We start from the raw sequence: 144,179 nt of genomic DNA, 5'->3' as shown, positions 1-144,179 counted from the left end.
GTTGAGATGAAGCAGGAGGGGGAGGAGGAGTAGTGGGCTGCGATCCTCGAGAAGCTACTTGAGCTTCCCATACTTTCCACATCTAAGGTAAAAGAGGATAATTGTGCGTATAATAACTATATACACCGCAACAAGAAAAAGGTTTGTTCATATGAAGACCCTTTTTTTTCTTGGGTTGACTGCCCTGTTGCTGGGTTGTAGGATTAGGTTGAGGACCCTGAGGGGAATTGGGTAGAGGACCCTGGTTAGCTTGATTACCTTGAGGCTTCTAGTTATGATTACCCTTCCCCTTGTTCCTTTTCTTGGGGTTAGGGGGATTGGGTCCACTTTGTTGAGCATAATCTTGTCCTTGTGGAGGAGGTGCTTGCTGTGGCAGAGGGGGAGCAGGCATGGGGGGATAGGGCACTGGTGCCAGAGGGGATGGAGCGCTAGGTAGTGCATATTAATAATAAGGATATGGGCAACATTGAGATAAATAGGTGGTGCAACAAATGGCCCTGACATATGTTGATGTAGATGGGGATATGCATATGGCATGCTGGGACCTGGATAAGGGTTTCCTGGTGGAGGATTGGGGGAGGGATAATTGTAAGTGGAACTGGTCCCTCCCTGAGGTGGACCATAACTCATCTGAGGTGGAGAATATGGTTGGGGGTGTGAAATGGTTCCAACTATGCCATCCACGACATGAGATTCCCCTAGGGCATTAACAAAACTAGGTCGAGGCAGATCGAGGATGACAATGTAAACATAACCAGACTAGGTGTAAATTAGATCAAATTTTAAGGCTATTTGGAGTGCCTCTTCCTCAGAATGGGGGAAGTGTGACATGACATCTTTAGAAATGAGAACCAACAAAAATATAAGGAACCAATCCATTTAGAATCGATCTTCAAAGTCAAGAGCTCTATAGATACTCCTCCTTCTATGCCATCCTTGAACATAGTCGGAAAGGCGAGAGGTAGAAGTTTGACAGAAAGAAGTCAAAAGTTCAATATCGATATCATAATAGAGAGGTAACTGGAAATATGAAAAAAAGGCTATGGAAAGAGTCACAAAAGTGGAATGAGTGAATCTGGGTTGATCGACATACCACTTAGTAGTAAATCCAATGAGCGTGTGTTGGAACAAACTAAGATAGATGGAGTCTTCAGTAATGGAATTTGATGAACACATGTGGAAGAAGCAAACATGACTAGTTGGATCTTCTCCACGATTACCTTCAAACTTTGGGATGTCTGAAGGGATTTTAGTAGGTATAACTGACCAAGTGGGAGACTTAAACTAACCATAAAAGGAAGCAAGGGAGTAGGAGTGACCACACCGGTGGGGGTTCCACTAGTGGGGGCACCCTAGTTGGTACTTGGGTTACCACCCTTGATTCTCACACCCACGTTGGTTCCTGACATGGTGGCCTTATGGGGATGAGAAGACATGGAATCAAAGGATGAACCAGGCGAATCAACAGAATCAGAATCAGAATGATGACTCAATGGAGGACTGGGAGGATGAACTCAACTCGATGGGGAGGAGTAATATGTCCTAACAGGAATTGAGGAAGAAGACCTCGAATTAGATGTGACAAATGCCTAGGGGGTGAAATGATGTCCAAAAAATAAAAATCTAGGAACTAAAGGGTGATGATAGGAATAAAAGAGCAACAAACAACAAACAAACAACTAGTGTAGTGGTGCCAAGTGTAAATTAACTATTTTAACGATGTTACTCTAATACAAGAAAACACGTCCTATGAAATAAAAATACCTCTAGACTGTAGGTGATCTAAATCCTCAAACAATCCTATATCTACTGTTTCAGATGGCCTTCCAAAGAACTTCTTACTTGACAAAATTTGATCCCCGCAAGCAGAGCTGTCCAAAGAAAGGTAGGGTAGAGAACTAACTTCTTCCCACAACCAGTTCTATAGGGTATTTTCCTAAGATTGGTCACTACGATTACCTTTGTCCCATGGGGGTGGTGGAGTCTTGAGGTTCTTGGTAGTTAGCCACCACACGAGTGATAAGCCTCATCATTGAGTAATTATATGGGCCTTAATTGGCCTTAATTCACCTCCTAGCTTAGTCAAGCCAACTATTCTCACAACTTATTGCATACTTTTGATTGTATTTTGTTTATGAAATGAGTTAGAGTTGGATATTTAGCTTTGTGGTCTAATGTGCATGTAATGCAAGAATAAAGGACAAAAGCAAGGAAAAATGTAGGTATAAAGGATAAAAGCAAGGAACTATGGCAAAGACCTTGGTAAAACTAGAATGGGACAAGAGACAATAATTATAGGAGGTAAAAGTGATGAGCCTAGGTATTGAAACAATAATGTCGCAGCTCCCAGGGCTACCAGCTTTACTTATCAACCTCGGGTTCATACAAACTTGGAGGTGACAATGCTATATGCACAAGTAAAAGTGAAGGTACAGCCTGTTGTCACTGCTCATTTGGCAAGAGACCCTAGGGGTTCCAAGCCAGACTTCTATAGGGTTAGAAGAAGCTTAACTCTTTGATGGAAGAAGAGAAAATCTATCCTAAGGGAGAGCTACTTATACTGCAGTATTGAAGAAAACAACATGTAATGATAAACCACACCATACAGTATTGAAGAAAACAACATGTAATGATAAACCACACCATAACCTAACTAACCAATTAAACAACCATGCTAAGCAGAATTGCTAAAACAATCACTAATCCTAAGGCTACTATCTAAGTTGCAGAAGTAAAGAGCATCAAACTATCCTAAGGTGCAAGCAAAGAAACTAAGCTAAATCGGTTTTCAAGTGGAAAAAGTAGTCAGAGATCGAAATTGGTGAAAGGAGGACGTAGGGATGTAGTAGCGCCTAAGGACCGTTGGATCGATCAACGAACATAAGATGGACGATGGAGATCTTATCATGAGGATTTAAGCGAATAAATGGATGAACGAGGTGAATGAAGAGGATGAACGATGGAGATCGTATTGCGAAGGCTTAAGTGAATGGATGGAAAAACAAGGCAATAAAGCAGATGAATGGCTGAGATCTAATTGTGGAGATTAAGTGAATGGATGGACGAACAAAGTTAACAAAGTAGATGAACAACAAACATTGTATCACGGGGGATTAAGTGAAGAGATGGACGAACGAGGTAATGAAGCGATGAACAACTGAGATCTTATCGTGTGGATTAATTGACTAGATGGGTGAATAGGATGAACGCACTCAATGAATGACTAAGATCCTATTGCGTGGATGAAGTCAATAGATGGAAGGCGTAGATCGTATCGCGAGAAAAAGAAACTTGCGGAAATGATGGAGCAGGTTTCTAAGGTGGTAAGTAGTTTCTTGCGCGCCCTTTAGGTGGTAAGCTGTATTTTGAAATTTCATGCGATTAGCTTAACTGCATGACACGTAGCACGAGAAAACCACTTTTCTCGTGTGCTCTCACACAGATAATGACCGTGCACTAATCTGCACGAGATTGCGCGATAGCCATTGGATCAGGCGGGGCTGATCAACAGTGGAGATTGACCAAGCTAGTTGGCGATCAGGTGAAGTGACAACCGTCGGATCAGGCGGGGTTGATCAATGGTGGAGATCAGCCAACCTAGTTGGTGATCGGGTGAAGCGAAAACTGTCGAATTAGGCAGGGTTGATCAACGGTGGAGATCGGCCAAGCTAGTTGGCGATCGGGTGAAGCGACAATCGTCAGATCAGGCGAGGCAAATCGACGGTGGGGACTTAAAGCGCATAAAGTAAGTGGCAGTTGGGAAAACTAATGGATCAGATGGTGATTGTGAAGGTTTGTTGTGGATCGGACAGCGAGGAAGCGATGCATGAAGAACGTGCTAAAGGAGGTTTTTAAAGGAAAACGACAGAAAAACCAGTGCGGGTGAACAAATAACTGCATCAAACAGAGGACTCCATAGCTCATGTGAGAACCAGAAACTTGTGTTTTTGGGGTTGCTGAAGGGTCTCTTCCTCAAGTCATGGTCCTAGAGGGAGGAGATGAGGCCGAGACACCTGCACACAACCTGATAGTGATCTTTTTCACTTAGATAACCTGTAACTGAAAAAAAGGCATAAATGGAAGTAAACTACAACACAACCGATCTACTCTATGCTACTGTAATGAAAATGCAGCTACCTAAGCAAACAACTAGAAAACCATGAATCCTACTTAAGAAAATGAACAGTGAAAACCATAAGGCTACTTAAGCAAATGAACAGTGAAAACCATAAGGCTACTTAAGCAAATGAACAGTGAAAACCATAAGGCTACTTAAGCAAATGAACAGAAAACCATGAAACTACTTAAGAAAATAAACATAACAGAACTCTATGCTAGCATACATGTACAATAAAGAGGAGCTTTGGCTGCTTGGGTCAGGCCCTAACCCAAGATCTTCAACCCTTGGAGTTAACTCAGAGCTGGCTTAAACAAAACTCATTCTTATTATAAAAACCATGGATTACAGAAAAAACTGTCACAAGTCTCTTGCAACTCAGAAATAAAACAGAGTTTTAAAATAGAAGTTTGAATCCCACTGAGGTCCTAAGCCTCTCTATTTATACATTTCAAGTCTCTAACGACTTCCTTCCCATTAGGGAGGCTTGGTCTCTAACTCAAGAAAAATTTGTTTCCGTCCTTTTCACTTGCTTGACTATCTTCTAGTCTTCAAAGTGATGACTGTTTGCACTCTGAGCTGGTGGAGGAATATTCAAATGGAGGGGTAGTAAATGAGGAGGATTTACCTCCTATAATTACTCTCCCTTGTTCCATTCTAGTTTTAGCAAGGTCTTTTCCATAGTTCCTTGCTTTTATCCTTTATATCTGTATTTTCCCTTGATTTTATCCTTTATTCCTGCATTACATGCACATTAGAACACAAAGCTAAATATCCAACTCTAACTCATTTCATAAACAAACTATAATCAAAAGTATGTAATAAGTTGTGAGAATAGTTGGTTTGACTAAGCTAGGAGGTGAATTAAGACTAATTAAGGCCCATATAATTACTCAATGATGAGGCTCATCATCACCCCCCTACTGAAAGTGTTGCTCATCCTCTGAGAAACTTAATAAATGCCCATGTCCTTCATGGCTTTGGTAGCCTTTGTGACATCCCATGCTTCTGCTGTGGTCTCTTCTTCTTGTTCATAAAAGCCTGATTTCCTTTATACTTCTTCCCACTGCGTCTTTTCCTCTTCTTCTTTTCTCCCTTACAACATTCCTAGGAGTAGTGGTGGACTAAGTTTTAGGCCTATCCAATTGACCTTCAACCTTTGTATTGATTGCTTATACATAGGTGTCCTGTTGAGTGCCTCTCTCAACCTTTGAGGGGAGTGATGTTCTTTGATCTTCAAGCTGTGTGGCAATGTGTTCCATCTCCTTTAGCAGGCCTGCATATTATCATCTCTTAGCAGTCTAAACATATCCTCAAAATTTGAAATTTCTTGCTCTTGGGTAGCAAGATATCTAGGTGCCAGCTGAGGATCATTTGCAATTAGAATATGGGTGCTGATAAGGGCCATTGAGATTTGATTGTTCAACTTTGATGAAAAAAAGGTTCATTTGCTCTTTGGCCAATATTCTTTTCATCTCTGCAGCCCTTGACTTCTCATGGTTCATTGATGATGCCAAAGCCATTAATTGTAGATCTCCTACCTCTGCATTAGGATCCCAAATATTCATGTCTGTGAGGGCCATGTTATGAAAGCAAAACTCGGCCATTTTGGCCCTATCCTCTAGTGCACTTTGATCACAAAGATCAATAAACTGTTTGTAGTCCTGAAGTGGCATGGTGCCCCTTTGTGCTAATGTTTTAACCTGAAATTGCGGTCTTTATTCCTTGAGGTAAAGAGTATAGGATTTAGCTAGCATCCTACACTGGATGGACTCCAAGGAGAGGCTGGCCATACATGCTAGCTGGTTTTCCTTTCCCCACAACTGTCCTCTCTGTTTTTCTTATCTTCTTTCTTTTGCTGTTCTTTCTCATCTCCAATAGTTTCTTCCTCTGTTTCAACATCATTCTCCTTGTGTTCTGTTTCAACATCCTCCTCCTTGTGTTTCAGCATTTTCCTCTGTATTAGTTTCTTCTTCATTCATCTCATCCCATCTAGCTCTATATCTTCTTCTTGTTTTTCCTCCTCCTCACTGACAAAAGGACTAACATCATAGATGCGGGTTTTGATGTCATCCTATGCTGGTAAGTCTCTAAAGGCTGACCATTTTATAGGGATCCTGAGGTTTTGGAGGGAATCCTCAATGAGGATCCTGATCAAACCATGGTGAGCCAACTATTTGGAATTACCTTCCTTTACTTTGTTGTTGGAGTCTATGAGTGATTGCATCAAGAAATAGGGTATGCTGAGTCTTTGGTGAAATGGTGTTTCTACCCCAAATCTTAATTCTTCAAGCATTCTCAAATGGATTCCATAACAATATTGTATATATGGACTCTTGCATTCTCTTTTGATTTATTAAAGAATTTCCTTTTTACCATCTTTTCACTTATAAACCAACTACCTCTTAACCTTTACAACTTTTGATCAAATGATGCATATGAGTGAGTGAGTGGGATACTTACCTGTGGTCTTGATGCCATGTTGCAGTTGTCAAATATCAGAGGTGCCGTTGATGGTCATTCTTCTTCCTCCTCTACTATCTACTAATGGTTTATTAGCTTTTGCAGTGTCTGTGATTGAAGATCTGATGCTGTTGTTGCTGTTGTGGAGCTCTTGGATCTAGTGTTGCTGTTGCTGTGGAGCTCCTATATTTGATGCTGCTACTACTGTGGAGCTCCTAGATTTGATGCTACTGCTACTGTAGAGCTCCTGGATCACCACTTGGCAATGTTTGGTGTCTCCCTTAGAATTTCTTGATCATGTTGTTGGACGGTGCTGTGAGGATGCTGTAATGAATGGACAGAGGGAGTAGGAGTGTATGTGGATGCAGGGATGATGGTAATGATTGAAGTGATTCTGTTAGAAAACACAATCTTCACATGAATTGAAGAAATGAAGTGAAAAATAATAGAATTGATGGAGGGATGCATGGTAAGGAGTGGAGGAGATGAAATATATGTGAGTCAGGGTTTCCTTTGGATCTTCTCTTTGCTCCTTAGTTGTATTTCTCACCACCTGCACATAACAATTATGTCTTTTTTTTAAAGAAAAAAACACCTAGGCTGCCTTAGATAGGTTTTCACCCTATATATCTACACTGGGCACCTCAAGGAAGGTTTTCACCCAGGGATCTTCTTACTCTTTTTCATTTTTTTCTCATCCTTGGGCCACCTCACAAGGTTTTCAACCCAAATATGGGACTCAAGCACCTCATGGAGGTTTTCACCTAATTCTTTATTTTTTCTTTTTCAGTGTCCTGATGACGGAGGAGCTAGAACTTGCTCCACCACCATCACTATATTATTGATATTGTCTATGAACTCTTGTTTTGATAAAGACCTCTTGTACATTTTCAATTGGTGTCCATTAACTAGCAATGGAATGGCTTCTTCATCAATAGTTCTGATTTGCACTGAACCATTGTCATGGCATCTTTCCACCACATAAGGTCCGAGCCATCTTGTCCTTATCTTGCCCTTGAAGTCTTTATACCTTGAATCATATAACAATGCCTAATCTCCCTCTTGAAATTTCTTCTCCTTGATATGTTTATCATGCCAGATCTTCCTCTGAAGTTGAACTATCTCTGTATGTAGGAGGGCATGCATTCTGAATTCATCCAAGCCATTTAAATGTAACAACCTTTCTTTCTGTGCATGACTGAGATCCAAATCTAGTTGGGCTGCCATCCTCAATGTGTTATATACAAAATCAATGGACAACAAAGCCTTTTTCCCATAGACCAGCTCATAGGGTGTAAATCCAATGGTCGTCTTCCATGTTGTATTATAGGCCCAGGTGGCCTCAACTAGTCTCTCTTCCCAATCCTTCCTACTGCTGCTCACTACGTTTGTTAAGATGTTCTCTAGTCCCTTGTTGTTCACCTCCACTTGCCCATTAGCTTATGGATGATAAGGAGTGGAGGTCCTATGCTTGATTTTGTGATGACTGAGTAGTTATTCAATCATGCTGGAGGTAAACTAGCTGCTTTGGTCTGTGACTAACTCTCTAGGGTACCCAAATTTGTAGAATAAATTCTCCCTTAGGAACTCAACCACCTTCTCTTCTGTTGCTGCCTTAATTTCCTTGGTTTCAGCCCACTTAATCAAATAATTAGTGCACACAATGATGTGTTGTTTCCCAATGAATTCCATGCCCCACTTGTCAAATGGCTTGAAATTGCCCCCAATCTAGGTGAAGGGGGCGCTCTTTCTGACTGTCTTGCTCTTTTCTTTGGAGGGAAAGTTTGGTGGGAACTGTGATGATACCAGATAGTTTGCTATATCAGCAAACCATGGGGAGAGAAATGAAATAACAAACAAATTCTCATCTAGTAATTGGTCATCCACCATTCCTTCTTCATCTGCAGGTAGATTCATCCTAGATAGAAAGTCAGCAACAACATTTTCCTTACTAGGTTTATCAACAATAGTTAGATCAAAATGCTGTAATAAAAGCAGCCATCTTATGATTCTAGCATTCACATTTGGTTTATTCATTAAATATTTTATTGCAGCATGATCAGTATGCACAAATTTTTGATAGCCTGTAATGTAATGCCTAAATTTTTTCAATGAATGCACAATAGCCAGGAGTTCCTTTTCGATCACAGTATAGTTTAGCTCAACCTTTGATAGGTTCTTACTGATAAAATAGATGGCATAGGGAAATTTCTCCTCTTCCTAACCTAAGGCTGCTCCTATGGCTTTGTGTGAGGCATCAGCATGAATATGAAAAGGGAGGGCCCAGTTTGGGCCTCTAAGGATTGGTGCAGTGGTTAACTTACCCTTTAGAATGTCTAAGGCCTCTTGAAAACTCTTTGACCATATAAACTCAGAATCTTTGGCCAACAACCCAAACAAAGGAGAGACCAACTTGCTGAAGTCCTTTATGAACCTTCGGTAATATCTAGCTAACCCTAAGAAACTCCTGACATCTCTCTACTTTTGTGGAGGTGGGACCCTTTGGATGATTTTTATTTTGTTTGGGTCCACCTGCAGTCCTTGCTGAGATATTGAATGACCTAGCACAATCCCTTCATTCATTGAGAATTCACATTTTTTTGGACCGAGAGAAAGATTCATTTCAATGCATTTGTGTAATACTTTGCCTAGGTTAGTTAGGGCTTCTTGAAAATCACAGCCATAAGGTTTAGAGTCATCCATATAGATTTCCACTGCATCATGTACTAATTCAACAAAAATACTTAAGACTACGCTCTGGAAAGTGGCAGGAGCATTGCATAGGCAAAAAGGAAGGACCCTATAGGCAAAAGTACCCCAAGGATAGGTGAATGTGGTCTTATCTTGGTCTTCTGGGCAGATTTGGATTTGGTTGTACGTGCTGAATCCATCTAGGAAAGAAAAGAACTTCTTCCCTGCCAGGCCATCTAGCACTTGGTCAACGAAGGGTAGGGGAAAATGATCCTTCTTTGTGGCTTTTTTCAACTCCCTATAATCAACACAAATCCTCCACTTACCATTTTTCTTGGGAACTAACACTAAAGGAGAGACCCACTCACTGTCTGAGATAGGGTAAATGAATCTTGCATCTAGTAGTTTTTGCAGTTCTTCTTTGACTATGTATTTAAGAGCTAGATTCATCCTCCTTTGTGGTTTCCTGACTAGCTTGCAACCTTCTTTGATGTACATGTGGTGAGTACACACTGAGGGGCGTACTCCCTTCATTTCCTTATAACTCCAAGCTAAGGCTTCTAGGTGTTCTCTCAACATGTTGCATAGATTTTCCTCTTCTAAAGCAGAAAGAGATGGGTTAATTTTCAAAGTTCTCTCTAGGCAAAATTCTATGGTTTTGACATGGAGTGGGTTGGAATTATCCAAGAATAAGTCAATTGGATGATTGCTCTAGGTTTCCCTTACTTCCTCTTCTAATGGTAATGAACTACGAGTTGGACTTTGGAGCAGGTGTTCAATTAAGTCATCCTCATCTTGCTGTCCTCCTGCTATGGTTGCTTCCAAAGCATAAATTTGGGCAGAATAAACCTCATCTTCTTCCTCCTCCTCTAACCAGAAAGGTAAATCATGCTCTAGGGTAGGTTGAGCAGGAGGGTATAAGACTAACTGTTTGGACATATGCCCATTCTTGATGGTCATATTCCCAACTCTGTAGCTAATGTAAGCACCAATTATGGCCAACCTTGGCCTCCCAAGGATGAGAAGGTAACCAATAAGCTTAGCGTTAGGTTGGAGAACTAGGATATCTGCAGGGTACTCCCAGGAGTCAATGGAGACCATCACATCCTCCATAATTCCCTCAGGGGTGACAGTGGAATGGTCTGCAAGTTGCAGAACTGTTGTGGTCTTTCTCAATGACCCCTAGAAGTTGAGCTTGAGCATGGTGTCCTTGTTCATCACATTAATGACAACCCCAATATCGATTAGGGTGTGTGGGACAATAGTGCCATTGATGTGCACATCTACTACAGGGCTTCCAGGGTCCAAATATTTTGGACATATTAACTGCCCCAAAATTAAGTCCAACAACTGCCCAATGACATTAATGGTAGGGGCATCCCTTTTTATTCTTCCTGGATGCTTGAAGCACTTCTCTTTAATCAACTTATTGTTAATGGGAACATCTTTGATTGCTTGGCGAAGGGGGATCTTTACACATAGATTTTTCAATTCTCCTAGAAGTTCAATTTCTTCTGGGGTAGGCTGGAGTGGTTGGGTTAATCTCTCAGAAAAGGGTGGATTTAATTTAAGGTTGCTTTCCTCTCTCTCTTCCTCAACCTCCCTATGTGGAGAGGGAGGTTGGCTATTAGGGACAATTCTACCAGATCTTAGGTTGATCTCCTGGATTTACATAAGCTGGGTATGATGTCTCTCCATTGTATGCTTGTTGAGCCTGCCTATTGTTTGGGTTCAGATTTGGCTGGGCAGGCATCTGGGGTTGCTTGGGTGGAGCAGATTGCAGGAGTTGTGGTTGAGTAGGTGGTGGAGGCAATAGGGCTGGAACATTGTTGAATTGGGGCCTCCACCCCTGGTGTGGGGTATTCCATTGATGTTGTGGTTGAAAATAAGGTTGAAATGATTGGATGGCTTGCTAGGATTCATACTGAGATGCATAGGACCAAGGAGGGGGTGTAGACCAGAAAGGATGAGCTGGGGGTCCCCAAGAAGGTATAGTTGTGGTTTGGTTGGGGTTGTAATATGCATGGGATGACCCTTGCATACCCTTCTGGTATGGTATAGGCCTAGGAGGTCTCCTTTGGTTGATGTAGCAATGCTGCTCAGTGACACCTTCAGCTCCTTGATATACAACTTTGATTCCAGGTAAAGAAGGGTACTTTTCTTTGGAGTGGTTTTCTCCACAGACTGAGCAAATCTTAATACAGTTCAATGGACATTCATTCCTAGGATGCCTCCTGGTGCATCTAGGACAATAGATGGACAAGGATCTCTCTGCTTCCTCTTGCTTCCTTTTGATGTTCATGGTGTCTAAGTTCAAGGCAAGGGTTTGCAGCATATCACTTTTGAAATCTTCAAGCGTATTTCCAATTTCACCCTTGATGGATAAGTTGGTGGATGATGTACTGGCCATAGGTTGACTACCCATACCCTTTTTCCTGGCTGCCCTAGAATGGTTTCTAAAGACAGTCTTAATATCCTCATAGGGTAATTGGTAGACATCTCCTCCTGCTATCATATGTAAGGTATCCATAAGATCCTCCCTTACTCCTCTAAGCCGGACCAACTTTAGTGACTTAGGGTCAAGTGTGCACCTGGCCCTTTTGTAACTGAGATGGAATCTTTCTTCATAGTTTTCTAAGGATTCATGCTGGCCTATGGTCATCCTAAAAATCTCTTCTTTAGTATCCTTTGACCTACAATAGTTCCTATATTTGTTGTTAAAAGTTTGTTGCATCTGAGCCCAAGTTGTGATGCTATCTCTAGGTAAACCCATGAACCAGCACAATGTTGCATCCTTGAGGGTAGATGGAAATAATTTTATCTTTTTCTCATCATTTGTATAGTCATAGGTTCAACATATAACAACAAACTCAAATAGGAAAGTGTCAGGGTCCTCTGTGGTCAGGCCATGGAAATGAGGTAGTGCAGAGGGGCTTATATTCTTTATCTTAGTGTCCCCATTGGTTTCCCTGAAGGGGAAGGCACTCTCAATTCTCACTCTATCTCCCCTGTCATTTTGGTTTCCAGCCATTAGTTCAGTAGAAATGGGTTCTTCCTCTTCTTCTTCCCTTGTAGGTTCTTCAAATATGTAAGGTTTTTCACCGAAAGGTTCTTTCACTTCACAGTCACCGAAGAAGAGAGAAGGTTGATTGTTGGATGCAGTGGGGGTATTTGTCAAGAATTTACCTGAATTGTCCCTATTCCTATGAGGCATGAAAGGAAATGTTTTTGGGTTGGTTTTTGTAATATTTTTTCAAAGATAGAAAGTATTTGCAGAATGGAAAGGAAAGCAGATAATGACAACTTAAAGAAAGAAAGAAACTAGATTAATTTTGCAGAAATAAACTAATGGAAGAATACGAAGGATAAGAAATAGAAGAAAAGAAAGTTGAAGACTAGAAATAGAAGAAAGAAATAATAAATTCTACTTAGACACCTCCCTGACAACGATGCCAAAAAGTGATGAGCCTAGCTTATTGCAACAAGAATGCTGCAACTCCCAGGGCTACCAGCTTTATTTATCAACCCGGGGTTCGTACAAACTTGGAGGTGACAGTGCTATATGCACAAGTAAAAGTGAAGGTACTACCTGTTGTCACTGCTCATCTGGAAAGAGACCCCAGGGTTCCAAGCCAGACTTCTATAGGGTTAGAAGAAGTTTAACTCTTTTATGGAAGAAGAGAAAATCCATCCTGAGGGAGAGCTACTTCTATTGCAGTATTGAAGAAAACAACATGTAATGATAAACCACACCATAACCTAACTAACCAATTAAATAACCATCCTAAGTAGAATTTCTAAAACAATCACTAATCCCAAGGCTGCTTTCTAAGTTGCAAAAGTAAAGAGCGTCAAACTATTCTAAGGTGCAAGCAAAGAAACTAAGCTAAATCGGTTTTCAAGCGGAAAAAGCAGTCGGAGATCGAAATTGGTGAAAGGAGGATGTAGGGATGTAGTAGCGCCTAGGGACTGTTGGATTGATCAATGAACAAAAGATGGATGGTGGAGATCTTATCGCGGGGCTTTAAGTGAATAAATGGATGAATGGGGTGAATGAACAGGATGAACAGTGGAGATCGTATCGCGAAGGTTTAAGTGAACGGATGGATGAACAAGGTAATAAAGCAGATGAATGGCGAAGATCTAATTGTGGAGATTAAGTGAATGGATGGAAGAATGAGGTTAACAAAGAAGATGAATGACAGAGATCATATCGCGAGGGATTAAGTGAAGAGATGGATGAACAAGGTAATGAAGCGATGAACGACTGAGATCTTATTGCGCAGATTAAGTAACTAGATGGGTGAACAAGATGAATGCACGCGATGAATGACCGAGATCTTATCACACAAATGAAGTTAAGAGATGGACGTTAGAGATCATATTGCGGGAAAAAGAAACATGCAAAAATGATGGAGCGGGTTTCTAAGGTGGTAAGTAGTTTCTCGCGCACCCTTCAGACTGTAAGTTGTATTTTGAAATTTCATGTTATTAGCCTAACTGTACGACACGTAGCACAAGAAAACTACTTTTCTCGTGTGCTCTCGGGTAGATAACGACCGTGCACTAATCTGCGCGAGATTGCGTGATCACTATTGGATCAGGCGGGGCTGATCAATTGTGGAGATCGACTAAGCTAGTTGGCGATCGGGTGAAGTGACAGCCATCAGATCAGGCGGGGCTGATCAATGATGGAGATCGACCAAGCTAGTTGGCGAACGAGTTAAACGAGAGCCATCAGATCAGGCGAGGCAAATCGATGGTGGGGACTTAAAGCCCATAAAGTAAGTGGAAGTTGGGAAAACTAATGGATCGGACAGTGATTGTGAAGGTTTTTTACGGATCGGACGACGAGGAAGTGATGCATGAAGAACGTGTTGAAGGAGGTTTTTAAAGGAAAACGACAGAAAAACCAGTGTGGGTGAACAAATAACTGCATCAAACAACGAACTCCATAGCTCATGCAAGAACTAGAAACCTGTGTTTTTGGGGTTGCTGAAGGGTCTCTTCCTCAAGTCATGGTCCCAGAGGGAGGAGATGAGGCTGAGACACCTGCGCACAACCTGATAGTGATATTTTTCGCCTAGCTAACCTGTAACTGAAAAAAAGGCACAAATGGAAGTAAACTACAACACAACCAATCTAATCTATGTTGCTGTAATGAAAATGCAGCTACCTAAGCAAATAACTAGAAAAACCATGAATCCTACTTAAGAAAATGAACAGTGAAAACCATAAGGCTACTTAAGCAAATGAACAGTGAAAACCATAAGGCTACTTAAGCAAATGAACAGAAAACCATGAAACTACTTAAGCAAATAAACAGAACATAACTCTATGATAGCATACATGTACAGTAAAGAGGAACTTTGGTTGCTTGGGTTGGCCCTAACCCAAGAGCTTTAGACCTCGGAGTTAACTCAGAGATGGCTTAAACATAACTCATTCTTATTATAAAAACCATGGATTACATAACAAACTGTCACAAGTCTCTTGCAGCTCAGAAATAAAACAGAGTTTTACAATAGAATTCTGAATCCCACTGAGGTCTTAAGCCTCTCTATTTATAAATTTGAAGTCTCTAATGAATTCTTTCCCATTAGGGAGGCTTGGCCTCTAACTCAAGAAAATCTGGTTTCTGTCCTTTTCACTTGCTCGACTGTCTTCTAGTCTTCAAACTAATGACTGTTTCACTCTGAGCTGGTGGAGGAATATTCGAATGGAGGGGTAGTAAATGAGGAGGATTTACCTCCTATAATTACTCTCCCTTGTCCCATTCTAGTTTTAGCAAGGTCTTTGCCACAGTTCCTTGATTTTGTCCTTTATGCCTACTCTTTTCCTTGCTTTTATCCTTTATTCCTGCATTACATGCACATTAGACCACAAAGCCAAATATCCAGCTCTAACTCATTTCATAAACAAAATATAATCAAAAGTATGCAATAAGTTGTGAGCATAGTTGGTTTGACTAAGCTAGGAGGTGATTTAAGGCCAATTAAGGCCCATATAATTACTCAATGGTGAGTTTCATCAATGAGATTCCATGCCACGGGTTGGGTAGCCCCAAGGAGAACCACTCGCACTATGACCTAGCCTAACCCCCTCTAAATCGGGTTTCTGATGCACTATGGCTTTGGAACATGGAATGGTGAAGAATTTTAAGCTCCCTAATATGTGAACTTCTATGTCTCAATGAAAGCAATCAATGGGTGTTATTGGAAGCGTATCCTACCGATCCTACACCTACACTACAAAGATTGTTTGGCCCTGGTGCTCAAGTGGGTTTAATCTATGCGTGTTGATTTATTAAGTTGTAGTGTTTCAAGTCTTGGCTTGGTGGTGTTAACCAAGCTCATGGTCTCTTAGGGTGTGAGTGTGTGAAATTAATGTGTAAAGTGGATGAGTTAATTAAACATGTTTCATGATGCCATGTGCTACTGAAAGTAAAATGTTGAAACATTGTAAATAAATCTGGAAATGATAGAAAATAAAAAGCCAATCAAGCACACAAAACCCCACCCACAAGGGCTACTAAGCAACTAAGAAAGAGAGGGAAAAAAAGCTACTCAAAGACACATAAAGAGGCCTAAATGATATAATGTCAAGGAAATGAGATATAGAGGTGCTAATCTGCTATCAATGGTGTAGACAAACAACAAAAATCAAAGGTGAAAAATGTTGCAAAGGATAGGTGTGAAGCTCTAAAACCTATGATGCTCAAGGGGATCAGAAGGGGGAAAAGGAAAACCCATCTAAAGGGATAAAAGGTAAAAGAAACCTAACCAAAAGAGCTGAAAAGTAATGGATCAGACTCTAAAAATCAGTGGCTGAAAATGCTGAAAACCCTAGACTCCTCACTCAACAAATCTCTTCCTAACAATGTACATGTGTACTCGAAATTATAGGGGATTTTTCCTTACTCAAAGAGACAAATAAAGTGGATCCAAGCCTAAGGGAGACTAAAAACAAAAGTGAAGTACCCAAACCAGTCTGCAGACAACACTCTTGGCAATTCTGAAAAGTATTGAAAAAAATATGGAAAAATTCCAAAGCTCAAGTACTGACCTAGAACAGTGGAAAACACAGTTTTTGGGCTAAATAGTGCACTCTGGAACGTAGATCAGGGGCTGAAAAGTGAAATTTATTTATTTATTTATTTTTTTCGGGACTCGCGATCAGCAGATCTCGCATAGATTTGTCGTCTCCTACTCAGTTAGTACCTGTGACCTACGGAAAGAACCAGTAAACCACCATAATTTGAAAATTTGACAAAAAAGGGTTTAATACTATAAATAGAAATAGAGATTCTAAAAATAGCAGTAGAAAACCTTGAAATTTTCTGAAACTTCAGTCACCTAAGAATGTTGTTATTACACCAGTGGAGTGGCCATTTGTTAGTGTGAAATTTCTTGGAAGGTGTACCAAAAACACTTCATTTAAGTCACTAGGTGACAAGTGACCCTAACAACAAGTTGATGTCTGCTTGTGATTTAGATCTACAATAAAAATTGAAAACCTGCAACAAAAGTATAAACGATTCAGAATATAAAGCAACAATGAAGATATACAATGCAATAAACCAAATGGAAAGACAAATATTTTATTAAAAACACTTGGTGAAGGAGATTTACACATGGGTCTGTAAGTCCCCCTACGCGGGATGGGTCCTTTGATCTCCTTGATGTTTCAAAAAATGACCTTCTCTCTCAATATGTGAAAAACCCATACAAAATGTGGAGAACTCAAATGGGAGCTCAAAGGAAAAAGACGATAATGGTGACGATGATTATGATCATGGTGAAGAATGAATGAAAAACCCTCCTATTTATAAGAAAGTATTGAGTTAATCTAAAAAATGGAGAATAATAAAATAATATTAACCAAATCAAGATCTAACTACTTGGAATACTTTATTATATTTATTGGAGAGTGAAAATACATTTAAAATGGTTAAATATATTTATTTAGAAATAATTAACAAATAAAATGATTTATTAATTATTTCGCGAGAATTAAGAATAGTGTGAAATTGAAATAATTATTAAATAGTGATTTAACAATTATTCCAATAACAAAAATAAGGAAAATTAAATAAATAGTGATTTATTTAATTATTTTTAAGGGATTTAGTGAAATGTGACAAGGAACAATTATTTAAATAATGATTTAGTAATTATTCCTAGAGAAAATTAAATAAATAATGATTTATCTAATTATTCTCATGGGTTTTTTTGATTTAAATCATAAAATAATTTAATAAAAGCTGTTTACTAAATTATTTTCCACAACAAAAGTGATTTTACTATGGTAAAATTAATCCTACATGGTGTATTTTGATCCACCTAATTAGAAATGGCTAGGTGATAATTTTTTGGTGATAACATAGGTACTTTCATACAATAAAGAAAATGCAGACGTTTAAGGACCTTGGAAATTCTAGAATTACTAATAGCTGCAATGATAATATTGTTCTTGGATCCTACCTTTAATGTCACATAACCTCTTCCAATTTCATATGAAAAATGCATATAACATGCAATATATATATATATATATTAGGATTTGCAATTTATGAGAATAACCACATTACCCATTATGGTTTGTACATTGCTAACATCATTTCAGCTAATATAGAACATACATGAAATTCATTATACAAGTCAAGCAAGAGAGATACTTTTCTCATTTTGTATTGGGCAACCAAGTTTGGAACTACAACTCTCCACCCAACCTTATATTGGGTTGTTGGTGGTCTTTCTCGCAACCTAGGCATCCTCGAGCCAGATTCCAAAGCGTGAGTGGGGAAACTTGCTCACAATATTTAAACCAAGTCCGCCAACTGAAATAGGGGCTCCAAAGGTCCAACTACCCCCATCCACCAGCTGAGACACAAAAACCAACTTATGCACTAAGACATTCAGAGGTCTTATACCTCCACCAACAGTTAGAGGTCTGATTTCCTTGGAACCTCAAGAAATATTACTCTACACTCTCTCTTGTATTCATGGGGGTTGCCACATTGCTACATCAAAGGTGGTTATTTCTGTTGTTATTTAGCAATTTTCTTCCTAACGGTGCACAAAATGGCTTTGTAGGCCATCAATTAACGTAGTAAAAGTAACCTCATTAGGAACACAACTTCTCTCCTTCATTTCACCAAACAACTCCTTCCCCCTCTGCAACTTGTCCTGTAATGAGATGTTGTGTAATACACCCCCTCCTAATCCCCTCCAAAAATACAGGTTAAAAGGAGGTGATTACAATCCTTGAGCTAATAACCAAGGTTCCATTATGGAAATGGGGGGTCCAAAAATGTTGGGTGTGGAGCCTGATTATCTTCATGATTGTTTAGAGGTTTTGTTTCAGCGATGTTGGATCCTTGTTCCTAACGGGGTGGCTATGCCGCGCCATTTAATTGCCATTAGGGGGGCCTAGGGGGTGGGGAGGAGGCAACGACAAATTTTATAAGCCCCCCCCCCCCCCCCCCCCCCCCCAAACCTGTGGAGGGGGCTTTGGTGTAGCACCGCCGAAGCTAAAAATGGATGAAAAATTGCCTTGTAAAATATTGTAATTTCGTACTCAATCTGGGCCATTCATTGGGCAAATGATCTAATAGTAGAGTTATGTTAATTTAGGGTTTTTTTCCCTAGAAGGAAACCCTCAATTTATATGAGAGAATTGTATTGTTGTTGTGTATTATTATTCTAAGCGAGGAAGAGAGAGGAGACTGTGTGTGAGTGAAGAGGAAATAACAACGGACTTGTAGGTTGTATCTCTTCATTTTTGATGGATAATATAAAGGAAGGATTGACTATTTCTCTGTGGACGTAGCCTAAATTGGGTGAATCACATATATCTGTGTCTCTCTTGTTTTATTTGTTTCTATATTTGTGTTTTGCAATACTTTTTGTATTTCATTGCTTCGTTAATTAATTTCTAACAACTGGTATCAGAGACCAAGGTTTATTTGGCTGGTAAACTCACAGGAGAGAAGGGTTCCTGATTCGAGTGGGAGAAATGGTGGAAGATGATAGGTTTAGGGCCGAGAAAATTAATGGCCAAAACTACTAGTTGTGGAAGATGCCGATGGAAGATTATCTATATTAGAAATATTTGTACCTACCATTGAGAGAAAAATCAAAGAAGCCGATGAGTATGACAGACACATAATGGGATATTCTGGATAGAAAGGAACTAGGAACAATAATACTGTGTCTGACAGCGTCGGTGGCATTCAATGTTTCAAAGGAAACGACAACAAAAGGTTTAATGATGGAATTTGAAAAACTTTTTGAGAAACCCTCAGCCTCAAATAAGGAATTTCTTATGAAGCATCTATTTAATATAAATATGTCAAAAGGTGGATGTGTTGCTAATCATTTAAATGCATTTAACACTGTTACTAGTTAGTTAAGTTCTGTAGGGGTAAATTTTAATGATGAAATTAAGGATCTATTATTTCAATGCTCATTGCCAGAAAGTTGGAATGTCCTAGTTATGGCTATAGTAACTCTAACTTTGGATCTAGTAATTTAAAGTTTGATGTTTTTGTTGGTTCCAACTTAGCAAGGAAATGCAACAGAAAAGCTACGGTAAGGCAATAGGTAATTCTTTGACTATAGAGACTAGTGGAAGAAAAATGGAAAGAGGAGGAGCCCAGGAAATCACAGAAAATAAAGAAAAGGTATATCCAAATCCAGATAAGGGACATTGTGCTAAAAATGTGGAAAGAAAGGACACCCAAAGAAAGACTGCAAATCTCAAAATCGAAAAGAAGGAGATGGACAACAAGAGAACAATCATGAAGCGAATGTGATAGGTGATGCATTGCAATATGATCTGATTATTTAATTAGAGAATATTATTGATGTATGGATGGTAGATTCAAGGGTCTCAATCCATGCCACACTTGATAGGAAACATTTTCATGTCTATTTTTAAGGATATTTTGGACAGGTTCGTTTGGGTGACGATCTAACCATGTAAAATCGTTGGAATGGGTATGATTTTTATAAAACAATAGAACGGAAACCAATGGTTATTGAAGGAGGTAAGGAATATTCCAGATCCGAAGAGAAATCTAATTTCAACAGGGAAATTGGGAGGTGAATGCTGTGTAACTACTTTTACAGACAAAACCTGGAAGGTCACTAAAGGATTCTTGGTAATAGAAAAAAGAGAAAAGGTTAGTTCATGATATTTATGCAAAAATATTTCTAATTATATTAATGATTTAACCTCCACATGAAATAGATACAACACTCCGAAATTATAGGCTTGGGAACATGAGTGAGAAGGGGATGCAAATTCTTCACTCAAGGAATCTGTTGCTAGGTTTGAAGCATGTTGATTTGGATTTATGTGAAAATTCTGTTTATGAAAAACAAAAGAGAGTCAGATTTATCAGAGTTGGGAAGGAAAAGAAGAGCAAAAAATTAGAATTTGTGCATACAAATGTATGGGGACCTACTCAGGTATCATATCTTGGAGGCTCTCGTTATTATGTTACTTTTATTGATGATGCAACTAGGAAAACTTGGATTTATTATATTCTAAATAAATCTGATGTATTTGATACTTTCAAGAAATGGAAATATTTGGTTGAGAATGAGATAGGAAAGAAGTTGAAGTGTCCTAGATCATACAATGGAGGTTAATACTGCAACAAAGAGTTTGATAATTATTGTTTACAACATGGAATTCACAGAGAGATAGTTCCAGGAACACCACAGGAAAATGGTGTGTCAGATAGGATGAATAGGACAATCATGGAGTGTGTAAGGTGCATGAGATTGCATGGATGATTTCCCTTACAATTGTGGGCAGATGTTGTAGATACTGTTGTTTATCTAATAAATAAAGGGTCTTCAAGTTCCTTGGATGGTGGTATTCCATAGGAGGCATGGACAGGTAAAAAGGTAAACTACTCATTTTTAAATACTTTCGGTTGTGAAGCCTTTGTCCACATCAATAAAGAAAATAGAAAAAAGCTGGAGGCAAATTTAAAGAAATGTACCTTTTTGGATATTGTGTAAATGATTTTGGTTATCCCTTATATGATTATAAAAATGAAAAAATCATTAGGAGTAGAGATGTCATTTTCAATGAAAAGGTCTTGTATAAGGATTAAATTCAGGAAAATAAACAGGAAAAAGAAAACAACAAATATGCAGTGCTTGATGAGATCACAAAAAATGTAAAGGTGTCTGAAAAACATAATGATCAACAACCACAACAACAACAACAATCACAACAACAACATGCACCTTAAACACCTGAAATTAGTGTTAGAATATCTACCAGGATAAGCAGACCCCCTGGATGATACTCTCCTTCATTATATTCTATATTTTTGATTGATTCCAGTGAACCAAAAATATATGAAGAAGCAATGCAGGTAGAAACAAGGAAGAAGTGGGAGCAAGCCATGGAAGAAGACATGGAATCATTGATGCAGAACTAGACTTGGGACTTAGTCATTTTTCCTGTTGGTAAAACAACATTGCAGAATAAATGGGTTTACAAGTTAAAGGAAGAAGATGGAGGTAAATAGAGGTATAAAGCTAGACTTGTGGTGAAGGGATTTGCACAGAAGAAAGGTATAAACTTTGATGAAATTTTTTCTCCTATTGTTAAAATGACTTCAATCAGAACTATTTTAATTATAGTGGCAACAAAATATTTGCAACTTGAGCAGTTAGATGTAAAGACAACCTTTCTCCATGGGGGTTTGGAGGAAGAAATATATATGGAGCAACCATAAGGGTATGAGGTCAAGGGGAAGGAGAAATTAGTGTGAAAATTGAAGAAGAGATTGCATTGCTTAAAATAGGCTCCAAAGCAATGATATCTAAAATTTGACAAGTTTATGTTTGAACAAGGTTATACTAGATGTCACTCTGACCATTATTTTTATCTTAAAAAGAAAAATTATGGAAGCTATATTATATTTTAATTATATGTAGATTACATGCTTGTTGCAGGGTCTAACATGTAAGAAATAAATGTGCTCAAAGGAAAATTGGAAAATTCATTTGGAATGAAGGATTTTGGTGCTGCAAAACAAATCCTTGGTATGAGAATAAATAGAGATAAGAAAAATCCAAATTAACATTGTCTCAGAGTGAGTACATAAAAAATGTGTTGCAAAGATTTAATATGCAGAATGAAAAACAGGTTAGTACACCTTTGGCTAGCCATTTCAAACCAAGTAAGGAGATTTTTCCCAAGACTCAGGAAGAGATGGATTATATGTGTAAAGTTCCATATGCATAAGTAGTTGGAAGCTTAATGTATACAATGGTATGCAAAAGGCCTGATATCGCACATGCAGTGGGAGTTGTAAGCATGTATATGAACAATCCAGGAAAATAGCATTGGATGGAAGTGAAGTGGATTCTCAAGTATTTGAGAGGTACCACAAATAAATCATTATGATTTGGTGGTTCAAACATTGCTCTACAGGTGTATGTTGATGTTGATACGGAAGGTTATAGAGATAACAGGAGGAGCACCACGGGGTATGTGTTTACTGTAGGTTGGAACAACTGCACTAATGGACAGATAGTTAGGGTGATGCATACTCCATCATGTCTCAGTTTTACGTCACCTCGATCCATTCAAATTTCACCTCATATTTAAACTCTCGGGGACCAACCTTCAGGATTATGTGGCCCAATGGGTCTAGTGCTTTGTGCTGCAAGTATCCCCCAATTGGTTCGTAACTTCGCTGAGTCATCTCAACTATTATTTCAAAGTTGAGAAAAGATACTTCCTGGTAGACAGACTTCGAGACGTGAAAGTTCTCGTCAGTGGATTCTCAAATTCCTATCTATGTGGGTCCCTCTCACCACTACGTACGACACGATAAGCCCTCTTCGAATTGGAACTCGTACATCCATCGACCAATGTATGACCTCCAATTAATCATGTACGTGATCAACCCTGCCACACTAACCTGGTCCTCATCAACCTAACTCTTCCCTTTGTGCAACTTATCCTGGCTTATGAGGTTATAACCTCTAGGCTTACATCATCTTGGGCTTCTTTCCATTTGTTGATCATGTGAGCCCCCATTCTTGGTCCTGCATTTTCGTCATATGGCTAGCATATTAACTTTTAAATTGACCCTCGCATGACCCGATACATTCATCCAAGTTCATGGTTAGGTTTATCAGGTTGATGATATGGGTTAAGGCCTATCTCCCGCTTTGCACTATGTGCCATTTGTGAAAGGTTTTGTCCATGGCTCAAACATGGTGGTTCTGTAAATGTATGGACTTGTGCTAGAGTCTAACCATAGCCATAAGAGGCTTATGAAGCACACTTCAGTGTTATCCCTCTTGAGATTTCCGTAGAATAACATCTTAGGGTTATTGATGATAGAAATCCAAGGCATGGTGCAGGGACTTGCCCATACATGCCAGGGTCCTATCCATCCAGTCTCTCAAATATTTTTGGTTCCTTGGGTCCTCAATATCTTACTGGGAATAGAGATATCTTGGCTAAGGTATATACATATCTCTTTCAAGAAATAAACAAGCATAACAAGCTCATAAAAAAAACTAGAGAACCTACAATGCTGAGAAGACTATATGGAGACCATCATTCCACGAGTAAACATGAATCTCCTCTTTATGGTTCAATTTAAGGCATAAGCCATAAATACAAGCTCATAATAAATAATAGCACAAGCCTACAAGCATTTCAATCACATGGATGGGAAATTCAAGGCATGCGTTGTATAGATGGTCATAAAATACCCTTTGCTACCAACTTGAAGCCACCTAAAAAGGCTCCAATGCTCATGCCACACGCAACAATGTTACCCAATGCTTACTACACACACACACACACACACATATATATGAGAGTTTCCTGCATAAGAGAAATGATGGAACATCATAGAAACAACACATACATGCATCAAAATTTTTCCATTCTAATTTTAGAAAACCAAAAGGCATTCACATAATAAATACAATAATCATTTACAACCAATCACAAGCTCAGTACAAGGAGATGTAACTACAAAAAATTATCTATAATTAATACTAGAGTTGGCAACTAAGATCAAGACAAAAACTCTCCACCCAACCATAGACACCTGCAGCCAAGCCTTACTTGCAATTGTCATCCCTAATCTAGATTCCAAAGCTTGAGGTGGGTTGATTCTTGGTGCTTTCAGCCAACCAACCCTGCTGAAACAGGATGTCACAAGGCCATTTATGTCTTCATCCACCAACTAAGCTCATTATGGCTCACATATTTCAGGCATACACAAAGTTGTGTAAACATTTCACAATACATAGAAATCCAACTCACTTTTAGGAGAAGAGAGTCCACTATCAGGAAGGTTCATCAGTGGTTAAGAAGTTAATGAGTAAATAAATCACTTCTCCAGGTCGTTCCTTAGTGAGTCAAGCACTAGAGCTTCAACCCAAGGCAATTTCTGGTGGTTCTTCATCCCTTAAAAACACTTGAGTGATTCTTCCCAAGTCTAACAGGTTCATCAATCCACAAGCTTCTAGTGGTTCTTTAGCCTTTTAGGCAAGCCACACTCTCATTAACAATTCACACAAAAATATTCACTCAGAAGGTTCCTCAATTAGTGCTCCTTTCCTAGAATCAATTCAAAGCTAGAGATCGGTTGATCTCTCTCTCTCTCTTAGCTTTGCGTTCTCTCACAAACTGTAGCTTTGAATGTTGCATTTGCTGCTAGTACCTCCCGCTTTTCTATGTGCATGAGATCAAGAGGGAGAATATATCATTCCATGAATGCATGCCCCCCCTCCTCTCTAACAGATTATCTTCCTTCATTTTTTCCCCAGTCACACAATAATCATCCACTGACAACACAATCCATGTTGCTCATAAATTTGATCCTTTTATTCGCTTGTTGTTTGGGCTGAAGGAAAATTGAACTAGTTCTTCCCTCTTCAGTTGAATTCAATGCACATTCAACACATTTAATAATTTTCCACCAACCAGGATTGTTATTTAAAGAACAACCATTCCCTCAAGAAGCCCTCTTCCTCAAGAAATGGAATCTGTGTCCCTTTCTCAATCATTTTAAAGTAATTACAATTATTTACAAAAGGGGAAAATGTTAAGCAAGGGATATCATAGTCCCTCCCCCTTGAGGGGGAACACTGTTCTCAATGTTCAATAGATTTAAACAAAACAAACACAATCAATATGGAGCTTTATACACAACTTTGTACAACACTTACAATGCATTTACAATTTGCTTCACTAAACAAATAGGAAAGAATATGTTTCCCTCATCTAGTCACCAATCTCCCATGGGCTTCCTTGAGCCCAAAGTGCCTCCATTTCACTTTGATTTTTGCTATTACTCGGTTTCAGAGCATGATATATCTCTTATCCACGATTCATAGTGTTTACATCTGGAACTCTCCCTCTGGTTCCACCTACAACAAAATCCAATCAATAACATGATTAGTGTCATGTATATATCTTTTAAGCAATGAAACATGTAATACATCATGGAATTTTACTAATGGAGGTAAGGCCAATCTATAGGACACTGGTCCAATCCTTTCAAGGATATCAAATGGCCTAGAAAACTATGGTTCCAACTTGGAACATGACCCAATATTTAAGGAGATTTTCTTGGTTTAACTCTCAAGTAAACATGTTCCCCAACTTGGAATTCCTTATACATCCTATGCCGATTTGCATAGCTTTTCTGTCTTTCCCGTGCCACCTTCAAATTCTTCCCAATGATATGCATTTTCTACTCCATCTCCTTCAACATATCTATCGAAATAAGAACCCTTCTCACTAGATCACTCTAGATGATAGGAGTATTGCAATTCCTTCCATAAAGGGCCTGAAATGGAATCATCTTCAAAGATTATTGGTATCCATTGTTGTAGGCAAATCCTACAAGTGGAAGGTACTCTTCCCACTACCTTGGCTGGTGCATTACATACATCCTCTCTATTTTCCCATCCGTCCATGGATGATAAGCTGTACTGAATGCCAATTTAGTCCCCAAGCCTGCAAATAACTCCTTCCAAATCTTTGAATTGAACTTGGTATCTCTATCTAAGATAATTTTGTTGGGAAATTTATGCAATATTATGATTTCTTCATGAATACTTGTGCCACTTCACTAGCTGAATTGGTGGATTTTATTGCTACAAAATGATCCACCTTGTTCAACTTGTCAATCACCACCACGATGGCATCATTCAGTTTGGAGTTTCTTGGGAAAATAATAATGAAATCCATGGAGATCACTTCCCACTTCTATTCCAGAATGGGGATGGGCTGTAATAAGCATGTTGGATGTTTATATTCAACCCTAACTTGTTGGCATTCTATGCATCTGGTTTTGAAATCAACAAATTCCTTCTTTAGATTAGGAAAATAATAAAATTTCTTGATGGCCATGAGAGGTTTTTGGTATCCTAGATGTCTGTAATATGGCTTAACATGGAACTATTTCATTATAAGCCTCTTTATGTCTTCATTGTTTGGAACATATATTCTATTCTTGAATCTAATTAAACCATCATTTGTGAGGTGATATTCTTCATCCTTATCACCCTCGATATCTTCTCGTAGCCTTGCTTTTATTTTCCAATATTTATTATCAAGCTTCTTGACGCTTTTGATTTTCTCTTCAAGGTAGGTTCCATAAGAAATTATGGCTGCTAAATGATTCATTTGCACCCTCCTGTTGAGTGCATCTACTACCTTTTTGTTCTTTCCCTTTATATATATTATTTCAAAATCGAATTCACTGAGCGTGGCTAGCCATCATGCTTGTGTTGCATTTAAATTTGACTGTTCCAATAAATACTCCAACCCTCCTAGATCAATCATTTAGGGTGAATTTTCTACCAAGAAGTTAGTGTCACCACATATTCAAGGAATGGATGATGACAACTAATTCTTGATCACGAGTTACATAATTTTACTCATGTTCATTTAGCTTGCAGGACTCATAACACACCACTTGACCTTCCTACATCAAGACTCCACTGAGTCCTTCCTTGCAGGCATCCGTGGACACAATAAAGTCCTTTTCAGTGTTGAGAAATTGAGGAAAATTTTGTTTAATTTGATTTCTCCATTATTTTAAAATTTCTTGTGATTTATTATTTTCTTCTTCTTAGTAGTTATGTTATTACCATCAAAACAATTGCCAAAAAAAAACAAGAACACTAGAGAACACATGATATAGGCGCTCAGCCAAGGAAAAACCCCTATCTAGGGGAAAACCCAGTCAAGAACTCTTCCTTTAGTAGATTAATATGAAAGTGAGACAACCAATACCAAGACAACGACCTCCTTTCCTCCATCATGTCAACCTCTTTAATCTTCAATGATCATTAATGAATTTTAACATCAAAGTCTTCATGATGTGGGCCTCCGTCTATTGCAGATTTCAACCTCCTTTTATCTCTATGGAATTCTAGACTTCAGCCTCCTTTAATCTCTGTGGAATTGCAGAACTTATACCTCCTTGTATCAATGAGGAACTACAAACTTCAGCTTCCTTCACTCAATGTGTAACTGTAGACTTCAAATTCCTTGTGTAATTGCAGAGTTCGACTTCCTATTTATCACTATGGAATTTCATAACCACACTTCCTTATCACTCCTTCAAACAAGGATGTGTTTACTTGATATATATAGTCGTTAGAGGCTCCACAAATGAGATGACATGATCAATAAGGCTAGGCCGACTTGTCATTGTGTTTGTAGGTCGACTAGTAGATAGTTGAGGAGGATGACTTGATGGGGAAGGAGTAGGATAATAAAATAATTTTCTTTCTTGAACTTAAGGATCGAAAGAATGATTTCAAACAAAAATAATTTTGAATTTGACTTGAGAGATTTTACATATTCAAACACAAACCACAATCAACAATAAACTTTCAAATATACATATACAAGTAAACACAAACCTTCAGGGTTCTCAATCATCTTGATGCCATTTAGTTATTTGGATTCAATTTTTCAGAAGCTTTTCATTTCTTCAACAACACCAAGACATCCTAAATACATTGCATATCTATTGTTCTCTGATTTCTTCTACAAGGTATCCATCATGACTATCACTGTATGCCCTCCCTCTCAACTAGGGAGATGTAGTCTTTTCTTCTGATCATGCTCCCTCCTAACTTAGGGAGATCAACAATTTTATTTTTCTACAACATCGAAGAATCTTCAATCTTTTACAAATTCATTAAGGTCATCTTGATCATCATCATCCTAATAACTTCCTTTATTACACTTGTATGAGTATCTTCATTATCTTGAAGATTAAGTGCTTACAAATCCTTTAATAGCAAGTATAACCAAATATGTGTAGAAGCATCAATTTATTATAATGGAAGCATTTAGACTTTTTGACCTAGTAGATATCAACAAAATCTATAGACTCACCTTTTTGCTAGGGTTTTATCACAAACCCTATATTACCTTAGCAACTCAATCAAGATATCATTCTGAATGTATCTAGGGCTTCAATATTACTTTTAAAAGATATGTGACAAACTCTACTTATAATTTTTTGGAAACCCTATATTTCATTTTAGATGAAAAAATCCTTAGATATCATTAGCAACAATACTAATATGTATCTAAAGTTTCAACAATGTTAGATTCTATTAGAGCTCTGTTACAAACCCTTTAATACACGAGCAACAATAATTAAGTCAACATACCCGCCAAGGAAAATTTTAAGGATGGAAAATTTTCTTGAAGTTTAAAACATTGGCGAATCTCACTAATCCCTAATATGCAAATTATAAATGTTTATTGATATATTTGTAAAATTAATCAAATTTATAATTATTTTATATATAGTCTCTATATAATTTTGGCGATTTTTAAGGTAAAATAATTTTATATTCTAAAATTTGGGCGAATCGTCTGTTATAAAATTGGAAATTGGCGAATCTTTTTTGTGGACAAATCATGGAAAATTAGCCCACTGGGCGAACATTAGCCCCTAAAATTTTCCATTACCCGCATATACATATCTTAGGATGCACTAGCATATCATAAAAATATCTCAAACATAATACATTAGATATATAAAACTTTTGACAAGATTAGGGTTTCACCTAGGGTTTCATTCCTAGGGTCTTACTATTAGAAAAGGTTTGCTTAGAAACCCTAGGTAACCAAACTCTAAAGATCTAGATTTTAGTACATAACTTTAGAAATTGATAACAAACCCTATAGAACTAAGGTTTCAAAATTTTAGATTTCATTAACAACCCTAAATAGACTAGGGTTTTATTGGCATACCCTTAGGTTAGTGTTTTACAATGAACCTTTTAGGGTTTCACAAGAATGATAATATAAAGAGGGTAGATTCAATCTGGATTATTTAATTTCCCTAACAAGAATCTCTGAGATTCAAAAACCTAGACATGAAAGCATTAGTGATATAAAGTAAATTCAAAAACAATTATACTTTTGTATGTGAGGAAGACTAACTATAAATTATTCATACCTTGAGTCGCTCCTTATACAAACCTTATAGGGTTTCCTTCATTGAAGTTATCCATCTAAATTTAACCATACTCTTTATACCTGAAATGCTTAATGACAAATAATACAAAATTTTACAATCTAGTGTTTCCATTGAGAAATGGAGGAAGGAATCTTAGGGTTTCCAAGTACAAACCCTAGATCTAGAAAAAATCAAATTATTTTCTCCTTCAATCAATATTAGAGTTTATTCGACACCCAAGACTATTTACAAACCCTAGAAGTCAAGAGTACTGAGTGTTTAGAGTTTTATATATGACAAAAGTTTTCATGTGTCATCGAGGGCTTATAGTCTTGGATATCAATTCCAATATCAAAATATTTTAATAGAGAAGAGAATAAATCCTAGAATTATATAAGAAACTAATCCTAAAATATTTCATGTTAGATCCTTGACAAAAATATATTATACATACCTCATGAGCACACACCTTTGTCCTTCTTTATTATAGAAGTTGATATAATGCCTTCTTTTAGGTGCCATGATCTTCTTAAAAAGGTGGAGAAACATTTATTTTGAGACCTTGACTTGCTTTAAGCTTTCTTTCTCCATATACATCAGCCTGTGACTTTTCCCACCTTCTAATTCCTCATTTTCCCTAGTAACATTCCACTCTCCATCAGTTTGTATTCCTCCACACGATCTTCATGAAATTCCTTCTCCAACGCCAATTTTCCCCTATCGTGAGGACTCTACAACTTCATCATATTTGAAACCCAAAAATCCAAGCGCTCTCTATTTAATCTCCATATCCAATAGGTCCCTTGTCAAAACTACATCTCAACTTGTGATGATTGTGTGCTTATCAGGATCATAAAGCCAATGATCATTTTAGTCCAAAATTTACCTTATAATTATGCACTTCACACTCTTGTTGTCCTCTCTTCTCGTATGTGCATACACAGGAGAACCAAAAGCATTCAAATGTTTAACACTCGACTTCCTCTTTTTCCATACTTCAAAGGTGCTCTTCTTCTAAAATGCAACAATGGGAAGTCTGTTTTACAAAAGCCACAATTGCTCTAATCATTTCCCAAAATAAAATTGGCAATATTATTGAGCATCCACCGTGCACTTTCAAGGAAGCTTTTGTTCTTCCTCTTCACCACGCCATTGAACTTAGAACTTTGTATTACAATGTTTCTTATAACCTTGTATATTTTATAACATTGTATGGATTCACATTTCTTCTTTGTGAGAGAGAAGACTTCAATGAATATCTTGGAGACCTTAACTTCAAAATAATTAAGAAAAAATGATATACTCAGAAATCTCGAGTTTCTGTGGCAAAAAAGAGATTTTGGTTTCCTTAAATGATAATTTTAGACAATAAGGGATATGCCAGGACTTTGATTCCTTTATTAATTAATTCAACCTTCAATTCAGGACTTATGAGCCTTTTAAAAATCTTCAGTCTTTTTCTAGACCTGCAACCTTAACACAATGACTAAGGATTTCTAGACATGCCTAAAATTTTTGTCTTTAGGAGTTCGGTTCTAGGTATTTAGGTTCTCTTTAATGACTTGTAGCTTTTGATTAACCTTATTCATTCACTTATATAGTTGAACCAAGCTCTGAAACCATGTTGAGAAATTGAGGGTAGTTTTGTTTAATTTGATTTCTCCATTATTTGACAATTTCTTTTGATTTATTATTTTCTTATTCTTAGTATTTATGTTATTATCATATAAACAATTGCCAAAAAAACACAATAACACTAGAGAACACATGATGTAGATGCTCAACTAGGGAAAAACCCCTAACTAGGAGAATACCCAGTCAAAAAATCTTCCTTCAATAGATTCATATGACAATGAGACAACCAAGACCAAGACACTAACCTCCTTTCCTCCATCAAGTCAGCCTCTTTAATATTCAATGAACATCGATGAATTTTAAGGTCAAAGTATTCATGATGTGGGAATTTTTCTATTACAAACTTTTGGCTCCTTTTATCTCTGTGGAATTCCAGACTTCAGCCTCCTTTCATCTCTATGGAATTGTAGAACTTTGGCCTCCTTCTATCACTGAGGAACTGCAAATTTCAACTTCCTTCACTCACTGTGTAATTGAAAACTTTGACTTCCTTATGTAATTGCAGACTTCGGCTTCCTATTTCTCATTGTTGAATTTCAGAACCGAACTTCCTTGTCACTCCAAAAAAGGACAAGCTTACTTGGTATATATAGTCATTGGAGCCTCCACAAATGAGCCGACATGATCAATAAAGCTAGGTCGACTTTTCACTGTGTTTGTAGGCTAACTAGTAGATAGTTGAGGTGGATGAATTGCTGGGGAATGAGTAGGATAATAAAAATAATTTTCTTTCTTGACTTTAAGGAGCCCAAGAAGGGTTTCTTACAAAAATAATTTTGACTTTGACTCAACAAAAATCCTAGAGCACACAATGGGTGCTTTGACCTATTGACTATTGACCCAAGCATGAAACCCATGCTTTAATAAGTCAGTTTAATAATAAAAATTTCTTTTTACAATTATATATTACATCATGACTCAAGTACAATTATGAATACCGAACCTAGTTACATTCTTAAACATTTAGGATCTACTATCCTTAATACTAGTGCATTGGTAAAAAACTACTTCTATTGATCAAAACTTGCTACAAAATCAACTGCCCATTCAAATTTCTTTCCCTTCCTCTGCAAAGAAGTGATTGGGTGGCCTATCTTGGAGAAGTTTTTGATGAATCTTCTATAGTAGCCTGCCATCCCCATGAATGTTCTAACTTTACCCACATTATTTGGTATTGGAATTCCATTATAACCTTAATATTCTCTGGGTCAACTGCTACTCCCTCCCTTGAGGCAATATGCCCCAAGTAATGAATTTGTGATTGGAAGAAATTACATTTACTAAGATTTGCATAAAGATTATGCTCTCTTAGCAATTTCAATACTTATTCCAAATGCTCTTTGTGCTCCTCCTTGGTCCTTGAATAAACCAAAATGTCATCCACGAAGACTATGAAAAAATTATCCAAATATGGGCGCAACACATTGTTCATAAGGCACTTAAAGCTTGTAGGTGCATTAGTAACTCCAAAGGGAACTACTAAAAAATCATAATGCACATACGTCATTCTAAAGGTTATGTTGTGGATGTCCTCATATTTTATACGCACTTGATGATAGCCTGACCTTAAGTCAATCTTGGAGAAGACTGTTGCTCCTCTTAGCTGGTCAAATAGATCATAAATATGTGGCAATGGATAGTTGTTCTTGATGGTCACTTTATTTAGATGTCTATATTTTATACATAATATGAGTGTACGATCCCTTTTCTTCACAAACAAAATTGGTGCTCCCCATGGGGACACACTTGGCCTTATATAGCCTTTATCCAACATTTCACTACGCTGTAATTTCAGCTCCACAAATTCAGGGGTACTCATCCTTTATGGTACCTTGGATACTAGTGCTACTCTAGGAACCAATTCCATAGATAGTTCTACCTCTTTGTGAGGAGGTAATCTAGACACATCTGCTAGAAATACATCTCTATACTGCTGCAACATAGGATATAATTTAATACCTCACTCTCCTCTTCCTTGTCATTTCTATTGACTTTTCCATCCCTAGAAATTTATGTAGAACACAAAATACATCCCTTTTTGTTGTTGTGCTTATCCTGCATGTCCATTACCAGTCTTACTGAAGTAGGATTTCGCTTCCCTTGCAATATTATTCCTTTCCCATGTTCATCCAAGCACTCAATTGAGTTCTCAAAACAATCAACTTTGGTCTTGCGTGCATACAACCAATCCATTCCCTATGATATGTCGAACACACCCAATGGTAGGACAATGAGGTTTTCCACTATGGACATCCTATTTAATTCCATTGGGAAAGTCCACCCAAGATTTGATCCTCTTCTTTATTCCCATGGTTCATTGAACTAGCCAAGGTTCCTTATGTGGTTCTTGATTCAAATGACATCGTGCCACAAACATTGGGATAACATAGCTATAATTAGAAACAGGGTCAATAAAAATAGAAATAGTTTGATTGAAAATATTACCTTCCATCTTGATTATAGAATCCTGATGATATGCTTGCCATCCAGTGCTGCATAGAACCTGGTCATAACACATGCCACATCTCCCATAGTCTGTGCTTCCTCTACATTTTACAACCACATACCAGTGTGCTTGTGCTATGGGAAATCCTTCCTCAAGTGATTTTCTCGAAAATTATAACACTTGTATGAATTCTTTCTATAACCCTTAACTTCTTCTTCAGCCGAATGATCTCTATTGGCAGCGTTGGACCTTTGTTGAGTTTCTTGGTTAAAGTGTCATACTTGCTCCTTTAAATAGCTCCTGCCTTTTCCCTTTTAATCTGGCATTTCCCTTGAATTTCCAATAAAATTTAAACTATGGCTTGTGCTTGAATTGAGTGTAGCAGCATTTCAACTTTTTAATGGCATCATTTAATGTCTAATGCTCATGGATCTCAATTGATATCTGAATGATAGAGGTAAACCAATAATAAACCTTTGAACCTTTTCCTTCTCATCCTTAAGGCATTGCACGTATCTTAGCAATTCTAGGAACTTGATGACATATTCCTCATCTAACATTGGTCCCATTTTCAGCTCATAAAACTCTTTTGCTTTGCTATCATAGTAGCTGTCTAATAAATATTTTTTCCGAAGAGTTTTCCAAATTAATTCCAATTCAGGCCCTCTTCAGTTATGCCCTTGAAATTATTCGAATCCTCCCACCATATGTTTTCTTTTTTCTTTCAGGCTATAGGTGGCTATGATTTCCTTCATGTTTTCAGAATAGTTATGGATTCAAAAGACTTTATTCATTCCAAGCAGCCAAGCTTTTGATCTTCATATTTCTTCATTTCTCCATAAAATGTGGGTGGTTTTGCCTTCTTAAATTCCTTGGGCATATGACCTCTTTCTCTCTTTCTCTGATAGTGATGATGATAATGGTGGTGATATTTCTTGATATGTCCTGGAAGTAGCACTAGAATTTCCACTAGAATGGTGTCCATGAGTGCTAGTTGTTTTTTCTCGAGTACTCAAAGGTGCATTACCCCTCACAATGTATTCACTTTCCCTTTTGTGCCTCTTCTTGGTCCTGCTACCATCTTCTCCATTTGTTCTTTCTTATGATTCCAAAGGGATTTACCTGTCTCTATGACTAGCCCCTAGCTCATACTGTCTCTATCTTTGCAAGTATGAGAGGCTCTGTAGTATGACTGCATTTAAATCAACTTGTTTTTCCTTAGCCCTTATCAACCTTTCAATATCTGCTTTGCAAATCCTTATCTTGGCTCTTAGGCTCCTCAAAGTATCCATTAAGTTAGGAGAGTTTGCCCCTCCCCCTTCGCCAACTAATCTTTCTTCTTACACATGTTGTGTGTGATTAGAACTATATCATACCATCTTGTTGTTCATTTATTGGTTGTTATGATTTATGGCATACCACCCTCTATTGGTGATCTCCATATTATGTTATGTGTTGTTACACACACACACACACCTATTAAATTTATAAAAAAATTCAAGCATATAACAATTGTTATAACCTTGGCTCATTGTTGGAAATAAGGCTATCTAGACAATACATTACAAGTTAGCATGCCAATAATAATGAATTCATATCAATCATTGGTACCATGCTACTAAACCAAATCACTAGATAAGAATAACACTCGTACATGGATTCAATCAATCACAGACTGAATTTTAACACTTAAACATTTGTTTAATTACTGTTCTAAAAATAAATATGAAACTCCTTCTAAGAACCCTGTTGTTACTTGCCCATAATAGAGCCCATCCAATCCAAGTGTTGAACATGGATGCTCTTATACCAATCTTTAACACACCCCCTCCTAATCCCCTCCAAAAATACAAGTTAAAAGGAGGTGATTACTATGCTTTACCCAATACCCAAGTTGTTGTTATGGACTTGGGGGTCCAAAAATTTTGATCTTCTTATAGCTTAAATCCTTAAACAAAAATCACCATTGCATTCATCTCATCAACGCAATTCTAGAAATACAACAAATTTACCTCATTCTGACCTTCGAATTAAGAGATATGACCATTTGAATTTATGGAGAATTAGAGAGCACCACCTCATCAACCTTACCATGTGGCACCCACGTTGTTACCATAACCAACATGTTGGCACCACCGGGAAATGGTATATTGGATGTCGACCCATTCATAACATTGGTCCTTGTAACCCACACTTATATTTATATTTATATAAAATCTAGCATACCACCAACAACATTGATGATACATATTGATGGGTCGTCAACTATTGGAAAACTCCATCGTGTCCCACTGTTACGTCACCTCGCTCCATTCAACTTTCACCTCATCGTTAAACTACCAAGGACCAATATCCAGGATTATGTGACTCAGTGGGTCAAGTTATTTGTGTGGAAATTACCCGTAATTGGTTCGCAACTTCCACTCTCACGCCATGGTGTCCCGACGCTAAGTCATCTCAACTATTCCTTAAAATTTGAGCGAGGCTACTTCTTGGAAGAAAGACTCCGTGACATGAAATTTCTCGTCGATGATCACTCAAATTTGCATCTATGTGAGTCCCTCTCATCACTACCTATGGCACAATAAACCCTCTTTGCATGGGAACTCGTTCATTCGTCGGCTAATGCGCAAACTCCAGTTCATCTCGACCTACTCCAGGTGATCCACCCTACCACGCTAGCCCGGTATTGATCAGCCCAACCCTTCCCTTTGTGTGAATTTTCATGGATTCCAGGGCTATAACCTTTGGGATTACATCATCTAGAGATTCCTTCAATTTGTTGTTCAAGCGAGCCCCTACTCTTGGTCCTACGCTATGGTAATATGGCTAGCAACTTAGCTTTAAACCAACCCTCACATGACCCGATACATTCATCCAAGTTCATGGGTAGAGTTATAAGGTTGAGGATATGTGCTAAGGTCTTTCTCCCACTTTGCACTATGGGCTATTTGCGGAAGGCTTTGTGCATGGCTCAGCCACGGTGGTTTTGAAAACGCCTAGACTTGTGCCAAAGTCTACCCATAGCCATTAAAGATTTATGAAGCACAATTTAGTGCTATCCCTCCTGATCTTTCCGTAGAATACCATCTCAGTATTATTGATGACAAAAATACAAGGCATGGTTCAGGGACTTATCCATATAGGCCAGGGACCTATCCATCTAGTCTCTCAAGAATTGTGATCCCTTAGATCCTCAATATCTTACTGGGAACGAACAAATATCATCTAAGGGATTTACATATCTCTTTCAAGAATAAATAAGCATAGCAAGCTCATAAAAAAACTAGAGAACCTACGATGTTGAGAATATTGCATGGAGACCATCATTTCATGAGTAAATAGGAATCTCCCCTTTACGGTTTGATTTTAGGCATAAACCATAAATACAGGCTCATAAGCAACAATAGCACAAGCCTACAAGCATTTCAATCACATGGATAGGAATTTCCAGGCATGGGCTGCACATATGGTCATCAAATACCCTTTGCTACTAGCTTGAAGCCACCTAAAGAGACTCCAATGGTCATACCACACACAACACTATTACCCAGTGTGTGTTGCACCCACCCATGTGGTTATACATACATACGTACACACACAAACACACATATGAGAGTTCCTTGCATAAGAAAATTCATGTAATATCACAACAACAGTGCACACATGCATCAAAGTTTCACCATTACAATTTTAGTGAACCACAAGCCATTCACATAGTAAATATAATAATAATTTACAACCAATCATGAGCTCAATATAAGGAGATACATTTATAGACATTGATCGGGAATTAATACTAGAGTTGGAAACTGAGATCGGGACAACAACTCTCCACCCAACCATAGATAATTGTAGCCAAACCTTACTTGCAATTGTCACCCCTGAGCTAGATTCCAAATCTTGAGGTGGGGTGCTTTTGGGTGATTTTAGCCAACCAACCCTACTGAAACAAGATATTCCAAGGCCATTACTTCCTTCATGCACCAGCTAAGCTCATTATGGCTCACACATTTCAGGCATACACAAAGTCATCCCAACATTTCACAATACATAGAACTATATCTCACTTTCAGGAGAATAGATTCCACTATTACAAAGTTTCATCAATGGTTAAGTTGTTAATGGGTAAAGAAATCACTTCTCTAGGTGGTTCCTTAGTGAGTCAAGCACCAGAGCTTCAACCCCAAGGAAACTCTTGGTGGTTCTTCAACTCTTACAAGCACCTAAGTGATTCTTCCCAAATCTAACAGGTTCATCAATGCAAAAGCTTCCAGTGGTTCTTTAACCTTTTAGGAAATCCACACTACCTTAACAATTCACAAAGCAAGCTTCACTCAAAAGGTTCCTCAGTTAGTTCTCCTTTCCTGGATTCAATTCAATGTTAGAGACAACTTGATCTCTCTCTCTCTCTCATCTCCGCATTCTCTCACACACACCATAGCTTTGAATGATTCATTTGCTGTTAATACCTCCCACTTGTTTGTGCACATGATATCAAGAGGGGGCAGGTATCCTTCAATGATTTCCTTTCCCCCCTCCTCTCCAATGGATTAACTTCCTTCCTTCTTTCCCCAAGTTGCATAGTAGTCAACCTATAACAACGCAACCCATGTTGCTCATAATTTTTGTCATTTTCTTTGCATGTTGTTTGGGCTAAAGGAAAATTGGACCAATCCTTCCCTTTTCAGGTGAATTCAATGCACAATCAACACATTTAATTGATTTCCACCAACCAAGACTGTTATTTAAAGAACAACCATTCCCTCAAGCAACCCTCTTCCTAAAAAAATGGAACCTTTTTCCCTTTCTTAGCCATTTTAAAGTATTTACAAAAGGGGAAAATGTTAACCATGGGATATTACATGTTGCATAAGACTCAATGCTTCAATGAGAATTATGGAATTTTCAAGAATGTGGACAATTGTGGAGGTGGACTCAGCCATGTGTTGATAGCCCATATGTTTTTCCCATTGGAAGAAACTCAAATATTTTTTAAGATTGTTGTTTTCTTTATAAAAGTAACATATAACACTTGATGGGTTCAATGTAGTTACCATTGAACACCACTATAAAATATAGGCAATTGTTTCTAATTACTTTTCTCTCAGTTGAGTTCCTCCTAATCCCATTTCATCTCTTATTGTCGATACCATTTCTCACTGTCTCGTCCTGTTAGAAATTCATACTGAAGATTTCAGTATGTGTTGTCGAGAGATCATGGTACAAAAACCCTGTTAATAATTATACTTGTTCATTATCAGGCACATTTAGTTTATGGAAAAATCTTCCTCATCTACTACGTTGTAACACACTTCAACTCTCTCTTCTAGTAGAAGGCATTGTCACCTCTCTATTGGTTCTCAAAATTTTTCCAAAATGAAACCCTTCGATTCATTTACATAAACTGAAAAAATGATATTTAGCTTCTTGTTAGCACTCAATGGCCTACTGGGGCTCATTTCTGGTACGGAAAATAGACTGCCAAGAAAACCCCCTGCACAAAATCACCATATCAATCTATCTCCCCCCAGAATGTTGTGGATATATTAATTGAAATCAGGGGTTAGTGCTAAGGATGTTATTCCTATCTAGCTAGAATGTCTTCCCAGCCTATCAAACAATGTCATTTTCCCTCCTTGTCTCTCCAATTTTGACTTTCGGTGGTCAACACCTTTATATACACCCAATCATTAATTTCCCTTTGCTACATGGCCAATCCTGCTGGCTTGCATTTGGTTAGAAGGAAGCATGCTCCTTGTCTCACCCTCAACTGATGTTTTTCATCCCATCCCTCATGCCCATGTGTCAGCCTCCATGGATTCCATTAAACAACAAACTCTCAAGAATTTCTCCCCTCAACTTTGGAATCTCTGTCCCTGACTCAACCCATTTTTATTTAAATAAATTTAAAAAGTTTATAATAAACAGAAAATTTAATAGAGGCTATTAGAATCTTAAGTAATCTAGTTATAACGTTTGTATATGAGGTGAAAATGTTGGTAGGAAGAATTTACATAGTTATCATTTTATATGCATGGTTCTTATATGTTGTTAATGGTAGAAGTCATCCTTATTAACTATGCCTTAAATGTTAATGAAAATGTATAATAATATAATTTAGTGCAAAATAATTTAGCTATGTGGTATGGTGGTAAAGTTGGTGTGCTTGTGTATGTTAGATTGTTGGTTCAAAACTCTACAAATTTGTTTACTCCAATGAGTTACTGATTCACCATGGTAAAAAAAATCTTCAATGCAAGTGTACACTTTTCCCTAATGATATGATAACCTTTTTTTCAAATTTTATTTTCTTTAATCTTCATATATTAAACAACTTATAACATAGTCATATACACGCACAAACATAAACGAAATGTTCACATTATATTGGAATCTAAAACTTAGATTTACGATCTAAATATGCGATATCATAATCCAAAAGCATATTTGGAGTCAAGGCTAAATCAAGGTGAAATTTGGTTGGTGGGGAAAAATGGGCATGTCGCCTTTCCTTAATGATTAATCAAGGGACTCATAAATCAAAGAGAAGAAATAATTTCTCAAGCCTCAATGTAACATTTTGATTCTTTGTAAATTTTGGTTTTTGTTAATTTAGTATTGGAAAATGTACAAGTGGAATATTGTAGATATTGTTTCATTTTGTTCAGAAGCTTCAAGGTTAGAATTCTATATGATCCAGACTTATGCCGGAACACAATCGAATAAATATATAAACATAAACATAGATATGCAATGGAAATAAACCTATATTTCATTAATATCAATGAACTGAAAGATGCTTACAAGAAGAATGGAAATAAAGTAGCTTGGGCGATGGTAGATTATCTCTAAGAAGAGATGTGGTGGCTACATGCCTCTAAAATATGTTCCAATGAGGCTCGAGGGCATTTTTATTATTCAACAAAAAAGGGAAACCATAGAAAACCAAAACCCTAACCCTAGAAGATGGAACACCAAGAGTTTGTGGGGCAACCAACTTCTCGAGGTCGTAACTTCGTCATATGATCTTTGTTTTGCACGTATGATACCTTGTTGGAGATATCTCTCAGGGTACTACATAATTTTTGGAAAACCCCTACCTAAAGCTACGAGCCTATGACAAAGCTAAAAAAAACACAGTTTAGGGGGTTAAAAAAGCTTCGGAAGTTCAAGACCTGAAAAATGCTAACAATAGTAAATGATGCTATAATCAATGAAACTGATGACACTGAATGGAGGTATAGGTGGAATAGGTGGGTGGACACCAATATCCACCTATATTAGCCCTCCCACCTTAGGAAGCAATGGTCCCCATTGCATGCAGAGCCTTCATGAGGTGAGGGAATTTATTTTGAACCTGGTCCTTGGTGAACCACTTTCCCTTTTGAAGGAGTTGGCATGCTTTGATAACTCAATATAATTGGATCCTCTACTAGCTAGTGTTCTTGATCTATGTGTCCATGATCCTGTCAGTTGTGGCATGTTCAATGCAACTTGGGTTGAGATTTGTTGGTGTTAGCTGCTCATCAACGTCAGATGTGTCCAACAATGGGGGAAAGTATGGTCGTAGCCAATCCACATTGAATATTGGGTGCAGGCCAAGGAATGGTGGAATGTTGAGATCTAAGGCAATGTCCCATACATCCGTGGTGATGGTGTATGGCCCATATCGGAGCAGCGAAGCTTGTGGTGGGGCTGAGTGAGGCGCTCCTTCTGCAAATGTAACCAAACTTTGTCACCCACCTGGAACTTGTGTGGCACCTCATTATGATCATGACGTTGCTTATACTTAGCATTGGCTCTGTCTAATATGTCATGGAGTTGCTAGAGGATGTGATGAATGCGCTCAATGAAGTTGTTAGCCCTGTCAGCTTAAGACCGAATATGACCTGAATCTTCCTGAGTAGCGGCAAATGTTATGTCCACATCAATGTGACATAGTGGCTGGAATCACAACCCCACCTGAAATGGGCTGTGGTAAGTTGAGATATGGAGAGCTTTGTTGTAGCTGTGCTAGACATATGAGAGGATTTAATCCAATGTGCGTGGATTCTTTGGGTGGTACATGCGCAAAATGTGCACGATCATCCTGTTGACGACCTCTATTTGGCGATCAGTTTGGGGGTGGAAGGCCGTGGACTTAGTGAGGTTGGTATCCAACATTGTCTAGAGGCTTGAACAAAATGTACTTAGGAACCTGCTGTACCGATATGAGATAATGGGCTATGGGATCCCAAAGTGCACCCACACTCATTCAAAGAAGATCTTAGCAGTGGATTTTGTTCTGATACTCTTCTTAAAGATGCAAGAATGGCCATCTTAGATAACATGTCGACGACAATGAAAACAAAGTCATTTCCATGCTTAGTAGAAGGAAGGCCCGACATGTAATATATGAAGATGGATTCCCAAGGCTGACTAGGAGTAGGTAGAAGAGTATATAGGCCTTTCTTCTTAATTGTCGATTTGGCAATGACGTAGGCAGTGAAGGATCTGATGTACTTCCCAACATCCTTTCGAAGGTTTTGCCAATAAAAATACTTGCAACACTGACATTGTTTTCTCTACTCCGAAATGTCGAACGACTCGACTGTATTACGCCTCCCAAAACATCTTGGCACAGTCGCTTGAAGGAACACAAAGGTGTCCCAAGTAGCATAAAAGTGTGCCCTGGAGGTGAAAATCTAGGACTTGCTTTACTTTCAAGAGCATCTGATATTTGTTTCTGAACTCTAGATCGCTCTTGTAAAGATGTGTCCACCTCAAAGTCTTGTGTCCATAAGATTCGAGCACAGTGGTCAACGCCATAACTAGTGGTTGGATGAGATAGTCTAAAACATTATTGGTGCTTCCCTTCTTGTACTTGATGTTCAAATGGAATTGTCACAGATATGTGGACCATTTTTTGTGGTGATCGTTCTGTAACTTTCCTTGTGTATGTATGAACTGCAGGGGTCGGTGGTCTATGTGGATGACTGTTTCCTTCCCCAGGAGGCAATGTTTCGATTGTCAGTAGGATTGCACAATGGAATACATCTATTTGTCATAAGTGGGATACTTTAAGGCTGTATCTGAAAGTGTCTCACTGTGAAATGCCACTGGATTCCCCTGCTGGGTAAGAACTGCTAAATGATGGATCAACATGGATTCTACATCTTGGAACTAAGCCAATTTTGGGGCACTTTTATGATAATGGAACCAACCAGCAAAAATCATTGATGAATTAGTATAACCTTTCATCAAAGAGAGAGATGTTGTATATCAGTCAATTACATATTACTCTAAATTATATGTACCAACAAGATCGATTTAGAGGAATAGTAGGAAGATAAAGAAACAAACTGTACTTCTCAGAAACACTCCTTTAATGAATTCCCATGTAACATTTCTAGTAAATGGGATTTACAAAATCATTTTAATAATAATGGGAAAAAGGCTCGTATTGAAAGAATACTAGGTTGGGTAAACTCGGGAAGTCCACAATAGCATAATCATAGGCGTATGTCTCAATTTCAAATGGTTATTGTAGGTTTGGTAATGTGAGCATTGGTGCATAACATAGGCAATGCTTCAAATCGAAAAATTCCTTTTGTTGAGATTTATACCAAAACAACTTTGCTTTTTTTCTACCCTTGGTGACTTGACTCAAAGGCCAAGTGATATGAGAGAATCCCAACGTGAACCTGCAATATAAATTGGCAAGACCCAGAAATCTGCAGAGCTTTGTTAGAGTGGTTGGGGCTGGTCAATTCTGAATAAGTTTTATCTTGGTTGGGTCCACATGCACATCCCGCTCTGATGAAAACTTGAGTAAAATGAGGGGGGGAGGGGGGAGGGGATGGGTGAATCAGTTTAGTCCATTCATAGAGATTAAAATTATTTTCTTTAAACTCATTAACTGGAGTATTAAATGAGCAACTTAACAAATAATGACCAACATATTGAGTATGTGAACAATAAGTAATAAGCAAATAAAAATATCACATCAACACATAATAAAAACACATATCGACACCAGATATAAGTGGAAACCCATAAAGGGAGAAAACCATGATTTTATTATTGTTGTGATACAAAGGCAAGCTCCTACTCCCTTATTACATCTAATTGTCTGTAGGCTCCAACCTACATGAGGCTCTTACCTCAATTTTATGCAAGCTGCAACATGCAAGGAAGCTCCAACTCATAGGCTACAACCCATAAGAGGATCCTACCTCAACAAGCTCCAACCTGATATTTGTCAAACCACTACTTGAAGGGAGACTACAATCCCCTTATGCAAACAAGAAACAATAATTTGTTGGTTTACCTGGTCATAAATTATGCATTTATACCTCTTCTTCCCTTCAAATATGCTTCACATAAGTTTCATATGTGCCAGGAAACTATTGCATAACACCTCAATCAACTATCACACATTCTCCAACTCTCTAACCTCTGCTTGCCTTCCAAAATCACATCTTTTATAAAGATATTTTTTCTGGTTGTTTGTATTCCTCATACTAACATGAAGTGAACATGCTTGACTCTTTGCCTTCCACTCATTCATTTCCAAGCTCTTTATATTTCAAATATTTAACATAAATAAGTGCTCCACCACATATTATCTCAGCCATCTATAATGATTAGGTACACCAACATCAAAATAATGCCAAAAGTAACATTATAAGATTATAGCTCATGCACATAGTGAAAGCACTATCTAATACAAACAATATGCACACAACATATGAAAGCAATGCAAGAAAATGTATGCAACATTCACTCTCCAAAGTCATCAATATGATCAAAGCCATCTTTTCTTCATGTCATTTTCTTGATAACCTTGAGCCTTGTCTTGTATTTTCTGCCATGGAGTTTTTCCTTACCTTTGTTGTCATGGAGTCTTGCCATCGCCTTACATCACAATATTTTCTTACATCACATCATCTCACTCATCAACATCATCAACATCCCAAGCTCAACAGTCTGATTCACATGGTTTCTCCTTTCCTTGTTGATTCTTTTAGTGTTCCTAGTTTCTATTCTTTTGTTGCTCCTTTGCTCCAAGCCATCACTCTTTGCGTCACATCGCTGCAACATGTTGATGCTTCTTTGCTGCTCCTTTGTTGAGCCTTTGTTCAAGCTACTCTTGCCTTGTTGTTCCTATTGCTTCTTTGCCATCAATGAAAATAATACCATCAATCTCCCCCTTTGGCATTGATGGAAAAACATTGATCCTTCCTCTTTTGTCCTCAGAAATATTTCTCCTTGCAGCTCCTAACTCTACTTACCTCCCCCTTTGACATTAATGGCAAAGGGAAATAAATGCCCACAATAGCCCAATTTTCTGAACAAATACTTTGCTGATAAGATCTCAAAATAGCTCTGCAACTTCTACCTATTTCACTGAAAAAGAATTTCCAATAGGTCAGTTCAAATGTAAGGTTTCCACAACTTAATCACGATGTCATGTAAGGTTTCCTCTAGAGATCATCACAATCTTGTGTTCCATGTCTGGTTACAATTTTTCTTAGGAGAACATCCAATGGGAGGCGCTGCATAATTTGGATCATATCTTGAACTACTCGAATAGCCATATCTTGAATTATTAAAGCACCTTATGATACCATTCCACACATAATCCAAAATTTCCATGAATATTGGTATTAACCCTATCCATGCTAGCAATTCTTGACAATGTTCCATATTTCTGATCTAAGGTAATCATGTGTCATTCTAAATATTGAAGTGATTTATGCATGCATTGGATATGAAATATACTAGCCAAGATGAACCCATTTGATATATATATATATATATATATATATATATATATGAGGCATTAAAAGGCTATTAAGATTTATGAGGTCAATGTATATTGAACACTGCATCTGGTAGGCTCTCCAATATTGAATAAGGCTGCACATGAATAGTGTTGGCACTAAACCATATAATTATGTATGATGCTCCAAGAATGATGCTGGAAATAATGACACTGCTCCAAAGGCTCATGAGAATAACCCTGCTCCAGATGACAATGCTCTCCAAGGCTTGATAATGGGCTTTTCAGTTTTAATGCTCTCAATGTATCAAAGAATATTGTGTTCTTCCCATATTATCTGACGCTCTCTGTATCCAACTAAAGGTAATGAAGGCAAGTTAGGGCATAAAACCCAAATTGATTAAAGTGAAGTATTAATGTAATGTAGTAATGCCTTGAAATATGTAGCTGGATGTCCACAATTGAAATAATAATGCATTATCAACACAAGAGGCAATGCATAAGAGTTCTGGAATATAAGAACAAAGGTTGTTAGCAATGCAAATTGTTGTTGGCAATGGAAAAATGCCAGTGATGTCCATTCATACTTTCTTGAATATACGACCCGGTTGATGTTGAACTTTGGTGTAAGAAGGAGACATAAACAAAAGAAGCAACAACTAGGCTACTGCGGATCATATGAGCACCAAAGAAAAGCTTTGTGCCAAGCTCATGGAGCCATGCCACTTACATGTCAACACTCGTAAAAAATATATTTGAAAAGAGGCAAGTCAAAAGAATCGAATGACCACCATCACCACAAATTCTACACGAAACATCACTTTTGAAACCTATGAGCTTTGTAGGGAAAGCATATTGCCTATGACCTGGTTTGACACAAAGCATGCAGGATTCATCATCCTGTATTGTCCCATTAAATGTCGCAAGTTCTCTCAACTGCGCCTTCTTGTGCTCATTCAAACCCTCATCAACAGGAATAAGCAACTTCTCCACCACGCCCACAACTCTTTCCAAAGCATCTTGTGTCTCTGCCTCAACCAAAACATGCAAGTCCTCATTCTCGGATGGATTAGGTTTCATATCAGGTTTCTGCTGTAATCTGCCTTCCTTGACATAACCCTTGCCTCTTATAACAATCTTTGCACCAATCTCCTTCTACCTTCTCTTATGGGTGTTGCCTTTGGGGCCAATAATGAGGCCGATAGAATTATACCCCGAAAAATCCTTACAGGAATGAACAATTTCTTATAAAGCTTTGACAAACGGAAATCTATTGAGGCTTAAATGTTGGGTTTCACTTGACAAGCGAGGAAATGACCTCTCCCTGGTAAGCTAAACAAGGAAAACAAGGAAAACCATATCAACCCTATTGTTGGGTTAATATAATGTATATTGTATGTAGAATCCCACAACATACATCAATGCATTAATATATTGATATATCATAACATTGCGCTGGACACCATATAATTCCAATGCCATATGTATGAAGGTTGTAGCGTTAATACAAATGAACCAAACGTAAATGTATTTGGTGCGATTTTTTTGAAAATTTTTTGGTGAATTTTTAGTAGATTTTTCTGGTTTAATTTTTCTAGCCGGAATTCATTGAAATCACAAGATTGATGGGTAAATCATGGGCAATAGAAATGCCCTAGGGTTTTTAATGTTGCTGATGTAGGAATTTACATGGTAAGTTCCTCAGACAGAACACCAAAGGACACCGCTCACAAACAGATTGCAGATCAATACACCAGTACTTTTGACGTGGTTAAAACCCTCAAAGAGGGAAACAGTGTACGGCCTGAGCCAACGCGACCACTTCAGGAAATTTATTAATAAAAGAATGAAAATTTACATAAGCTTCTCTCATGAACGGTTAACCTACAAATGACCCTCCATGCTCTTTAAATAGAGATCATGGACCGATTGGGTGTTAAGCCACGGATCAAGTGTCGATAATACCGAGGAGAGAATGAACCGTCGGATCACTACATATCGTGACTGTCGGATTGTAAGTTACAAAATGTACATAGTAAAGAAACACACTTTACCTAACTCTATACTAGACCAAGTTATACTTAACTATTTCCTATGTGTCGGAATATCCTAACATCCCCCCTTAAGAACAACTTGGGATAGGATTGAAGGATTTACAAATATGACACAATAGGAGAAGGAAGGAGGCACTAGAGCCTATCCCCCCTTAGTGACAACTTCCTGAACTCCAACCATAAATCGAATTTTAGTGAACTTTGCCTCTATGAGAGCCTTTGTAAAGATGTCTGCAACTTGATCATCTGTTGAACAATATTGCACTTCAAGAACATGGTCATGGATGAGATTTTTGATGAAGTGCATGTGCAGTTCAATGTATTTGTTGCGCTGATGTTGGACTGGATCTTTGCATAGTTGAATGGCACTTTGATTATCACACCAAAGTGTAGTCGGATGCTGCTGCTGAAAGCCAAAATCTGACAGGATCTGACGAAGCCACAGGGCTTCCTTACTAGCTTCTACGGCACCACGATACTCTGCTTCTGCTGAAGAAAGAGAAATGGCACCTTGTTTCTTGCAAGCCCATGTAATAGGTCCTGAACCAAGAGTGAACACATAACCTGCAGTAGACTTCCGATCATCAGGGTCACCAGCCCAATCAGAATCAGTGAAACCAACCAATAGAGGATGCTTCGGCACTGTAATGAATCCCAAACTGAACTGTACCTTGAACATAATGAAGTATTCTTTTAGCTGCTTTCCAATGACTTTCACGTGGGTTTTGCATAAACCGAGCAACAAGGCCAACAACAAAGGAAAGGTCAGGACGAGTATGGGTTAGATACAAAAGTTTTCCTACAAGTTGACAGTATAAGGTAGCATCAACTTCAGGAGAAGTACAAGTGACTAAAAGTTTGACTCCAGACTGAAAGGGAGAAGGGGCTGGCTTACAGTCTTCCATGTGAAAATGGCGTAGAATACCACAGGCATACTTGGACTGGGAAAGGGAAATACCTTCCTTGGATTGCAAGACTTGAAGACCAAGAAAATAATGTAAGTGTCCTAAGTCTATCATTTCAAACTTCCTTTTAAGGCTAGTCTTCACATGGTTTATAAGGTTGGGATCACTACCAGTCAGGATAAGATCATCAACATAAAGAACAAGAATGATAAGAGACTTTCCCACTTTCTTGGTGTAGACAGTATTGTCATAATGACACCTAGAAAAGCCATTTTCTAAAAGAAAGTTATCCATTTTGGCATACCAAGCTCGAGGAGCTTACTTGAGACCATAAAGGGATTTTTTAAGTCGGCATACAAGGCTGGAGTGTGTTTGTATAAAGCCAATAGGTTGTTCCATATAGATTTCTTCATGCAAGTCCCCATGCAAGAAGGTGGATTTAACATCCATTTGATGGACTTCCCATTTGAAAGAGGCAACAAGGGAAAGAATAAGGCAGATAGAGTTCATTTTGGCAACAGGGGAGAAGGTTTCAGTGTAGTCAATGCCTTCAACTTGTGAAAAAGCTTTAGCAACAAGACGAGCTTTATGTTTATCAACTTTCCCATCTGGTCCATACTTGGTTCTGTAAACCCATTTGCATCTAACAAGTTTTCGTCCCTTTGGTAGAGGAACAAGATCCCATGTATCATTTGCCAATAATGAATGATATTCTTCATTCGTAGCTGCTTCCCAATCTGGATGGCCTGAAGCTTCTGCAAAGGTGTCAGGATCATAATTCACTGAAGCTTGAGCTAGTAAAGAAGAGGCTCTATCAAACTGAGAACGTGTACATTGCTGATCTGTAGGATCACCGGCAAGATCACCTGCTGCATCTCGAGTAGCACGGACCCATTTTGGAAGCTGAGGAGCTGAAAGAGGATCCTGAGAAGGTGAGGTAGGATTTTCATCCTCGCTTTCATCATCTGAAGAAGAAATATTTTCAAAAGTAGAAGAGATAGGGAGAGGTGGCACATCCGCCGAACTAGGCTCGTAGGCCGATATATTTTCAGCAAACTTTACATCTCTTCTAATGATAACATTTTTGGACTTAAGTGGAATAAGTCTATATCCTTTTGACATCTTCAGAATATCCAACAAAAATACATTTTTCACTCTTAGGTTCTAAAGCTTTATGTTTCTCATCTAGAATATGGGCCCATGCTTCACTTCCAAAAACACGAAAGTGACTTACATCTGGTTTGATTGAGCTCCATGCTTCTTTTGGAGTGATATTCTTTAAAACCTTAGTAGGAGTGCGATTTATTATGTAATTTGCACAGTTAATTGCTTCTGCCCAATAATTAAGACTAAGTCCTTTAGATTGAAGCATACAATTAGCCATTTCCTTTAAGGTGCGATTCTTCCTTTCAGCTACACCATTTTGTTGTGGAGTATATGAAACAGTATGTTGCATTTGAATTCCATTCTCAGTGCAAAAGTTGATGAATTTGTTGTTAACATATTCTCCGCCATTATCAGATTTTAGCTTAAGAATTTGATGTCCAGATTTTTTCTCAACAAAGGCCTTAAAGGCCAAGAACATGTTAAATACTTCACTCTTGAGTTTTAAGAAGTATACCCAAGTGCGTCTAGAGAAATCATCAATGAAAGTTAAGAAATACTTGTAGCCGGAGAATGAAACAACTGGAAGTGGACAACATAAATCACTATGCACGAGCTGTAAAGGGGCTGAGGCGTGCCAAGAGGCACGTTTTTCAAAACTGTCCCGATGATTTTTTCTGAGTACACATCCGGAACAAACACCATCTCTGCAAGATACCATTGGAAGACCTGTCACCATATTTTCTTTACATAGATTTTGAAGAGAGCGATAGTTTAAGTGACCAAATTGCTCATGCCAAAGTTTGCTCACTTCATCATTATGAGCAACAAATACTGAGGGAAGATTTGATGACCCAAAGTTGTGAAACTTATACAACCTTGTAGAATCATCAGCAATGCCAGTAGCTAAAATCTGTCTAGGATCTCTTAGGTCCTTAATTACAACATCGTGAGGTGAAAATTCAATGATTTTACCTTCACCGAATGGGTTATCTGATATACAGATAAAAGGTTGCAGGATAATGTTGGAACACATAATACATCATTAAACTGACCATTGTCTATATGAACAGTTCCAGTCCCTACAACACTAAGAGATTTATCATCACCAACATATATATTTTTGGTGTTACAATCATTTAAAGAAGAAAACATGGCTTTGTTTTTGGCCATGTGATAAGAAGCTCCAGAATCAATGAGCCACTCATGAGAATGAGAAGAAGAAGATACATTTAGTGCATAGCTAGACCGAGATGCTTGACAACCACATGCAGAAAGTGCCATTCCTGAAGATGAAGTTGAAGTTGAAGAGTGCTCCAAATGGATGTTATGCTTCTTCATTGCTGCTTCCAAGGCTTCCATCTTCTTAAAACATTTAGATTCTAAGTGGCCATCTCGATTACAAAAGTTGCAATGTCTATCAATCTTCTTCCCTTTGTTTTTATTTCTTATCATTTTGTTGAAATGATTTTTCATTTTGAGGCTGAGATTGCTTAGGACCCTTGTTTGGTTTAGGACCATTCCTTTTAGGATACAACTTCTTAGGATTCTTTGGATTTGGTTGCTACTGGGCGGCTAACGCTTTCTTAGAAGAGTTTCCAAGATTAAGAAGACCAAGGTGTAAGAGTTTTTATTGTTCTCTTATTAAAGAATCACAAAAAGAATCAAAGAAAGGGTACTTGTAGTCTTGTCCTTGAGAAATGAAGGCTTCTCTTATAGAATGGAAGGTGGAAACAAACACAGAGTAGGTTGGTCCCAACTTAGTAAGAATGGAATAGATAAGGTTACTATCTTCTTTCTGAACCTTAACACCTTCCAAGAGAAGTCTAAGGGTCTTGAACTTAGACAAAAAATCTTCAATGGAAGAAAAATTATTGGGGTCCAATGTAAGCAACTCATTTTCAAGTTGATGGGATCTAAGTTCATTTTTTATTCCAAAAACTTTAGTAATCTGTTTCAATGCTTCATCAGGAGTATCAAGTTCTGCAATATGGAATCTAAGATCTGGAGAAATAGACATCCGTATCAACCCACGTGCTTGATCTTTCCTATTTTCCCATTTAGCTACCTTATCTTCATCTTTCGGTTTGGTTTCTTGGCTTGTGGCTATTCTGTAGAGACCTTTACTTCTAAGTAAATCCAAAATGTAGGACCACCATTGGAAGTAGTTGGTGCTATCAAGAATAACTTGGCATGGACTTTCCATTTTAACAGAAACTTAAGCTATAGATGCTGAAACTAAGTGTTCCAATGGAAAGATCTCGAAAAATTAGGCTGTTTAAAAAAAATGGTTCTGAAAACGGCTTCCGGATGAAGAAGTTATGGCTTTTTGAAGAAAATTTGATGAAGATGCCGACGAAGTGCGGGAATGTGCGGAAATGAAAAATCCGCCCCCATAAAAAGGAGACTTGAACTTAAGACCTCTACTCTCATAAATTAACTTTGGACCAAGTGAGCTATACAAAAAGTTTGAGAAAGAGAGAGAGAGAGAGAGTGAGGAGGGGGGGGGGGGGTTGAAGCTTTGGGTTGCGTGCTTGCTTTGAGAAAGCTCTTTTTCCTTACAAAACAAAAAACAAAAAACCCAACACGGACATACAAAAAAAACGAACCTTGCGGCCCGAAGTTAGCTTTAGCCGGAAACTAAATATTTTCCTCAATGTTTCTGATTTTCCGAGATCACACTAAGGTGCAACGGACAAGAGCATACGCATGAGAAAAATCCTTCCTTTCTGTTTCTGATTTGCCCAGATTGCACAGAGTCGCGGGGCAAAGAGCATACGTAGAAATGAAAGGTATAGATCCGGTAATAAAAAAAGACTAAATAAACCGAAACCGAAATAAACAGAGAGAAAATATAACTGTAAACTGTAAATAAACACTGTATACCTCCAAATCTTAAAAATGACGTAGCTAGGGCTACCGGAAACCTTTTCGCATGAAACGAAAGGGGTTCCTCACTGGAACAGATGCTCCCAACACAACAGAGCAGTCCTCTCGGCACGAAAGCAGTCAGAAACAGTAAATCTAGGAAACGGTAGTCGGATGCAGTTCTACTGGCTTCAGATTTGGATCACCAATGCACGTGGCCCTCAAATAACTCTGATACCATGTAGGAATTTACAGGGTAAGTTTCTCAGACAGAACACCAAAGGACACCGCTCACAAACAGATCGCAGATCAATACACCAGTACTTTTGACGTGGCTAAAACCCTCAAAGAGGGAAACAGTCCACGGCCTGAGCCAACGCGGCCACTTCAGGCAATTTATTAATAAAAGAATGAAAATTTACATAAGCTTCTCTCATGAACGGTTAACCTACATATGACCCTCCATGCTCTTTAAATAGAGATCATGGACCAATCGTGTGTTAAGCCATGGATCAAGTGTCAATAATACCGAGGAGAGAATGAACCGTCGGATAACTACATATCGTGACCGTCGGATTGTAAGTTACAAAATGTACATAGTAAAGAAACACACTTTACCTAACTCTATACTAGACAAGTTATACTTAACTATTTCCTATGTGTCGGAATATCCTAACCGCTGAATCCATACAGTCAAAAAATTATTTTAAATAATACAAATCAAGATTTCACTTCAAATTTCTCCACCAAATTTCAGAAAAAATCCGATTATAGACAAATCCATATATGTAATTGTCCGCTTTCCATACGATTATAACGTTGCCATAGTAATAATAACACCAATGTAATAATGTACGGTTGGAATAAATCTGCCATTGTGATAAAAGAATAACGCCCCCAAAATATAAAGCCATCATATAATATAATGCCACATATCAACGCTATTAACTGGGTTGTAGAAAATTACGCATGCATCAGGTAAAGGAATTGCTCCATCCTTGTTCTCCTCTCCATAAGAAGTTGTACACAAGGTGTGTAATCCTTCATCATCTTTCATTCGTTTGTCTTCTTCTGTTATGTTCCCTCTCATTGATGCCAATGATATACCATAAAGAATAGTGCCCTGTCGAATAATAATTTAATAAGTGCAACATAAAATCTAGCTGTCTTCCATGCCACTTAATAATTTAATAAATGCAATATAAAATCTAGCTGTCTTCCATGCCACTTACAATAATATCAGTTGCAATGTGAATAATGGATGATGAATTATAATGTGTCCTATGTGAACGCACGAAGAATGCCAATCAACACCCTGTTACAGATTGTATCTGTCTATATATGGTGGACGACCAAATCAGCATGCCATTACACTGTCTGTCCTTTTTCCTCTATTCTACCTGTCTAGCAATGCTGTCTCTTTTCATTCATGGATGCACACTCAGATCCGTTGGTTAGATATAATTGTTTCACAAATATGCAATTATATGATTCCATATAACTCATAAAGTAACGATGAGATGAAGCCTATCATGACAGTTGTCGATGAAGACTATCACCAACCTCCTTCGATAACCGTTCTCATACTGTCATAGAATTTTATATTGGCTGACATGCACTCAGTGAATTGAACGCATATTTTCATGCTGCAAACTGGTATCAATTAGGCGATGTAACGGTTGAATGTGCAGATTTGGTAGAGTACAGATTTGGAACACCACCTGAAGCACTTTGAAATCCCCCAGGTATTGTGAATGGTGAGGATGATAACGTTGACTGTCATGGCCAACCCTTGGAACACTTGCATTTCGAATACCAATATCACCTTTTCTCGTCTTCCCATTAACATCACCACCATGCTCCATGTCTTGTTGCGCCTCTTTCACCCATAAATAACCTCCTCATGGTCATCTAACTCTTCTTTATAAGTGACCTGAGATATCATGGGAGCGGAATTTGATGAAAAAACCAAATTTTCCACTGAAGCATCCTCATACAGATCTCCAAAATTGTCCTCTTCCATTGGGTTTATATTAGCACTCTTCACAGAGCCGATACGAGAACCCTCGAGTCCTTATACTCGTTTAGCCAGATACAATAAAATTATCCTCTGTGTTCTTTGGTTTAGACTATTTTGTCACATACGCTTTGCATTTTTTTATTAGCCATGTTGTTCCATTGCACACTCATATTCCCCCCTTTTTTTTCCGTTAATAAGTTTGAAAATATATAAACTAGGGTAGCAGCCCAAAAATCTTCAAGAACATCCTTAGAGAAGGAATTCTTATACTTCTTCTAATACCTTTTTGTCACTAACGATCAAAACAGAAATATATGAACTCCGTAAAGTAGGGTTCATCCGTCCTCTCCATTTTCACTTTTGCATTGCTTCAACTGTTATAGAATACTACTCTTTGTCACAACGTTATCTACATACGTTTGCATTGGTGTATGGTTATGGATGCTAGGCTTTCTTGAACTGAATCACTTGGGTGTTATTTCACAAGATTTGTGCTTAACTAGTCATTGAAATTTCTGGCTTTTTCTTTCTCTTCCACACTTTAGTTAGTTTTGGTTTGTTGTTTACATTTCCTCTGGGGTCATTGTTTGGTCTATTTAGGGTTGCTTCCATCTTTTGTTTAAAGTTCTTTAGATTATATGGTAGCTTATAGTACTTGGATATATGGTCAATATGGTTACATCTATAGCATATTGTTTGGACAAGAAATGAATGAAATGGTCAGTGTCTTCTTGTGCTCATGTTCTTCTTTATATATAGTTTTCATTCAATAGATTTATGTCCAAATTCATTGCACAAATAATAGTAACCATAAAAATGATTTGTGTACCTGGTGAATTATTGTCTTCTATGCTTGCTTGCTTGAGTGAGCCTTCTTGTTTGTTGCATCTTCTGTTGATTAAGCTTCATTTTATTTCTCTTATAGTTTACTGTTACATGTCAATGTTCATGGCAGGAAAAACATTTGGCATGTTTGAAGGGAGCAAAAAATCTACTTTGATACCTTCCAAATTTCCCTAACTCTTCTTGATTTTGCTGCTTGCCTTTGTTTTTAATCATGCTCCCTTCTTGTACATTTAACTTTAAAGTTGGTTTGTCTTCATTGATGATTTCCTTTGAGTTATTGTTCTTCTCTTTCTGAGTTCTCCATGGATGCCATCTCCTCTCCTAGCTGCTTACACAACTTGTTCTTTTCATCTAACTCTCTTCCAACTGAAATAATCTCATACTATAATCTTTCAAATTGTTAGGGCCAATAGTTTTTGTTTGCCAAATGTCTTTGAATTTTTTAATTTTCAGTTTGAATAAGTCGAACTTCTGTCATAAGTTCGAAAGTCACTGTCCAACATCACCATGAGTTTAGTCGTCAAGTAGTCCAGTCAAAGCATGAAATGATATTGAGTCATTGGGAGTCATGGTTAAAATTTTTTTAACAATGAAATAATGGGGTATGTGTCAGTTATGTGTCTGTCAGAAAGTTCCCTTGAGTTCATTACAGTTGAATTTCTACTACTCAAGCAAAAGGGTCTTTTTAGACTATCCTATTTCTTTTCCCCTTTCTAATCTACCCTTGTTTCCCTAATTCCATACCTATATCTCCCAATCTCCCATTGTTCATTCATAAATCCTTTTCCCTATCCCCTATTCATTACTCATATGAATTTTATTTTCCCCATCACATCCTAAACCTATTCCCTCAAAAGACCATGATTACATATTATACATGACATAATCCACATATTCCCCCCACCTATCTAAGCAACATATCTACCCAAGCTTTCTAATGATTCCCATGCATAAATCATCATATCACCCCAAATGGAGTGCCTTATCACATCATGCTACAAGGAAAAAATAGGTGCCAATTCAAATCAAACGAAATCACTGCCATACCTCTTGCATAGTGTTGCACAAAATACCCTATTTTAGACATCAGTTTGAAACGCCAATTCTGACCACATGGAGCCGAATGTCAAAATACTAAAAGAGTTTTTTCTCAAGCACAGGTCAAATCATAATAACCTCTTCTAGTTTCTGTACAAGTTTCATATATCGGGAGATTTGAATGCATCTTTAAGGCCCATTTTTCGGGCTGTGTATTTTCCTATTTTGGTCATGATTTTTCAGAACAATTTCTAAGGATTTAGGGAAGAATTTGAATAAACTGAGGTTTTTCTTCAAAAAAATCTCATCTACAAAAACCTAGATCATATTTTACATAGGTGCTACCATTTTGGATTTACATGTGTCATTTGGTGGCCCATTTTCGCAGTTTTTTTTGACTGAAGGATGAAGTTTTTGGATTTCGGTTTGGAAATGTGGAAATGCATGTGTCATTTTTTGTCATCTTTAAGGTTGGCTTGGGTAGTATGAGAGTTTTGATTATATAGCTAGATCATTTTGTGAATTTTGCAGTGGGAAAAAGGAGATATAAGAACAATTTGAAATCATGCTACACAACTGTTGCATTGCTTATTTTTTATTTCTAAAGGCATGCTACGATGACTAGGATAAGATTCTCATGGATTAGGATGGTGTTTAAGATAGGATAGCATGATAAGATCTGAGTTAGTTTTTGTTTTTCTACTAAAATAAAAAATTGAAGATATGTTTAAGAACTTGCTACTTTTGTGATCATTTTGACTTGTCTCATGGATAACACATTCGTTGTATCTAGTCATGAGATTTTTTGAAGATGTAAGGCTATTTAATGCCAAATGATACAAGCTAGAGAGGGTTGGATGTTATTGTGAATTGTTTCAGAGATATTTGTGCATTGTGATCTTTATTAATAATAATACTTAATGCTAAGTTATTCCAGTGATCATTGCAGAGATACTTGTGGTATTATGCTTCGAATTTGTTTCTCTCTTGTGTATTTGTTATCTTATTTAATTTCTTCCTCAATATTCTTTAAGGGTATAATGGAACAACTATATTAGAATTCATCATGCATGCTCTAGTTTAGTTGTGTCTTAATGTTTCAAATGCAAATGAAATGTGTTATGCCTTTAAATATTTTGTTTTCCCTCTTAAAACTCACCCATTGAAATGCAGTAACAAAATATCAGTAGTGAGGATGAGTGTTTTATACGTTCATTTCCCACTGTACTACAATTTTTTTCCTATTTGGAGTATGTGCTAGACATGCCTATGTGCAATTAATTGGTTCGTATATGCATAGGTATGACGAGCTAGTAATTTTATGATCACATGCATCAATATTCCAGATTCCTTCACCAATTTCTAATAAACTTTAAAATTTCTCTTTAGATTTGGTCTCTATGAAAATATGTGCTTCAAAGTCTCTAATCTTTAGGTTTTTTAAGTGAGGGAGCCCCCTCCAGCTAGAAAAGACTAGTTTCTAGTCAAAAGCTATTTGTGGTTAATCTTTGGCCCTTTCCTCAGCCTAAAGGGATTTACAGAGTGCTAACATAGTGGTGTCATTGCCGGGGACTTAACGAAAGTTTTGATTTTCCCTAGGAAAGATTATCAAAGTTTCCAATCTGGTTGTTGACGGTGAACATGAAACAGACACAGAAAGGTTGAACCATTCACTTGGCGACTCCGAAATTCAAAGAACCCATAAGATTAAATGTTCATAATGACTTCATTGGTTAAAGGTAAGTTGTTTTCAAAATTACTAGTGATTTTTTTCAAAATGGGTTCTACAAGAACGAATGCTAGGTATGCTCCTATGAATAGATCTCGTATTCTTGGTTTTTCGAATCTTATCCCTCCTATTAATTGGTCAACCTATCTCCCAATGTTTAGAGATTGAAAGGGAGAAGATGCTTCTCTACATTTGATTAAATTCCACATGCATGTACGTAGACTTGAAGTTAGTTTTCATGGGGATTCATTGATGAAAATGTTTATGGCAACCTTAGAGGATAAAGCTAGATCATGGTATGAAGGTTTACCAATTACAAGTATTTGTTCTCTGGCGGATTTCTATTTGGAATTTTGTACAAATTTTAAACAAACTTATCCTTCTATAGTGCTGATAGAAAGATTTTGTGGAAAATTAGATTATTTATTTCAACTCATGAGAATTGACATCTATGATCAGGATGTAATGACTGATGAAATTGAAGAAGCCTTGCTTGAGTTGTCTTTTCCTCAGTAAGAAACATAAGAAGTTTGTTGCCTAGATATTCAGGTAGAGTACCAACATGTAACAATTTTTGTAGCTGTAGATGAAACTGATCAGCTAGAGGTTAATGAAGAAATTCAACAAACCGAGCCGGATCAAGAAGAGGAGAGTAGTGAGAATGAAGGGGTTGCTCTAAAGCCTCTTGCACATGAATATTTTGTTCCAGAAGATCTTCCTCCAGTTTCTAAAAATGAAGAGTTTGTTGAAGAAGAGAAAGTTGTCCAAGATGAAGACATCAACGCTATAGATCAGGTGGTTTCCTCAATTGAAGAGAGAAAGATTGATGAACAGAGTGCTCATGCAAAGTAGCCATTTATGTTTTTGAAGATCCTTTTGCTAACCTCTTGGAATCATTAAAAGAAGATATTTGTCTTCCCATGGCCAGTTTTTTGCAGGATCTATGGAAAGTTGTGCTATTTATGGACTCTGCGTCTCAACATAAGTTAAATTGTGAGTTTCCACTCTCTTTTTTCTTCTACCTCCTCAAGGGAACTGTGAGCAACATTCAGTCAAGTAGCCATTTTCTTTACTGGTTAAATTGGAGAGAGGAGATCATCTAATATGTATATTTCCAGTAGGTGTGGACGAATCCCATTGAAGATTGAAGCCCGAGGAGAAGGCCCTAAGAATTCATTGATGTGATGTCAAAATTTACTTACGTCCTTTGAAGTTTGTAGTTTGTACAGTGCCAGTTTGAATAAATGTAATTAGTCAGTTAACTAGTTTAGTATTTGTTTTTAATATTTGACTCCATTCCCAATGGTTAGACACGTGGTCAATGTTTTTGTTCTTGGCACCTAACTGGGAGGCTGTCATCCCAAATGGAGCCAATGTTAAGGTCAGTAGTTTTTATTTTTCGAATGTCTTCAAATTTTTTAAGTTTCAATTTGAATAAGTCGAACTTATAGTCACTTTCACTGTCATAAGTTCAAAAGTCATTATCCAACATCGCCATGAGTTTAGTCATCAAGTGGTCCAGTCAAAGAATGAAATGGTATCGATTCATTGGGAGTCATGGTTACAAATATTTGAACAATCAAGTCATGGGGTATGTGTTAGTTATGCATATCCTATTTCTTTCCCCCTTTCTAATCTGCCCTTGTTTCCCTAATTCCATAACCTTTATCTCTCAATCTCCCATTGTTCATTCATAAATCATTTTCCCTATCCCCTATTCATTAGTCATATGATTTTTACTTTCCCCATCACATCCTAAACCTATTCTCTCAAAAGACCATGATTACATATTATACATGACATAACCCATATATTCCTCACTATCTAAGAAATGTATCTACCCAAGCGTTCTAATAATTCCCATGCATAAATCATCATATCACCCCAAACGGATTTCCTTATCACATCATGCTACATGAAAAAATAGGTGCCAATTCAAATCAAACAAAATGACTGCCATATCTCTTGCACAATGTTGCACAAAATACCCTGTTTTAGATATCAATTTGAAACGTTGACTCCAATCACATGGAGACGAATATCAAAATACTGAAAGAGGTTTTTATCAAAAAAAGGTCAAATCGTAATAACCTCTTCTAGTTTCTTCATAGGTGTCATAGATCGGGATTTTTGAATGCATATTTAAGGCATATTTTTCGAACTATGTATTTTAGTCATGATTTTTCATAACAGTTTCTGAGGGAAGAATTTGAATAAAATGAGAGAGGTTTTTATTCAAAAAAAGATCATATACAAAAACTTGTCTCATATTTTACACAGGTGCTACCGTTTTGGATTTACATGTGTCATTTGGTGGCCCATTTTCACATTTTTTGTTGACAGAAGGATGGAGTTTTTGGATTTCGGTTTGGAAATGTGGAAATGCATGTCTCATTTTTTTGTCATATTGAAGTTTTTCTTGGGTAGTATGGGAGTGTTGATTATATATTTGGACCATTTTGTGAACTTTTGGGTGGGAAAAAGGAGATATAAGCACAATTTGAAATCATGCTACACAGTTGTTGCGCATCACAGATTTGGTAGCTGACTGTTGTTTCTTATTTTTTTTTTTTAATTTCTAAAGTCATGGTATGATGACTAGGATAATATTCTCATGGATTATGATGGTGTTTAAGATAGGATAGCATGATAAGATCCATGTTAGGCTTTCATTTTCTACTAAAAGAAAAAAACTGAAGATATGTTTAAGAACTTGCTACTTTTGTGATCATTTCGACCTGTCTCATGGATAACACATTCGTTGTATTTGGTCATGAGATTTTTTGAAGATGTAAGGCTATTTAATGCCAAATTATACAAGCTAGAGAGGGTTGGATGTTATTGTGAACTGTTTCAGAGATATTTGTGCACTGTGATCTTTATTAATAATAATACTTAATGTTGAGTTATTCCAGTGATCATTGTAGAGATACTTGCAGTATTATGCTTCAAATTTGTTTCTCTCTTGTGTATTTGTTACCTTATTTAATTTCTTCCTTGGTCTTATTTAAGGGTATAATGGAACAACTATATTAGAATTCATCATGCATGCTCTAGTTTAGCTGTGTCTTAATGTTTCAGATGCAAATGAAATGTGTTATGCCTTTAAATATTCTGTTTTCCCTCTTAATACTCACCCATTGAAATGCAGTAACAGAAATATCATTTGTTCTGTCATGTGTGGATGAGTTTTTTATATGTTCATTTCCCATTGTACTACAATTTTTTCCTATTCGAAGTATGTGCTAGACAAGCCTCTATGCATGTAATTGGTTGGTATATGCATAGGTATGACGAGCTAGTAATTTTATGATCACATGCATCAATATTCCAGAACCCTTCACCAATTTCCAATAAACTTTAAAAATTCTCTTCAGATCTGGTCTCTGTCAAAATATGTGCTTCAAAGTCTCTAATATTTAGGTTTTTCGAGTGAGGGAGCCCCCTCTGACTAGAAAAGACCAGTTTCTAGCCAAAAGCGGTTTGTGGTTACCTCTGTGGCCCTTTCCTCAGCCTAAAGGGATTTATGGAGTGCTAACACACACTGTACTTCTTTCTCATTTAGATGATGATTCATCAACTCCTTTATTCTCCTTGCCTCTTCAAGTTGTGTCTTCAGGCTTACAATTTCTTCCTTGAATTTATGTTCTCTTTCATTACATATTTGCAACAATTTTTTATAGTTCGTGCTCTCATTCTTCAATCTTTTTGTTTCAGATAAGGCTGTGTCAAGTTTGGTTTGTTTTTTAGCTAAGTTTCCTTCACAAGAATTAGGTGCATAACAAGTCTCATTTGATTGAACATTTTCTTTTTGACAATAATTTTTCTTCCTGCTCTTTTTCTTCTCCCTTTTGGCATTGCAGCTACTAATGTCTCCTTCATGCATGAGTTGTAATCTATCCCAGATTTCTTTTACAGAATTTAAGTCTATTATTGTATCAAGATCCTTATTATGAATATTTTTATACATAACACATTTTTCCTTAGCATTCCACTGTTGTTCTTGCAAAGAGGGAGAGTCTTTGCAGTAACCATCACATACAAGCTTCCATACACTAGGTCCATAAGCTATCAATTTTGTTTTAACCTTATCTCTCCATTCATGAAAGTTTTATGTACTAAGCATTGGTACACTTTGACACTCCATGACTAATCCATAACTACCTTCAAGTTGTTAGGCTTACACCAAAGGAATCTACTCTGATACCAATTAATGATAACTTGACTAAACTGAGAGGGGGGGGGGGGGGGTGGTGAATCAATTTATTCCATTCATGGACATTAAATTTATTTTATTTAAACTCATTAACTAGAGTATTAAAAGAGCATCTTAACAAATAATTACCAAGATATTGAGTATGTGAGAAACAAGTAATAAGCAAATCAAAATATCACATCAACACATAATAACAACACATATGGACACCAGATATAAGTGGAAACCCATAAAGGGAGGAAACCATGATTTTGTTATTGTTGTGATGCAAAGGAAAGCTCCTACTCCCTTATTACATCTAATTTTCTCTAGGCTCTAACCTACGGGAGGATGCTACCTAAATTTTTTGCAAGCTACAACATGCAAGGAAGCTCCAACTCCCATAATATTTCTATAGGCTACAACCCACAGGAGGCTCCTACCTCAATAGGCTCTAACGTGATTTTTTTCAAGCCACTACTTGAAGGGAGACTTTGATCCTCTGATGCAAACAAGAAACAACATTGTGCTAGTTTACCTGGTCATAAATTCTGCATACCTCCATGTTCATTTCTATTTCCTCTTCCCTCAAAATATTCTTCACATAAGTTTCATAAGTGTTAGGTAACTAATGCATAACACCTCAATCATCTATCACACATTCTCCAACTCTCTAACCTCTAATTTCCTTCCAAAATCACATCTTTTACAAAGGTATTTTTTTGGTTGTTTGTATTCCTTATAATAATATGAAGTGAATAGCCTTGACTCTTTTCCTTCCAGTAATTCGTTTCCAAACTCTTTATATTTTGAATACTATAACATAAATAAGTGCTCCACCACATATTATTTCAGCCATCTATAATGATTATGTACACCAATATGAACATAATTTAAAAAGTAACATTATAAGATTACAACTCATGCACATAGTGCAAGCAATCTCTAATGCAAACAATATGCACACAACATATGAAAGCAATGTAAGCACATGTATGAAACATTCACTCTCCAAAGTCATCAATGCGATCAAAGCCATCTTTTCTTCATGCCATTTCCTTGATAACCTCGAGCCTTGTCTTGTATTTGCTGCCATGGATTTTTGCCTTGCCTTTGCCTTGCATCACAACATCTCACTCATCAAAATCATCATCTCATTAACATCCCAAGCTCAACAGTATGATTCACATGGCTACTCCTTGCCTTGCTGCTTCTTTTAGTGTTCCTAGCTACTATTATTTTGATGCTTCTTTGCTCCAAGCCATCACTCTTTGCATCACATCATTGCAACATGTTGATGCTTCTTTGTTGCTCCTTTGTTAATACTATGTTCAAGATACACTTGCCTTGTTGTTCCTATTGTTTCTTTTCCATCAATGACAATAATACCATCATGCTCATCAATGATGTACACTAGATATTGAACCTCGGTCATACCAAAAGTGCATTTCTTCAAATTGGCACACAATTTGTGCTCTCACAGGGTTTGGAGTGTTAATTTTTGCAATTAGGTTCAAATTCCACCTTGGAAAGATCAGATGACTGATATGATGATTGCATTAAATTCCTCTTTTCGAGAGGACCAAAATCGACCTAAAGAACACCCTATTTGGACAAGAAAAAGTTGATTTTTGAATTATTTTATTCAGTCATGTATAATGGAATGGGTTGGCCCTATGCACATGTGAAATTTGTTAGGTCAACCTCAACCCCAAGTGGACCCTCATGGAAGCCTATAAATAGAATATACCTCAAACTCATTTCCAAAAATTTATCAAGCCATCTTCTACTCTTCTCTTTTGTCTTGGTTCACACAAGTCTGACGCATGAAGTTCGCGCAAGTATTCGAAATAATAGGGGTGAAGCTCACACAGATCTAGGGTTTTTGTTTCTCGGAAGCAGGCATGTAACTGAGACTTTTTGTCCCCAGACACACACACACAGTAGATCAGGGAGCGTCGAAGAAGTCTCATACGCTCACACAAAGGCCTGAAGGGAGCGTCAATGGTTTTAGAGGCATATCAGACAATATTAATCCCTAGGCACTCGCACAGAGTGGCCAAGGGAGCGTCCAAGTAGTCCCGGACACACACACAGTAACTAGAAGAGAGCGTCTAGGGGTTTGGAGCAGATCTGGGTGAGTTTGAACACAAACACTCGCATACAGTATTCCTGAGAGCACCTGGGCAGATACAGATGCCCTCACATAGTGGTTGAGGGAGCGTCCAGGGAGTTTCAGATGCACATAGTCTGTCTCGCTGGTAGCATCCTGGATTTTGATCTAGTGTTTGGCAGTTGCTTTCAGTTGGATTCACTGATTTGGTGGATCAAGAGTTTCTGTCTGCTATTCTATTTATTTGCAATCTATTTTTGTAAATCTCTGTTGCAATTTTATGTATTGGGCTCATTGTACTCTCTACTGAAATTTTTTATGACGATCTAATAAAGAAGAATATTTGAAAGGTTTTCCCCCTTGTGGGTTTTTTCCCTGGTCTTAGACCAATCTAGTGTCTCTTATGGTTGTTCTATTATCTTCTTTTTCATTGCATATATTATTCTATCTTCAATTACAATTTATGATTGGTTACATTGATAATAATTGGATGCATTATCAATGAAGAAGTAAATTGGGCTAAAGTACTTGATACATCATAGAATAATCTGAAAAATTTAAATGGTATCAGAGCTAAGGTGAAGGACAAGCCCAAAAGAAGACAAGAATTGAAGCCCTCATCATTAGAAGGAATATTTCCTAGTCAAGGTCAAGATGTCTTCCTCTACCTTCAATGAGCATGAAAAGTTGGGTGACGCATCAAAATTCGCTGCACGGAAAGTTAGATTGGAGGTCATAACTGAAAAAAATGATGTGCTGGAATACATTCAAGGAAGGATTCCAGAGCCTCCAGAAAATTCTTCCGCTTCCCTAAAAAACAGGTACAAGAAAGGTGAGTCCAAAGCAAAGAAAATTATAGTTGATGGTTTACAAAATCATTTACTTGGATATCTTGGGAATTTAAGAAAGTCTAAATACATGTATGACAAGAGAGCCATCATGTATGAAATCAAAAATTTGGATGAGATCATCATCTTGAAAAACCAACTCAAGTAAAATGAGATGAATAAAGGAGAAGTTTTTCAATCCTACATTATGAGGATTTCTCGCCTTAGAGATCAATTGCAAAGAGTTGGAGAAAATGTTCCCGAAAGGGAACTAGTAGTTGTGACTTTTAAAGGTCTCCCTTCGATTTAGGAAACCTTCATTACTACAATAAGCAACAACAATATCCTTTCATCATTCGATGAAATTGTTGGGAAACTTACTCAAGAAGAATCGAGGATGATAGCAAGAGGAAGGATTCAAAAGCATGAAGAGGGAAAGCCCACTACATATATCACTCATGACAAAAAGAAGAAGGTAAAAGTAGGTCCATTAGGGAAGCATCCTTCTCAAAATGAAAAAGGAAGCAACGACAGGTTGTTATCTCATATTGAATGCTACAATTGCCACAAGAAAGGTCATTATGCATGAGACTGTCTCGAAAAGAGAAAAATTCCATGTTACAACACCAGAAGCAACAACAATAATAAAATAAGAAAAAACAATCAAAGGAATAACCACAATAGAAGATATGAAATAAGAATAATAGATTCCTCAAGTGACCATGAAGAAGATCATCCTCCTCAAAAGAATTCAAGGCCTCCCAGGTATGAAAGTAATGCTGTAAATAAATTTGAATACATTCTTATTTTGGCCCTTACTATTTCTTCTCCACCAGATTCATGGGATAGTTGGTTGGTTGATAGTGGGGCCACTCATGATTTCTATGGATACAAGGAAGTCCTCTCTAATCTAGTAGAGAGGGAGACTAAGCTAAAGATAATTCTTGGAGATAGCTCTACACATCCCGTGAAAGGCTTTGGGTCCATCAAATTTCAGTTAAATTTTGGGGAATCAATTATATTACATGATGTTATATATGTGCCGGGATTAATGAAGAACTTGGTATCTATATCCGCATTGGAAGGTAAAGGGATGAGGGTTGCCTTCATGAAAGGAAAAGTTTTGACTTGGTCTGTTGATTCACCTATGAGACATGAATTCACATTAGGATCAAGATATAAAGGAATCTATAAAGTCATTGGAAGGCCACTTCTAGCATTGGTTCATAACACCAATCATCTGAGTGAGTTGTGGCACCGCATATTGGATCATCTACACTATGGTGCTCTTCCAAATTTGAATAAAATAGTCTCAGATATTCCCGATGTTCAAGCACATCATGGTGGAGTTTGTCCAGGTTGTGCAAGTGGAAAGAAAACAAGGGGACCATTCCCCTCTAGTGAGAACAAGACAAATGACATCCTCCATCTCATTCATTCTGATATATGTGGTTTGATTCCTATGCATTCTATTGGTGGTCATCTCTATTACATCATTTTCATTGACGACTTCTTAAGAAAGACATGGATGTACTACCTTAAGCACAAGGATGAAGCCTTTGAAATGTTCAAGGAATTCAAAGCCTTGATAAAAAATCAAATGGGAAAGAGAATCAAATTATTCAGGTCCGACAATGGAGGGGAATACATGGCAGAGGAAGGTCGAAATCAACAGGGACGTAACATTCGATGAAGATGCAACTCTTGGAAAAGAAATAGATCTTCCTCCACCTCCTCCTCCCAAGGAAGAGAATGATGACTAGGATATTCTAGATGGTCCCTTCGTGCCCAAGTTTGATATTGTTGATGATCCCATGGAGCCTATGGATCCTTTAGATCCTCCTCTAAGTGATCATCCTACTAGGAAGAAACCACTTTGGCTCCATGATCCTCTATAGAATGCTGAAATAAATGTTCCCATTCGTAGATCATTTAGAGAAAGGAAGCAACCATGAAGGTATCAGGGATATGTTGCATCCATGAGCACTATGATTCAAGCTGAACCATCCTCATTTGAAGAAGTTGTAAAAGAACAAGTTTGGAAGGATGCTATGGCCTAGGAATATGAATCAATTGTGAAAAATGATGTATGGGATGTTGTGCCAAGACCAAATGGGAAGTTTGTCGTGACTTAAAAGTGGCTATTCAAGATCAAATAGGGAATTTATGGTAGCATTGATAAATACAAAGCAAGGTTCGTAGCTCGAGGATTCTCTCAAAAAGAGGGAGAAGATTATGTTGACATATTTTCTTATAGGGCTCGATATACAACCATCCATTCGATAATTTCCCTTGTTAGTAGTCAACAATGGACTCTTCATCAGATGGACGTGAATACTGCATTCCTTCATGGCATGTTACAGGAAGAAGTGTATGTTGAACAACCACATGGATTTGAAGTGGAAGATCGAAGAACACATGTTTGCAGGTTGAAGAAGGAATTGTATGGTTTGAAGCAAAATCCCAAAGCTTGGTATGCACACACTGACAATTACTTAATGAAGTTGGGATTCACAAGAAGCAATGCCGATCCCAACCTTTACTTCAAGGTAGTCCAAGGTATGCCATTGATTTTGGTCTTATATGTTGACGATCTATTCTTGATAGGTAGTGAGCCTTTGATGATTGAATGTAAGAGGGAGATAGTCTTTGAATTCGAGATGAAGAACCTCGGTCTCATGCACTACTTTCCAGTCCTTGAGGTGTGGCAAAGGCCTGGTGATATTTTCCTTTCACAATGAAAATATGTTGTGAAGCTACTGGAAATATTTGAAATGACTGAATGAAAACCCATGGCTACAAAGATGGAAATGAACTTCAAGAAATTATGTGGAGAAGTTGCAGGACTCGATTTGGCAAATACATCCAAATATAAACAACTAATTGGGGTTTTTATGTTCCAAATGAACATTCGTCTAGATATATGCTATGCAGTAAACACATTGAGCCAATTCATGAATGAGCCCCTTCATGCACATTGGATCGTTTCCAAACACGTGTTAAGATATTTGCATGGGACAATCACACTTGGTTTGAGAGATTTGTAGAAAATTTCTACAAATATAGCTCTGATACCATGTAGAAAATCTTGTAGATTCACAAGCTCATGTAATCTACTAAAACAAGAGATAAGAATCTACTTCTACTCTTTACAACAGAAGCCCATAAAAATCAAGAAAACAATAACCGACAAGAGGAAGAACATTAAGGGCACATAACACAATAAATATCTAGGGAAAGCCACAACTCAAAACCCCACTATCTGTATTGCATTAATAAGAAATCCAAGATGATAATACAATGCTTGTTCTCATAAGGACAATCCCAGCACTCAGTAAAATCAATCTCCAACTCACAAGAAAACTCTTCACCAACACTTAGCCAATTCTCTTGCTCTCCAAGTCCCTATTTCCTTATGCCCTTGGTTAAAGAATTTGGATGAATACAATATGCTCTACTCAACCTTGAGCTTAACCTGCACAAGTATTTCCTATCCTCCACCTGATGAATTCCTTTGACCAATACTTAGCCAAATTTCCAAGCCTCCAAGCTTCTAATTCTTTGCCCAATTCCTGAGAGAATTAGCTGGTATTTAAAGCGAAATTCCTCATCCATAACTACACAATCCCTTCTAGGTTCAGTTCCTGATTGCATGAACCATCTGTACAACTCAGAAAATTATACAACAAATAGTACAGTGTCCCTGCACTCTATTCTCAACTGGGTCTTTCTCAGAATAGACATACACGAGTTTCTGATGAGGGAATCTTTAGTTAAGTGGAGTAGCACTAGTTGAGTGCACTAATTTAGTTCCTCAAATAGTTTGGAACTAATTTAACTAGAATTAACTCAATAAACTAAGTTAACTAATTACAACTCATACTTAACTCATCCTGGACCCCTATAACATGGGGATAACATATACTTGACTTCAGAAAGACTTCCAACTCTAAATTCCTAAGTTAACTAATTCAACTCACTCTAGTTAGCTATTACAAGTTGCTATGAGAATTAAAATTTGATTTTACTTCTCAATTTAATTCAAGGACAAATTAAAACTCAAATTTTTGGATTCTATTTTTATCATTTCTTGTTGCTCTTTTCAACAATATTCTACTGGAGATGTTCAACTTCATGGATACACTGATGCTGACTGCGTAGGAAATGTTATCGACAAAAAACATACATCTGGATGTTTCTTTACCCTTTGATCTACCATGATATCCTAGATGAGAAGAAAACAAAAGTTTGTAGCTCTGAGCACCACTGAAGTAGAATACATTGTTGCTAGCATGGCTAGTTGTGAAGCAGTTTGGTTGAGGAAGCTCTTTAAAGATCTATTTGAGCAGGTCCTAGACACTACACTGATATATTGCGATAATAAGAGTGGGATCCATTTTGCAGAGAATCTCGTGTTTCATGAAAAGTCTAATCACATTGAGATTCAATATCACTTTATTCGAGACATGGTGCAAAGAGGATCTATTAGATTCCATCACATTTCGATAGATGAATAAATTACATATATTCTCACCAAGGCATTACCGAAAGGAAATTTCTTGGTCTTCATAGAGCAACTTGGACTGATGGGTGTAGCCCCTGGACAAGGGGTAGAGTTGATTGAGGACATTGAGCCAAATCTTCCCACCCTGTTTGAACTACTGTGGTGAGGAATTTAGATAGAGGGCTCATGGGGTTGAGGGATCTATGGACAATTGGGTACTCCCCTATCTATTACCCATAGGGTTGGAGATTCTGGTCCCTTATCTTCATAGGGTTAGAGATGCTTCTCCCCTATCTAGTTGATGTAGAGTATACCCCAATTGGCATCACACCCTCAAGCAAGGCTTGTTTGGAATACCACTCCCCATTTGTTCAATGGGTTGAGAGTGTACTTGGGGTGTACAACCCAAGTTGATTATGATGCAAGTGTTCTAACACATGACCATTGAGGGTCATTTATGGGAAGATCGATAGGAAATAGGATTGGGTTGATACTTGCTCCCCTTTTGAGATTTCGAGTTGAGAATGAGCTCCCTGATGAGATTCCAAGGTCGAAGATGTGCTTCCCTGTGTGATAAAGTTATCCTATTGCTCAGTATGGGTGGAATCTATTACTCCCTGATTCTTCTTCTTTTAGATTCAAGAAAGTTTTAGTAGATAGAGTTGAGCAGAGACAACCAAAGCATGACGACAACATGATAGGATGATGTGACAATGAATAAACATGTATTAGTAGGTGGAATTCTTCCTAGTTGAGAGGGAATATTAATTTTTTCAACTAGGGTCAAATTCCACCTTAGATAGCTTAGATGAATGAGATGATGAGTGAATTAAATTCCTCTTTTCGAGAGGACCAAAATTGACCTAAAGAACACCCTATTTGGACAAGTAGAAGTTGATTTTTGAATTATTTTATTCACTCGTGTACAATGGAATGGGTCGGCCCTATGCCCATGTGAAATTGGTTAGGTCAGCCCCAACCCCAAGTGGACCCTCATGGAAGAATATAAATAGAAGATACCTCAGGCTCATTTCCACAAGTTGATCAAGCCATCTTCTACTCTTCACTTTTGTCTTGGTTCACACAGTTCTGACGGATGAAGTTCATGCAAGGGTCTGAAATCACAGGGGTGAAGCTTGCACGGATCTAGGGTTTATGTTTCTCAGATGCAGGCACGTAACTAGCCTTTTTTCCCCCAATGAACACACACAGTAACTAAGGGAGAATTTAAGAAGTCTCAGATACTTGCACAGAGGCCTGGAGGGAGATTCTAGGGTTTTAGAGGTAGATCAGTTAATATTAGTCCCTGGACACTCACACAGAGTGGTCAAGGGAGCGTCTAGGCAGTCCCGAACACATGCACAATAACTGGAAGAGAGCGTATGGGGGTTTGGAGCATATATGGGTGAGTTTGACCCCAAATGCTTGCATACAGTCTTCCTGAGAGCATCTGGGAAGATACAAACACCCTCACATAGTGGCTGGGGGAACGTCTAGGGAGTTTAAGATGCACGCAGTCAGTCTCGCTGGGAGCATCCTGGATTTTGATATAGGATTTGGCAGTTTCTTTCAGTTGGATTCAATGATTTGGTGGATCAAGTGTTTCTCTCTGCTATTCTGTAGATCTGAAATCTATTTCTATAAATCTCTGCTACAAATTTATGTATTGGGCTCATTGTACTCAACTGATTTTTTTTTATGACAATCTAATAAAGAAGAAGATTTGAAAGGTTTTTCCCCCTTATGGGGTTTTTCCTTGGTCTTGGATAAATTTACTGTCTCTTATGGTTGTTCTATTGTCTTCTTTGTCATTGCATATATTTTTCTATCTCCAGTGAAATTGCTAATAATTGGATGCATTTTTAATGATGAAGTAAATTGGGCTAAAGTAATTGATACAACATAGAACAATATGAAAAATTAACATGGAGGACCTGCCAGATATGGTGTATCTGCTCTTTCCAACTCCAGCTGAAGATCATGATGTCATCCAGGTACACTACCACGAACAAGTTGGTGAAGGGTCACAAGATGTCATCCATCAGCCGCATGAGGTATTCCAGGGCATTCATCAACCCGAAAGGCATGACAAACCATTCGAAAAGGCCCTCCTTAGATTTGAAGGCAGTCTTCCATACATAAGGAGGGTTTGATTGGTACTTGGTGATAACCGAACTTCAATTCAATCTTGGTGAAATATTTGGCCCCCTTGAGCTGGTACAAAAGGTCATCAATTTGTGGGATTGGATACCTATTCTATACAGTGATCTTATTTAGCACCTGATAGTTAATACAGAGTCTCCAGGTCCCATATTTCTTCTGTATCAACACGATCAAAATCCCACATGGTGATGAACTTGGTCTGATGTTCCCTTTTTGCAACAACTCTTGAATTTTCTTCTTGATTTCATCATTCTCCAAAATAGAGCGTCGATAGATCGATCTGTTGGGTATCTGCAAGCTCAGGGTTCGATTGATGGAGTGTTTGACTTGTCAGTTCAGGGGTACCCCTCCAGGTGAGTTGAATATGTCCCTGTATTCCTCCATGATCTTGTCCATATGTTGTTGCTGTGTGGAGGAGCCTTGTCTCTAGGTCGTGGATGTGGCCACAATATTCTTCTTGCCCTGAGGGTGAATCATAAGGAAGAAAAGTTTCCCGGTCTGGGAAATGATCTTACTTCATCGCTTCGTAGTGATCAAAGAGATAGCGGTAGGCAGTGCTAACTCTAGTATCTTGTATAACTTATTTCCCAAAGTAATAATAACAGTGTGATGCCTAGAATCATACACAACATGATTTTTCCACAAGTATGGTTGGCCTAATCATACATCACAAACTTCAAGAACACACAATACCTCATTTGTGAAGGGTTTGATGTTGTCGGGAAGGTGACCTTGCTGGCTGACATTGAGATCTCATCTTTGGTGAAGCCACCCGATGGTGTATGGCTGCAGTTGTGGTGTGGTTGGTAAGACCAACTGCTTCATGACCTCTACTGAAATGAGGTTCTTTTGGCTTTTGTTGTCGATAATGAACTACAATGGAGAACCCTTCACCCACATATGTGAGTGGAAGCACAACTCCCCCTCCGCTGGATCTTCAGGCTCAATCTTTTGGATCTTAGTGGTGGAAATGGTGGCACTAGGCTCTGGATCAATAAGTTTCTTCCCTTTGTCATTCCCCTTGTTAGGTTCTAACTTAGATTCGGAACATGAATCTGATTCAGAAGCCTTTATCTCAGCCATGAGTGACTTCTTGGCTCGACACTCACTTGTATTGTGAGTGGGGCTCTTATGAAACTCACACCATTTTCTTATGTCCTTCTTTGTCTTCATGGTTTTTTCTTTTCTTGCAGCTTCAACGGGTTGTACTAGGTCACCCCGCCTTGGATTTGTCCATTATTCTGTAGTTTGGGGGCACCTTTCCCTTGATTCAGATCCACAGATCCAAAATTTCACTTCTTCTATTTAAATTTCTGCTCGATCTTGATAGTGTATCGATATGTGAGGCCAAGATATGAGATGTCCATGAACTCCATCTTGTTTTGGATGTACTTGTGTAGACAACCACGATACTTGAGTACCAAATGCTGCTCAGAATCCTTGATACCCAACTTCGTTGCGAAGCGTATGAAAAATATTTGTGAACTCTAGCACGTCTTGGTCCCTTCCCTGTCGCAGCATGGTCCACTTTATTTATTTATCTTCATACCTCCCAACAGGGTAATAATGTTCCTTGATGGGGTCTCAGAAAGAATTCCAAGTGGGTGTGGCTAAAAACAATGAGGTTTCCATCTCGTCCTTCTGTTCACAGTAGGTCCCCCACCAATCCTTGACAGGGGGGCAACTTTGAGGAGTGCAAAAATGATCTTTTCTCGATTGGAAAATTCATGAACTGATAAATGTCCTTCCAACATATTTAACCATCTACCTATGACGTCTACATCTATCTGGCCTCCAAATATGGGGATGCCAAAGTTGACTTGTAACTTAAAGGGAGTGACACCTCTAGAGTGGTTGTTGGATGAAGATGTGTTGCCTTTGGGTAGGCACCAATGGATATGGGAAAATTTATCCATGATTGCATTCCTTTGTCGCTCGAGGGCTTCCTCGAGTAATATTTTGAAAGGATCTCCTGCTCCCTCGTCTTTATTTTCTTCCGCCATGGGAGTTCTTCGAGGTTTGTGAGGTTATTCTTGAAAAGATCAACCATTTCAAGCCCTAACCCCCTATACCCTGACCTCATTGGTGACATGCAAAGAAAAACAGAGAAAGAGTAGATCACTCTGATACCATATATTGTTTCATTTTTTTCAAATATTCAAGGTTAGAATTATATATGATCTGGAATTATGTAGGGACACAATAGAATACATATATAAACATAAACACAAATATGCAGCAGAAATAAATCTTCATTTCATTAATATCAAAGAACTGAAATATGCTTACAAGCAAAATGGAAATAAACTAGCTCAGGTGATGGTAGCTTATCTCTAAGAAGAGAAGTGATAGCTACATGTCTCTGAACTATGTTTCAATGAGGATTTAGGGCATTTTTATTATTTAAAAACAAAGAGAAACCCTAAACAACCAAAACCATAACCTCAAGAGATGGAACACCAATAGTTAGTTGGCTCCATTGGGGTTAGTTGGGAAACCAACTTCCGGGGGTCGTAACTTGGTCATATGATCTTGGTTTGTTGCATATGATACCTTGTTGAAAATATCTCTTTGAGTACTACAAGATTTGTGGCAGGCCCTTACCCATGGCTACGGGCCTATTGCGGACCTAAAAAAAATGCCCTTTAGGGGGTCAAATAGGTCCGAAAGTTCAAAACCCGAAAAACTGCTAATAATAGTAAATGCTACTATAATCAAGGAAATTGATGAAACTGAATAGAGGGTTAGGTGGAACAGGCGGGTGGCCACCAATATCTACCTAGATCACTAAGATTTAGCTCAATGTATTTTAATATAATAGCTATTCTTGGTCGTCTTTAAAAAAGAAAAATCGATATTTGCCTTGTTAACTTCCCATTTTTCACTTTGAAAACATTGATATTTACACTTTTGAAAATGAGATTCATACTTTCATAGACTAAAATATTCCTTATAAAATAAAATTTATTCAAATGGCATTGATTCATGATATTATGTTAGATTTATTTAGATTTATTCTTAAGTAGGCATGACATCCAATAATGAGTGAATCCATTAAAATGTGTCCCACTTCTAGCGAGATGTGGTGACAAAAATATATATATATATATATATATATATATATATATATATATATAATCCTTTTAAACTCGTATATGCCTTGTGAATTTTAATGAATAATAGTATATAGTTGGTAGAGAATTGTGTTATTTTTTAAAAAGGTTTAAAAAACTATAAATATTATTTAATATGTCAAATTTGTATTTATTTACATATTTGTCCTTACAATTTTTTTGAAAAAATTTACCAGTGACTGTTACTCCCAATAACGAATTCAATGTTAAATGCGTAATTTCAAAAAAAATTATACAAGCACAACCCTACATAGAAGTAGTGTATCCCACTTGTTTTTAAGAGTAATTTTTAAATATTCTTCAAAACCAATAAATTAACAATTCTTTTCTCTTGTTTACATAATTGAAAAACTAAGAATACCCTCCTCAAGAGTAAAATTCCATGGGTATCCCACACATTTTTTTACAATTTTTTGGTTGTGTAATTTTTAGGATATTTATTTTACTCTAGGGACCTTCACTAAAGAAAAATTTTGTCTTATAAGTTTTAATGCAAAATAAATTTAAAAATATAGTATAAAATTAAAAAAAGAAAATTATATACAATTGGATTAGAGGATTCAATAATGAATCTATAGACAAAAAGTCTACAATTTTCCATGGAATAGATGAATAGATTTAACTACCTAGAATTTGGATCTCCAAGAAAACTTACGAAACATAGGCAAGCTTTATTAACTTCGAAACACTTGATGTGGGTATTATTTTAAATTAAACTATATCTTATAATTTAATATTCTTGATCAAGGCTTTAACTTAATTAAGGTTTCAAGATGTGAAATAAGGTTAAAAGCATTGATTGAGGGATTAAAAAGTAGATTAAGATTATTTCTTAATCATGGATTTGTGGAGAGCATTTTTGCATGCCCCAGCTTCCAAAAGTGAAACACAACTAGATAGACTCACCCTAATATACTATTTGTATGCATTGTCAAAGGTAAATATGAACTACAACATATATTTAACATAATTTTATATTTAGTTCAAGAACCATGATTATTCTTTAGGTATTAAGGTAATTTTCAACAATAATAAAAAACCATTTTAATTTCTTCATTTCTAATCCTATTCATAAGTTTAGTTTCCCACATCTTCACTTGGGGGTTCTCAATATTCAATCCTTGCTCCCATAACATCTATCACATTAACCCATAAACCCATAACTTACTACAACTCACCAATTATCATATAATCACTATATAACCACCAATACACTAAGCCTCGAACCCACTTACCTATCACTAATCCTCTAACACTCTAAAAATATTAGACCAACTGCCCTCATAGTACCCTTGATATTTCCAAGCTCACTTTCACAACAAGCTAGTGCCCAAGCCCTCATGACCCTATTAGACAATTTGGTTGATTCCAACTGCACCGCTACCAAGAAAAAGTTCAGATTTGGTCTTCAACTTACCAATCATACTATGACTCAAGAATTAAAATATTAAGGTTGACTAAGGTTATAAACCTATAAATATTAACTAAGAACTCATCACACACCTTTAACCCACAACCATAAAACACCAGCCCCTAACTAAACTTTACTGTTGGTAAATAACCCACTAATATCCTTAACCCCCAATCTACTAACCACTAATAACTAACACCTATATAGTTTCTAACCCACTTACCTGAAATTCCACAATGCCTAACCTTGATTCACCTCTAACCCGTAATTAATTGAAATGCCCAAGACACTAACCCACTAACAATGTTTTAGATAATGCCCCTATTAATTAGTAACTTATATCCCACTAAATTGTACCTTGAACCTTGAACCCTTACCCTAGCATTACCCTTATCATCTAAACCATTGACCCATAAATGCTATCCCACCAACTCATAAGTACCCATTTAGCCAAATTACAAAGGAAGAGAATGAAACATATTAAAATAATAATAACTTTTTGATCCAGGTGGATATTGGTGGCCACCCGCCTATTTGTCATGTCCCTTCTCAAACAAATTGGTAACAGGGTGTTTCCACACATTTTTTCACAATTTTGGCTAAGGGAAAGAACCCAACATTTTCGACTTAGGGACTTGCGAGGAAATTTGACTTAATTTGTTTACTAGTGGAAGGTGGGGGCTACCCACGTGGGAATTCAAACTAGGCCATTCGAATGGCTTGGAGGGAATTTGAATTGATGGATGGAGGGGCCCATATGAGGCAAGGAATACCCACAAAGATAAAAGGAGGAGGGAGCTCTCATTTGGATTCATTCTTAAACCTTGCAATCAAAATTGCTTGACTGTTCGCTCAGTTGTTTAGCTAAGTCAACTAGTTGTTTAGTCACGAATCTCTCAAGTAGGAGATTCAACCTATACTTCGGGGGACCATCTGTGCCAACCCTAGAGAGGCAGTTCCATAAGTATTTCGGGAGTTCTAGGAGTGTGTTACAACACTACCATTCAACCACAACAAGGACTGTGTATTTATGGATAGCTGGAGAATAAGCAGGGGGAGTTTGGGAGCTATCAACGATCAAGCATTTGCCGGGAGAGTTAGAGGATTGGGAGAGTAAAAAAGAGCCAACCTTTCTTGTGAATTTTGGAGCCAGTAGAGCCAACATCCCTGCAGTTCGAATTACTGGGTTTGGGGTCATTGCAGAGGGCCAGTCCAGCAATTTTATGGAGCTAAGGAGAAGGTGCCATAGGTTGGAAGCCCATCCGGGAAGTCAGGAGATTGATAGCAGAGGTCAGCCCAACACTTTGGGTCCATTTTCAGGAAGATATACATGCAGATTCCAGCAGACCAAGTTTTGCAGTTGCAACTGAAGTTGAGCTCCAAGGGGGTTGAATTTCAGACGTCTAAACCAGTCAAATTCCTTCATGGGTTTTTCTAGGTTTTTTGAGAGGAGTTCGTGGTTAAAATTTCAGAATTTTCCGGATGCTATTCAGGTCTAAAATCCCAATTCTTATAATAGGGTGAGTTGCTAGTTAACTGGGGAATTCACACCATTTTGTGGGTTCGACTTTGGCTCGAATATAGGCCAAACCATTTCTAGGTTTTTGTGGTTTTTGGCCAAGGAGCTTGAGGTTAAATTTGTAGCATTTTCTGAGCATCGGAGGTGGAGTTTCTTGCAGTCCCTTTTCAACCAGCAGTGTAGTTTTCTACGCAGTGCAGTGCAGATTGGTGCAGAAGTTGGGTAGCCTTCAGTTCAACCATTTTCTCACCTGGGTTTGGTCATGCTTGTCCATTGAGACAAACCCAGGTGCACCATCTTATTATCCATTGTATTTTGCCTTCAGAAAAGTAATAAAATGGCTTAGGAGTTCCTTATTTGCATCATTCCCATGGGTGTTTAATGTGTATTTCGTTTTTATATTCTGATGCACAAATTATTTGCTTTATATAACTTGTATTCATATTTAGGAACATTATAATGGTATTAGAGCATGGTCTTGGCCCAGCTGTGGGAAACTACCCAGAAGATCATGGATGCTTTGGGTATGAGTGCACAGTGACGAGTGAAACCAAAGACAAAGCCATGGCTAAAAGGAAATCCAGTATGCATAAATTCTGGGGAGAATTCATTGGGACGATCAACGGTTGGCCCAATTGAGGAGGGTGATAGAGAAAACCCATCCTCACACTTACAACAAAGATGTTAGAGGTAAGAAGGTTGTGGGGGTGCAACCATTTACATCATGTGTTGAAAGTCGACCAGATCAGGGCACCAGATCTCTTGAAAAGGAGCAGTTAGGACAGAGACAGTTAGAGGGTGAGACTAGGGGGCACTTTTGCTGGTGGACACCTGGCTTTAGATACTAGGAGCTTAAGGAGGAGGTTTAGCATGATGCTGAGAGCCCATAGGATGGTGAGGAACACATTGATATACTTGATGTGGCACATGAGTCACCTTTATTAGGGACCTCTTTGATAGCCCCAGTTGACACCTTGGTGGAGAAGCTATAGCCTACACACATAGAGCCATTTGTTGAGGAGGAGCCACCCTGGAAGAGATGCCAACAATTGCTGAGGTATCTAGAGTTGTGACCAAGTTTACAAGTGATAGATGCCCACGACAGTTCCACCAGTTTCAATACGACCTTCTAACATTAAAAAGGAAGGTCGCATTAGTGCTTGAGACTATTCTACAGTAGAACGAGGAGATGGAGGGCATGAGAGCGATTTGTGCCAAGTCCACGACCAATTTGACTCACGTTGGGGAGCGGTTGGATTCCCCGCTAGTGCAGTTAGATTGCACGTTGGAGAGTGAGAGCATCCCTCTTTGGGAATACATTGGCGGGGCTGGCAACACTGTTAGGTTACCTTGGTCCATTAGACAGAGAGACACAAAGCTACCTAGTCAGATTATGTGTATTGACCAGGATAGCAAGATGAGATGACTTGAGTTGCACAGGGTTCAACACCTGCATGCTGGGGTTGTTCTATGTGTGAGAGTTCATGCATTCGATCCCTCTCTTGAGGTTGGGTGGCGAGAGATTCTAAGTTGGTACCTGTTGGAGTGGACTATGGAGATGGTAGTGGACCCAGGTGGAGCGCAGCAGGAGTTTCCAAGCATTAGGGATGCTGGAAGCCCTGACTGGCATTGGGATGAGGGAGGGACCACCTATCATTTCCCAGGTATACTGGTTGATTACGACCTAGAGAGTATAGTTGACATAGCAGTAAAGCGTTCACCTTCGCTAGGAGAGTTTCAGTCAACACCAATGGCCAACCAGTTTTTGGGTAGACTCCTTGGGTTGTCTTAGTATGAAAATTGTACATGGGGTCTCAGGACGATCAACATACTTTGGTAGGAGTTTGTCAGAGGAGGTGGAATTGGCAGGCCACCAGACGTGCCTTGTATGGAGCTAGGGATTACTCGCATTTGTGTGAGACACAGAGGAGCAAAGCAGTGGTGGCATCGCTACTGACACCTGGGGAGGTTCACTTCTTAGATCCCTTAGGGAGGACATGGAGGGGAGGTCCCCTCATCAGAGAGTGTGGTGATGCGACAATGGAGGTGATGATCCGGGTTGGATGCAGGTCGACGCATATGGACACAGATTTAGGCCATCTCATTCAGGGATGGGTAGGAACATCTAGCATGGAGCAGTGGTCTATAGATGGGCACGAAGACACATGGGGGTTTGTCGTAGTATGTTGGACTGTGTTATGGAGTGGGAATACCTCACATCACATTGAGTACATGCGAGGAGTGATAGGTAGAGTGACACAGGTGGGATAAAGGATGGTACAAGATGGCATAGCCATAGCTGAGGGTATCCAGTGGTGTACAGGGGTAGGCCACGGTTTATAGTGGCATGTCTAGGAGTACTGGGATGATTGGTGGTATGCAGGGGTGTATAGTACTACACAATGAGGTCTTGGAGTGTTTCCTCTAAGGAGACCCTTGGACAAAAACACCAGGCATACCTTTGGGCGTATTTCACCCAGGATCGACGGGGACACAAATGAGCGATACTTGATGGTATTCGTAGGGACTCACACACTTAACCCTCTTCTACATCCCTCCTACGCACAGTTGATTTTGCTATAGACTTTCTGCACTCTGGGCATGAGCAGTGGGGGACGAGGAGCTCACCCGAGATATTTGGGTGACACTCAGTGCACTAGGGGGGAGACTTTTTAGTAGTGGCATTGGATTGGTGCGTTAGTTGACAGCCACAGGTTGGGGAATGAGGTGATCATCTGCAGGGGTGGCATATCATTCATCACCAAGCCTACGTCTAGGGAGCTAGTCCCGAGGGAGACATGTGTCACTCTTTTCTCAGGGCATGTCAGGACCAAGCATGAGCAGAGGATAGCGGTACGATTGAGGTAGTTTCCCAGTATGTGTCTAGGCTCCAGACCTTATATTGGCACATTATTGAGAGGGCGGATGGCAGACCCGGGGGAGATGGTTGGCAAGGACAGGAAGGATCCACATACCCTAAGTCGATTACGAGTATCGGATACCCATATTTTGGTTGCATTCAGGGGGTAGCTCTTTGGCACACATGGCTTCCAGCGATCATGGTACTACAAAGTGGCAGGCACAGGGCATATTAACATGCATTAGATTAGCCCACGATATATGGACCCTACAAAGTGATCACATGCAGGGACTAGAGACGAGGGCAAGAGGGATTCCATCGGTTGACAGGGCTATCCAACAATAGTTCTGGCTATGGGATGCAGGGATTCAGTTGATCAATAAATAATTCATGATGAGCGGAGTCATGGCAGAGAGTGATATATTTTGCTCTTAGGATGACACATGGGGGTTCATAGAGGGTTTCATCATATGGGGAGGCAAACATTCTTTGTTGCTGCACAGGTTTAGAGTTAGATTTGTTTGGATAGGCCTTGGTGCCATGGAGATACCCAGGTAGGATGTGTCTTTCCTCTTTCAATATTCCACCATCAAGTTCTAGGAAAGGAGGATATTGACTGCGCACGATGGGCAGTATGACATAGTTAGAGTAGCGCAGCGTCATCATGGTGGCACTACTCTAGGACTAGCAGGGAACTGGGGCATCACAACTCTTCACAGCTCAATAAATTTTAGGGATGCGTCGGATACTACAGGGGGAGATCATACATATCTTCCATTAGGCTTTAGCGATTCACTGATGGAGCAGGGGGCTTCTGGTACTTTCACCGAGCAGGATAGTGAGTGGAGTGAGGGGAGCTTCATGTTGGACAAGATTACCTAGGATCCTAGTATTGAAAGATTCTTTCATATCAGGATAGTGTAGAGGTCAGGAACGATCCATTGGCACATCTGGGACCCTAGCACATTTTTCAATGACAGTGGGGGAGAAACAATTAGAGAGGATGCTTGCTTAGGCATTGCTTGAGGATAAGCGATTTTAGGTGCATTGGAGGAGCTTGCCAGACGAGGATGCTACCTGGGAGGGTGAGCACATTTTGGAGCACCCAACTTTGAGGTTGGTTGAGGGAAAGCAACATTTGGAAGGGGAGAACTGTCATGTCCCTTCACAAACACATTTGTAACAGGGTGTTTCCACACATTTTTTCACAATTTTGGTTGAGGGAAAGAACCCAGCATTTTCGACTTAGGGACTTAGGAGGAATTTGACTTAATTTGGTTGCTAGTGGAGGGTGGAGGCCACCCACGTGGGAATTCAAACTAGGCCATTTGAATGGCTTGGAGGGAATTCAAAGTGCTAGATGGAGGGGCCCACATGAGGTAAGGAAGACCCATAAAGATAAAAGGAGGAGGGAGATCTCATTTGGATTCATTCTTACACCTTGCAATGAAAATTACTTGATTGTTCGCTCAACTGTTTATCTAAGTCAATCGGCTATTTAGACACGAATATCTCAAGCGAGAGATTCAAACTCTACTTCGGGGGACCATCCGTGCCTACCATAGAGGGGCAGTTCCATAAGTATTTCAGGAGTTCTGGGAGTGTGTTACAACACTACCATTCAGTCACAATAGGGAGTGTATATTTCTGGCTTGCTAGAGAATATGCAGGGGGAGTTTGGAAGCTATTAGTGATCAAGCATTTTCCGGAAGATTTAGAGGATTGGGAGAGCAGCAAAGGGCTAGCCTTTCTTGTGAATTTTGGGGCCAGCAGAGCCAACAACTCAGCAGTTCCAATTACTGGGCTTGGGGACAGTGCAGAGGCTCAATCCAGCAATTTCGTGGAGCTAAGGAGAAGGTGCGATAGGCCAAAAGCCCATCTAGGAAGTCCGGGGATTGATAGCGGAGGTCAACCCAACACTTTGGGTCCATTTCCGGGAGGATTTACATGCAGATTCCAACAGGACGAGTTTTGTAGTTGCAATTGAAGTTGGGCTCCAAGGAGGTTGAATTTCATAAGTCTAAACCAGCCAAATTCCTTCGTGGGTTTTTTCTAGGTTTTCTAAGAGGACTCCATGGTTAAAATTTCAGAACTTTTTGGATGTTATTTGAGCCTGAAATCCAAATTCTTATAATAGGGTGAATTGCTAGTTAACTCAAGAATTCACACCATTTTGTGGGTTCAACTTTGGCTCGGAGATAGGCCAAACCCTTTCTAGGTTTTTGTGGGTTTTGGTCAAGGAGCTTGAGGTTAAATTTGCAGCATTTTCTGAGCATCAGAGGTGGAGTTTCTTGCAGTCCCTTTTCAGTCAGCAAGGTAGTTTTCTGGGCAGTGTAGTGTAGATTGGTGCAGAAGTTGGGCAGCCTTCGGTTCAACCATTTTCTCACCTGGGTTTGGTCATGCTTGTCCATTGAGACAAGCCCAGGTGCACCATCTTATTATCCATTGTATTTTTCTTTTAGAAAAGTAATAAAATGGCTCAGGAGTTCCTTATTTTGAGCATTCCCATGGGTGTTTAATGTGTATTTCGTTTTGATATTCTGCTGCACAAATTATTTGATTTATATCACTTGTACTCCTATTTAGGAACATTACACTATTCCACTTGAATCCCCAACGTTGTCTCTTTTAGCTTTTTGGTTTCCTTAATTATAGCACAATTTACTATTTTGGCAGTTTTTCGGGTCCTGAACTTCCAGAGTCATTTTGAGGCCCTAAACAATATTTTTAGGGAAAACAGAGAGATTGAAAATGTCACAATCTCACTTATTAACTTTTTTTTTTCGCCTACTTTTTGAGATCTTCAAAACGAGGTATTATGATAGCCAAACGGAGATCATATGCCAAAGTTACGACCCTAGGAAGTTGATGTACCAATTTACCCAAACAAGGCCCACAATTTTGGCACTTCATCTCTTAGGGTTAGTTTTTTGGATGTTTACGGTTTTCCATTGTTTCTCAATAATAAATAGGCCTTTGAGCCTCATTGTAACATAATTCAAAGGCATGTAACCGCCACATATCTTCTCAGAAATAAGCTACCGTCGCCCGAGCTAGTTTATTTCCATTTTGTTTGTACGCATATTTCAGTATTCAGATATTAATGAAATGAAGTGTTATTTCTGCTACATTTTTGTATTTATGGTTATATGTGTAATTTGTTGCGTTCCTGTTTAAGTTCAAATCAATTTTATAGGAAAGTTTCCCCTAAGACGTCACTTTCGATGACTATCTTATTCTCTAATTTTAAGATGAGGGTTTTTTATGATGGGCATAAAGTGTTTCTTATATATCAATTTTGATGATAATGGTTGGTATATATTGGTTTTATTAATAACGTCCTTTTAGCAATCACCCACACAACATATAATTATTTCCTTCATCAATTTATCATAACCACAATGAACTCTCGCCAAGCGTGGTTGATTCAATCAACTATACTTCATGAGCATCGTTGATGTGTGTCACTTAAGTGAGTTAGGTGCATACAATGGGCTGATGGATTATGTGTGGGTGTTTAGTACATAGGATATGTATCTATCATCTCTCCAATTTGATATTTTTCTTGAGTTTGACATATGGTTAATTAGGTTTATGACTTGGATGTTAGGAAGTGGAGAAATTGTAGAGTGGGTCAATGCAAGAAAAAAGTAGGTAAAATCATGAAATATAAGACTAAAAACTACTCATAAGCACCTAAGAATCCAAGGTGTCAAAAATTGTTCAGATGACCCCAAATTTCTCTTAAATTTAGACCATTACAAAATATTTGGAATTTATTATGACATAGGGACGTGGAATCATCAAAGTAGGGCAAGGACGCGCCTCAATAAAGTGTTACAAAGTTGTGATATTTTCATCATTAGAACTAGAATCATAAGTGAATGGGTCCATTGTTAAAAAATGCATAAAAAAACTTCATTTATAAGGAAAATTAAAATGAGAGGTCTTGAAGATCAAAAGAATCTCATAACAATGCAATAACAAAGGCCAAGAAATTTGTAGAAATTAGGTTGTAGATTTGCAACTGCTCATGAGGTTTTAATCAAAACCACAAGAGACAAACCTACATTATTTCACAATTTAGAACAAAAATCTCAGACATACAAGAAGGAATAACACATGCAAGAAGTATTTTTATATGGGGAAAGAAATATGCTAAAAACCCCAATGCCTCTTGCATTAATCAAATGAAATAGAGATGTATTATAATTTCTTTGCTAAACTGAGCTCACCCTACAAGTGCAAAACCTGTCTCTTTGCTCATTGAAGGCCTCTGACCCAGACTTAGTCAAATTTTCCCTTAGGTTGAACTCCAATTTCCTTGCGTTGTTCCTTGAGGAATTAGCCCCTATTATTTAGTAAATTCTCTCAATTTAATTTCGCAATTCCTTTATGCTAATTATCTGACTACATGCAACACTTGTACACTCAAGGCTAGTCTATAACTAATGTTACACTACCTTGGAATCTCCACCTCAGCTGGGTAACTCGAATTATCTACATGCACTAGTTATTTTGGGTTATTGATCAGTTAACTGGATGATCATTGGGTTTGACTGAAGTCCCACTGCTTAACTAGCCTTCCACTAATTCCTCCAAAAGTTGGAACTAGTTTAATTGAAAACAACTTGAGACAAAACTGACCTTGATTGCTGCAAATTAGCAATCACACATGCATAACTGAACCCTAACTCCTCAAACTCAAATTTATGAAGTAAAATGGGTGACGCAATGTCGAATACCTAGGGGGGATATTATGAGGTATAGAGGGAGGTACCCAAGGGAATAATGTAATAATGTGATGGGCCATAGTTAATAAATAAAGTGGTTAACTTGCATCATGTAAGGGACCACAAGTAGTTATGAATAATGTGATAAGATCATTGTATTAGATATATGGTATTGAGAGACCCATGGTAATGGCCCATGGTATTGTATGTTGGAAGCCTATATAGAGGCTAGAGACTCTCCATTGATAAATGTCAAAGATTATTGTATTGGCAAGCATATGGCTTGTGGAGTGTTCTCCTTCCTCAAGGAGTGATTGTATGGTGTTACCCTACCTCAAGGGTTTTGATTAATAAAGAGAAACATTTCTATATTTCAATCTTTTTATTTCTGGACAAATTTTCTATTTTCATATATTTTCAGATCAGATCTACTACATGTGGTATCATATCACTTTCTTGGGCGACGAGGGGGAGCTATTTTTTTTCATTTTTTGCAGGAATTTTTTGGGGTGGCGAGTTTGCAGATCAGATCTGAAAATTTTGGTTCAAAATTTGCAAAAACAAATAGCAAATCTGGATTCCTTGTGGAAAAATACTCAAATTAAAAAAAAAATCGGGCGAATCGGATTCCGGATGAGGGAGATATCGTTGATTTAAAATCAGCTATGTTGCAGATTTTTTTTTTTACGACAAATCGTGAACGGCGGATCTCCGGTGAATTTTTACAGTTTTTTGTGGGGAATTTTGGGAAAATAATTGTAGATTTGAGATCCTCTTGAAAAATTACCCAATTTGAAAAAAAATCAGTCGAATCGGAGTCCAGATGAGGGAAATATCGTTGATTTAAAATCAACTCTTTTTTCAGAATTTTTTGTGATGGCAGGACAATTGCAGCGCAAATTTGAGTTCCAAAGTTCCTAGATCTAAATTTCAAGATGGCCATTCCATTTCTAAAAACAGGTTATAATAAGGATTCTGAGCCATATTGACCAAGTTGTGGCCCTTTTAAATTTGCCACATAAAGTAGGTAGTTTTTTTTTCAAAACCATCATTCTACTTCATGGCTTCTACTGAGATGATTTTTACAGGACGTGATGATAGTTCCACTATTGAAGAATTTATAAAATATCGCAAGTCTCGATCCAAACAAATTTGGACAAGTTGCCTACTATTTAATATAAAAGATGAGGCTTCTAAATGGTGGTACTCACTTGACGATTCAATGTGGTGACTTCCTCATGAAAAAATAGAAGATGTCCTTTTAGAAAAATGGTCTCATGCTAGAAAACAAGAGGATGAGACATGTAAGGGGTTATTTTCTGATGGTATCTCCTTATTACAGGTTCATAGATGTATTCAAAAGGAGAAGATCATTGTGTCTATAAATCCTAGTTGGAAGCATAATTTTATCAATGCCAATTTGGTAAAAAAATTGCAAGTTCCAGCAAAAAAAATTGAAAACGCACATGTTCAAGTATAAAGATTTGAACAATGAGTATGTATTGCATTTTGATTTTTATGGATATCGCCCTTGGATGTAATCTGTTGGTACTATCAATATTAATGTGCAGAAGAAATTCCTGAAGCTCTGGTATAAAAAGAAGTAAATTACATTAGAGGATATTTCCATCAATAAATAGGTAGAGTCTAAAGAGGCTAAAGTAGAAAATGTTTCAAGTACTGACATATCAGATGAGGAGTCCGTGGTTGAAGTAATACTGGAAGATAAGAAACAACTACAAACGCCACAACATGTACCAAATACCAATCAGGCTCCATTAGGTGGTAAATTAAAGAAAGATACACCATTGGTTATAACTTCAACATATCACCACCCTATCACCCAAAAAGAAACCAACCAACAAGATGGAAACAAATTAGCAACAATGACGACAACCCCTGCATGATAGATAAAGAGGTGCGATGATCCACCCACAACACATCAACACAAAGGAACCACCAGGATCAACTCCAATCTCAAGTGAGCGAGGCACCAACTAGATCGAGTAATCACCTGTCTCTGGGATGGCTAGATGCACGTGCATGGTATGAATGGACTACTATTTTGAGTAGATCTTATTATTTATGTTCTTCTTATGTTTCAGGGACGAAAAATGTTTAAGGGGGGTGGAATGTAGTATACCTAGGGGGGATATTATGAGGTACAGAGGCACACACCCAAGGGAATAATGTAATAATGTGATGGGCCATAGTTAATAAATAAAGTGGTTAACCCGCATCATGTAAGGGACCACAAATAGTTATGAATAATGTGATAAACCCATTGTATTAGATATATGGTATTGAGAGACCCATGGCATTTTATGTATGAAGCCTATATAGAGGCTAGAGACTTCCCATTGAGAGATGTCAATGATTATTGTATTGGAAAGCATATGGCTTGTGGAGTGTTCTCCTTCTTTAATGAGTGATTGTATGGTGTTACCCTACTTCAAGAATTTTTATTAATAAAGAGAAGCATTTCTATATTTCGATCTTGTTATTTTTGGGCATATTTTCTATTTTCATATATTTGCAGGTCAAATCTACTACACACAATCGATGTCACACAAGTTAACATCATCCTTTTGCTAATGTGGAAATTCAAATTTTCTCAATTTAATCAAGGAAAAATTAAATTGAGAATTTCTTGCTACATTTTTTAGCACTCCCTCTCCGCAAGAAAGGGATTATCAACCACCCATATCTTGAACATGTGGAACTCAAACTTCCCTCTTGACAAGGCCTTTGTCAAAATATCAACATCTTATTCCTCTATCGGAATGTACTACAACAACATTATCCACCTCTACACACAATCTTGTAAATGGTGATACCAAATATCTATATGCTTGGATCGATTATGAAAAACATGATTTTCATAGAGATTGATGCAACTATGATTATCATAGTATATCACAGTTGGATCCATCATCTGACCAAACAATCCAACAAGTATCTTTCTCATCCAGATTGCCTCACATGCTTCTTGACTGGAAGATATGTATTCTACTTCTGCTAAGTTGAATGCTACAAATCTTTGCTTCCTACTGTACCAAAAAACCGTTGTGGACCCAATGCTAAAAGTTCCACCTGATGTACTCTTTCGGTATGATGGAATATGTGCCAATTTACATCTATTAAGCCACACAACTTCACTCCCTTTGTCCGTATGTACCATAGTCCAAACTGGGTAATGCCTCTGAGGTACCGTAGAACATGCTTAGTTTCCGTCCAAAATAACTACGTTGGCCTAACCATAGCTTGGCTCAGCTAGTTGACTACATAGCACATATTTGGTTGTGTGTTCACAAGATACATTAGTGAACCCAACAACTACTAGTAAACAATAGCATCCACTTCCTCACTTGAAGTGGCATCCTCTTTCCTCTAGTTGGTCACTAGAGGTGTCTCCATGGGTTTGCAAATGTCCATATAGAATCTCTAAAGTATCTCATTACCATACTTTCCTTAAAAGAGAAACAATTCCCAATCACCTTTTCATACTTCCAATCTGAAGAAGTAGTGCATGAGACCCATAACTTCATTTCAAACTCTCTTGCAAGATCTGATCAACTTCTCATCACCAATTAAAATAAAGTCATCAACATATAAGAAAATAATAAACAATTTACCTTTTATCAAAATATGATAAAGGTTTGCATCTACTTCACTTTTGGTGAAGTCCAAATTGGTGAGATAGCTATTGATCATGGTGTTATACAGGATTTACGATTGTGGACAAAAGTATATCCCCTAGGCCGGTGGCTAACCTAGAACAACTGAGAGACAAGGAACATAAAGATTTTCCTTAAAGTAAATATATGACAGAGGGAGGCTTTCTAGGAATCCTTTGCACACTTCGCTCCTTCTTTAGCTTGGAAGCTCTAATTCGAGCTTTAAATGCCAAAATTAGAACCTACACAGTCAAATAACACATGCCAAGAAACTACGAGATCTATGCAATATCATCTAAGTACTTCATTCAATAGATCAACATGGTATTGAAATAAGTGAAATAGCAACATCACATATAGGAAAACAATGAATTATTTACATTAATATAAATAGAAGGAGATTACAACCATAAATAGTATTGGATCTTGTAGAAGAGCTCCTCCAAGTTGTTGACTTGTCCTTTCCTTGTCACAATATGCACCTCTAATAACCCTAAATGCATGAGATAATAACCACTCACTACATCAACATAAGGGTAGAATCACTCTCCAAAATCCAACCCAAAGCTAATTAGGTGCTTGTGGAATGAGGTAAATATATAGGAAGGAGAGGTAGTTCATGAATTCTTATCCATTTACCAATCTAGGCTTAAGATCCAAAAGTGATTGGAGGATGAGCTCAAGGGATAAGATGGTGATTTCTCCAAGGCGGAATAAGATAGGATTAGAATTTTTATCCAAGGTAAATGGTTGAAACAACCTTTAGAAGCTTTTGGAAGAGGAAGTTTCATAAAATAATTATTTTTTTTCGAATTTCTAGAATCAACAAACCCCCACAATTATGCAGTGTGCACTACATAACATGCTGAGAGAACGAGAGGGTGCATTGCAACACAGTTGCTCAGTTATACAGGGTGCATTAGTCCTTAAAATGACTGAAACAAGGTGCTTTCAAGAAGAAACTCAAGGATTAGAAAGAGTCATGCTTATGTCTTTGTGCAAGGATGATAACAATATGTTGAAGGATGTGAACTAGTCCTGTTTGAAGGCCTATTGAATAGATGTGTCAAAACAGCCTATAACAGCTAGTGTACCATGCACGAGGTGCTTGCTTGAGACTATACAATGCTCGCTTGAGTTTGGAAACATGAGACTCCTGATCAAAAGTCTCAAAGCCTTTTAGTTGCTCGATATAGAACTCCTCCTGAATAACTCCATTGAGGAATGTTGTTTTTACATCCATCTGGTGGATCTTCCACCCCATCTGTGCAACCAAAGAAATAAATGATCTAATGGATGAGTTCCTTGCTACAAGATCAAAGGACTCCTCATAGTAAATCCCCTCAACTTGAGAGTACCCCTTGGCCACAAATCTGGCCTTGTACTTTTCTATGCTTCTGTCTACAACATGCTTTACCTTGAAGATCCAACTCAAACCCACAGCTGATTTATCTGATGGTCCTGGGACCACTTCCCAAACATTGTTCTTTACAATGGATTCGTATTTCTCCACCATTGCATCAACCCATTCAAGTTTCTCTACTACTTCCTAAAAATAGGATGGCTTAGTCCCTACAAGCTCATTCATTAGATCCATGTAGTCAGTGTATCGATCTAGTGACCTTCTCTACCTGCGCTGATTCAAAGGTGTAGCCACAATCTCCCTCGCATCCTAAAAAAGTCTCTGAGATTCCCTTGTCCTTTTCCTACTTTCTCTGGATGGTTTTGCTTGAGCGGTCGTCTCCACTCTTTGCTCCTCAACTTGTGTCTTCTCCACAACTTCTTGAGGTTCCTCCTTTGGAGGTAAAAGCTCCACTTCTAGAGGTATTTGAATCTCCCTATCAAGAGAGCATCGCATGGATTTATCTTCATCAAATTTTACATCCCTTCGCACAACTATCATTCTGAGGGATGGAAAGTACACATGGTAGTTGTGGGGAGTTTCTATGTAACCCACAAATACCCCCAATTATGATGTCAGCTCTAGCTTCTTCCTTGATTCTTTGGAGACATGGCAGTAAATAGAGGCTCAAAAAATCCTGAAGTGCGACACATCTGACTTTCTCCCCGAGAAATCATCCTCTGGTGTAATCATGCTAAGAACCCAATGAGGACTCTAGTTCTACAAATAGATTGTTGTATTGCATGCCTCAACCCACAAATGCAAAGGTAGGCCTTGATCATGCAACATAGTTTTTGCTTCTCCCACAATGCTATGGTTCTTCCTCTCAGCCACCCCATTATGTTGTGGCTTGTGGGGTGCTGTCAACTCTCATCAAATGCCTTATTTTGCACATAAATTTTTAAATTCATTTGACATGTACTCACCTCCATTATCGCTCTTGAGAGCCTTCACCTTCTTGCATGCTTCTTTCTCAAGCGGTGCCTTGAATTTTATGAACTTGGAGAATGTCTCATCCTTCTTCCACATGAATAAGCTCCAACACTTCTGTGAGAAGTCATCAATACAAATGAAAAAATATTTGTGCTTGGAAGTGGAGGCTATCGAGAAAGGTCCACAGACATCAAAGTGGATCCTTTCAAGGATTGCATGTGCTTTGTTGTCCCGATCATGGAAAGTGGCCTTTTTGTAATTCCCCAAAGTACATCTTTTGCATGCATCCTTCTGCTCAAGTGCTCCTTTGGGGAGGCCCGTGGTTATCTATTGCATGATCTTCAAAGTGCCTTGATGAAAATGGCCAAGTCTTATATGAAAAATTTCACCAACATCGCAGCTCTGCACCTTCTCTACCTTTGTTCTCAATGAAACTCAATCCTCCACATCTAGCTTATACAGGTCCTTCACACAAACCCTGATCTGCTTCACCCTTCCCATGGATATGTGTCTCAGGAATGTCTTTCCTTTGTTGAAGATCACATCATAACCACGGTCTTCCAAAACTGCAACACAGATGAGATTTTTCTTTAGGCCTAGAACGAACATAACATCCTTGAGCTTGAGGGGGGGGGGGGTGCCTAAATCCCTCTAAAAGGTAACTGTACCAATCTCGGTTGCAGTATACCTTCCGTCATTACCCATCTCAATGTGCATCTGCAAATATTTCTCCTCCAATTCATTGAAAAAAATTTCCCGTCATGTGGAATGATGCACCTGAGTCCAAGTACCACACACTTCCCATCACTGTGTTGGCCATGCATAAAATGAGGTTAAAGTCAAGCTCGAAATGTGAAGCCAAAGCTTCACTTGCTACTCCTCCTGAGGTATTCTTGCTTGCCTTCTTGTGTGGAAACTTTGTGGCATAGTACCTAAATTCATGACAATGGAAGCATTTAATTTTTGACAAATCTTTCTTCTTGCCCCCTTGATTGGATTCTGGTTTGGATTGGGATTTATTCCCTTTTCCCTTCTTTTCCTTTCCATCCAATACAAATTTTTCTTCATCCTCACCCTTGGATGAAGTCCCATCTCTAGTATTCCACCTTATTTCCTCATGTACCAAATCAGACCATAAGCACTCCCAACTTGGTAGTTTCTCCCTTCCATTCACCGAATATTGATAGCTATTCCAGCTCTTGGGAAGGCCCAAAAGGGATAAGGTTACCAAGTCTTCTTCAAGGACATTAACACTGAACCTCCAAGTTCATCACAACATTGTGTAAAATTTCTCAACTACTGCAGAATTGTGTCATTCTTCTGCGTCTTGATACTTCGAAGTTTATCCTTGAGCGCCAGCTTCCTGTGGTCACTACTATTTTCAAAAAATTATGTCAGTGTTTTCCACATCGGGAACGAAGTTTCTTTTCCATGGATATTCGATACAATATGGTCCTTTACTCCCTCCAAGATAATTCTCCTCAACTTGGCTACATCTTTCTTCCACTGAGCAAGGTTATGGGCATTAGATGTTTGAGGTTTTACAACATTTGTCTTGATATATTCTAGCAACCCATTGTCATCCAATACTGCCTCCATGTGGTCCTTCCATGCAACAAAATCAGAGGTGCCTTCCAAGGCATACTCTAGCCTTAGTCTGTTGAAGGCCATCTTCTCAACTCTGAAAAAATCCTACTACACTGATATTTAAATTTGAACATCTGAGAAACAACTTCAAATTTCCTGCTCTAATGTGAATCTGACTCTAATACCATGTAGAAATTAGGTTGTAACTACTTATGAAATTTTAATCAAAATCACAAGAAACAAATCTGATACCATGTAGAAATTAGGTTGTATATTTGTAACTACTTATGACATTTTAATCAAAATCACAAGAAACAAATCTACACTACTACTCTGTGGACATTGTTTCAAAATTTAGAATAAAATTCCCAAACATGGAAGAAGGAATAACACACATGAAACAAGTATTTTTATCTGGGGAAAGTAATATAGTAAAAATCATATTTCCTCTTGCATTAATCAAATTAAATAGAGACATATTATAATTTCTTTTCTCAACTGAGCTCACCCTGCAAATGCACAACCCATCTCTCTACTCACTGAAGGCCTTTGAGCCAGACTTAGTTAAATTTTCCCTCGGCTTGAGCTCTTATTTACTTGCATTGTTCCTTGAGGAATTAATCCCTATTATTTAGGAAATTCCCTCAATTGAATTTCACAATTCCTTTAGGTTGATAATCTGACTGCATGCAACACTTGTACACTCAAGACTAGTCTATAACTCATGTTATGATGTCTTGGAATATCCACCTCAACTGGGTAGCTTGAATTCTCTGCATGCACTATCTATTTTGGGTTGGTTGATCAGTTAACTATATGATCACTGGGTTTGACTGAAGTCCCACTGCTTAACTAAACTTCCACTAATTTCTTTGAAAGTTGGAGTAGTTTAACTGAAAACAACTAGAGATAATTGATCTTGATTGCTACAAATTAGCAATCACACGTGCAAAACTGAACTCTAACTCCTCCAAATTGAATTTACTGAGTAAACTGGGTGTCAAAAGCCATGTCATACATGTTAACATCATCCAAGTTGTCTATTGTTTTGGAAATTCGAATTTTCTCAATTTAGTCAAGGTAAAATCAAATTGAGAATTTCTTGCTGCATTTTTGAACAAAATTGAACATGAACGAGGTGATAACTGCCCACAAAGTGGTCTGGTGGTAAACTAATCAAACTGATATTTATGCAAGAACTATGCAATTATAAGATTGATTAAATGATATGGCTACACATATCTATAATTAGATTCTCTTTAACAATTATCGTTGGAAATATATAACTAGGAAGTGTTTCCATGAGCCAATTTGACCACATAATTTGGTTGAGTAGAGAGAATATAAGTGAAAAAAATGATATTCTAAAAGATTAACAATTGTTATGAATACTTGGGATGAAGGTGTCCCATGTACACAACTTAAGATATTTCATCAAAATAACTGAAACAATCTTTTATTTCACATAATGTTGAAGTGTTGAGAAATTTCCAAGTCAACTAACATTTGGAAAACACCTCAATTTCTTCTCTCTTTTTCTAATGTCCTGTATGTATGAGTCCATTAGAAAACATCATGAAATAGGGATTACATTATTATTTGTAATGTTAAATACTTATGTTAATGAAAGTAACATATAAGTTGTAAGGTAAATATTAATATTAACTTTAAGAAATTATTATTAGCAGTTAAATTTGCAAATAAAAAGAAAATCATTAAGTGTATTATAGGCTAAAAATTGACAAACCTTTAATTGTTTCCATTACATCAAGATATTGGTGATGGTTGGTGATCATCCCATTATTTTAAGTTAGTTTTGGTGATGACCATTAAAGACCATTGTTAATATTAATTACAAAAGCATACATTGGTTGCATGCTTATAAAAAATATTAATAATTTAGTTGGAAAGCATGAATTTGTAACTATTGTAATAGACTTATGGTGATAGTCCCTTAAGAGTTTTATTCCTAAATTAAATCTTAACGATGGTCTTATTGTCATTCTGTATTTTTGAGGTTGAGGGAGTAAACACATAGGACAACATCAAAACCACGTTGGAAGTTGGAATCTAGCCCTATCAGCTTCAGAGAGGGATCTCTCTGTAAAATTTAGCTATGTTTGATGTGAATTTTAGGCTAGTTATTATTGTACTGATTGTTTTTTATTGGATTGGTTGGTTGATTAGATTTCTATATTGGGCTATGGAGTCTAAAGATTAACTAGATCTACATCAATTTTGAAGGAGTTTCACAGGGCAAGCTAGGTTGCACTAGTTGGATCTTTCAGAATTTTAAATGGATTATGAAAGAGAAGAAATGTAAGATTCAGTAGAAACTAAGGAGAAATGAAGGATTTCATAATTTGACTTCAGAAAAAAACATATAAATTACTAACAACCAGAAAAGGGTGTTCTATATAACATATCATATTCATCACAGTTTCTGTTATGTAATTAAGCTTTTCAGAAATGACAGAGAAAGAAGACAATAATTAAACACGTGAACAAAGAAAAACATCACCAATTCGTACACCACATGAATCCTATGAAGAATGTCCTTGTATTATTGATGCTTCCAGTAACTAGAAAAATTAAATTCACAGAGGAAATTATATTCAACAATCAACATCTATTACTTCAAACTATGAAGTATTTATACAAATTCTAAACTAAAATATCTTGAAAAAATATCAAGATTTGTTTACAAATATCTCAAACTGTATTACACAAATAGAACTAAAATATAGGACATTCAAAACTAATGAATCTACTTGGCACTATCTTTGTGGATTGTTGGTGACAAAGAAGAGAAATTCGAATTTGATAGCAACTCTTATTTGATGAGGTGGCATCCAAGTCACTAACTGTCTTTGAGCTTTTTCCTCCCGAAATTCTGAAAAATAGGGTCCTGTAATACCTTTGTATATCCCAAAACATAATAGTTGTTAGAAAAATGAGAGTTTTTTGTAAATTATGATGTGGGAAACACAAACCTCTTTCAGTTTTTGTAAATTCATTTCCACCTGCTCGGAAACTGCATTTGAAAACACTGGCTGATAACATGAAAATTTAGGAAAATATACTGCAAAGATTCATTCAAATCTCCCAAACCATAATAGACGTTACAAAACTGAGAGAGGTTTTTGTGCAATAGGATGTTAGCAATAAAAACCACTTTTAGTTTTTGAAACTTTGTTCTCACTTGTCTATAAACCACCTTTGAAAGTACTGTTTTGTATAGGGAAAAACATAGTTTTACTTGACCATGAAACAGACATATGACGTCGAGGTAGGAGGTGACATGGAGGCACATGGAGGGTGGACGTTGATGCCAGAGTAATAGCTGGAGGATACATGGCGGTAGTGAAGTGGTGGTTGATGTAACCGAGAAGGTGGTTTGCGACAAGGAGCAGATATATCTTTCGAAGGGAGGTAGAGGCGAATTGTGGTATTAGTGAAGGGGGGTTCGAAATGTTTAGGAACAGACACATAAGGGTGGTGACGATGGTGAGGAAACCATTTTTTGGACCCCCTCGCTTCCCCTTGCTAATAAAGGTAGGATGGGAAGGGGGGTCTGAAAAAACCTGTTGACCATTGATCTGATGGAGTGATGATCAGGTGGCTGGATGGTGCACAAGACTTAACCACAAGTGACAAACTACTTTTGTCTTTTTCAACCCTTATGACATCAGTGGAAAACTTTGGTTATAATACATAATGCCTCTGAGCTTTGGATAGAGACATAATGAACTCAAATATTAGGATTGCATGTAAAATTAACCACATTTTATCTTTTTGACCACCTTCTTGGAAATAATTTGGAGAATGAAATATTATTTACAAAATTTCAAATATAGTAATCATCAACTATAATCAAGTGACCCTATAAAAATTATAGGACCCTAACAGTGGCTCCAACTAGGGATGGTAGTCTCCTTGGAGGTGCCAAGAACACTGTAGACTAGTAGCTTGATCCATTAGGCCGATCCCAAATCTGCGACCTGCTCTGTCATAAAAATCTTTGTGATTGATAATCTTCAAACTAGAATCAAAACCATTATGCACACTGAAAACTAAAATACACACTTGAATTGAAATCTGAAATTGCAATCTGAAACTAAAACTGAAAGAATGCTTGAAAAAGATGTTCAGAGCGCTGAGCTTATTTGCACACTACTACCTACTCTACACTGTTGAAAATTATGTTAAATCAAATAATACAAAAATGCTAATGAATCCAGTCAAGTAGCTGCTGAAACAAGTGGGTTTCTTTATTGTTTGTTAGCATAATCAAAAGGAAAACTTGAAATTTTGTCCATAAAATCAAAGTTGTAGAGTGCAATGGCCACTGTTGTTGGACCTGGTCACGAAAACATGATTGAACACTTGAGTTGAAAAGAACCTCCATGTAGTTTGCTATAGGATCAGTAAAGGCATGATTAATTAGTTTACCTTGCAGGCATTCATTGACCGATTGAGCATGGAAGATTTCATCAGTTGTATTCTCAAGGTTAAACCCTAATTCCCATTATTTAGTTTCAGTCTTGTACTCGAAAACATAATTCTCAGCAATCTGCAAATCGAAAGGCAATATAATCTCCTCTTTTTTGGGGGAACGAATATTTTCCAAGAATTTTTGAGGATCTCAGAAATTATAGGACTGAATCTGATAATCCAAAAGTTCAATATCCTTATCGAATCTTTCAACAATTAACTCAAGAAAACAAATTTTACCTTTAGGAGAATTTTTTCTCGATTTAAAAAAACGAAACACAACTGTTGAAAAATCTTCATTTATTTGAAAATCAACTAATTCATCCTTTAATGTTTTTAAAACTTCACAAGACAGAGGATTTTCCACATAACCTGTCATCTTGTTTAGCAAGAAATATGATCAACTTGCAGTGGAGTCGGCATGAGTTTTCTACAAATCTGGATCCTTTGACAATGGAGTCGCCATGAAAGCTTTGAGCTCTTGATACTTTGAACATGAAGTCTCCAGGTGAATGATACAACCTTCTTATGTTTGATCATTGTCCACCATCAATAATCAGATCTGGAACTTAATACACTTTTCTGGGCTTTCCCCAGTATGGTCGCCACTATGTTGTCATTCTGTATTTTTAAGGTTGAAGGAGTAAATACATAGGACAACATCAAAACCACCTTGGAAGCTAGAATCTAGCACTGCCATCTTGAAAGAGGGATCTCTATGTAAAATTTAGCTATTTTTGATGTGAATTTTAGGCTAGTTATTATCGTATTGATCGCTTTTTATTGAATTGATTGGTTGATTAAATTGCTATAATTCCATTGGGCTATTGAGTCTAAATATTAATTGGATCTACATCAAATTTTGAAGGAGTTTCACAGGGCAGGCTAGATTGCACTAGTTGGATATTTCAGAATTTTAAATGGATTATGAAATAGAAGAAATGTAAGATTCAATAGAAACTAAGGAGCACTGAAGGATTCCTTAATTTGACTTCAGCAAAAAAAATATAAATTACTAACAGTCAGAATAGGGTGTTCTGTATAACATATCATATTCATCACAATTTCTGTTAAGTAATTAAGCTTTTTAGAAATTACAGAGAAAGAAGTCAATGATTAAACACATGAACAGAAGAAAAACATCACCAATTCGTACACCACATGAATCCTATGAAGAATGTCCTTGTATTATTGATGCTTCCAGTAACTAGAAAAATTACAATTCGTAGAGTAAATTATATTCTATGATCAACATCTATTACTTCAAACTATGAATTATTTATACAAATTCTAAACTAAAATATCTTGAAAAAATATCAAGATTTGTTTACAAATATCTCAAACTATATTACATAAATAGAACTAAAATATAGGACATTCAAAAATAATGAATCTACTTGGCACTATCTTTGTGGATTGTTGGTGACAAAGAAGAGCAATTCGAATTTGATAGCAACTCTTATTTGATGAGGTGGCATCCAAGTCACTAACTGTCTTTGAGCTTTTTCCTCCCAAAATTCTGAAAAATAGGGTCCTGTAATACCTTTGTATATCCCAAACCATAATAGTTGTTAGAAAAATGAGAGAGGTTTTTGTAAATGATGATGTTGGAAACAAAAATTTCTTTCAATTTTTGAAAATTCATTTCCACCTGCTCAGAAACTGCATTTGAAAACACTGACTGAAAACAGGAAAATTCGAGAAAATATACCTGCAAAGATTCATCTGAATCTCCCAAACCATAATAGTTGTTACAAAACATAGTTTTACTTGACCATGAAACAAACATATGGCGTGGAGGTAGGAGGTGACATGGAGGCACATGGTTGGCAGAAATATGATTAGGTGGCAGAATAGAAGTGGAAGATGAGGAGGGACATGGTGGGTGGACGTTGGCGTGGGATTAATAGGCGGAGGATACGTGGCGGTAGTGAAGTGGTGGTTGATGTAACCGGGAAGGCGGTTTGCGGAAAGGAGTAGATACTGCTTTTGGAGGGGGGTAGAGGTAGATCGTGGTATTAGTGAAGGGGGGTCCAAAATGTTTAAGAGTGAACACGTAAGGGTGTGGTCGACGATGAGGAAACCATTTTTCGAACACCCCCCCCACCCTGCTAATAAAGGTACGATGGCAAGGGGGGCCGAAAAACCCTGTTGACCATTGATCTGATGGAGTGACGATTAGGCAGTTGGATAGTGCATGGGACTTAACCACAAGTGACAAACTCCTTTTTTCGTTTTCAACCCTTATGACATGAGCGGAAAACTTTGGTTATAATACATAATGCCTCTGAACTTTGGATAGAGACATAATGAACTCAAATATTAGGATTGCATGTAAAATTAACCACATTTTATCTTTTTGACCACCTTCTTGGAAATAATTTGGAGGATGAAATATTATTTACAACATTTCAAATATAATAATCATCAGCTATAATCAAGTGACCCTATAAAAATTATAGGACCCTAACAGTGGCTCCAACTGGGGATGGTAGTCTCCTTGGAGGTGCCAAGAACATCATAGACTAGTAGCCTGATCCATTGGGACGATCCCAAATCTGCAATTTGCTCTGTCATAAAAATATATGCGACAAATAATCTTGAAACTAGAATCAAAACAATTATGCACATTGAAAACTGAAATACACACTTGAACTGAAATTTGAAATTGCAATCTGAAACTGAAACTGGAAAGAATGTTTGAAAAAGATGCTCAGAGTGCTGAGCTTATTTGCATATTGCTACCTACTCTACATTGTTGAAAATTATGTTGAATCAAATAATACAAAAATTCCAATGAAACCAATCAAGTAGTTGCTGAAACAAGTGGGCTACTTGATTGTTTGTTAGCATAATCAAAAGGACAGCTTGAGTTTTTGTCCATAAAATCAAAGTTGTAGAGTGCAATGGCAACAATTGTTGGATCTAGTCATGAAAACATGATTGAACACTTGAGGTGAAAAGAACCTCCATGTAGTTTGTTGTACGATCAGTAAAAGCATGATTAATTAGTTTATCTTGCAAGTCTTCATTGACTAATTGAGCATGGAAGACTTCATCAATTGTATTCTCAAGGTTAAACGCTAATTCACATTGTTCAGTTTCAGTCATGTACTCGAAAACATAATTCTTAGCAATCTACAAATCAAAAGGCAATACAATCTCTTGTTTTGGAGAAGGAAGATTTTCCAAGAATTGTTTAGGATCTAAAAAATTATAGGACTGAATCTGATTATCCAAAAGTTTAATATCCTTCTCAAATCTTTCAGCAATTAACTCAAGAAAACAAATTTTACCTTCAGGAGAATTTTTTGTCATTTTCAAAGAACGAAACACGGCCGTTGAAAAATCTTCATCAATTTGAAAATCAGCTAATTTATCCCTGACTTTTTTAAAACTTCACAAGACAGAGGATTTGCCACATAACATGTCATCTTGTTTAGCAAGAAATCTGATCAACTTGTAGTGGAGTCACCATGAGTTTTCTACAAATCTGGATTCTTTGAAAATGGAGTCACCATGAAAGCTTTGAGCTCTGGATACTTTGTATGTGGAGTCACTAGGTGAATGATACAACCTTCTTGTGTTTGATCACTGTCCACCATCAGTAATCAGATCTAGAACTTGATACACTTTTCTGGGCTTTCCCCAGTATGGTTGCCACTATGTTGTCATTCTGTATTTTTGAGGTTGAGGGAGTAAACACATAGGACAACATCAAAACCACTTTGGAAGCTGGGATCTAGCCCTGCCAGCTTCAGAGAGGGATCTCTTTGTAAAATTTAGCTACATTTGATGTGAATTTTAGGCTATTTATTATTGTATTGATTGTGTTTTATTGGATTGCTTGGTTGATTAAAGTGTTATAATTGCATTAGGTTATGGAGTCTAAAGATTAACTAGATCTGCATCAAATTTTGAAGGAGTTTCACAGGGAAAGCTAGGTTGCACTAGTTGGATCTTTTAGAATTTTAAATGGATTATGAAATAGAGGAAATGTAAGATTCAGTAGAAACTAAGGAGCAATGAAGGATTCCTTAATTTGACTTCATCATAAAACATATAAATTACTAACAGCGAAAATAAGGTGTTCTGTATAATATATCATATTCATCACAATTTCTGTTATGTAATTAAGATTTTCAGAAATGATAGAGAAAGAAGATAATGATTAAACACATGAACAGAAGAAACAAATCACCCAATTCGTACACCACATGAATCCTATGAAAAAGGTCCTTGTATTATTTATGCTTCCAGTAACTAGAAAATTACAATTCGCAGAGGAAATTATATTCAACAATCAACATATATTACTTCAAACTATGAAGTATTTATACAAATTCTAAACTAAAATATCTTGAAAAAATATTTGTTTACAAATATCTCAAACTGTATTACACAAATAGAACTAAAATATATGACATTCAAAATTAATGAATCTACTTGGCACTATATTTGTGGATTGTTGGCGACAAAGAAAAGCAATTCGAATTTGATAGCAACTCTTATTTGATGAGGTGGCATCCAAGTCACTCACTGTCTTTGAGCTTTTTCCTCCCGAAATTTTGAAAAATGGGGTCATGTAATACCTTTGTATATCGCAAAACATAAAAGATGTTAGAAAAATGAGAGAGGTTGTTGTAAATGATGATGTAGGAAACAAAAATATTGTTCCATTTTTTAAATTCATTTCCACCTGCTCGGAAACTGCTTTTGAAAATATTGGCTGAAAACAAGAAAATTTGGGAAAATATACATGCAAATATTCATCTGAATCTCCCAAAAACTAATATATGTTACAAAAATGAGAGAAATTTTTTTGCATGAGGATGTTAACAATAAAAACCTCTTTCAGTATTTGAAAATGCATTATCAGTTGTTTGTAAACCATGTTTGTAATCACTGTGTTGTATAGGAAAAACATAGTTTTACTTGACTATGAAAAGGACATATGACATCGAGGCGGGAGGTGACATGGAGGAAAATGGTTGGTGGAAATATGATTATGTGGAAGAATAGGAGTGGAAGATGAGGAGGGACATGGTAGGTGGATGTTGGAGTGGGAGTAATAGGCGGAGGATATGTGGCGGTAGTGAAGTGGCGGTTGACGTAACCGGGAAGGCGGTTTGCAGCAAGGAGAAGATACCACTTTCAGAGGGGGATAGAGGTGGATCATGGTATTAGTGAAGCGGGGTCCGAAATGTTTAGGAGCAGACACGTAAGGGTGGGGCTGACGGTGAGGAAACCATTTTTCGAACCCCCCCGCTAATTAAGGTAGGATGGCAAGGGGGAGCTGAAAAACCCTGTCGACCATTGAGCTGATGGAGCGACGATCAGGTGGCTCGATGGTGCATGAGACTTAACCACAAGCGACGAACTCCTTTTGTCGTTTTCAACCCTTATGACATGAACGGAAATTTTTGGTTAGAATACATAATGCCTCCGAACTTTGGATAGAGACATAATGAACTCAATTACTAGTATTGCATGTAAAATTAACCACATTTTATCTTTATGACCACCTTCTTGGAAATAATTTGGAGGATGAAATATTATTTACAACATTTAAAATATAATAATCATCAGCTATAATCAAGTGACCCTATAAAAATTATAGGACCCTAACAGTTGCTCTAGCTAGAGATGGTAATCTCCTTGGAGGTGCCAAGAACATCGTAGACTAGTAGCAAGATCCATTGGTCCGATCCCAAATCTGCAACCTACTCTGTCATAAAAATATCTATGACTGGTAATCTTCATATTGGAATCAAAACCATTCTCCACACTGAAAACTGAAATACACACTTGAACTGAAATCTGAAATTTCAATCTGAAACTAAAACTAGAAAGAATGCTTGAAAAAGATGCTCAGAGTGTTGAGCTTATTTGCATATTGCTACCTACTCTACACTGCTGAAAATTATGCTGAAACAAATAATACAAAAATGCCAATGAAGCCAGTCAAGTAGCTGCTAAAATAAGTGGGTTTCTTGATTGTTTGTTAGCATAATCAAAAGGACAGCTTGAGTTTTTGTCCATAAAATCAAAGTTGTAGAGTGCAATGACAACTGTTGTTGGATCTGGTCATGAAAACATGATTGAACACTTGAGCTAAAAATAACCTCCATGTAGTTTTCTATAGGATCAGTAAAGGCATGATTAATTAGTTTACCTTGCAGGACTTCATTGACCAATTGATCATGGAAGATTTCATCAGTTGTATTCTCAAAGTAAAACCTTGATTCCCACTGTTCAGTTTTAGTCTTGTACTCAAAAACATAATTCTCAACAATATGCAAATAAAAAAGAAATAAAATCTTCTCTTGTTTTGGAGAAGGAAGATTTTCCAAGAATTGTTTAGGATCTTAAAAATTATAAGACTGAATATGATAATCCAAAAGTTCAATATCCTTCTCGAATTTTTCAGCAATTATCTCAAGAATTTTTTTTTTACCTTCAGGATATTTTTTTCTCGCTTTCAAAGAACGAAACACGACCCTTGAAAACTAGTATTCATCAATTTGAAAATCAGCTAATTTATCCCTGATTTTTTTAAAACTTCACAAGATAGAGGATTTGCAACCTAACCTGTCATCTTGTTTAGCAAGAAATCTGATCAACTTGCAGTGGAGTTGCCATGAGTTTTCTACAAATCTGGATTATTTGACAATGGAGTCGCCATGAAAGCTTTGAGCTCTGGATACTTTGAACGTGGAGTCGCCAGGTGAATGATACAACCTTCTTGTATCTGATCACTGTCCACCATCAATAATCAGATCTGGAACTTGATACACTTTTATGGGCTTTCCCCAGTATGGTTGCCACTATGTTGTCATTCTGTATTTTTGAGGTTGAAGGATTAAACACATAGGACAACATAAAAACCACTTTGGAAGCTAGGATCTAGCCCTGCCAGCTTCAGAGGGAGATCTCTCTGTAAAATTTAGCTATGTTTGATGTGAATTTTACGCTAGTTATTATTGTACTGATTGTTTTTTATTGGATTGCTTGGTTGATTAAATTGCTATAATTCAATTGGGCTATGGGTTCTAAAGATTAACTATATCTGCATCAAATTTTGAAGGAGTTTCACAGGACAAGCTAGATTGCATTAGTTGGATCTTTCAGAATTTTAAATGGATTATGAAACAAAAGAAATGTAAGATTCAGTAGAAACTAAAGAGCAATGAATGATTCCTTAATTTGACTTTAGCAGAAAACATATAAATTACTAACAACCAAAATAGGGTGTTTTGTATAACATATCATATTCATCACAGTTTATGTTATGTAATTAAGCTTTTCATAAATGAGAGAGAAATAAGACAATGATTAGACACATGAATAGGAGAAAATCATCACCAATGCGTACACCACATGAATCATGTGAAGAATGTCTTTGTACTATTGATGCTTCCAGTAACTAGAAAAATTACAATTTGCAGAGGAAATTATATTCAATAATCAACATCTAATACTTCAAACGATGAAGTATTTATACAAATTCTAAACTAAAATATCTTGAAAAAATATCAAGATTTGTTTACAAATATCTCAAGCTGTATTACACAAATAGAACTAAAATATAGGACATTCAAAACTAATGAATCTACTTGGCACTATCTTTGTGGATTGCTGGTGACAAAGAAGAGAAATTTGAATTTGATAGCAACTCTTATTTGATGAGGTGGCATCCAAATCACTAACTATCTTTGAGTTTTTTCCTCATGAAATTCTGAAAAATAGGGTCCTGTAATACCTTTCTATATCCCAAACCATAATAGTTGTTATAAAACTGAGAGAGGTTTTTGTAAATGATGATGTTGGAAACAAAAACCTCTTTCCATTTTGAAACTGCATTTGAAAACACTGACTGAAAATAGGAAAATTCAGGAAAATATACCTGCAAAGATTCATCTGAATCTCCCAAAACATAATAGTTGTTACAAATCTGAGAGAGTTTTTTGTGCATGAGGATGTTAGAAACAAAAACACCTTTTAGTTTTTGAAAATGCGTTCTCATTTTTTTGTAAACCATGTTTGCAATTACTATGTTGTATAGGGAAAAACATAGTTTTACTTAACCATGAAACGAACATATGACGTGGAGGCGGGAGGTGACATGGAGGCACATGGTTGGCGGAAATATGATTGGGTGGCAGAATAGGATTGAAATATGACGAGGAACATAGTATGCATACATTTGCGTGGGAGTAATAGGCGGAGGATACGTGGCAGTAGTGAAGTGGTGGTTGACATAATTGGGAAGGCGGTTTGCGGCAAGGAGCGGATACCACTTTCGGAGTGGGGTAGAGGTGGATCACGGTATTAGTGAAGGGGGGTCTGAAATTTTTAGGAGCAGACACGTAAGGGTGGGGTCGGTAGTGAGGAAACAATTTTTCGGACCCCGGCCCTGCTAATAAAGGTAGGATGGCAAGGGGGGGCTAAAAACCATGTTGACCATTGATCTGATGGAGTGACAATCAGGCAACTAGATAGTGCACATGACTTAACCATAAGTAACAAACTCCTTTTGTCATTTTCGACCCTTATGACATGAGCGGAAAACTTTGGTTATAATACATAATGCCTCTGAACTTTGGATAGAGACATAATGAACTCAAATATTAGGATTACATGTAAAATTAACCACATTTTATCTTTTTGACCACCTTCTTGGAAATAATTTGGATGATGAAATATTATTTACAGCATTTCAAATATAATAATCATCAGTTATAATCAAGTGGCCCTATAAAAATTATAGGACCCTAACAGTGGCTCCATCTGGGGATGGTAGTCTCCTTGGAGATGCCAATAACACTATAGACTAGAAGCTTGATCCATTGTGCCGATCCCAAATCTACAACCTGCTTTGTCATAAAAATCTTTGCGACTGGTAACTCTTCAAACTAGAATCAAAACCATTTTGCACACTGAAAACTGAATTACACACTTGAACTGAAATTGCAATTTGAAACTGAAGCTGGAAAGAATGCTTGAAAAAGATGCTCAGAGTGTTGAGCTTATTTGCACACTACTACCTACTCTACACTGCTGAAAATTATGTTGAATTAAATAATACAAAAATGCCAATGAATTCAGTAAAGTAGCTGCTAAAACAAGCGGGTTGCTTGACTGTTTGTTAGCATAATCAAAAGGACAAATTGACTTTTTGTCCATAAAATCTAAGTTGTAGAGTGCAATGGCAATTGTTGTTGGATCTGGTCATGAAAACATGATTGAACACTTGAGCTGAAAAGAACCTCCATGTAGTTTTCTATAGGATCAGTAAAGGCATGATTAATTAGTTTACCTTGCAGGCCTTCATTGATCGATTGAGCATGGAAGATTTCATCAGTTGTATTCTTAGGGTTAAACCTTGATTCCCACTATTTAGTTTCAGTCATGTACTCAAAACGTAATTCTCAGCAATCTGCAAATCAAAAGGCAATACAATCTCCTCTTGTTTTGGAGAAGGAAGATTTTCCAATAATTGTTTAGGGTCTAAGAAATTATAGGGCTGAAACTGATAATCCAAAAGTTTAATATCCTTCTCGAATCTTTTAGCAATTAACTCAAGAAAACAAGTTTACCTTCAGGAGAAATTTTTCTCGTTTTCAAAGAACGAAACACGACTATTGAAAAATATTCATCAATTTGAAAATCAACTAATTTACCCTGAATTTTTTTAAAACTTCACAAGATAGAGGATTTTCCACATAACTTGTCATCTTGTTTAGCAAGAAATCTGATCAACTTGCAGTGGAGTCGCCATGAGTTTTCTACAAATATAGATTCTTTGACAATGGAATCGCCATGAAATATTTGAGCTCTAGATACTTTGAACGTGGATTCGCCAGGTGAATGATACAACCTTCTTGTGTCTGATCATTTTCCACCATCAGTAATCAAATTTGGAACTTGATACACTTTTCTGGGCTTTCCCCAGTATGGTCGCCACTATGTTTTCATTTTGTATTTTTTAGGTTGAAGGAGTAAACACATAGGACAACATCAAAACCACTTTGGAAGCTAGGATCTAGCCCTACCAGCTTCAGAGAGGGATCTCTCTATAAAATTTAGCTATGCTTGATGTGAATTTTAGGCTAGTTATTACTGTACTGATTGTTTTTTATTAGATTGCTTGGTTGATTAAATTCCTTTCCATTGGGCTATGGAGTCTAAAGATTAACTGGATCTACATCAAATTTTGAAGGAGTTTCACAGGGCAAGCTAGGTTGCACTAGTTGGATCTTTTAGAATTTTAAATGGATTATTGTTTTGGGAAAATTTAGTGTTTCTTCAAACGCCTAACCCTCTAGACCTAGTAGCTAGTCTAGAAACAATAGACAAAGTAATTCGTCGCTTTTCTTATAGTTAACAGATAAGAGAAAGAAGAACAAAGGTACTAACCTGTAACTTTCGCTTGATCCCTCCCTCCTTTGACCAATTTCTCCACTCCTTTCCGTACTTAACTTGCTTGGAAAGTACCTGCACACAAGCCGAGACAGAAACCCATCAAAGCATACAATAATGACGATCTGTTAATGAAACATATCATAGAATCAAGAATACAGTATACATCATATGAACACATGAATGGAAAAAGCTTATAATTCTTTATTAATAGAAGGAAAGATTACAACCCATGAATATGCATGCTTGATTCAGTGTCATCCTTCCATCTTCAAACCTTTCTCTCCTCATGAAGCAACAATTCGACATCATCACAATACTTTTACAAATCTCATTCAAACAACATTTCCTTAACTCAAGAAATTCCAACCTAGACCAACCTTTGAATGCTTGGTCAATTTATAGCTGAAAGGAGGAGGTTAAGCCATAAATGGCCTTCATGAATGCTTTGCCAAAATTGGGAAGTGGTTCCATGGAGGAAGGGATAATGGATTAAGGTTCATTCATCCTCTTCCTCATCCAAAAGCGAGCTCCATCCATATGGAAACTTCTAGAAGCATCCATTGGATGAGGAATCCAATGGATTCATTTAAAAAATTTGATGAATCTTGCTCAACGCAGGTGAAACAAAGGCTAGGTGCGATGCATAGCACCTAGACAGTGTAGTTCTTGCAATGCATTGCAACCTTAGAGAAGGCTTCCTGCACTGATCTCCTTAGGGGCACTTTTTGGATGAATAGAGTCATGGAAACTCTTGGGAGGCAAGCATGAAGTAGGTTGACCTCATTAGGGAATGAAAACAACTGAATTAGGGGTTGATGGACCCTCATAATACATATCTGGAAGTCGGGGTTGATGTGCCAAAATTTTCCTGTAACAGTTATGAAACAGAAGAAATGTAAGATTCAATAGAAACTAAGGAGCAATGAAGGATTACTTAATTTGACTTCAGAAGAAAACATATAAATTACTAACATCCAAAATAGGATGTTCTATATAACATATCATATTCATCACAGTTTCTGTTATGTAATTAAGCTTTTCAGAAATGACAGAGAAAGAAGACAATGATTAAACACATGAACAGAAGAAAAACATCACCAATCCGTACACCACATGAATCCTGTGAAGAATGTCCTTGTATTATCGATGCTTCCAGTAGCTAGAAAAATTACAATTCGCAGAGGAAATTCTATTCAACAATCAACATCTATTACTTCAAACTATGAAGTATTTATACAAATTCTAAACTAAAATATCTTGATAAAATATCAAGATTTATTTACAAATATCTTAAACTGTATTACACAAATAGAACTAAAATATAGGACATTCAAAACCAATGAATCTACTTGGCACTATCTTTGTGAATTTATGGTGAAAAAGAAGAGCAATTTGAATTTGATAGCAACTCTTATTTGATGAGGTGGCATCCAAGTCATTAACTATCTTTGAGCTTTTTGCTCCCGAAATTTTGAAACATAGGGTCCTGTAATACCTTTGTATATCCCAAACCATAATAGTTGTTAGAAAACTGAGAGATGTTTTTGTAAATTATGATGTTGGCAACAAAAAACCTCTTTTAGTTTTCAAAAATTCATTTCTTCTTGCTCGTAAATTGTATTTGAAAACACTGGCTGAAAACAGGAAAATTTGGGAAAATATACCTGTAAAGATTCATCCAAATCTCCCAAACCATAATAGTTGTTACAAAACTAAGAGAGGTTTTTGGGAATGAGAATGTTAGAAACCAAAAACTCTTTCATTTTTTGAAAATTCTATCTCAGTTGGGTGTAAACCACGTTTGCAATTACTATGTTGTATAGGGAAAAACATAGCTTTACTTGACTGTGAAACAGACATATGACGTGGAGGTGGGAGGTGACATGGAGGTACATGGTTGGCGGAAATATGATTAGGTGGTATAATAGGAGTGGAATATGAGGAGGGACATGGCGGGTGGACGTTGGCGAAGGATACGTGGTGGTAGTGAAGTGGCGGTTGACGTAACCGGGAAGGCGGTTTGTGGCAAGGAGCGGATACCGCTTTCGGAGGGGTGTAGAGGCAGATCGTGGTATTAGTGAGGGGGGGTATGAAATTTTTAGGAGTGGACACGTAAGTGTGGTTCCGACGGTGAGGAAACCATTTTTCGGACCCCCCCTGCTAATAAAGGTAGGATGGCAAGGGGGGGCCGAAAAACCCTGTTGACCATTGATCTGATGGAGAGACAATTAGGCAGCTAGATGGTGCACGGGACTTAACCACAAGCAACAAACTCCTTTTTTCATTTTCGACTCTTATGAAATGAGCGGAAAACTTTGGTTATAATACATAATGCCTCCAAACTTTGGATAGAGACATAATGAACTCAAATATTAAGATTGCATGTAAAATTAACCACATTTTATCTTTTTGACCACCTTCTTGAAAATAATTTGGAGAATGAAATATTATTTACAACGTTTAAAATATAATAATCATCAGCTATAATCAAATGACCCTATAAAAATTATAGAACCCTAACAAGTCCATTCATGACTATTACGATAAGTGGCTTTGATAATTTTCATTAAAGGCCCATCATAAACCTACCCGTTGCATATGTCACTATGTCACTTTTTGCTTTAGTGATTATTTAGTTTCAAAATTAACATACCATAAATATGATACACCAATATAAGAATGATATATATTTTTATCAATCGAAGTATAAATGTGATAGTTTTTTTACAAGGCCATATAGTGTTTTCATATACCTCTTTAAAAATAGCATCCACATTATAAATACTACAACAACTAATTTAATCTCTTCTATTAAATTTACTCATATATGCACTCACATCTAATAATCTCATCACAAATTTATATATATATATATATAAATATATATATAAATTTAATATCATTAATGAAAGTATATTGTTAACATATTTATATATATATATATATATATATATACCCAAATGATATTAGCTCCATATATATCTTTTAATATTAACAATCCACTTTCATTAATGATATTAAATTTATATTTACCTTAACTACTTTCTATAAATATAAAATTAAGATATATAACTCAATGTAACATATAAATATAAATTATATACACTATTTCCCAAATCATTAATATTAAGGGAAAAATAAATGTGTTATTATATGTACGTTTGTTATTAAGATATATAACTCAACGTAACATATAAATATAAATTACATATACTATTTTTCAAATTATTAATATGAAAGGAAAAAATAAATATGTTATTATATGTACGTTTGTTATTAGATCTTAGTTTCAAATAAGTAATAATATATTTTAAAAATACACATTAATAAGTGTAAGGGATAGTTCAATTGACAATTTAATTGACGATCATTATGCCATGAAATATTATGTAAATTGTGAAATTCAAATTTCAAATCTTTTTATGAGTATTTATTTTTGAAAATAAAATAAATATCAATATAAAATGTTTTTAATGAATGTTTCCAAAGTATTACATATATTATACATTTTAAGACCAATGAACTATCCATAGATAGTAAAATTCTTTCTTAAAGAGAACCATGATTAGTAGTATGAATTTATACAATCATCTTATTTATTGTTTTATTGAACTTTACATAAGACCTTGACATCTTAGAATAGGTGTGTATGATCCCCTCAAATGAATTATGAATTAAGAATTAATTAGGTTGTTGGCATCTATGAATAATATTTAAATATCCATATTTTAACCTAGGAAATATATATATATATATATATATATATATATATATATATATATATATATATATATATATATATATATATATCATTTCATTTCATTGGAGGGAAGACAAATACATCGTGCCTCAATGTTTAAGCTTTATATGGGGCAGCAAGATGATGATTGCAGCGTCCTACTGCATTAATTCACCAGGATGTCTAGAACTTAGTCGTTGCTCTATTTATTTTTCACGACATGACAAGCCTCAACTTCAACACAGGCTCGACCATAACAGGTTGTAGGGCTAAAGTCAAGTAGATGTAATACAAAAGTTTCACATTTGGTGAAGCTTTCCTATAATTTAAAATGAAGGAATGGTGACTTTAATAACCAATTTTACCCATATTTTAAAAAATATATGCAATTTAGTCAAATATGAGACCCAGTGGGAATGTTTCCATGCCTCATAGTTATTGTTATTTGCACTATTTGTCCAACCTCTTAATCCTGGATGTGCTGCCTGAATTGTCGAAATGTGATTGGCCATCTGTTAATAGTATGAGTATAGTTTTCTTATGGGCATTTATGCTCAAGTTGTCTTTAGTGAGACTTTTTGGAAGATTTTCCGATGGGATTTTCCAGTCTAATTTATCTAAAATCCAGCAGGAATTTATTAAAATCATAAACTTGATGAGTAACCCCTGCATAATAGAAGTTCCCTAAGGGTTTTTGAGGATGCTAAATCCATATATGTTCACTATAAAGAGGTTGCCAAAATTAATTTAATATTCATACAATCGATGACTATATACCTTCACGGCGTTTTCGTCCCATCCATAGTTGTGTGTCTACGACACTGACATGTAACACTGTGACATATATGAACCTATACATCTAGGAATTAATATATCAACGTCAGTGAGTACAACAACCTTTAATAGAATTCTTAATACAATGTTTTGGTGGCTACAAATTTAATACAATGTTTGGTAGTTGCTTTAATTTTGTATCTTATTTCCCAACTTCCTTCTGATATTTTTGTATGTTGAACCTTTAATGAAATGTTTAATACAATGCTTTGGTGACTAAAAATTTAATACAATGATTTTGTATCTTATTTCCCAACTTCTTTCTCATGATTTTTGTATGATGAACCTTAATTGAATGGTGACTTTAATAGATAAGAAATTTTAAGAATTGGAATCCTCTATGAGCAAGGGATATCAGTTTCTGGGTGATTCTATGTCTAAAGGTTGTATCAGACATTCCAACACTACTAGTATTGAGTGGTGAAGGCAGAGGATTGAGACCTCTTGTGAATAAATATTGCTCCCAATTGATCAATATACCATGAACTCTTCCAAATATTGCATCGAGATCTACTGATATTGGTTTTAATGAGGACGAGCTTCAAGGTGAAGAATTTAATAGTATTTTCCAACTTGAAAGTTTCAACATTAGTGTAGTAGCAAGTATATTGATTTTTCATTTGATTGGGCCTACTGAGAATTTAAGATTTGACAAGAATTATCCATTAAAATGAAAGTAATGTTATTATTTAGTTACCTCACAATTGATTATATAATATCTTATGTTATCATTTTCTATCAATGTGATTACATGTTGTTGCTTCTCTTCACTTCTTCGTGCATTTTGGTCCTCAAACAATGTTCTAGTTGAATACTATTAATAACAATCTACAAATTATTTCCAAAAAAAATATTAAAGTGCAACTGAATATTTATTTATCTAGATCACTGCCTCATTTTTTGTTATGAACTTTTGGCGCTAGTTACTGAGTTGTTTGGTTTTGTCAACATTTTTCCCAAAAGGTGTTGTATCATGAGGAACTATCTGAATGCAATATCAAATCCAACTGATAATGTATCTTTTTGTGTTGACTTTAACTCAAGAATGTTTTGTTATGTCATATTGGCACAAACTTTGTTATGGTTGCAAGACAAGCATGGTTCCAAGTTTGAGACCTCAACCTCATATAATCCATCTCATGCCACTCTCACAGTTTAAAATGAATCCCAATGGAAGGGATCTTCCATTTTAGGTTGCATGCAACTAGATATTATTTGGTTTCTTACATAATTAAAAAGAATAGTCTTCTAAGTAGTTCTAAGTCAAACTCTGCCTGCTAAGGTGAGTTAATTCAATCTTGAGTTTGATTTTCCACAACCCAGTCCAATAGTAGTAGTCAGATCCATGAGCACTCGCAACATAGACCTTAACTTGCATGTAGCTCATGGGTCTACTTTCAAGTTATGGTATGAGATATAGGGAGAAACAAAGTTATTTGTTGCCTTGGTCCAACTCATGGGTGGATGGAAAAATTGTTGGCATCAAATATTAATGTGAAAAAAGGAGAAGAAACACCCTCATTTTTAATGATTTATGTTGTCAAGTATTTGTAAATTTTTGTAGTCTAAGTAGAACTCTTAAACTTTAGTCTCACCGAGTCATTTATTGAGCCAGTTTTTTCAACATTGGTTTATATTACTCTAAGTACAACGTGGCTTAAATTCTTTCTTTCTTGAGTTTGAATGAAAAGAATGTTTTGTCCCTTCTAGATTTTTTTGGGGATTCTTTTATGCTTTTAGTTGGTAAAATGTTGTAGGGATATCTTTGTAGCATGTAATGAACAAGAATTCACAATCAAAATGGGGAGAGCCCTGACAATGTAAGGTAGGAATCTATAACCTACTATGCCTCAATTGGGCTTGGAAAAAATAACTAGAAAACAAATAGAAACCCTAGTAGGATGTATAATAGATTATTGTCAACCACGAAACCAATTTATGTACATAAAATGTAAATAGACAAGTCACAAAAAATAAATGAAATAACAAAACTTGTTTAAAGTAACGAAACATACAAAACAACATCAAACTACATCCCAAGGTATATTATATGAAAATATGGCTCTCAAAGAACATGTAGGCTAAGGACACAACAACAAAGGCCACGAGAGATGCACCGACAGAAGGACCGAATTCCATGGAACACATGCCAACAATGACTATGAGATTGAAAATGTGGAGGTCTTCGTGGAGGTCTGAAGAGAAACTAGCACTACCGTGTAGACCACTATAAATGCCCTATCCACAACTGATCACTTTATAGGTTCCACTCAACATTTCATAATATTTTTTTTGGAATAGCATAAATCTATCCATTCCCTAATACTAGGAACCTTCAATTCAACATTCTAGAATATTTTGTTCTTGAACAACATAAAGTTATCCATTTCTACTTATAGTGGGAAAACTACTTGTTGAAACTAAACATTACATCGATACTTAGCAGCAGCATACCATAAAATTGCAATCTTGTTTTGATCTAGTATTTGAGAATTAAATATTCATAATTACCTTGTGGTATAACAATTAAAGAGGTAGCTTGAAGGCTTCCTCCAAATATCTCCTCACTCATCCTAAGCAAAAAAAGAACCAAATATTTTGATTTCTATCATTACTTTAATTCCAATGCACAGTCAAGCATTTTCTAAACCTTCAGTGTGACAGAATGTATATCTCTTCATTGGTTGGGGATAACTTTGATCCAAGCAGATGTTAGAAACCAGGACAATACTGAGCGGGGGGTGAATCAGTATTGGAGGAAATTTTAAACATTCTTTCACTTGCAATGATACTAAGACACCAATAAACTTTCCAACAACTAATTCATATGAGCATGGTATGAAATGACGTAAGTAACACAATGAGAACATGCAAATTCTTCAAAATGTTCTTAAATTTACTTCACAAGGAAAGCTACTACTTGTTATTACAAATTTCTTTGGCTACAACTAGTGGGAAGCTACTACTCCGTACTTTATCAACTACTATTGAAAGGAGCTACAACCCCTAAGTTTATCAGCTACCATTGAAAGGAGATTCAACCCCTAAGTATTTACCAACAACTACTGGAAAGAGATACAACCCTTGATCTACAAGCCCCTACTTGCATGACTTCAATGATTCATCTTTCATACGATTTTCATACTGAAATCATGAAGGCTGCCTCCTTTTACAAAACAAATAAGTTTCTATCTTCAAACACTCCTCAAAACCACCATAAAACCTACTTGAACAATCTTTGATCATTGAAAAAAACACCAGTAACATTAATCCATCTCACACACACATCCTTTCATAATAAACAATCTTGCAAATTTGGTTATGCTTATATAGATTTTGGACTGATATTTTAGAATTAAAACTTTTATTGACTTGCATTTGAATGCTTGCATGAATATTTTATTTTTGTCTTTGTCTTGCTTCTATCAAGTCATTTGCATCTTCTCTTCAAGTATTCAAACTCTCCATAATTGTTTATGTAAGAAAAACTGAGCTTAACTGCTCAATTTTGCTATCATGCATTTTTTTTAGAATTTAGTAGAGCTTCTTATATTTTGGTGAATCTCCAAACTTAGATTTTCAGCCAAATTTTCCTTCAAACATATTCATGTCTCCATTAGAGCTTCCAAATTGTTCATGCCTTTATTTTAGCATTGCCGATGTATTTGTCATAAATGCAAAATTAGCTATCAACATGTTCAAACAAAGGCCTTAAACATGGCCCAAAGCACTTAACAAACACCACATTAAAACTCTTCTTGGCCCATTTCTTTATATCCCCTAGGGCTTTATTTAACACTACAAATTCTCCTTGTCCTCAGTCACAACACATTCACGAATCAAGTCTTGGTGCCTTAAGCTTTATATCCCTTCAAGGAATACATGTTCAGTGGGTCCACCTTGTGCCTTTTCTCATTGGTCTTGCACTATGCTCTCTATTCCACCGTGTCCCAAAGCTTTATCAGCCCAAAGCGTCCCTCCTTTTTTCTTGCTTGAAACCTTCCAGAATTTGGGGACCAGGATGAGTTGTCCCCATGGGTACCACCCCCACACTATGAGCCAATCAATGGAAAATTAGGGTGATTTGTCTCTAAAAACTGGCACTTATCCCTAGCACCTAGTCATCACGGATCTCTTTGCACGCATGCCTTATAAACCTTCCATGGTCTACCATCTTGGATGACATCATGCTTACATCACTAATACCATGTAGTGCCATATGAGTAGTGATGTGTGTCATTTAGATTTGGCCCCTTCGACCACGTGAAAACACCAAAAATGCATGCCACATGTCCTCCTTGTGTTGACATCATCACGAGCTAGTAGAAAAGAGTGTGTCGATTGCCACCATTTCCCAACTTCCTTTCTATTGGTCCTTTACTGCTACGTCTACCCAACCTAACATCATACTGGCTTCCTCTCTTGTGTGCATGCCTTAGTACTTCCAGGGAAGGCCTCCTAGGATGACATGGCTCTCGGGACCACCTGTTATTGAACTCCACTGATAAAATCCTTTACCGATGCTATGTAGATTTTCCACCTTCGCCCAAGTTGACATCATCTCGGGTGCTCCCCGTAGTGCACACCTTTGATCCTTCCGGGGTAAATTTGTCAGGATGAGTTGTATAGTAGGTTCACTATTTTGCAAAAAAAAATGCGTTCAACCACTACATTTTCAAGCCATGATTTTCCCGACTCATTGTTTAGTCGCTTTGCCAACAGATCAACAAACTCTACCCAAGTGACAATTTGTCATTAAATTTGGCCCTTCTCCACATTTAGATCTGAAATTTAACTTTTGGGTCACCTAAAATTTTCAAGCCATGTTTGCTTGACTCATTGTTTAGCCACTCTGCTAACAACTCTTCCAACTCTATTCGATTGGTAATTTGTCATCAAATTTGGCCCTTCACCACATTTAGCTTTACAATTTGACTTTTTGGGTAGCTGAACTTTGACTAACAATAACTTATGATCTAGGAGGGAATTTTTGGACTTCCATATACTGTTGGAAAGCTTTTTTAGATCTCTACTCATCTAAATGGGTCCCAATTCCTCTTAAGTTGATATGTTGAGTTGAAAATGGATTTCAAGTCACTACACCTTCACTATATTTTCCTTTTACATACCTTAAGCTAATATATACTTCTTGCGATCATTTCTACTTTTGACTTCATCATCATCACCTTTTCCATCAATGACAACACATTTCTAACATTCTCCCCCTTTGGTATTGATAGCAACACCATTCAAATAACACCATAAAAACAAAATCAAAGTGTACTTATTATTTCTCCTTGTCTTCTCTTCCCTTGGATGTTGCTCCCTCTTTGATATTGTTTCTTTGATATACTTTTTTTAGTGTACTTCTCTATGTGTGGTGTTACCTTTCCTCTTTTCTTTTGTTTGAAGTTATTCTCCTTCTTTTGTTTGATCAGCAACACTTCTTCCCCTTTCATATTTGTGGTTCGAAGTTCTTTATCCCCCTTTGACATCAATGGAAAATATACCAACATGCTCCCCCTCTTATGTTGATCCAATTGACCTAGCAACTACATCTTAAGATGTTGACTATTTTTTGGTTGCCTTTCTTCCTCTTGAAGGAAGATCTAGTGGAGGGAGGCAAGAGGAACAACTCCCAATCTCTTCCTTAAATACTCAAATTGATATCTTTGGAGAGGTTTGGTGAATATATCAACTACCTGTTCTTTTGTAGGTACATACTCCAACTTGACAATCTGATTTGCAACTTTCTCTCTCAAGAAATGGTATTTGATTGGAATATTCTTTGTCTTTGAGTGAAAAACAAGATTCTTTGACATGATGATGCAACTTGTATTGTCACAAATAATAGAAATATTTGATCATAAAACACTTGCACATCTTGAAAAGTATACTTCATCCATAATATTTGAGTGTAATAAGAAGCGGTTGCAATATATTTTGCTTCAGTGGTCGATAAAGAGATTGAAGCTTGTTTCTTGCTCAACCATGAAATTATACATTCTCCAAGAAAGAAAGCACCAACACTAGTGCTATTATGGTCATCTACACCACCTACTCAATTAACATCAATATACATAGTTAGTGAAAAAGCTTTACCTCTTGGGTACCAAATTCCATAGTCCATTATGGCTTTGAGATATCTAAGAATCCTTTTAGCTACTAGAAGATGGCTCTGTCTAGGGACTGCTTGAAATATTCCAACAATACCAACTGCTTGCATGATGTTTGGTCCTGAGGATGTCAAATATAAGAGGATTCCAATAATAGAATTGTATAAAGTCTGCTCCACTTTTGGTGATTCATCAATCTTGCTAAGCTTGCATCTTATAACCATTGGGGAACTAACTAAAGAACATTCCTCCATGCCAAATTTCTTCAATACTTCCTCGAGATACTTTCTTTGTGAGATAAAAATTCCTTTTGAAGTCTGTGAAAGTTTCAAATTAAGGAAATAAGAGAGTTCTCCAAGCATAGACATCTCAAAATCGGGCTTCATATTAGCTATAAACTGACATGTTAGTGAATCTGAATCACTGGAAAATATAATGTTATCAACACAGAAAACTACCACTAACAATTTTCCATCACTAGCTTTAACATATAAATTACTATCAACTACGCCTCTTTTGAAACCACACTTGAGAAAGTAATTGTCCAACTTGAAATGCCAAGCACGTGGGGCTAGCTTGAGACCATACAATGTTGGGTTGTGTTATATTCTTTCCACGACTAGCCTATGTAGTTAATTGGGGGGTTAGAGGGGTGGCAGAGCCCCCCCTTCATTGTGCTGATTGCATAGCGTGGTAGTCACAGGGGGGACGGTAGCCCCCCTTTTCCAGGGGGTTTGAGGGGGGCAGGTAGCCCCCCTCTATGGGGTTTGGGACAGCACCCCAGGGAAAAAGAAATTGGACCCTATATTAGGTTGGGTGGACCTACCTATGGTTTTGTGCATGGTTTTTGCACATGTTTTTGGACGCGATGGTTTTCATTCCATGGTATTGGATGCTTCGACATGTATAAATATGTATTGTAACATTGAAAGGAACAATAATGAAAAATCAATCTGGTAGTCCCAGTTTTGGGATCCAGGGGAAAATCTCTATGTATATGTGTTTTATGTGTTATGCTCTCACATTGTTTATTTTCTGTGTTTTAGAATTCGTATGCAGGTAATTTCTATATGGGGTTAAAACCTGCATACAATGCCTTCTTCAACTTGCAAATATAATCAGTATGATCTGACAGTTGAAAACCACTTGGCTTCTCTATGTAAACTTCTTCCTACTACTATCCAATTAGAAAAGCAGATTTGACATCCATCTGATATATCTTTAATTTCTTAAAACAATCAAATGCCAAAAACATTATAATCACCTCTAATCAAGCAACAAGAGCAAAGGTTTCATCAAAATCTAGATCTTCAATTTGTGCATAGCCTTTACATACTAATATTTCCTTGTTTCTTACCATGTCACCATGCTCATTCAATTTGTTCCTGAAGACCCACTTGGTGCCTATGACATTTTTGTTTGTTGGTTTAGGAAAAAGCTCCCATGTCTGATTTTTCTCAATCTGGTCCATTTCTTCATGCATAACTATTAACTAATTTTCATCCTAACTAGCTTGTGCAAAATCCTTTGGATCCATCATCGAAAATAGAGCTATATGTGCTTAAGTATGGAGATTTAGCAACTTCCTTTTTATTTGTACACTTGTGTTTAAATCACCAATAATTTGATTAGCTGGATGGTAGTTTTGCACATACCTTGATGGATATTTGGCTTGACGACTAAGGGGTTATTCGATGTCTTCATCTGAAAGTGGATCATCGACCTTCTCATTATTGTTGACTGGATCATTGGAGCTGGTATTTATTGGATGATTGACTTCATATTCAATATACCCATCCACTTTGACATCAATATAATCAACAATCTTCTTGGTATTTTTGTTGTAGCATCTATAGCCCTCACTATTATAAGAATATCCAAAAAATATGACATCATCCCTTGCATCAAACTTACCAAGCTTGTCATCATTCCTCTTGACATAACACTTGCTTCTAAAAACTTTGAGATGCTTGACTCTAGCAGGTCGTCCATATCAAATCTCATAGGGAGTCTTATCATTGTTTGGTATGAAGTGAGATTTATTGAGAATCATTATTATTGTGTGAATTGATTCAACCCAGAATATCTATTGAACATTATGATCTCCCATCATGGCTCTGGCTAATTGTAGTAAAAATATAATAGCTCTCTTTGTTACACCATTTTTCTATGGATTTGTTGCTATAGTGAACTACCTCTTTATGCCATGTTTCTTGCAAAAATCATCAAACTATTTTGAATTAAACTCGCCTCCATTATCGGACCTATTGTAGCGTCTATAGCCACCCTCCAAACTTTTGCCTATGCTTCAATTTTGGAGCCTCCCTTCTTACACATAGGAGCTCATTTTACACTAATCCAGGTATTCATGCTTTTATTAAGACTTATCTTTTCATTTTGCTTGTGTTTTCTCACTTAGCTGATTCTTCTAAGTCACGACCTAATCTCCCAACTTGGTCTCATAGCAGTTCTAGGCTTTCCTCTAGAAATTGTGTGATCCTTGAGGGAAAGAAGCCTTGATGATGGGAATTGCACAGTCCTAACTAGCAGTCAACCTTGAGCTCAGGAATTGTATAGTGATGAAAGGCAACTCATCATTGAGACTAGAAACTGCGCAACTTGTCACTAAGCTCAAAAACTCCACAGTGCACTGATCCGAAAAGTTTCCCAGTTCCCCAAAACTACAAAGTCTTTCTCGACATGTGCATGGAAATGTTCCCACAGAAAAAGAAAAAAAGCAAAAAGAATCCCTGAAAAATCAGGATCTATTTTTAGTATCTCGAAGGAGGCACTCTCACTATTTTTATAAACTTCTGCCAAGTGTCGTTTTTCCCTTGATTTTAGGCATGTGGGTCATAAACCCTAATTCACCCAAATATATTTAATTGACGCTTCTAGGGATCATTTTCACATTCTATCTTAGAGCTATATCATTCACGAGGAGATCAAGGAACCTTTGGTGTGATAGTCGGCGCTTTTCTAGGTGAGTTTCACTTTTATCGTCTTTTGTCGCTTTTCTTGTTGTTTTTTGTCATTTCGCTTGTGTGAGCCTTCCCATGTCCAGATGTCATTAGATGGATTGTCTCACACATTTATGAGAAGGCCGACATTGAGCAGTACCAGCTGACATAAGCTTGCCACCTTCCAGGCACAAGACTATCAGCACATTTATCACTTGCTCGAGCCAGTAGAGCGCATGGACTCACTTTTCTATGCCACCCATAGCCATGTGAACACAAGAGACATTGTCAAAGGCTGGGTGAATGAGGCATTGAAGTTTCGACATAAACCCACCCATGTGTACAAGACAAAGTCCCTTAAGAAGGCCTACCAGCTCTTGGTTATCTTCTCTTGCAGGATCCATGGCCAGGAGAGCATAAAAACCTTTCCTGAAGGGTGGGCAGTCTTATTCGACAAAGTGGTGAATGATGAGAAGTCATTCGACTGGTCAGATATGTTGGCTTGACAGTTGAAGGTCCATGTAGCATATGCATGAAGTCATCTCAAGGGTGAGCAAGAAAGTTTCTATATGCGTGCATACTTACTGGATGCAATCCATGCACAACAGCAGTTCCTGGCATGAACTGGACATGGACACCATGAGAATATGTCGTGCACATCTATTGCAAGTTGCTTTCAAAATGCAGTTATCTAGGAGTAATGGCACGGGTTACTGACCACTTCATCTTCCCACTTTACAAGCTCATCTTTAAAGAAGATCCACCTTGCATGTCATGAGAAGCAATGGAGGCGATAACAAACATCAAATATTGGTATGCCTCACCAAGTGGCACCTTCATTAGAGTGTTTGGTAGAGAGAAGCCTCCACATGTTTTGCCAAGGTATTCCACTGACAAACTTGTCATGCAAGAAGTATCATACCATATCGCCACAGGGTTATCAGCAGCACTGCACAAGAAGAAGAAAGAACCATGACCTACTCTTCCTTTGTAGACTAGATCATATGAGATAAAGAACTTGAAATTCATAAATGTCGAGGCAAAGGAGATAGTGAGGTTTGAATTTGGCAATTAGACTTTAATTCATATTAATCCCGTAGTATTTGTAAAGACCATTATGCGAGAGTTTCCTTTCTGTGGATCGGTAGGGAATTCCATTTGCCTGAGGAGGATCCATGGAGGTACTTCTACAATGCCTCCAGACTCCATGAGTCAATCAGTTTAACAGGGACTTCACGGGCTGCTCCATAGACGGTAGCAACTCCAGAAGAAACATAGGCAGAAGGCAGTAATCTTGTGCAGGACAAGGGAAAGAGGAATATTGCGGACAATCCAAAGGGAGAAAAAAACTACAAGATGAAAGGAGATCATATTATCATGAAAGCATCTTTAGTAGCAGAAGTGAAGATGAAGCAAATAATTTAGAGAGCAGAGTGAAGGAAGAGAGAAAAGTAGAGGTTTCAGGAAGCATAAATAAAGTTTCAGGAGATAGAGAAGAAGTTGAAGGAAGAACAAGAATTGAGGAGGAGAGAATGAGAAGAGAAGCAGAAGCAGGAAGAACAACATAGGCAAGCTACAATAACAGAGGAAACAACGCTAATACAAGTTGAAGAGTAGGAACAAGACCAAATAGCAGCTGAGGAGGAAGGTGAAAATATGTTGGATTGGGATCTTGCTCAAAAAATTGAGAAATTGATTGAAGTGACAGACATGGAGATGGAACATGAGCCACAAAATCAATATGTTGATCTAATTCCAAGTGCACCACAAGTCATACCACAGTCTCCACCACCTCCAGCAGCAAAGCCATCCTTGAGAAAGCAAGGGGGTGTTGTTCCCCTTGATGATGATCTGGTAATGGATGTGTACAATATGTCATTCGATGAGTTCCAAAGGAGGATTTTACAAGCATGGAGAAAGCACTTTCTGGATGATCACGCATCACCTGCATTCGTTAGAGAAAGGGTGATAGTGTCAGACACCAAGAAGCATCTAAATGCCATTTTTGAAGCCAACTTGGCCTATGCAGGAGCAAAAAGATCAAACATTCAGTATTTGATGGCCGGGAATGAGAAATTGGTACAAAACTTGCAGGTTGTCAAGCAAGAGAAAGAATAACTTTGCACAAGAGTGCAAAATGCAGTTTCTGATCAAGTTTACTTGGAGGAGATGAGAGTAGTGATACTCTCAGAAGTATCAAGACTTGAAGATACCATGCAAAAGCTTTATGAGGGGTTTTTCACTGTATATAAAGAAGTTGTCAATTTGCTTGTCTTACAGTAGCAAAGCAAAGAGTTTTTTAAAACTCTCAAGAACATACAAGTTTCCATTGCTTATGTGCAATATTGGACAATGTGATACAAAGGGGCACCAATCGACTTAGTGAAGAAAATCGATCCACAAGCAGAGCTGGAGAAATAAAAGGTTAAAATGTTGATTCAGAACAACAAGCATCTCACCTCATTCATTGGCAGCATTCATGCCTCATATGTATTATTGTTCAGTAGTTTGGATGTCTTGGTGAGAACACACCAAATCCCCTCAGTCGATTCCCTCACCAAAGCCAAATCCAAGAACCAAGTTCGACAGTAGATAGAAGATTACTAGGAGCAGCTGAGATAGAATGCCACCAGGTAAGACTTGGAGTTGAACAAATAGAACGTGCATGATTTAATCGGTGGTTCTGTCCAAGTTAGAACAATGTTGCCCATGCTTCAGAACAAACTGGACACAGGTTCTAAGATAGTGTACCCAGATGACATGGAGGCCAGAGTCCACTTCTAGTCAGACACCATTACGTATTTTGGGGACATCATCACACAGTATCAAGCTTGGCACCAATATGTGACTGAGAAGCAGCAAGTGGATGTTGCTGAGCTAGAATTCTCCCAATCTCAAGCATCATAGTGTTGTGTCTTGTTAGGCTATCAAGTTGTCTCTAACCTATTTTTTATTATATGGGTATAAGTGTAAAATGTAATATTATTTTTAATTATGTTGTAAGTGAAATTCCAAGTGACAATATTGCAATATGAAGAGTCATTATGTAATGCAATGTGCCATTTTGTAAAGAAGTTGAAGAGTCATGAGGGTAGTCCAAAGGTCATAGAGAGGAGTTGAAGAGTCACCCCCTCTTGTTATAAATAGAACCTCATAACTCATGTAACAGGATTTTGGGAGCCAAGATTTAGGCTAGGCTTAGGGTTAGGAAGAGATTGGGAGTATTTTAAAGAGCCTTAGATTCTTCGTAGCGTAGAGAAAGTATACTTCTTTGGAGGAGTAGGTGTTCTTGACTGTAATGTTCCACTATTAGGGCTAGTGGTTGTCAATGGTGTATGTGTGAATGAAAATTTCACTTATAATAATAAAATCATAGCCAACACGCTTTCATGCATAGGTTTTGAACATAGTGTTATCACCCAGGTTGTCCCTTTTGACTCCTAAAGGGATACGGCCGAGGTAACCACAAACCAACTTTGGACTGCAGGCCGTAGCCTGCTTGCAGTCAGAGAGGGCTCTCTCTTTATGATTTAGCTTTGTTGAAGGGGGTGATTTTAGGTTAGCTATGATGCACAGGGGTTTTGATTGAGTTTTTGTTGGAAAACTGACACTTTCACGTAGAGAGGTTGAGTATAGTCTGAATGTTTCAAACCATTGGGCGTGGAGTCAAGGAGGGGAACTGCTGGTGTTTTTCCTTAATAACAGTGAGGGGAAAATGGAGCAAGATAACTGAAGTAGAAGCAACTTTCAGGTTCAAGGGATGGCAAGAATGCTAAAGAAAGAGAGGCAATTAAGAATCTCTCCAACAGATTAGTAGAGGAAACAACAAGGCGCTACCTAGGAGCAGTTAAGAATCCCTAGATAATTGGCCGACACAGGGGAACTGGGGTAAACATGAGCCAGAATGAATTCAATGTTCATAACCAATTCATTCAGAAGAAAACATCAAGAAACAACAGGAATTGAGCATAGAGAGTATTTAACTAATTCTAGGCTATTCTTTCTTCCTGCTATTTAGATAATGGCAAACACATAAACAAAGATAAGAGGCACTTATTGCTTCAGGCCGCAGCGCAAGAATTCCATCTCCAACTCTTCAACACATTCATCAACAACAGACAGTTCGCTCTCCAAGCTTTAAGCAATCTTTGATTACAGAAAAGTTCAGATATACACAGCGAGTCTCTAGTGAAAATTACCAATTGACCAACCCTTTAAAACTATACAGAGGGTGGTATATATAGGGCAAAACTCTCTGCAGAGTTTCCTTTATTACATCTTGACCTAATTAGGTCATAAAAATGACTACTTGACCTAATTCTATCTAGAAATAAATGCAAAGAATGTCTCGGGCCGTGCTCAGGGCCGATGTGTCAAAACTGAATAAATGGTGCTGTCCTCGGTGGCTTGCTGCAGTGCTTTCTGCAATAAATGGGTATGGGTCTCTGCCTCCTTGCTGTCCTGGTGCTTTAAATGTCTTGACGGTGATTTGAAGGCAAGGATGGGCTGACGCTTATCGATTTGATTTTCTGGTGGGCTCATTAATTCTTAGCTGCTTCGAGCCACTAAAATATCTTCGGCTGATACTCTTCGGCGTCTTCTCCTTCTCTGATACTCTTTGACAAAATCTGGGCTACTGATCTGATGTACTGAGGGTCTAATCACGAATTAATGGCCGTTGTTCGGCCTCTGCACCCTTGAAATTGTTTTCTGATCCTTTCGGCATGCTCTGTGAAGGAAACTGATCATTTCTGCGCCTTTTTCAGGCTTCCTGGGGCTGCATGGAGCGAAGATTCCTTAAAGATTCCCTGAAGATTCTCCATTTTGGCCCAAAAAATCCTGCGATGAGTGATTTGTGCGCGGCGCACAAATCGCTCATCAAAAACTGCCTCAGAATTCGATTCCGGGGCTCCGAAGTGCGATTTTCGCACCTCTGCGTCCAAAAGGGCTGATGACGTCAGCATTGTACGGTGGGTGACGTCAGCATGGCGACGTGGCGGGATGATGTCAGCATGACGTCATCACGTACGGACGATGATGTGGCAGGTACGGTGGCGGGACACGTGGCAGTGACGTGGCAGGAGGCCACGCAGGCGGGTGACTGTACAGGGGGGTGACGTGGGTTGTTGACTACGCAGGGGGTGATGTCACCGGGCGGTAAGCAGTATGTGGCGCACCACTTATGGAGGATGGCGGTTTCGGGGGGAGAGGCTCCACCACAGCCCGACGCCTGACGCGTGGCGGGAGTACGGTGGCAAAACCGCCGAACTCCCGGACATTAAAGGTCGGGCGCGTCGGGGATGAGGATGCCCGCCAGCTATAGATCTGCGGGACTGTGGATCGGACGGCTGGCGGTGGACGCGACGGGATGGGGGGTTAGCGGGCGGGAATATTCGCAGGAATATTCCGAAATTAATATGCGCGGCGGATGGGTTATAAGTTAGGAAAATGGGTTTACGGGGTTAAATGAGGGCGCGGGTTAATATTTATGCACAGGATCTTTGGGTTAAGGGCGGAATGAGGGTTTTTACAGTGTTAGGGTGAAGTTTTTCACGGGGAAAGGTGAAAACATGGGTTTTTTTGGGGTTTTTGGGGTTAAGGGAGAGGTTACTAGCTGACCAGATGTCAATCTAGCTCCTTAATGACGCGGATGGGCTAAAAACAGTCCCAGATGGACTGAGATTTCCCAGACTTAGTAGAATTATGGCTATAGTGCCAGGGATGGGATATTTACATAGGGGGATTTATATACATGATGTTAAATAGGGGAAGGGAAAAACTAATAGGGAGTTATATAATAAGGGTGATGAGAAAAAGAGAGATGTTAGTGAACTCCAACCTGAGTACCTCCAACTGAAAAAACTGCCTCAACCCAAAAATGGATTGCTTTATCAAAATTGGAACACAGCAGCGGCCCTTAGCCCAGCCTACTCTTATGGATACTTTCTGGCCATCTGTAGCAAATATGGAGCATTGCAGCATGCATAGTACGACATATTTGGCATGTAAAACTGTCGATCATGAAAGATGATTAACCTGCTGCAGCAGGAGGCTAACAGTGGCTCCACTTGGGGATGGATTTTCCTTGTGAAAAGTCAAGAACAGCAGGTCAGACTACCTTGTATTCAATTGTTACTGTGTTCTGCAAATTTCTCTTGGCTGGCTGCCTTATTGATCCTACCTACCTACCTACCCTAACCAGCACTCACTTTGCTGTTAGGTGAAGTGAAATAACCAATGCAGCCACTTAAGTAATAATAACATGGGTGGGCTTTGCTGCTTATGCTTGCTAGTGACATCAACTGAGATTTTACAATTTGTTATGGCTTTGTCAATCTTTGAGAAGATCAGGAAGCTACTGACCTCCTTTGCGGTGTTTAAATACTGTACAAAACTGTCCTGCAACATATATATACAATTTTTTGGCTGAATTAAAGAACTGTACAAAGGTTCGGGAACACTACCATGCCTTGGAGTCGGGAGATCATTGACAGCTCGATACTGAGCCTTGCAGCCTGTTGATGACGTCGTGCACTGATTTCTTTCATTATTCTGCCTGCCAGCGGATAGGTCATTCAGTACTTGCAGAGGTGCTTGTAATCCATTACAATCTAGCTCGAATAGGGCCTGACTAATCTGTGCAGGCTGCTGGTTTTCTTCTTCTTTGAATAATTCAGATGGCTGAGAACAAAGGGGCAGGGGATCCACTTGGATCATCTGGTCATATGCTTCTGCTTCTGGGTCCTCCTCAGTCTGATATTCAATGGCTCTTTGGGGCTGCAAAACTAGAGGCGATACCTTTGGAACAGTATCTTGATTAACCTCCATGTGGTCAATAGCAACAGGTGGTGACACTTGATCATATATAGCATGATAGTTATCCTTGATAAATTGAAAAGATTCAAAACAAAAGGGTAAAGTTCCTTCACTGAAATCGGCACACTCTGCGTTCTCCTCCTTTTCTTCATAGCTGAGATGGGCACGCTGATCATTGGGTTCAGGTTGCTGAACCTGAATACTGCTTTCTGCCAAAATATGATTTGATTCCTCTGCAAGGCTGATTTGGTCATTAGGCTCATAATTCTCATCATACAGATCGTACTTGGGCAGAGAGTTGAAAGAAGAGAAGCTATTATATTCACACAGTATATCATGAGACTGCTCCATCATGTATGGCTGGATGAATATGTCATCTGTTTCGTGGCAGGTTTGTTCGTGAATGTCACTACTTTCCTGACATGAAACAGATCTATTCTGGTGTTCTGAACTTTCTACTTTCATTGTGATCAGCTGCATCATTTCCTCTGTCTTTTGTAACACGCTATGAAATATTTCTTCTTGCTCTGCTTTGCGCTGTTCCTCCCTTCTTTTTAGATTTTCCTCTACGTCCACAGCTATGTCCTGCATCTATTTCAAAGTGGACGAGCATCTTTCTCTCAGACAGAATTCCATTTCTGCGTCAAATGCTCTAGGATATTGCAATAGAGATAAATCAAGGGGAGGTCTTATATTTAGATGCGTGGCTTGATAAACTTGATTGAATCTGTCTGAAAACTGCTGAACAGATTCATCTGGATGCCTTTCTAAATGATTGTATTCTTCGATGAGCAAGAAAAGATTACCTCTGATCCTCCATTTATCAAGGAAAAGCTTAGCACACTGCTGAAACTTAGAGATGCTCGCCTCAGGCAACACTTTAAACCAAGTCCTAGCTTCGCTTTGCAAAGAAAGGGCAAATAGTCTAAGATTGACATCTTCATCTTCCACTTCGAATGTATTAAGATAGTCTTCAAAAGCCTGGATATGTTTCTGGGCAGTAGTGCCATTCTCTCCATCAAATCTAGGGAGATATTCAGGATGATTTGCTGGCAGGGGACCAAGCACAGGAGGCAAAATGAGCGGCTTATATCTTTCAGGAACTTTACGAGGCATGTGAGTATGTACAGGAACTAGAAGACTGGACTCTATTTTTGGTTCCTCCTTGACTGTATGATGCTCTTCAACATCATTTGAAAGCTGCTGCTCTGATGTGCAAGGAGGCTTTTCAACAATATTTTCCAAAGGAAAAACACAAAAATCTGACATAAAATCGCTTTTAAAGTACAATATGCACAGCAAAATTTGGTGCAAGAGAAAGAACACGGTCTTTTGGATGATCATCCAAATCAAGAGCCTGATTTGCTTATATAATTCCTTTGGGTTCATTTCTCCAGCGGAGTCTTTATTATGAGGGTGATGTGGAGCCGCCAGGTGGATGATGTAACCTTAAAGTGTCTGATCTCTGTCCACTGTCATAGATCAGAGCTAAACATGAAAAACCCTGAAGAAAAGGAACACTTTCTCCAGAAAACGAGGCGAACTGGTCAAAATTGAGGATTTGCACAAATAAACACATGATTCATCTCCCCAGCGGAGTCGCCATTATGTTATCACTCAGGTTGTCCCTTTTGAATCCTAAAGGGATACGACCGAGATAACCACAAACCAACTTTGGACTGCAGGCCCTAGCCTGCCTACAGTCAGAGAGAGCTCTCTCTTTATGATTTAGCTTTGTTGAAGGGGGTGATTTTAGGCTAGCTATGATGCACAGGGGTTTTTATTGAGTTTTGGTTGGAAAACTGACACTTTCAGGTAGAGAGGCTAAGTATAGTCTGAATGTTTCAAACCATTGGGCGTGGAGTCGAGGAGGGGAACTGCTGGTGTTTTTCCTTAATAACAGTGAGGGGAAAATGGAGCAAGATAACTGAAGCAGAAGCAACTTTCAGGTTCAAGGGATGGCAAGAATGCTAAAGAAAGAGAGGCAGTTAAGAATCTCTCCAACAGATTAGCAGAGGAAACAACAAGGCGCTACCTAGGAGCAGTTAAGAATCCCTAGATAATTGGCCGGCACAGGCGAACTGGGGTAAACATGAGCCAGAAGGAATTCAATGTTCATAACCAATTCATTCAGAAGAAAACATCAAGAAACAACAGGAATTGAGCATAGAGAGTATTTAACTAATTCTAGGCTATTCTTTCTTCCTGCTATTTAGATAATGGCAAACACATAAACAAAGATAAGAGGCACTTATTGCTTCAGGCCGCAGCGCAGGAATTCCATCTCCAACTCTTCAACACATTCATCAACAACAGATAGTTCGCTCTCCAAGCTTTAAGCAATCTTTGATTACAGAAAAGTTCAGATATACACAACGAGTCTCTAGTGAAAATTACCAATTGACCAACCCTTTAAAACTATACAGAGGGTGGTATATATAGGGTAAAACTCTCTGCAGAGTTTCCTTTATTACATCTTGACCTAATTAGGTCATAAAAATGACTACTTGACCTAATCCTATCTAGAAATAAATGCAAAGAATGTCTCGGGCCGTGCTCAGGGCCGATGTGTCAAAACTGAATAAATGGTGCTGTCCTCGGTGGCTTGCTGCAGTGCTTTCTGCAATAAATGGGTATGGGTCTCTGCCTCCTTGCTGTCCTGGTGCTTTAAATGTCTTGACGGTGATTTGAAGGCAAGGATGGGCTGACGCTTATCGATTTGATTTTCTGGTGGGCTCATTAATTCTTAGCTGCTTCGAGCCACTAAAATATCTTCGGCTGATACTCTTCGGCGTCTTCTCCTTCTCTGATACTCTTTGACAAAATCTGGGCTGCTGATCTGATGTACCGAGGGTCTAATCAAGAATTAATGGCCGCTGTTCGGCCTCTGCACCCTTGAAATTGTTTTCTGATCCTTTCGGCATGCTCTGTGAAGGAAACTGATCATTTCTGCGCCTTTTTCAGGCTTCCTGGGGCTGCATGGAGCGAAGATTCCTTAAAGATTCCATGAAGATTCTCCATTTTGGCCCAAAAAATCCTGCGATGAGCGATTTGCGCTAGGCACGCAAATCGCTCATCAAAAACTACCTCAGAATTCGATTCCGGGGCTCCGAAGTGCGATTTTCGCGCCTCTGCGTCCAAAAGGGCTGATGATGTCAACATTGTACGGCAGGTGACGTCAGCATGGCGACGTGGCGAGATGACGTCAGCATGATTTCATCACGTACGGACGATGACGTGGTAGGTACGGTGGCGGGACACGTGGCAGTGACGTGGGAGGAGGCCACGCAGGCGGGTGACTGTACAAGGGGGGTGACGTGGGCTGTTGACTGCACAGGGGGTGACGTCACCGGGCGGTAAGCGGTATGTGGCGCACCGCTTATGGAGGATGGCGGTTTCGGGGGGAGAGGCTCCGCCGCAGCCCGGCGCCTGACGCGTGGCGGGAGTACGGCGGCAAAACCGCCGAACTCCCGGACGTTAAAGGCTGGGCGCGTCGGGGATGAGGATGCCCGCCAGCCGTAGATCTGCGGGACCGTGGATCGGACGGCTGGCGGTGGACGCGACGGGATGGGGGGTTAGCAGGCGGGAATATTCGCAGGAATATTCCGAAATTAATATGCGCGGCGGATGGGTTATAAGTTAGGAAAATGGGTTTACGGGGTTAAATGAGGGCGCGGGTTAATATTTATGCGCAGGATCTTTGGGTTAAGGGCGGAATGAGGGTTTTTACAGCGTCAGGGTGAAGTTTTTCATGGGGAAAGGTGAAAACATGGGTTTTTTTGGGGGTTTTTGGGGTTAAGGGAGAGGTTACTAGCTGACCAGATGTCAATCTAGCTCCTTAATGACGCGGATGGGCTAAAAACAGTCCCAGATGGACTGAGATTTCCCGGACTTAGTAGAATTATGGCTATAGTGCCAGGGATGGGATATTTACATAGGGGGATTTATATACATGATGTTAATAGGGGAAGGGAAAAACTAATAGGGAGTTATATAATAAGGGTGATGAGAAAAAGAGAGATGTTAGTGAACTCCAACCTGAGTACCTCCAACTGAAAAAACTGCCTCAACCCAAAAATGGATTGCTTTATCAAAATTGGAACACAGCAGCGGCCCTTAGCCCAGCCTACTCTTATGGATACTTTCTGGCCATCTGTAGCAAATATGGAGCATTGCAGCATGCATAGTACGACATATTTGGCATGTAAAACTGTCGATCATGAAAGATGATTAACCTGCTGCAGCAGGAGGCTAACACATAGTAGGACTATTCTTGTTGTCTTTGCAATGTATGTTATTTAACTTACACCTATTCTTATGAACTATTTCATTTTCATTTGTATGAATCTTGTTGAATGTGTTTTTTTTTATTAACTCATCACTTTAACTTGTGGAATATTTTGCATCTTAGCTTGTAATGTCATTTCATTCGTGTGTTCCTTTCAAGTTGCATACTATTACAAGCTTCCAAGGGCTGCACTTCCTTTTCCCTTTGTGTGTTGGAACCTTCACGCATCGCACTTGACTCTTTGCATGGTCACACACTTTCTCTCACCCAAAGTTATCATACTTCCCTCTGCCCATTTTTATAGTCAAGGCATAACATTACTACCCACTGTTTGGACTCCTACTCCAAATGGTGTGAGGTCTAGTTGGGACTTCATATCGGGGAGATCCCTTGAATGTTGGTGGGTCTAACACCGTCAACATTTCTGGTGCTAGAAGGAGGGCCATATGACAAGTTGAGCCCTTGAAGTCTATTTTGAATTTATGCACTCATTTAATGAACTCTCCCCAAATCAAAACCTCAACATTCTTTTCTAAACCCATAAATCTGAAAGTATTAGCGATAATTATGGATGACTTTTCCAATCTCAAATTTAATGGCGAGGGTGAAACAACCTTATTTGAGCACACCACATAGTTTCTTGATTTTTGTGCGAAGCACAATATCCACTATGAAGATATTGCTTATAGGTTGTTCATTCTCACGTTCGAAGGGCGCATGAAGGAATGGTGTTACACATTACCTGAAGCCTCCATACACTCTTTCAAACAAATTTTCATAGATTCATGTCATGCTTTCGATTTCTATGATGATAAAGCTCTTAATAAGAAAATTTTAAAATTGCAAAAAGCACTTGATGAATCTGTCTAGGATTTTCATGACCGTTTCATCCATCACTGCTTTGAATTTCCTAAATATGAAGTTGATTTGTCTTTCTTAGCAGACAGATTTCTATATCTTACTCACATTTTAGAAAATTGACATGAGTTAGAATCTTTTGAGCCACTCCTGACATACCTCGGTGTTAGAGCTTCTAAATCTAGGTTTTTGTTATAAGCGACCCTTCGTCACCTCCTCATCAAACAACTCTAGTTCCACTTGTTGAGGTAGCAGAAGTTGAAAATTCATATGTTGATCTACCACCATATTTTCCCACCTCACATACTCATAATTTCAGTGCAGGTTTGGACTTTGAGTCTGATGGTTGTGATGAAGTATTATATCCTTGTCCTGCATCCTTCATTCCTTATGATCCTCCGAATTTTGATGTGTTTTGTTCACCTATTTAAGGTCTCTCTTTTGATGTTCACAAGGATCAATTTCTGAATGGGGTTGGTGTTGAACAACCGACCTGTGGTATCATTTTTGATGAGTATGTGTGGGATTTTGAACAAGTATCTTTGGTGAAGGATGACCTCCTTCTGTCTGCACCTCTTCCGCACATTTTCCATGATTTTGTCATTCATGTTCAATCTCGTGAACATTTATTTTCTGATGTTACTACTTTCAATCATTCGTAGAACACATGGAATGCCAGTTTTTCATTTGAATGTGGAGAGGAAACATATTTTTTTCTTGATCCTCCCAATCTCTCATCTCATCTTTCCAGGAATATAGAGGGTGAAATTTCTCATTATTCATCATCTCCTATTTATGATTCATTAGATCATAAGGATGCCTCTGTTTTTGATCTTGAAATTTATGATCATGGTTGACGAGATCTTTTCATTTATTAACTTCATCACGATTCTGATTCTTCCATTGTTGATCTTTCTAAGCCACCAGTCTTCGATGATCCATCTTCTGATGAATTGGAACCTCCCCAAGTTGTTGAGGCACTTCAACCCAAGATGATGGTTATGTCAGGTTCTCATAGTATTGAGGTCAATTCCACTTCTGATCATAAATATGTTGAATCTTTCCAGGCTCCTCATCACTCTGTTGTACACGTTGAAAATAAATCTATTTTACAATTTTCGCATCCTCCATCTGTATCACACAATCCTATCGCTCAATCATTGGAGGAGTCATATACAGTGAGCATTGTTGCAAAACATAAATTTTCTTCTTTCTTTATGTTTGCTTGTTGATAAAGTTCAAATTTGTGTACCTGCATGTCTTCGACTCGCAATGTGTTTGAACACCATGGTACATCCGCAAAGTTCCTTTCATGCGCTTTTTGTTTTTACTTTTCAGTGGGTTCTTTCAAACTTCAAATGTTTTAGTTTGTACTGGCTTATCTTTCTTGTTTTTTGGTATGCTTGTATATATTTCTTGGCATACATTCCCTTGTCTAGATAGGCCAGCATATGTGCTGGTGGCTATATTGGAAGTATCAATTTACGTAAGTGTGGCCTATGCTCTGTTTAGGTTAGGAGTAGGAGTAGTTTTGCTTTTTTTGTTGTTTTCCTTGATTTCCTTTACTTAGTTTCTTTCACTCTGCTTCTTTCCTTGTGTTTTTTTTCTTTCACTTATATGTTATCTTTCACATGAGACCATGTTTGGATTCTCAGAGAAGCTCGACGAAATCCAAGAGGAAGTTGTATTGTCATCAACACTTAGTTATATATTTATTCCCTCTCTTTATGTGAATATTGCATTTCTTTTAGTTGATGATACTCTGATGGAAAATACGTTCCTTTTGGAGAGATTCATAGTGAAATCATGATGCTTGCACTTTTAACTAGTACCACCTACTCTAATTAGTCTTCTGCTTTTGGTTAATCCTTGTCAACTAAGTCAAGTAGAGTAAGGAGAGAGGGAAACCTTAACAAGTATGTCAAAGGTATATATAGATATCCTTCTTTAAAGGGACAACCTCTTCTTCTCTCAATAATTCAGGATCCCTCTTCTGCCTCATGAAATAAATAAGTGTATATGCATAGTTCTTTGAACAAATAAAATGGCAAAAAATTGAAAAATGAAATAAAGGGTGAAAGAAGAGAAAGGCTTCATGTGCAGACAGATGAAGCAAGCAACTCCACCAGGGTACTGTCCAGGCTCGTTGGAAGTGGAGCAATGCTTGTGTTCCTAAAGTGACTATGTCAGGGTACCATCTAGGCCTATCAGACCTTGCCAGCGGAGCAACACTAGAGATGAAAAATAATATTCTGACAATCAATTTTACTTGTGCATTTATATACTCCTCATCCCTAATCGAAACAACTCAATTTTACTTGGCTTGGTATGTGTGTTGTTGATGAAGAGAATGGGAGGGACTCTATCTTTATCTCAAGCTAAGTGAAGAAGTTGTGACAATCAATGAACTGAACAATACTTCTGGAAGAGTTAGACTTGTTTTTCATGAGACAATATTCATACAGAGAGTTGGAGTTCTACTAGTGTGTTGCCAGTGCTGTAGCAGCTACAACTATGCTCCAAAATTTTTCATATGCTTCTATTTTGGAGCCTCCCTTCTTACACATAAGAGATCATCTTGCACTGATCCAGGTATCCATGCTTCGAATGAGGCTTATATTTTCATTTTTTCTTGTGTTTTCTCACTTAGATGATTCTTCTAAGTCACAAGTTGATCTCCCAACTTGGCCTCATAGCAATTATGGGCTTGTCTCTAGAAACTGTACAATCCTTGAGGGAAATAAACCTTGATGATGGGAATTGTGCAGTCATCATTGGCATTCATCCTTGAGCTTAGGAATTGTGCAGTCATGAAATTTAGCCCAACATTGAGCCCATAAACTGCTCAACCCTCACTAAGCTCAGAAACTACGCAACACACTAAGCTGGAAAGTTTCCCAGTTCCCCAAAACTATGTAGTATTTCCTGATAGTGTGCATGGCAAGTTTCCCTTGGAAAAGAAAAAAAAACATCCCTAAAAAATAGGGATCTATTTTTAGTATCCCGAAGGAGGCACTTTCGTTATTTTTATAAACTTCCACCAAGTGTCGCTTTTTACTTGATTTTAGGAATGCGCGTCATAAACCCTAATTCACCCAAATCTATTTAATTGACACTTCTAGGGCTCATTTTCACATTTGATCTTAGATATCTAGCATTCCCGAGGAGATCAAGGAACCTTCGGTGCAACCGTTGACGCTTCTTTGGGTGAGTTTCGCTTTTGTCGTCTTTCACTATTTTTTTTGTTGCTTTTTTTTTTTCTCTTATGTGAGTGTTGTTTCACTTATTTCTCTCCATGGTTGCTGGATTTTTAACCTGTAGAAGTGTTTTTTTAAGTTTTAGATTTCCTTTCCCAAATGTCGCATTAGTTTTCATGTTTTTGCAATTATGGTCGTCGTTGTGGCGACTCTCCTCACATACTTCATTTTCCTTTCATTTGATCAATTGCTACACTTGATTCACATGAATTTACTCACACTTAGTAATATCTACACACAGATTCACAATATCTCTCATATATGCTCATTTTCCACAATTTCCTTGGGCAAATCTACACTTCCCTTGGCCAGTTTTCACTTTGCCCAGTTGGCACTGCATAATCCTAAGGCTCAAGCCACAAGATTGTCCTCTGAAATTGCACAATGCATAGTCCAAGCTGGCCCCAACTAAGCACTATGCAGTTTAGGAGCCAACTTGTCATCTTGGCCACTGAGACTACGCAATGTGTAGTCTCTCCCAGGCTGAATTGTGCATTGTGTAGTTTCAAGCCACAAGCTTTGACCTTGACTGCTGGGACTGAATAGTGCATAGTTACCATAGGTAGTCGGTTCCTCTTGCCAATGAGAATTGCGCAATCCTCCCCATCAGATGTGTGGTTTTCTACTTGAGATTTCCTTGTAAGTGGATTTTCTGAAGACTAATATTTTTTTCCATGAGTGACTTTTTTGTCCCACGGGTAGAATATTTGTTGAGCACCTCTCCAGCAGTCACTGTTACCATGGAACCTAAGAGAGATGCTTCAAAAGAAACCATTGTGAGTAGTATTCGGGAGTAGTTGTACAAACATCAATAGATTTTCCATTGTATGCAGATACTCATTTATTTATAGAAAATGGATCATCACTAACATGGCAGTAGGTTAAAGATGATTTTTCAAATGACTTTGAGGTAGACTTAAAGGACCGGCAGGTGTATCTCAACATTCAAAAATTAGGATTATACAAGGTTGCATGCCAGTATCAAGAATTCCCATGTGCAGATGTCATTAGCTAGATTGTCTCACACATTGATGAGAATACCATGACATTGAGAAGTGCCAGTGAATAGAAGCTTGCCACCTTTCAGATAGAATACTATCAGCGCATATATCGCTCTTGAGCCATTAGAGCACATGGACTCACTTTTCTATGCCACCCATAGCCATGTGAACACAAGATACATTGTCAAAGGTTGGGTGAAGGAGCCATTGAAGTTTCGACAGACACCCACCCATGTGTACAAGACAATTTCCATCAAAAAGGCCTACCGACTCTTGGTTATCTTCTCATGTAGGATCCCTGGTTAGGAGAGCATGGAAACCTTTCCTGAAGGTGTGCATTCTTATTGGACTAAGTGGTGAATGATGGGAATCCTTCAACTAGTCAGATATGTTGGATCGACATTGGAAGGTCCATGTAGCGCAAGCTCGGAGTCCTCTTGAGGGTGAGCGAGCAATGTTCTATATGTCTGCAATCTATACACAAAAATAGTTCCCTGAAATTAATTGGACATGGACACCATGAGAATCTCTCATGCACATCTATTGCAAGTTTATTTCGGAATGCAGTTATCGAGGAGTAATGGCACGACTAACTGACCACTTCATCATATTACTTTACAAGCTCATCTTTGAAGAAGATCCACCTTGCATGTCACAAGAAGCAATGGAGGTGATAACAAACATCGCAGATTGGCATGCCTCACCAGGTGGCACCAAGGTATGCCACTGAAAAGCTTGTCATGCAAGAAGTATCATACCATCTCGCCACATGGTTATCAGCAACACTACACAGGAAGAAGAAAGCACCATGGCCCACTCTTCCTTTGCAAATTGGATTATAAGAGATAAAGAATTTGAAATTTGTGGATGTCGAGGAAAAGGAGATAGTGAGGTTTAAATTTGACACTCGGGACTTTAATTCGTATGAGCCCCATAGTATTTGTAAAGACCACTATGCAAGAGTTTACTTTCCGTGGATCAGTGGGGAATTCCATTGGCCAAAGGAGGATCCATGGAGGTACTGATGCAATGCCTCTAGACTCCATGTGATGGTTAGTTTAGCAGGGACTTCACAAGCTTCTCCACAAACGGTAGCAACTACGGAAGCAACAACAAAAGAAGGTAGAAATCTCTGTAGGTTTTAACCCCGTACAAAAATTACCTGCATACGAATTCTAAAACACAGAAAATAAACAATGCGAGAGCATAACACATAAAACACATATACACAGATATTTTCCCCTGGATCCCAAAACCAAGACTACCAGCTTGATTTTTCATTATTTTCCTTTCAATGTTATAATACATATTTATACATGCTGAAGCATCCAATACCATGGACCGAAAACCATCGCGTCCAAAAACATGTGCAAAAATCATGCACAAAACTATAGGTGGGTGTGCCCAACCTAACATAGGGTCAAAAACCAAAATTTTCCAGGGCACTACCCAGAACCCCATAAAGTGGGGTTACAGGTACGCCTCAAACCCCCTGTGACCCCCCCCACTACACAATCGGCGCAACGAAGGGGGGCTCCGCCCCCCCTCTAACCACCTGATCAACTGCATGGGCTAGTTGTGGAAAGGAGATAACACAACCCAACATTCTCCCACTTGTTGTTTTCTTTCCATAGGGGGCCACAAGAGAGCTTAGTCATTTATCCAGCCCTACAACGCCCATTGTTTCTCTACACCAAGAGAACTTCTTAGAGCTCTCAGATTTTTTCAATGCATCTGCAGTATTCTTCAAAGTGTCCACCTTTACCAACAACACCTTTTTTTCTTCTATCATATCCCTCACAAAGTGATATTTAACATCAATGTGCTTTGTCTTTGAATGATATGCAGGGTTCTTTGCCAAGAAAATTGCACTTTGGCTGTCACAGTCTATCCTTATAGATTCTTGTACTAACCCCATACTTGAACACAATATCTGCAACCAAATTGCTTCCTTGCTTGCATGAGTGATTGCCATGTATTCTGCCTCTGTAGTTGATAGTGCCACTACAGATTATTTCTTACTCATGTAATTGACTGCACCTCCAAATAGGTTAAACACATACCTACTTGTAGATCTTCTTTGATCTAGATCTCCAACCCAGTCTGCATCAATAAAGCCACGAATATACAACATTCAATCCAATCCTGATCTTCCTTGGTAGCACAAACCATAATCACTAGTGCCACGCAAATACCTGAAAACCCGCTTCACTGCTGTTCAGTGCTCCTTCCCTGGTTTTGACATAAACCTGCTTAATACTCCCACTGCATGTGCAATGTCTGGTCTAGTACAGACCATTGCATACATCAAGCTATTAAATACACTTGCATATGGAACACGGGACATGTCCTCTTCCTCTTCTTGTGTCTTGGGACACTGTTCAACAGATAACCTCAAACCTACAGGAATAGGAACCTTCACCAGTTTACTATCCTGCACATTAAACCTTTGCAGTATTGTCTCGACATACTTCCTCTGGTTTAACCAGAGCTTCCTCCTTACTCGATCTCTTTTAATTTCCATGCCAAAAATATAGTTTGCAGCACTAAAATCTTTCATGTTGAATTTGGAGGACAATTGTGTCTTCAAATCCTAGATAATTACTTTGTCATTTCGAACCAGCAACATATCATCCACATACAAGACTGGATAAATAACACAGTCACCAGTTAATTTAAAATAAACACAGTGATCTGCTTTGCTTATGAGAAGCCAAGTCCCCGTATAAATGTATCAAATTTCTGATACCACATCCTTGGTGACTGTTTTAACCCATACAGATACTTCTTTAACTTGCATACCAGTTCTTTCTTACCATTCACTGCAAAGCCTTCAGGTTGCTTCATGTATATTTCCTCTTCCAGATCCTTGTGAAGCAACGTTGTCTTCACATCCATCTGTTCTACCTCAAAATCAGAAGCAACAACAACAAATAAAAGTAATCTAATAGAAGTTACCTTGGCAACAGGAGAAAAAATATCACCAAAATCAATTCCCTGCACCTGGGAATAACCTTTTGCTACCAACTGAGCTTTGTATTTCTCCACCTTTCCTTCTGCATTTTTCTTCTTCTTGAACACCCATTTGCTTCCAATGGGTTTCCTTCTAGCTGGCAACTCCACCAGATCCCAAGCCTCATTTTTTGTGCAAAGATGCCATTTCATCAACCATGGCCTCTTTCCAGAGTTTTCCATCCTTTGAATCCACTGCTTCCTTCACAGTTCTGGTATCATCATCAGTAATAGACAAAGCAAAATTTGAAGAGAAAGCAGATGGACTATACCTTTATGGCTGTCTTCTTTCTCGAACTGATATTCTCACAGTCGGAGTTTGTGGCTCTTCATCTTCTAATTCCTCCTCTGTTGTAGAGTTTGATTCTTCCTCCTTTAGCTCAAACTCTATCTTCTCAGGTTCCTTTGGTTGGACTTCATGTTTAATAACATCTTTTACCTCTCTGAACACCACATCTCAGCTGTACACAACCTTCCTTGTTACTGGGTTCCAAAGATTATAACCCTTTAAACCATCCTTATACCCAATAAAGATTCACTTTTCATATTTACTATCCAACTTGGTTCATTTCTCCTTTGAAACATGTACATACGCATCACATCCAAATACCCTCAGATGTGAAAGAGACGGTTTCTTACCAGTCCATAACTCTTGAGGAGTCTTATCCTCCAACGCTGATGAAGGTGACTTGTTGACCAGGTAACATGCAGTAACCACCACCTTTGCCTAGAATTCCTGTCCTAACTTGGCACCACTAAGCATGCTTCTTGCCCTTTCCATCAACGTCTTGTTCATTCTTTCTGCAACTCCATTTTGTTGAGGTGTATATGGAGTAGTCTTCTGTCGTGCTATACCACACTTCTTACAAAATTTTTCAAATTCCTTGCTGCAAAACTCTCCACCATTATCTGCCCTCAACACCTTTATCTTCTTCTCTGTCTAATTTTCCACGAGAGCCTTAAATTATTTAAACTTGTCAAAGGCTTCATATTTCTTCTTAAGGAAATATATCCATGTATTCCTTGAGAAGTCATCTATAAATGATACATAGTACACAGACTTACCCAGTGATGGAACCTTCACAGGTCCAAACACATCACTGTGCACAAGTTCTAATATCTGTTTCTCCCTCTTACTACCAGAGGGGAATCTCACCCATTCTGCTTCCCATGTACACAATTTTCACAGAAATCAAAATCCAGAGAGCTATTACTCATACCTTGTACCATACCTTTACCATGAAGTATTCGAAGGCCCTTCTCTCCAATATGTCCAAGCCTTTGATGCCACAACATGGTCTTCTCTCCAAAGACCACTAGATTTTTTGCTCCACTTTCAGGAACCACAGAACTGTTGCACCCATCAATAACAATGCTACCTTGCGGCTTGTATAGAGTTTCAATTCGAACTCCCCGCATCAATACTAGTGATCCCCAAACCATTTTGCAGGTATCCTTCTCGAACACTGTTTTTACACTTGCATCATCCATCTTGCTTACAGAATCTGATTTCTGGCTAATGCAGGAATATGTAGAACACCTGGAAGCATTCTAACCCTTCCACCTTGTAACTTCAACTTCACTTTTCCACGACCAACGTTTCTAGCCTTCCTATCATCCCCCATGAAGACATCATCACCATCATATTTCTCATACTCGCAGAACCACTCTCTATGGGGAGTGAAGTGAAAGGATGCACCTGAGTCAATCAAACATGCCTCATGATCTACATGTGTACTTGAAGAAGCCAAGTACACATCCCCACTTCATCTGAGGTGGTTTTCGCCTCTATAGAAGGAGCCTTATCAGATCCATTTCCTTTGTCAGGAGCTTTAGATTTACAATCCCTTTTGAAGTGGCCTTCCTTTTCGCATTTCCAGCACACCACCTTTACAGGTTTTCCTGAAGATTTAGATCTCCCTCTAGATTTAGATCTCCCACTCGATGGATTATTTTTGTTTTTGTTTTGGGACTATCCTCGTACAAACAAGGCATCACCATTCTAACTCTCCATATTTTTCCCTCTCATCTCCTCCATCAACAAGGATGAGACGATTTCATCAAACTGCAAGGCAGTTTCATTGCTACCCATTGCAATAACCAAACTATCCCATGAATCTGGTAGAGAACACAACAAACTGATGCACTTATCTTCATATGAAATTTTAATATCAACATATGCTAACTAACTTACCACAGTATTAAATGCGTTCAGATGCTCTATCATCGAGTCTCCATATTTCATCCTCAGGTTATACATCTTTTTCCGTAGGAACAGTTTATTCACCAGATACTTAGATTGGTACAAAGTCCTTAACTTGTCCCACAAAGCCTTCGTCATAGCTTCCCCTGATACATTCATCAATACTGAATCTAAGACACACAATTGTATTTTGCTCTTTGCCTTCCGATCCAACTTCTTCCATCCTTCATCGGACACTCTTGTTGGTTTAGTACCCGGATCTACCACGATCCGCAGATCTTTATCCACCAACAGATCCTCCATCTTGAGTTTCCACAACTCAAAACTCCAACCATTAAATTTCTTGATCTCTATCTTTCCACTACTCGCCATCTTCTTTCACCACCAAAATCGATCTCGCAGATCTCCCACTGAATAGGGTCTACCACAGGCCCAAGCGAAACCCCTCAGCAACAAAGGCATCCCCTTGAAGCCAAAACTACTCTGATACCAAATGTAGGTTTTAACCCCATACAGAAATTACCTACATACGAATTCTAAAACACAGAAAATAAATAATGCAAGAGCATAACACATAAAACACATGTACATAGATATTTTCCCCTGGATCCCAAAACCGGGACTACCAGCTTGATTTTTCATTATTTTCCTTTCAATGTTATAATACATATTTATACATGCCGAAGCATCCAATACCATGGACTGAAAACCATTGCGTCCAAAAACATGTGTGAAAATCATGCACAAAACCATAGGTGGGTCCGCCCAACCTAACATAGGGTCCAAAACCAAAATTTTCCGGGCCTCAAACCCCCTGTGACCCTCCCGCTACACAGTCGGCGCAATGAAGGGGGTCTCTACCCCCCCTCTAACCCCCTGGTTAACTACGTGGGCTAGTCGTGGAAAGAATATAACACAACCCAACAATCTCA

Source organism: Pinus tabuliformis, chromosome 5_1 (genome assembly GCF_031772625.1).
Source record: "Pinus tabuliformis cultivar Carrire ecotype Pingquan chromosome 5_1, CPIR1, whole genome shotgun sequence".
Lineage (NCBI taxonomy): Eukaryota > Viridiplantae > Streptophyta > Pinopsida > Pinales > Pinaceae > Pinus > Pinus tabuliformis.
This window is presented reverse-complemented; position numbering follows the sequence as displayed.